The sequence below is a fragment of the Syngnathoides biaculeatus genome, chromosome 5 (assembly GCF_019802595.1).
Source record: "Syngnathoides biaculeatus isolate LvHL_M chromosome 5, ASM1980259v1, whole genome shotgun sequence".
In the NCBI taxonomy this organism is placed as follows: Eukaryota; Metazoa; Chordata; class Actinopteri; order Syngnathiformes; family Syngnathidae; genus Syngnathoides; species Syngnathoides biaculeatus.
Genome location: NC_084644.1, coordinates 21,289,900 through 21,434,078, shown reverse-complemented (window position 1 = coordinate 21,434,078; position 144,179 = coordinate 21,289,900). Strand labels below are relative to the sequence as shown.

The following is a 144,179-nucleotide window of genomic DNA, read 5'->3' as shown; positions in this document are numbered from 1 at the left end:
GGGATTCCTCCTACCATCCTGTTCCCTTCAGGTAATGTGTTCGGTGGTGACATTATACCACCAACAATGAGGGCAAGTTGACATGTTTATTTATATGATAATAGGCCACAATTACCACTCAGCTTTTAAGTTGAGTCGACAAACATCGAGGATTTTACATCATATCAGCTATCGCTCCATCAATATATTTAATTTATCCATTCCATACACTCACAGCCTCTGAGAGCTGATGTGGCCCTTATTATTCAGATTTTGATTTTATATATCCATCCATCCTTTCATTCTCACATGAGCCACGGGACTGAAGGAGCCTATCCCAGCTATCTTCGGGCAGGAGGCGGGGTACAGCCTGAACTGGTTGACAGCCTATCACAGGGCACACAGAGACGGATAACAGGTGCACTCACAAGCACACCTAAGGGCAATTTTGAGTCTCCAATTAACCTAACCCTAAACCCTGTTTTTAGGATGTGGGGGAAAACTGGAAGGTCAGGAGAAAACTCATGCAGGCACTGGGAGAACATGCAAACTCCACACAGGCAGGGCCGAGATTTGAACCCCTGTCCTGAAAAGTATGGAGCCAGCACTCCAACCAATTTACTCCACCGTGCTGTCTTGATTTTATATATTTAATGTTTTTTTTTTCAACCTTGGTAGGCTCAATTACGTTCATTTTCTCTCTCTCATTTCTTGGCCTGTTTAGTGCCTCTTCAAACTCACCCATGACCTTCTCTATAAGAACAGCTCCAAAGTTCCTTCGAAAAAGTAAAGTTTAAACATTTTTTGAAGGATGACCGTTGGTTAGAAGCTATCATTGGAGTGAGAATTACCTTCATTTTCACCCATTACTTCAAACAACTATGCATGCGTCTGTTGTAATCCAACTGTAATTATCTTGAAATTTTATATGCCACAAACAAGTTGCATGTTCATGAGCATAATCATTCTAGATGGCTACTGTTTCTTATTTCTGCGACAGACAAAAAAAAACTCAGAGAATGAAACGCAGTTTGAGAAAGCCTCTGAAGTTCAGCAAAACAATCACGATAGTGAACATTGAACTACACTCAAAGATCCCAGGGGAAGGCTACCACGATAACGCCAAATTCCAGGCACAGTGACATGAGTCAAGCAGAAAGTAAAAGTGGGTCTCTGCTCAGCCATCAAAGATCATTCGATGCTAACCACACCCCCCCAAAGACCATGAGACAGCCACTGTTGACTGTGAGACACAGCAGATGTGCAAGTTGAGGAAACACACACACAAAAAAAAAATCTTTCCACTCTAACCACACAAATTAGCAAAATTTTGTGAAGAAATAGAGGGAAAAACTACAAACAACTTTGCGTTTTTATTGTATTTATCTATGAAAATGAAATTTTTCCCTCGTTTCAAGTCTTTATGTTGCATTTGTGTGACCTCCAGGTTATTTCGACAGCTTTCTACACATTCACAGTGTGGCTTTCATTGCTGGCCACGCTAGAAAAGTTTCAATACCACGGCTTTTCCAGGAGTTACCCTCAGTCTCCGTTGGTTTGTGAAATGGAGACATTTTCTCTGACTGACCAGCAACAATAAATTTACTGTGTTAGTGATACTCAATTGGATACTCAATCTTTATTCTTAACATTCAATCCCTGCATTAGGTGATGATATAAATAAGCAGCTCTTTTCGTCCTTGGCCACACTGTAACAAAACCCAAGGCATGGATTTTTCTCCCTTCGTTTAATTGACTGGTTTTCCCACGTTAAATGACTTCATGGAGCCTAACCTCTCCTGTGCGGGAGGGTGACACAGACAAGGGGCCTGTGACAATGGGAGGTCCAGCAAAGTGAAGTATACAGACTCTCAAGAATGAAATCCTTTTGCAAGGTTTCCACTCACCGTTTTAAAAGTATCTTGCATTTTGAAAGGAAAGCAACAAATACTGTTTCTTGTTACAGAGCCTGATCTGGCTGCAACTTCAAATTTGAGGTTCAATAATTTATCAGGGGCAAATGAAAACGGATGTAGGACAGGAGCCCTTAAGGACACGAACCCTTATGGACTGGAGCCCTTAGGACATAAGCCATTAGCCCGTATTTCAAAACTGGACACAAGCCCTTAAGACTCCCAGTATAATCACAACAGAAGAAAAATAAGAACTAAAAGTTACCTGACTAAATAATGTAATCCATGACGTGTTACAACATATTTAGGACTGTTCAGAAGATGTTGATATTTTAACTATAATTAATTGTATTTCCTTCACAAACCTTTTTAGTGATGTTGAATGAAAAGGATTTTTTTTTGTTTGTTTGTTTTTTGTTTACCAGCATAATATTTAAGACACACAAGAAGTAAAAATTCAGGCAATGAAACGAGTGTCACGACCGGGGCTCGAGGGTGGACCCAAATGCACGACTCCAGAGGCAAGCAGGTAGAGTACAGAAAGCCTTTATTCGGTCCGTAGCCAATGATCAGCGAGTCAGTCAGGAAAAGCAGCAGTATCAGAAGTGGCAGGCTTCCTAGGATGGCCAGGGAACATGCGAGGGTCGGTACACAGTAGATCAGGTATACGGTAGGTCAGGTATACGGTAGTGCGGGAACGAGGCATGGGAATCAACGATCTGGCGGAGGACTCGTTGTCACCCGTGTCCTATAAGTACTGGGTGTAATCAGTCGAAACAGGGTGCAGGTGTGTCAACTAATTGGCTGACCTCACCCAGCCTGGGGAGGATGCCAGGAGCATGACAACGAGCTTCAAATACAATATTTTAGACAACCAACATTTATTTATTATGTTGAAAACAATTAAGATGTTTTTTGTCAGTGTCTTTAATTTCTTTAATTTATCAGACAAAATAAATACTTAAGTGCTCATGTCCAGATTTGAAATAAGGGTTAAGGGCTTATGTCCTAAGGCTTTTGTCCTAGGGGCTCATGTCTATAAGAGCTCATGTCTTTAAAGGAACAGTTTGTCGAAAATAAGAGGAATGGGAGCACACATTAAAAGTTAGTAGACGATTGTTCAGTGTTTCTTTTCATGCCAGAGTTCTCCACAGATTTTCCAATTTCAAGAAACATCTTGAAATTGGAAAAGTATTATCGAAATTCCTCTCTCGCTCAGACATTCAAATCAGCCCAGCTGGAAAACCGACAGCCAATCAGCGTTTGCTATCCCTGCAGTGCTTCCTGTTCTGAACCCCCATTGCTCGTGGATACATTTCACTGAACAGAGAACGTCCACTATCTGGCATTGTGTGGCATGCACCTATCGCCGGGAACTGTTGCGTGCTAAGACCCAATGAAGCGAGTATAACGGCGAGTCGATGCTCTGTTATTACTACTTCCGCCATTGAGGAAACAAAACAAAAATAAAAAAAGTACAATGTTCAAGCGTTTGAGGCAGAATTACAAACAGGTGGAACTTGACATGTTGAAGTGGGGGCGTGACGCTGCCAGAGGGGCATAACATGGACCTCGGAGATGTTATGGACAGGCTCGTTTCGAAAGACTGGTGTTTGTGTTCTCTTTGTGACCGAATGCCAACTGTGGCAGAATGCCAGTGTTGTTGTGAGTTTGAAAAGGTCAAACAAAAAATGGAGTGCACCGGAATGAACTTGGATCACAATGAAGTTGTCTGCATACCATAGATACTCGATAATAGATATGAAGTTGTTTGTTTGGACGAAGACGTGTTACATACCAATTTACTTATGATCCTTGACAGTTTGATGAAAGGACCACTTGTACATCCAGTTGAAAATTAGTGAGTACCCATTTTTAACGGTCTTGAAATCCCAAGTGAATGCTATGTGAATACTATGTGAGCTATATGAATAGTATTGGCTATGTCCAAACTTTGTCAAAAATGCAATCTTATTTTCTGATTATGGCGTAGGACTATCTGATGGTTTATTTATATCTGGAATATGAAATGCAAAAATAATTGGGACTTCCCTAAAGTGATTACACATCCATCCATCCATCCATTTTCTTAGCCACTTCCCCGCACGAGGGTCACGGTATTGCTGGAGCCTATCCCAGCTGTCAACAGGCAGGAGGCAGGTTACACACACGCAGACACGGGGAAAACATGCAAATTCCACACACGGTCGTCCGGGATTGAACCCAGGTCCTCATAACTGTGAGTCTAACACTTTACAGCTACGACACCGTGCCGCCTAATAAAGTATGCTGTTGCTTATAAAGAGAGGCTATCGCTAAGCAGCTAATAACCAGTAATGGTTAGATGCATGCAAAGTTCCCCGGCTGATGAACGAACCTTAACTATGAGTTTTACCTGATAGAACCTCTTTTATTGTTTCATTAATTTGAAAAGAGTCTCCGGGGAAAGGTTGACAAACAAAAAATAGCTCTAATTATGTCAGATAGAGTTTATCTATATTAATATTGAACAATTGCATAAATTCCTTATATATAGTGTAGTATTCAACCTCTTCTGATCAAAGAACTGTCTGGGTTGAAGACATATCAGAGCTTTGACATTGAGTTGAAGTTTTTCTGGAGGCCTAACCTCATTCTAGGGGATGTGTAGCTTAGATTGTACCAAAAAAAATAAAAACCTCAAAACAAAAAACAATTAGGTATTGAGTGTATGAGGAGATTTTTTTTAAGCGTATTTAATCGATAAAATGTTGCTCGAGTGCTTGTCCGGTAATTGAAAGCTCTTTGTGGGTAGTACTCCCTTGTGTTTCACAAAACGAAATGTAGAAATTAAGACAAAGGTATTAATGTGTAACAACAACAACACAATTTACAAGCTTTGGTTCATGTGATGAATCCATAACTGTGTAGAGAGCATCTATCCATGTATTATTTGTTCCCTTTCAATTTTCAACTGGCAAGAATTAACTGTCAACGCAATGGAGTTGTTGTTGTTTATTGCAGCTTGTCCCTTTCGGGGTCGCCACAGCGTGTCATCTCAGATGAACGCACATATATGTTTGGCACAATTTTTAAGATATGAACCCACAACCCCTGGGTTTGCCAGGCCAGTGTTCTAACCACTGAGCTACGGGGCCTCCCTGTCAAGACTATGGAGTCATAACTATAAAAGAAGTGGTCAGACATTAAGGTGGATGGGAAGCAGAGGACAGCTCCCCAATGCCCAGGTGTGGCCAAAACTGGCGGAAGAACCAGTGCGAAGGGTTTTTCCTGTTTGAGGAGAGATTTGCTGCAATCATGAGTGACACTGCTCTCTCAGGGATTGTGGGAGCATGCGACTTACTCTGATCAGCCTACAAGGTAAACGTGATGTATTTTCATAACTCAGAACAAAAGCATTCAGACAGGAACCTCCGCTCAGCCCTATGAGATCAACCTTCATGTGTAATTGTTGTATATATGGTATTTGTAATTAATCTTTTTATTCAGGCGGAAGAGTGTCAGCATTTTAAAGGGGAGGTCACAAACATTGAATCCCGTTTGATTGCCCAATTTATTATTTTAACAGAGGAGAGAACACGCGTTCGTTTGATTAAATGTGTTAAAATTTCAGATTTTCTTTTTTAGGGGAACAGTTGTAAATTGTCTTTTTAACACAATTGACCCCTCCGTGGATGTTGCGCAATCCGCGTCACTGACCAATCAGAGGCCAGAGATCTCCATAATCTCAGACTCAAATCTCAGACAACGCTGGCTGGATGGTCCAGTATAGCTTCTGTTGGCATTTTATAGCGTATTTGGGTTCTTTAACAATAGATATGGTTAAGAGGTGTAGTCACGGACTTTATAATAGTGACGACAGGTATCCTGAAAGGCTAGTTGGTGGAGTTCAATTCGTACCCTTTCCAAAACCGAAGACCCAGTTCGAAAAATGTCTTTGATGGATCAAACTTTGTGTAAGCCCGCATCATCAACTGAATCCATCTAAAATCAACCGGAACAGAAGACCGAGTACGAAAATGTGTTTGATGGATAAAACTTTGAGGAAGACCGCATGATCAACTGAATCCATCAACCGGAACAGATATGTTTGCACGAAGGTAAACCCTAAATTTGATTTTCAATATGTCTCATATAAATGAATTAGCAGTTCTTCGCTTGCATAATATAGCTACGTGTGAATGATTGTCACACTTGATCTGTGTTGAGCGATATTTTGCGATGATCTGACTGCACAAATGTGTCCCATTGTTCGTGGCTAATTAGCTAAGCTAAACCGGACTAGCAGTCCTAAAAGCCTTTGACGTGCACCGAGACACCAAGACTGAAGGAAGGATGTTTGAGGACACTCAAGTAGTGATTGTCGTACTTGGTCGGGACTTACATAGGTTCGGCACTAATTCAAAAATAATTATTGAGGGGAGCGCGTGACGTTACACAAAGAAAACGAGAGAAACAACTCGTAAATCAAGCCTCGCCTTCTTTTCCTTCATACGGTGGTTCACAAACGGCTATACAGATACATATACAGATTCTGCACACAAGTGTGATATGTAACAAGAAAATAGGAAACTGTCAATGACGAATTCGTCTTTGGGTTAAAATATATTATATTATGTGGCTTCTCTGTCTTCCTCTGACTCTGGAAAGTTCTCGCACTAATATCAATGGTTTCTCCGTCGATATGCATGTAAATTCCATTGAAATACCCCTCGCTGAAATACTTGAACACTGCTGTCTGCATTTCAACGATATTTCACTGTTAGCTAAGAATGCGAGTGAGAAATCAGCCGGTAAATCGGACAGTTTCGCTCCATTCCTTTCTTGCTGCGCCGATATTTTTCCTAATTGTTTGTCTGACGTCAGCGCACGTGGCGTGATGTCTTTTCAGGAGGCGTGGTTAAGTGCCCTGTACGGAGGGGTCAATTTAATCACGTGCAACTGATGTCCATGTCCAAATTAAGTACAAACCCAATTCCAATGATGTTGGGGCATTGTGTTCAACAAATAAAAGAAGAATACAATGATTTGCAAAACTTGTTCAACCTATATTCAATGGAATACACAACAAAGACAAGGTATTTAATCTTCAAACTGATGAACTATATATTTTTAAACAAATAATCATAAACTAGGGCGCCACAGTGGAACAGCTGGAAAGCGTTGGCCTCAAAGTTCTGAGGTCCCGAGTTTGATCCCGATCCGCCTGTGTGGAGTTTGCATGTTCTCCCTGTGCTTGCCTGATTTCCTCCCACATCCCAAAAAGATGCAACATAAATTGGATACTCTATATTGCCCCAAGGTGTGATTGTGAGTGCAGCTGTTTGTCTCTATGTGCCCTGCGATTGGCTGGCAACCAGTTAAGGGTGTACCCTGTCTCTTGCCCATTGACAGCTGGGATAGGCTCCAGGATTCTCCATGACCCTTGTGAGGATAACCGGTTAAGAAAATTGATGAATGGATGGATGGATAATCATTAACTAAGACCTTTATGGCTGCAACACATTCCAAGAAAGCTGGGGCACGTTTAAAAAAGATGGGGGGAGTTGAGGAATGTTCATCAATCACCTGTTTGGAACATCCCACAGGTGTATAGGCTGATTTGGAAAAGGTGGGTGCCATGATTGGGTAAAAAAGGAGCTTCACTGAATTACTGAGTCATTCACAAGAAATGATGTGGCAAGGTTCACCTCTTTGTGAACACGTGAGTGAGGAAATAGTAGAACAGTTTTAGGATATTGGTCCTCAACTTACAATTGCAAGAAATGTACGGACTTCATCATCTACTGTCCATAATATCATCAAAAGTTTCAAAGGATCTGTGGAAATCACTGCATGTAAGTGGCAAGGCCGAAAAACAACATTGAATGCCATGACCTTGGATCCCTCTGGCTGCACTGCATGAAAAACCGACATTGATGTGTAAAGGATATCACCACATGGGCTCAGGAACACTTCAGAAAACAAACGCCAGTAAATACAGTTAAGTGCTCCATCTGTAAGTGCAACTTAAAACTCAACTATGCAAAGCAAAAGCCATTTATCAACAACACAGAAACACTGCCGGCTTCGCTGGGCTCAAGCTCATCTGAGATGTACTGATGCAAAGTAGAAAAGTGTTCTGTGGTCCTACAAGTCCACATTTCAAATTGTTTTTGGGAATTGTGCACATCGTGTCCTACGGGTAAAGAGGAAAAGAACCATCCGGACTGTTATGGACGCAAAGTTCAAAAGCCAGCATCTTTGATGGTATGGCGCTATGTTAGTGCCGCTGGTATGGGTAACTTTCCATCTGTTCAGGCACCATTACTGCTGAAAGGTACATACTGTACACGTTTTGAAGAAACTTTCTGCCATCCAACCAATGTTTTTTTTTTTTTTTCATGGATGCCTCTGCTTATTTCAGCAAGACAATGCCAAACCACATTCTGTATGTGTTATAACAGTGTGGTTTTGTCGTAAAAAAGTGTGAGTACTGGATTGGATTCCCTGCAGTCCAGACAAGTCTCTCTGTTCAAAATGTGTGGCGCATTGTGAAGGGTAAATTACAACAATAGAGACCACAGACTGTTGAACAGCTGAAACTGTACATCAAGAGAGAATGGGAAAGTATACCACGTCCATAGCTTCAACAATAGTAATAGTTCCCAAACGTGTATTGAATGTTATTTAAAGAAAAGTTGTTGTAACACTGGTAAACATGACCCTGTCTCAGCATTTTTTGGACTGTGTTAAATCCATTAAATTCAAAGTCAATGATTATTTGCTAAAAACAAACTTCATCAGTTGGAACATAAAATATGTTGTCTTTGTGGTGTATCCAATTAAATATAGGTGGAACGTGATTTATAGATCGCCATAATTCAGTACTATATTGTTCTCAATCTTTGGACAATTTCAGCAATTATCTTCAAAGAATTTTAATGGATTAGAAACACATCTAGGAGTTCAATTTATAGGACCTTTAGGAAAACAGGGCAATTGTTTCAACTGGTGTTACGTCGAGGAGTCGCTGGCAACCGGACTCATTCGCCCGTCGTCCTCACCAGCCGGTGCAGGGTTTTTTTTTCATTAAGAAGAAGGATTCCACTTTACGACCCTGCATCGACTACCGAGGATTGAATGACATCACAGTCAAGAACAGGTACCCCTTGCCCTTAATCGCGACGGCATTTGAACTCCTCCAAGGAGCCTGGATCTTCACCAAGCTGGACTTCTGCGTATCTTCTGGTGCGGATCATTGAGGGCGACGAATGGAAGACGGCTTTCAACACTCCCACGGGGCATTATGAGTATCTTGTAATGCCCTTCGGACTGACTAATGCCCCGGAGGTCTTCCAAAACTTTATTAATGACATGCTTTGGGAGTTCCTGAACAAAAACGTATTTGTATATCTTGATGACATTCTTATCTTTTCAGCAGACCTGACCTCTCAAATCCGACAGGTCAGAGAGGTGCTCCACATCCGTGCCCTTTCTGGGCTTCATCCTGGCAGAAGGGCAGATACGGATGGATCCCGGGAAGATCGACGCGGTGCTTCGGTGGCACACCCCCGCCAGCAGGAGGGACGTGCAGAGGTTCATTGGCTTCGCATATTTCTACAAAAAAGTTCATTCAGAACTTCAGCGCCGTGGCCGCCCCTCTGCATGCCCTCACCTCTCCGCACAACATTTTCGAATGGTCCAGGACCTACCACGAGGCCTTCAATAAACTTAAGGTAAGTTTCACCACTGCACCCATCCTCATTCCCAGATCCAGATCGCCAGTTCGTGGTGGAGGTGGACGCGTCAGACTCAGGAATCAGAGCCATTTTATCACAGAGGAATCCCAAAGATGGAAGGATCCACCCGTATACGTTCATGTCTAGGAAGCTAACCCCGGCAGAGAGAAACTACGACGTGGGGAATCGCGAACTGCCAGCGGTCAAGACGGGTATGGAGGAGTGGCGGCACTGGCCGGAGGGCTCACAAGCACCATTCGTGGTCCTCACCGACCACAAAAACCTAGAGTACCTAAGGACCGCGAAGTGGTTGAACACCCGCCAGGCCAGGTGGGCTCTCTTCTTCACCAGCTACCGCTTCACTCTGTCCTTCCGCTCAGGTTCCAAGAACGGCAAGCCGGATGCCCTCTCACGAGTCCACAAGGGGGAGCGCACGGAGTCAGTAGCGGCTCCTATCCTGCCAGAGGCGTGCTTTGGGTCCGGCTTTACCTGGGCGGTCGAGGCCCTGGGAGAGACGCCGCCCCCGCAGATTGTCCGTCTGATTGCCTGTTCGTCATTCCATCACTTTGGGGAGACGTCGTCAAGTGGGCCCATTCGAACAAGACGGTCACCCGGGTATGGCAAAAACTCGTTCTGTGGTCGAACAGAGATTCTGGTGGCCCAACCTCAGCAAAGACGTGAAGGAATTCGTCAATGCCTGCCCGGTGTGTGCAGCCAATAAGACGTCCCGTTTACGACTGGTAGGAGTGTTGCGGCCTCTGTCCATCCCTTTCCGCCCGTGGTCACACATCACGTTGGACTTTGTCACCGGCCTACCGCCCTCTCAGGGAAACACAGGTGTGCTGTCTGTAGTGAACCAATTCTCCAAGATGGTTCACTTTGTGCCACTTCCGAAGATCCCCTCGGCCAAGCAGACAGCCCAGCTGGTGTTGGACGAGGTCTTCCGCTACCACAGGTTCCACCAGGACATCATCTTGGACAGAAGCCCGCAATTCAGCACCCCCTTCTGGAAGGAATTCTGCACCCTTTTTGGCGCTTCGGCTTGTCTAACTTCAGGCCATCATCCAGACTCTAACGGCCAAACAGAGAGGGTAAATCAGGAATTGGAGACCGGACTTCGATGATTAGCATCTAGGGACCAGAGCACGTGGAGCCAGCACCTCAAATGGGTTGAGTATGCCCACAACTCCCTACCCTCCGCCTCAACAGGTATGGCTCCACTCCACATTGTGCATGGCTATCCTCCCTCTCTGTTTCCCTCATTGGCCACAGACTCCACGGTGCCGTCAGCCCTGGCAGTGGTACGGCGCTGCAAAAGGACCTGGGAGGCAGCCCGGAGAACGCTGCTGCGCATGGGCAACATCTACAAGTCTGCAGCGGACCGCAAGAGGAGAGCCGCACCAGAACTCAGCGTGGGGCACCGAGTGTGGCTCTCCACCAAGGATCTCCCGCTGTGGATGGAATCTTGCAAACTTGCTCCCAGGTTCGTTGGTCCGTTCCCGATCACCAAAATCATTAACCCGGTCGCCGTATCACTTAGACTACGAAAGTCGATGAGGGTGTACCCAACATTCCACGTCGGCAGACTACGCCTGGATTGTCCTTAGCCACTGGCTCCTCCGGCCAACCCCCCCACATGGTGGACGGTGGGCCTGTGTACACAGTGCGCCGGTTGCTGTCTTCCCGCCGCAGAGGAAGAGGGTTCCAATACCTGGTTGATTGGGAGGAATCAGGACCGGAGGAGCGCTCTTGGATAAAAATTTTCCCGGAGTTTAATTCATAAACACTTGCATTTTTCGGTAAAAACATCAAAACAGTTATGCATTTTATGGTACAGTTGAACATATACCTTTGTCTAGATAAGATAATTTGCATTAGAAATTAGACCAGGGGTCACCAAGGTGGTACCCGCGGGCGAATGGTAGCCTGTGACAACCATATAAGGCACCCGCGAGGTACAGTATGTTCTAAAAATACCATAGGCCACAAATTGTTACTATTATTTGTGCTTTAAATTCTGAATCTCACTTGCTTACGTGAATTAAAATTTTAAAATACCTGTAATGTCATTTACTACAATAAATTAAAACAAAAATATCTTATGTGCGTGTAATGAACTGAGTCTGAAATTTGCCCCAAACAGGTCACGTACCCCTTCATACGATCGGTGCTAATGAAGTAGCCCTCAGCCTCAAAAAGGTTCCTGAGCCCTGAATTAGACATTCCATATACTTTCACTGTGTATTAAATGTCTGTTCTGATATTTCATGAACTCTGCACAAATATTCTAAATGTATGCCTTGATGACTGTGTCAATTTACAAGTCTAGCTGTAGAGTTTGAGAGCCATTTATCTTGTTTAAAACCTATACAGTAGGAAATGGGATTGAACACTAAGCAATTGATAAGCCAAGACTAAAGTTTAACAGGTCTTTTTTTGTGCTCGATCCAGGAGTTAGAGTACAAAGGGAGAAGTGTTTTGGATGAATTTTTTTTAAACCAATTTTATGGGAGGGCTGGGATTGAATCTGGGTCCTCAGAACTGTGAGCCCAACACTTTCCAGCTGCCCCACCGTGCCACCTCTGTAAAATTAGTGCCTTATAATTTTGGAGAAAATACTGGCTTCATGCAAAATTCCATCTTTGTATTGCTCAACACACTTCAACCTATTCACACTAATTTTTAGTCCAGCAACACTCGGTCCTCTTTACACTTGTCATTTACCCCTAGTGTGATTTTCTTTCTGTAATTGGATCACTCCGTGTGTTTCCCATCTAGTCCTCACATATTTCTTTAAATATTCAATAAAATTACAGTCTTTGGTGTGTTTTGTGTCTGTTTTGAGTCTAATAAAGAAACCTTTGTAATCTAAGATTCATATTTCATAAAATTTAGGAACCTTTGGATGATGAGATTGATAGGTTTCTTGTCACATGCCCTACATTTTACACATAAAACAGAGATGGGGTGCCCTTTTTATGACAAAATTAGTTTGATGTTAAATATCTATCGGATTAACTTGTTAGTGAAGTCAGATGTTCATTTTGACCAATTTATTTCTTCAGTAAGTTACGTTTCCTCAGAGGCCAATATACACTACACAGTCCTCATCTGAACCCTGTTGAACACAAGTGGAAGCAGCTGAAACATGCAGTGTGAAGAAGGCACCCTTCAAATCTAAGACAGGTGGACCAGATTGCTCATAATTAGTTGGCAGAAAATACTGTAACTATGAAAATGTCCAAAAGTCTCGATGAGAGTTACAAAAATCAGTAGATTGCAGATAGATATTAAGTACTTTTCCACAGTATTTTACAATGTTTCTCTTTTTCATGCACATTGCCAACAATTTTGTCCATGTGTGTATGGCCTTTTATTGCAATTAAAAAGGCCAGATTGCTAAACAGCTCAGCAAAAAGGTTCATGCCATATTGACCTATAGATTAACTCTGTACACACTCAAAGTTTATCAGGTTTGGATAAGTGAGAAATCTGAAACATGTAAGGCACTGACTCGTCCATTGACATGCCATCTTTATGGTTTAAGATTTAAAATGTAAAAACCTCAATCAATAAATGCATAGAATCCAGACGTTTGTATGGTGATTGAGGCAAAGTTGTTTTCGATTTAGGATACGAAGACTAAAAAACATGTTTGCACAAAAAGTATTGAAGACAGAATATACTGTAAGCAAATTAATCTCCACAGAAAGCACGATTGTCTTAAAGTTAACCACAGCTATTTCTGTTTCTCCTTGCTCGTCTCTCATCCTTTTTGTTCTGTAAAAGCCAAAGACAGATTACATTTCATTCAAAGCGCAGTTTTACCCACCATTTATTCAGTTACAAAATCCCACAGTTATGTAGCAATGCTGTCTAATGTTTCAAATGACTGCTTTTATTAGTCCTACATTCTATAATAATAATAATAACAATAATAATAATATCACAGAGGGAAATTGTGTTTTGTTTGTAATTCAAATGGGTAAAACTATGAAAACACAGGAGACTAGTGAGCAGACAGTGGAGCAGACATGTCCGCCTGTGCTCAAAAGTACCACTTTTTGACAACCCACCCTGTTTTGTTTTATTTTACTTTTTACATTTTACTTTGTTTCTCAGTACAAGTCAAGCTCCACGGTTACCACAGTAGCCCTTCTTCAGAGGGGGTTTGGTCTGGAGGATGCACCGGTGCCGGAGAGATCTCACTGTACACTTCAGCCTGCACCCTAATACAGAGAATGACCTTGTGGGTTTGTGGCTTGCATGCATTACTTCATCATTCTCTGCCCCGCCTAGGAGAAATAACAGGTCAAAGTGGACGGGATCACTATTTCCGTCTACCCAGACTACACAGCCAAAGTGGCAAAAGCCCGAGCATCTTACGATAGGGTGAGATAACAGCTTCAGGGATTGGAGGGGGTCTATTTCAGAATCATATACCCAGACCCCTTCCACATCTCACATGACAACCGTGAACAAATATTCACGATGCCTGAGGAAGCGCAGTCTTACATAAATGAAAACTTTCCTCCACGTGGCTCTACTTTCAGCAAGTAATTGCAGAGCTCCTCACAGGAAGCTGTATTATTATTCATAATTGTTACACTTGTTTTCTGACTGGGAGCCCCAATTAGTAAGTAGCATTTGCTTATGTGTTCTCACTACCAAGGAGAGGGCTTAAGTCATTTTTCAAAATGTTTTGAGGCTGGTTGTATTGAAGCGATGTTACTCCTCATTACTTGATATTTTTTTCAATTGTACTTCATGCAGCTATCTACATTTACTATTTACTTTCCCATTTCACCATGTTCATTTGTACATGCATGAATAAACAGTGATGTACATACAGATATTATTTGATCTTATTCACAATGTATTTAAAGGGTAATTAACCCCTACAGCATATTATGGTGATTTGTGTACTTTTTCTTTCCCTTTATTGAATTTCCATATTATCTCTATTCATAATCTATGTACTTAAATCTAATTTACCGATTTGTTTTTATTTTTTCAATTACCACAACAGTGCATAATTCATGCAAGGGACAGAGTGCTGCGGTTTAAGGTTGTCTAGTTTACAGGACTGTGAATTCCCATAATTCCTCAGATTTTCTTCTGAGAGAAGTTTTCTTTTTCTTTCGGCATGTCCAATTAGGGGTCGCCACAGCGTATCATCTTTTTCCATGAAAGCCTATCTCCTGCATGACAAAAATAATGTGTGTAAATCTTGTAAATTTGCAACAACAACAAAAATTTGGGTATGGTGATCTTAACGTAGTACTCTGTCGACATTGATAACGACGGTCTGTAATCAGGACCGTTCAGAGTAGGGGTATCGAGCTCACGGCCCGCAGGCCAACTCCCAAAGTTTTAAGCATTGTGTATAAGAAGCGCAAGACGGAAGGTGTCTGGTGTTCCATGTGACAGAAGAGTATCCGCTAGGATGAAGGGCAAAGTTTAGAAAACAGTGGTGAGGCTGGCCATGATGTACAGATTAGAGACGGTGCCTCTGAAGAACCAACAGGAAGCAGAACTGGAGGTAGCAGAAATTAAGATGCTGAGGTTCTCATTTGGTGTTAACAGGCTGGGTAGGAGTAGAAATTATTTTATTAGAGGGACAGCCAAAGTTGGTTGCATTGGAGACAAGGTTAGAAAGAGCAGACTTTGATGGTTTGGACATGTTCAGAGGCGAGAGAATGAGTATATTGGGAGAAGGGTGCTGATGGATGGAGCTGCCAAGCAAAAATTTAAAAAATAAAAAAACAAAATATTAACCAAAGAACTGGGATTCTCAAACGTTTCTGCAAGATAGGTACTTCATCTATTGACACTTGAACAGAAATGTACCAGGTGCACAGTGTCCAAGAACAATCTTGAACTGTTTGAAGCAGATGAAGAGGATCTTCTTGCTAGATTCATCAATATGGATGAAAGCTGGTTTTATCACTAACAACCGGAAACCAAAGAGCAATCAAAGCAGTGGATCCACACGTTATCTCTTAACCCAAAGAAGGGCAAGGTCGTTCCTCCAGCAGTCAAGGTAATGCCCTCTGCTTTCTAGGATTCCTAGGGCGTCATACTGATCGAATACCTTCAGAAGGGCCACATTGTGGCTGGAGAACATTATTCTGCAAAACGGAAGCGCCTGTAGGAAGTAATCAAAGGTAAGGAATGCTCATAAGATGAATCCTCTTCCACCAAGACAATGCAACAGCTCGCACCACAGTGGCTGTCATGGCAACAATTCATGATTTTGTATTCAAACTTGTTCCCCATCTACCTTATTCCCCAAACGTGGCCCCCTTCTGTCTTTTCCCCAAAGGAAAAAAGCCTTGGCTGGTTGCCATTTTGCTGCAGTTGAGGGGTTTCTTGACTCCCAAACTAAAGAGTTCCTCAACACCCGAATAAAAGTGTTCAGCCTTTGAGGGGGACTATGTTGAAAAATAAATTATCAAAAATCCCTTATCCCTTTTAGTTTTTCTGATCTTTAAAACTTTTCATACACCCCTCATATGTATGCCCTCCTTAAGCCATCACCTTATCATGGTGGAGGGGTTTGTGTGTCCCAATTACTCTAGGAGCTAAGGTGAGGAAAAGACAAAGCTTAGCTCCAAAAACTCCTGTGATGAACAAGTTTAATGGATATACAGTAGATTTTGCTTGTCCGGATCCAGGTCATTGGGGTCCCCCTCTGGAGCCAGGCCTGGAATTGGAACCTGAAGATAAATGTCTGGTGCGCGGGTCTGCACCCATTTGGCTCGACCGGGCACAGCCTGAAAGGGTAACATGGGTCTCTCTTCCCAAGGGTAACCCCACCTTCTGCCTGATGACAGCTTGGTTAAGCTCAAGATCTCCTGCAACCCTTGTGAGGATAAGCACCTCAGAAAATGGATGGTGTTCTGTCACTACCCCAACCTGACCATCATATGGTGTAGCTCTTCTTACCTTTGCCTTTTAGCTTCAAACAGGCACGCACGCACACAAACACACACACACACACATTCACTCAAAGCAAGTGCCCATTGTGATTAAATTGCATTATCACTAGTCAGGGCAGGATTTTATCACTGAGTCGCCGGATTACGACATTAATGGTAGTAATGTAGTTTTGCTATCACACACGTTCTGCTTACTTTTGGTTTTGACTTGATAGTGCTTTGGCTGCCGCTTACAATCTCTTTTACTGTGGAACTTTGTCAAGCCAAGCTAATCATATCATTGGCTAAGAAAATGTGGTGTGGAGGTACTTATGTTACTTAGCCCCATTGTTTTGTGACAGATGTGGTGGAACAAAACAGCTCACTCAAAGAGAAAGACGTAGGCAGATAACTAAACACTTACTTGGTTATTTAATATTAGACTTGATGAGTTGAGCAGGCACTACACAGAACCAACTATTTGTATTCAAACAGTAAAATGTCAATCCTCCAATATATGCTGCCTTTTCAAAATGAGATCCTTTATTGTTTTTTTTTTTTCATTATTATATAATTACAATTCTCCAAAGGGTTTATTAATAGTTTTTTCAAATTATTATTCTGGGGTATCAACATTCAAAGCCACTGAGACTTCCAAAACAACAACACAACTTGAGCAATATTTTCTTCAAAAACAGTTGGAATGCCCATTTTGACTATTTTCCAAGACTCTGACATGAGACCTCACAAAATGTCTCATTAATGGCAGGAATCAATCATTAATGACCCATGACTGAAAGTGACTGAAACACTGATCTTGACAGGCACAGTTTGAAGTTGGCCACAAAGTAGAAAGCAGCTCATTGTAATTATTGCTTTTTTTGTTGTTGTTTTTGGTGTTGTTTTTCCCTTTCCAGTTTTTTCATGATACTTTCCAACCTCAAATTCAAATTTCTTTACTGCAGACACTTTTCCAGTTTCCACTGGTTGCATGTCTGAGTGATTCATCAACCGTGATATTCCCCCCGGGCATAATTTGGAGAACTGTAAATGTTAAAGCTCACTAGCCGACAACTGTGGAAAAACCCACTACATCTAAAGTGCCTTACCACTGTACTGATAAATCGGCCCAATTTTCAATCTGATTGCCACCATCTCATCAAAGTTCATAAAAACTCGCTTTAGCAATTGTTTTTAAAGATTATTCTGTACTGTGTGATTTTTCCTTCCGAATACTATTCAGAAAACAACTGGGCCTGAAAATAAAAATTTCAATACTCCTGAAAAAATATGCATATGCAGAACTGATCATTTGCGGGCTTTCCTGGCCTCAAACACATATGAAGTGGCCTGCAAAATACTGGATGTATGCTATACAGTGCTCATGTTTTGCTGTAAGTAATCCAATAAATCAAGTGAAATACAGAATTTCAAACAAATACATTTTAAACAATAGCTATCATAATTATCTCACTTTTTGGTTTTACTTGGTATGGGAGGAAAAATGGTGGAACACCAACATTCAGGCAAGCATGGAGGAGTGGGAGGAGTGCAAGAATCTCAAAATTATATTTAATAATAAAAAACAGTCAAACAAGGTTCATGGAGGCAAAAAATTATAAATTGGCAAGTTGAAAAAAACAAGGTCCCAAGCAACGAAGAAACACTAGGGCTAAACTCATGACATAAAACATGATGAGAGAAATGTGACACTGTGCGCCTGCAAATTGCTGTTCACCCTGGTGGACGAGTGGGTACACTCCCTCCGCCGGGTGGGAGTACGGGTCCTGACAGTTGTCACGAACCAACAGTGTGGGAGCACCGGAACAAAGGGAACCGTGATGTCGCAAACCCTGCAACCCCAGTCTGCCTGGTGGCCATCCAGGCCACCCAAAGTGAGGCTTCTGGCCGAGCAGGTCAGAAGGTCGGCCAGGACGCCAAGCACCAGGGTCCCCATGGGGCGGTCGTCCTTGAGAGGAACCCAAAGGCGAAGCAGGAACCAGACGGAAGCAGGCGACGGCTCCAGATGAAAACCTTCTAGGACATGGTCGTGAGGCGGCCAGGGATCGGTTGCCGCCGTAGAGTGGTCATCAGACTGCCGGTAATTGGTCACCCTTGAAGCGTGGTCATAAGGACCGGTCGCCACCGAGGAAGGAGCGTAAGGCGGCCAGGGACAGGAGCAAGAGAGGGCCGCAGATTCGTCGTCACCACCTGAACAGGAGCGTGGGGCGGCCATGGAGTCATCACCGCTGCCATGACGGGAGCATGGGATATGCAGGGTGGGGCCTGAGGAACCACAGGCAGAAGAATGCTGCGTTGTTGCTCTTTCGGTTTCTGACTTGGCACACCTGAACTGGGCGCTTGCCCATGAATGAGAGTCACGGCTTTAGTCGGAACCTGACTGGCTTCTCCTCTGGCTCAGAGTTAGAGTTCCTGGTGGAAGACTGGCAGAAACTGGGAGGGATGAATACATTGTTCTTGAAAACAGAGTGAAGCGACGGGAATGATAAAGTCCTCTCCCTTTTCACTGGTGAAAAGTAGCTTGTCTCGTCTTTATCTAATATGACATGAAAACTTTATAAAAGCATAAAGCAAACTAAATAATGGGAACTAGGTAAAAACAAAAACACAGAACATGACTAACATGGCAATATGAGGACTAACACATCATCATCATACATTGTTTCTGTGTAATATATATATATATATATATATATAAAACCTTATGATGAGTACAAAAATTGGATCTTGTTTTCCCTTGCCCAGACGCGTGTCACCTGGTGCGACCCTCTTGATCCAGGCCTGGAGGTGGGGCTCCAAGGCGAGGGCCTGGTGGTTGGGTCTGCACCCTTCGGGCTTGGCCAAGCACAGCCCAAAAGGGTAACATGGGTCCTCCTTCCATGGGTTCACCACCTGTGAGAGGGGCCAAAGGGGTCAGCTGTGATGTGAGCTGAGAGGTGGCCTATGGCGGGGACCTTGGCGATCCGATCCCCGGTTACAAAAACCAGCTCTAGGGAAATAGAATGTCCTCTCTTTGGCAAGGAAGGAGTCCGAGTTGGTGTGTGAGGTCAATAAGTTCCAACTAGATATAGTCAGACTCAACTCTACACGTCGCTTGGGCTTTGGCACCACTCCTCGAGAGAGGGTGTTTTATTGAAAGGATCGGTGCTGGTCGGCGCTCAGGAGACAAAGACGACACTCAACAAAAGACCAACGTTCCCAAATGCTATTTAGCCTCAATAACTGGCATATTTATTTTGACCAAATGCAAGTTCTCAAAATACAGTTGACATTGCGTGAAATCAATCATATGAGCCCCTTACCTATGCCGAGAAGGTGGAGAGCCGTTCACCCAGGTAGAGGTCTGCTTGTCAACCAGCTGGGCGTCCGTACGAAACCGGCAGCAGACTCTACCTGTTTGTACTCTGCATCTCTCTATTATACTTTTCAGTTGCGTGCGAGAGAAATGACGGGTGGCCTACCCGTCCCACTTGGCGCCGCAACAATTGTTTCCTGATTTACTATTGACACTTAAGTGTGTCCTTCAGGCTCTGAGAAACATCTTACGCAGCCATAACCGTCAAGACGTCCCACAACAATGTTCGTCTTTGGTATGCATGTGAACAAGATAATGAAACGGTCCAGACATCTTGACCAGAAAAACAAGTGATGCGAAAAACAAGTGAGTGATACGAAAGTGAAAAACAAGTGAGTGAAAAACAACTTATATAACCATGGTTGCACAAAACATTCGGGTATTCAATGGTTATGGGAAGCATCACTAATTAACACTCGTTTCATTCCACTCTTGAGGCTTCACATATTAGTTGATATACCCGTCAAACATCGATGGTAACACTATTCCATTTCCAGTGTGATTCATGATGTCATGAAAGAACATGGACCATAATTCCCGCAACGTTAGGTTTCTGTGAATATATTGATGTGATAAACATCCTTGCCATCTAGCATAAATGTATATATGAGTGGGGTGAGGCACCAACTTAACAGTGTAGTTCTCGACACCGAAGTGTCATTACTTTTCTCAAGGCGTACAATCATCTCACGCGTTGCATAATCACCCACTCCACTTCAGTTCGGATACGTCTTACGTAGATACACGTTAGCAGATTACATAGTGATAGCAATACTATTACAATAACCAAAAGAATCAGAGGGGGCACCAAAGTCCTCCTAGCGGTGACTGACATCCCTGAAAAGATGTCCCACCAGTGATGGGCTGAGGACTGTTGTACTATTTTAGCAGCATGTTGTACCCGTCCGCTGGCTACTAATGTGGACACCATGAGCTTGGAGATGTTAGACGTATGTGACTGTATAATTTTCTGAACTTCAGTGGATTGTTCCAATGCGCATTTGAAACGCTCCAGTGAGAGGTTCCAGGGATTCTTTAGTACATCCCATTGTACTTGTGTCAGTCGATTAGACACAGAGTAATTCGTCAAACGATACGTCTGGTTTCCCCAATGCCATAGGTGCACATTATAGAAGCAACCAACGAAAGGAACCGATGGTACTTGTGAATTATTTTGCATTGTTGCCACACATAGAGCATGTGGTTCGATTTGCCACAAGATCTCCCTTCGTGGCTCCCTAGTCCAATCACAAAGTACAGCCTCTGAGTCAGTTAAACATGGATTGCTGTGTCCCTGTTGTGATGTACACGCCATTCCTCTGTCTGTTTCGTCACACATTTTCATCTCATAAGTCGTATTTGTTCCCACATCCATCCACTCTCCATCCAGATGTAGAAACCAAAATCCTGTGGTAGTAATCACCGGTAATACTTGATACATATTGTTTTAACAGGAGACACATTTTACTGAGTCCAATACCCAGCACAATATGTGCTGTTGCATTTTGTTCGCTCCGAGTGTAACTGTAACCAAAGTTTGCAACTAATATTCCAAACCCGTCTCCATTCGTGATAATTTCCCGTTGTCATTATTCTCTGGAATCGCTCTTTTTGAGCTTCCGCATGTATCATTTGCAATGCACAGGTTGTCCAATTACCTATATGTGATAGATTCTTTAACGCATCATATGTTTCATTCCATAATTTTAACTCCCATGTAAATGCCTTTTTCCAAACACCTGTGTTTTCCAATTGCCCTATCATAGCTTTTGGAAGCCATACCCCTACCTGATGTATAGCCTCTGATGCATGTTGCCCTGTGTTAGATAACATTGTTCTGGTTACTTCATTATCTGCAGCATTAGCTACACCATACAGTGTTCCCATTCCTCCTAAGAGAGTATGATACCAAGCTCTACGTCTTCGTGTACAGTGTGGTATATCAGGGAATTTTATTTCCCAGTACACTCGGGTTTTAACCCTGGCTTGTGCCATGTGTGAACACGTATCTAATACTGGTGCTATGTGTGTTCTTGTAGCATTAGGTTTCCCAGGTAACACCCATATTATATACAAAAATGTGTTCCGTCCCGAGATTTCAGTGCTGTTAAAAAAAAAAAAAACAGGGTTTCTTTTACGGTAATCGTCCACCTGGTCCAGTTGTGCTCATTGCAGGTCTCGGTCGTCCTGTTGTAGTGGCAAATGGGGACTACTGAAGTGACGGTTAAGTTGCATCCTTGTTCCAACACCGGGATGTCCTTTCCTACAAGGCACCTTTTGCACTTCCACATCTGACAATTGCTGGTGACGTTTACCACGCCACAAGCTCAGTAAGCTGGACAGATGTAGTCTCCTTGAGTACGGTCCTGGGTACAGCTTTTCCATCTTATGTGGAGCTGCTGGACCTGCTCCAATTTGTCACCCTCCGTCATTGCGCAGCAGAGTTGGACCATGGCACCAAGGACAAGGATACACGTGACACAGCAGATGACACTGCCACCTCTTGGGCCCTCGGTCTTCCCTGGTCCGGCCATGGCGCCTCTCCAATGATGGTCTTCCAATCAGCAAATACCACCACGGCATCTGTATTACGACAAATAGTGCATACTACAAACATGTGATTAGTTCTCTCTTGTATAACATTTTGACACCGGTACATTTACCCATTTTTCCTCTCCAGGATATAAGACGCTCACAGTAGCATCTTGCCCTTGAGCTATAATTTCTGCTGCTCGGGGAGGACCGTCTGGCTGTTTTACCCAAACTTTTGCCCCTGCCAAATCAGTGGAGCCAAATCCTCCCTCCCCTCTGGTGGTTATCACCACAGGTTTAGGTATTTCTTTTACCTTGGTTACAAGGCAAGGCTTCACTACCAATTGAGCAATTTTGTCCCCTCTTTCCAATGTAACGGGCTGTTCTGCTAATAATTTGCATAACACTCCAATTTCTCCTTGATAGTCCGCATCAATTACTCCGGCTTGAATTGTTAACCCTTTTAGTGATAACCCACTTCGTGGTAGAATGTGTCCATATGTCCCTGGTGGACACTGGCGCTCCAATCCTGTTTTCACTATTTGGATTTCGTTGGGAACCAGAGTGATGTTTGTCAGGATTTTAAAATCCAATCCCGCTGAGCCTGGAGTGGCTCGTACGGGAATTTCAGCTTGAGGATCAATTTTCCACATTTTAATTTCCCCATTGGAATTTTGTACCGGTTCCCCCATTATCATTCGTATTAGGGGCGTTATTCCCACCCCAAGCGGTCTATTATTAATCTGATTCACCGCCGCGGGTAAGTCATTGCACCATTTGTTTCGAGATAGCTTTTTCAATGTTTCCTCAAGAATTCCATTCATTCGTTCTATTAACCCAGCAGCCTGCGGATAATAGGGAATGTGATAGATCCATTCTAGATGGTGAGTCTTTGCCCACTCTTTAGACTCCTTTTTCCCCTATTTTAATTCGCTCAGACACATACCATTTCCATTTGATAATACTAGCTTCCTGTGCGATTCCTATTCTATGTGTCGTCGGGTTACCTTTAACCCATGTCAAAATCGGTATATGTGTTCTCATTAACACCTCATGGCCCACCCTTTGAGCCTCAGTTTCAACCAATGCTCAATAGCATCCTAATAGCTGGTTTTCAAAAGGTGTGTACCTTAGGCCTGCTTCTGGGACCTTTCTCGAACAGAATCCCAAGGGTTTACGAATCCTATCTTGCTTTTGCCACAAACTCCAGTTAGCGTATTCATTTAACGCCGACACCTGCAATTCTACCGGTCCCGATTTCATTTTTCCCAGTGACACTGCTTGCTGTATCGCTTCCTTCGCCATATCAAATGATCGCTGTTGTTCTTCTCCCCAACTAAAATATCATTATTTCCTTGGGAACTTTTAGCTTTTCCAGGTGCTCTGCTACCACCCGGTGGCAGGTTGTGGGACTGTGTAAATAACCCTGTGGTAGTCTGGTAAACGTGTAGTGGCGCCCTTCCCAGGTAAACGCGAATTGATTCATCCTATCCTCAGGAAGAGGAATAGTGAAAAATGCGTTAGCCAAATCTATGACCCCATACCACGTTCCGGGATGATGTTGCACTCGTTCTATAATTGTCACTGCGTCGGGCACTGCGGAAGTCAATGCAGGTGTGTGTTTCTTCAATCCTCTGTAGTCTACTGTCATCCTCCCAGAGTTATCTGATTTCCTGACTGGCCACAACGGATTGTTCCAGTTTGTCGTCACTGTTTTCAATACACCAGCTTCTAAATATTCTTTAATGGTCGCCGAAATTTCTTCCCGTCCTCCAGGTATCCGGTATTGCTTTTGACTAACTACCTGTGTATCTTGTGGTATCGGAAAAGGTGGCATTTTTACTTTACCCATCAATATTGCATGTATTTTCAGTGGATTTGCTCCGAATTCAAATCTCCTGGCTGTCAAATAAAGTGTCATTCCGGCGAATATGTCCATGCCCACTATCCACTCTGGCATAGGGGTTATAATGACCATATATGTTTTTATAGGCATATTTCCTATTTTCACAGGTAAGTTTCATGAGGCCATGGAGAACGACTTCAAGATGGCTTCAAGGAAATTCTGGTCCACCTTCCGGCATCTCAGGAGGGGGAAGCAGTGCAGCAACAACACCATGTATAGTAGAGATGGTGCACTGCTGATGGTGGCGAGAATACTTCAAAGACCTTCTCAATTCGACCAACACGCCTTCCTTTGAGGATGCTGAGTCTCGGAGCTCCGAGGCGGGCTCTTCAATCTTCAGGGCCCCCGGGCTGGATGACATTCACGCAGAGATCCTAAAGAGTGTGGAAGTTGTGGGGCTGTCCTGGTTGACAAGCCTCTGCAACATCACGTGGACACCAGGGATAATGCCTCTGGATTGGCAGACTGGGGTGGTGGCAACCCTTTTTAAGAAGGGTGACCAGAGGGTGTGTTCCAACTATAAAGGGCTCACACTCCTCAGCCTCCCTGGTAGGTTCTATTCAGGGGTACTGGAAAGGACTTGGAAAAGTAGGGGGTTCTTTGGGAGTATGGAGTACTGAACCCCCTGTTACAAGCAGTTTGGTCCCTGTACAACTGAATTTGGTCCGCATTTCCAGCAATAAGTCGGATTCATTTGCGATGAGTTGCACTTTGCCAAGCCTGCCCTTTCTCACCGATTTTGTTCATAACTTTTTCGGAGAAAATCTCCAGGCGCATCCGAGGCGTAGAGTCTGCCCAGGTTGGTGGCCTCAGCATCTTGAAGCTACTTCCCCCGCGACCCAACCCGGAAAAGCGGTAAGAAATGTATTTATGTGTATATATATATATATATATATATATATATATATATATATTATATATATATATATATATATATATATATATATTACCTGGCATGCAAAACAGTGTAGAATAATCAACATGAAAAAAGCATTCAGCACAATGACTGGTACATCCCATTTATTAGTTTTTCAATGCATAGTAACAAAGAACCAATGTAATTAAGTCATTTCAGAATTAAAGTACTACCATAAAACAAAGACTAAGAAAAATAGACATACTCCATCCCTCCATTTTCTTTGCACCTTATCCTCACAAGGGTCGCAGGAGTGCTGGAGCCTATCTCAGCTGTCAATGGGCAGGACGCAGGGTACACCCTGAACTGATTACCAGCCAATCGCAAGGCACATAGAGACTAACAGCCACACTCACAATCACACACAGGGGGAGTTTAGAGTGTCCAATTATTGTTGGATGTTTTTGGGATGTGGGAAGAAACCGGACTGCCCGGAGAAAACCCACACAGCCACATGGAGAACATGCAAACTCCACACAGGAAGGGCCAGAATCAAACCCAGGACCTCAGAACTGTGAGGCCAACACTTCCCAGCTGTTCCATCGTGCCACCATAGACTTACTCAAACTACAATATTTAAGGAATGACTAAAGCTTCCAATAATTAGATTTTTTAGTTCAAACCCCACTCTCTCTATGATCCGGTTGGTGTTTGCCAATTTTATACTTCACTGTTGAAGAGCTGAAAGCCTTGCACAAAGGAAAATATCAGTTCCTTGATATAGTGCCTCGCTCCTTGATGTGCATTTATATTAACATTTATGGGTCACAAGAGGGTTGCAGTTAAGAGAGTGATTCACCAAATCACCCAATTTTTGCTATGTTTTTCATCTCAAGTACACCACACATTTTGCTCGGTATTACTTAATACATGCCAGATGTTATTTGATATGTGAAAAATATATTATGAAAGCCTTATTAGTACTATGTACAATGTATAAGTTATTCAATAAAAGGGGATCTTGAAGTTTCTCATATATATCACCATGGTCCAGTGTATTTTAACTTTATCGGTTAGTGGGGTTTCCTATCAAAATTAAGGATTTTTATAACTTTGTTCCCACCGTGTCTTCTGTTCTACGAAGTTTGAATTCTTCACATTTTTCATCATCGACTGTGGGTAGTCATTGTAATGTAATAACTTACTGTCTTCACCTCAACTATGTTATTGAGGTATGTACTCATCATAATGTGGATTGATGTCTTAAGAGCGTGAGCATAGTGGTTAGCACTATTGCCTCACAGCAAGAAAAGTTTGTTTTTGGGATCTCAAAGCCAGATCTGAACTTTCTGTGGAGTTTACCTGCTGTATGTAAGTTTTTCCCACGGTTTCCTTCCTCAGAACATAAATATTTTGTTGGAGTTTATGGCTGCCTGTCTATATACATCAGTCTTGTGATTGACAAGATGCCGGCCACGGTCTAGACAGGAATATGAGACGGACAAATAATTGTCACCGCTGGCACCGGGACGAAGGGAACCGTGATGTCGCAAACCCCCAACCCCACTCTGTCTGGTGGCCATCCAAAGCGAAGCATCCGCCCGAGCAGGTCAGGAGGTCGACCAGGAAGCCAGGGTCCCCACGGGGCGATTCGGGTGGACGTCCTCGAGGAGGAACCCTTAGGCGAAGCAGGAACCAGATGGGAGCAGGCGACAGCTCCGGACGAAGACCTCCAAGGATGTTGGTAAGGCGGCCGGGGATCAGTCGCCGCCGAGGCTTGGTTGTGAGGCGGCCGTGGATCGGTCGCCACTGAAGCTAGGTTGGGAGGTGGCTGGGGATAAGTTACCGCCGAGGCTTGGTCGTGAGGCGTGTGTGGATCGGTTTCCGCCGAGGCTAGGTCAGGAGGCCACCGGGTATCAGTTGCCGCCGAGGCTTGATTGGGGGGCAGCCGAGGATCGGTTGTCGCAGTGTCGTGGTCGTCCGACGGCCGGGACTCGGTCGCCCTTGAAGCGTGATCATCAGGCGGCTGCAGACCGGTCATTATCATTGCAGGAGAGGGAGGCGTCAAGAAGTCCGTCACCACCGCGACATGGTTGTGGCACAGCAGCGGGTCTGTTGCTACTGTGACGTGGATGAGGCACGGCAGCAGCAGCGTGTCGGTCGCCACTGCCACGTGGGTCTCCGCAGCGAGTCTCTGTCTACCGCGACATGGACTTGGCTTGGCAGTGGGTCGGCTCCCACCGCGACGTGGATCTGGCTCAGTAGCGGGTCGGGTGCCACCGCGACGTGGTTCTGGCTCGGTAGTGTGTCGGTTGCTACCGTGGCGTGAGCGTGGGTCAGCGGCGAGTCTGTTCCAATCGTGACATGGGCGTAGCTCAGCTGGTTGACTAATTCCCGCCAAACCTGGTCCGTGAGGACCTTAAGTTCGGCACTCTGCCGCTCTATTTCTGCCCAGATTTTGCGACAGAAGACATTGTGATCCTCGAGTCGCTGCACCTCTGGAGATGTGGTGCCCTCCTTCCACTATGCTGGAAGTTTCGCCATGAGCTCCGGGTCCGCTGGCTTGGTCGATGCTGGCGAGTTGTGGATGGACGATGGCGGTGTCTTGGTCAGCGTGCAGCGGGAGGCACAAGGTGGCACCCTGCTTGGGCGTCTCCTCTGGCCACCACACAGAGGACCCGGGTAGATGGCCAAGCGTGTTCCCAAAAAAGGATTGGAGGATGAGGACTTGGACCTACCGGGCGAAAGCACCCGGGAGCTGGAGGCGCGGGGCGGTGTCACAGACTGGGACTGATCACTGGGAGAGGAAATTCACAGTCAATCTCCAAATCACAGTCAGGCAGCCGGTCATATAAATTTAGGTCTTCCTCAAAGTCCGAAACATCAGAGTCCAAAAGGATACGCGGTGGTGAATGGGTAATGCATGGGGAGTGCGGGTGACAAGGCTGGAGAGTATGATATAACGGAGCCCACCCGAATAGGAGATGCTTAGTCCTGGGGCAGGCAGCGCCCCGGGTGATGTGCTCCGCTGGGTCCTGTTCTGGCCTGTTCACTAACTCACGCAAGGCAACGAACTGGCAAATGCCAGTGACAAAAACTCCAACTTAAAGTGGGCCTGTCATGAAATGGATGATTTTTGGTATTAATGAAAAACCCACAGCCAATATGGTCCCATGTGTTTTCTCACCACAAAACATGATTTTGACGTATACAGCCTTTTGTAACTCCCGCCATGAAAATCCTCTCAGGGATTTGTTTTCGAGAAGAAGCAGGAAGTGACGTAAAGGACAGCGGCACCCCCTAGTGGACTTGTTTGTTTCTATTAGTTTTACCTCCGGGAAGGTAGCTTGTTGTTCATTCGTGTTAGCCAAAATGCCGGCTCATTGGATTGCTGGACATTGCTTGAACAATTGGGAGAATGGAATTACCCTGTTCGTTGTGAAAAATGGATTGCACGGGTGCAGAGGACGAGAGCGTCGTGGATTCCAAATAACAGGTAGGTGTGTATTCAGCTACTAAAAAAATAATAGTTTGGGGCAGACCACGTAATGAGTCTCTAATAACATAACAAAAGATCCGCATATGAAATGTGTTGATGTGCGCATACAGCTACTAAATAAAATTATAGTTTGGGGCGGGCTATGTAATCAGTCTCTCTCATAACGAAATAAAAGATCTGTATATGAAATGTGTTGATGTGCGCGTCGCCCAGCCAACAATGTCTCACTCAGCCTTGTTCAACGCGTACTGCGGCGCAGAAAATCAGCCACACCGGCTGAGGTGCCGCATTCGGCGGTCACAGCTTCTGCGAAGGCTGCGCGTCGGGCTTTGCGACTAGGGTGGCTCTGAAAAACTCAGCCGAGAATGCGTTACTCAGTCGCGTGCGCGCATAAAGCGCCCCGGCTCGACTGTGTTGCTCAGTACTGCGGCGTCTGTGAGCACTCCCCTAAAGCTGCACCGCTCGGCTCTGTCATAAGCCACACCGGCCAGCTGCGATGAGCCGCAATGGCTCATCTCCCCCGCGGAAGTGGATCGGAGGGGGATGGGGTTTGGCCGTGATCGCATATTATCTGAATATGGCTCGAAACAGTGTAATATTGCCCTGAGGGCTCGAAACAATATTGTAATATTGCCCCGGTAACTTGTGGTGTTGTCCTTTTCAAAAAGAGCTTCGGTGTCAGAAGGGTCGTCGGAAAAATCCGAATATCTCTGTTGTTCGGCTTCCATAACAGCAGGCACAGCGCGTTTTCAACGGTGGAAGTGACGATGACGTCAAGGACAGAGGACGCGACTAATATGGCGACCACTTGGATGTCGAGGGTCACTCAATTGCGCAACTTTGCACATGGATGACGCACAATCCGCTCACATATATTTTTTCATCTAGACACTGAAGTGAATACTGTTATATGTATTTTTCATGACAATATCTATTTTAGAATGCTTTTAGGGATGAGTCCCACTTTAAAGGTCAAGTGTCATCCCTATAAACATTCTAAAATAGACATTGTAATAAAAAATACATATAACATTATTCACTTCAATGTCTATACGAAAAATAAATATGAGCGGAGAGCGTGTCATTCATGCACAAAGTTGCAAAAGTGTCATTCTACGTCATCCATGTGGTCGCCATATTGGCTGCAATTCGTCCGTGACGTCACGCCAATGAAAACACGCGGTGGACCTTACTATGGGAGATGAACACACCCCTTCTGACACCTCTTTTCGAAGAAGAGAATGTCACACAACTGAGTGAAGTTACCGGGCAATATTACCCTATTGTTTCGAGCCATAATCAGATGATTTGCGATCATGGCCAAACCGCTTCCCCATCCGATCCACTTCCGCGGCGGAGATGAGCCATCACGGCTCATCGCAGCCGGCCAGTGTTGCTCATTTTCGGCGCCGAGGTGGCTTATCACGGAGCCGAGCCGGGATGCTTTAGGGCGTTGTTCATAGGTAGCCGTGGTACACGATGAACAACACCGTTGAGCCAGGGTGCTTTACGGTGTTGTCGTCGCACGCGGCTGAGTGCGGGATTGTCGGCAGCATTCTTCTGAGCCGCCGCCGTCCGCAAGCCCGACACGCAGGCTTCGCCGAAGCCGTGAACAGCAGACGCAGCCCTTCAGCTGATGTGGCTCATTTTCTGCGACGAGGTGGCTTATCACGGAGCCGAGCTGGGCTGCTTTAGGGCATTGTTCATAGCTGCCACCATCGGCGATGAACAACACAGTCGAGCTGGGGCACTTTATGTGGTTGTTGTCGCATGCGGCTGAGTGCCGCATTGTCAGCAGTGTTCTTCAGAGCCACCGCCGTCCGCGAGCCCAAAGGCTGCGCAAGATGACGCAGCAGCCTTCACCAGCAAGCCCGACGCCGTCCAACACGCCCATCGAGACATTTAGCACAGCTGTCATACAAACGCGGCTCTTTTGTTATGTTATGAGAGACTGATTACGTGGTCCGCCCCAAACTATTATTTTTTTTAGTAGCTGTCCACACACCTACCTGTCATTTGGAACCCACAAAGCTCTCGTACTCTGCACACGTGCAATCCATTTTTCATGACGAACCGGGTCTCTTGCAAACTTATGAAGGGTAAATCCATCCCCCCGAGTGTTCAAGCAATGTCCAGCAATGTAACAGAGTTACAAAAAGCTGTATACGTCAAAATCATGTTTTGCAGTGAAAAAACGCATGGGTCCATGTCGGCTGCCGTTTTTTCATTAATAACATACTAAAAATCATGCATTTCATGACAGTGGACCTTTAAATGTCTGTTTAATTACAGTCTGAATGTGAAACAGCTGTGAGTGGTCACCGCCCAGAGCAGTGCCCTGGCCGTTCCTCTCTTGGCAGTGGCCAATCCTTGCTCATGACAAAGCTGAAAGGAAGAGAAGAAGATAAGCTCAGGGGCTGCCATGTTTACTGGAGAAATTTTTAAATTCAGTGTCTTGTACAGGGCAGTTTGAGGTAGTGAGAGTTCAGTTAAACCAACAGCAATTCTTACAGTGGATTCTGCCATGTACGGCTAGCATGTTGCTTTGTTGTTTTGTTTGTAAAGTAGCGCGTGACACTAATATGAGTGGTGTTACCAGCAAGACAAGCAGTGAAAATAAAGACCAGCATGCTCCTGTTGCCCTCTTGATTAACAGCAAGACCTGCACAAAAACACAACAAAAACAGCATCTATGGGTGACCATTTTGGTGGTCAATGCTGATTATTTTTTTTTCCTTCCAGCAGGGATATACATTATGTGGTAGGTTTAAAAAATAACTATGGATGCAAGACATGACACAATGACAATGTGGCCATCATGAACAGTCATGATCCCTACACAACACAAACATTTTTCACTGAACTACCTGTGTGAACACAAGCAGAAAGAAAACAGACAAATTAAACCATGAGCAGAAAGGAGTCATAAATAAGATCATCATCAATAGCCACCCTTATACTGAGGGCTTCTGACACCGTTATCTCATCTTTGAGAGGTACTGAATGAGTGGGAAGCTGACCAGTCCAGAGTGTAACTTGTCTCTCGCCCAAATGATTAGATGGACTAGCTACCCAGCCATAGCTACAAGATAAGCACTCTAGAAGAGGAATGGGCAACCATAATCATTCCTATTATGTGTGTCGACATGACTATTACATGCTAGTTGTAGTAGACTCACTAGTAGTTGAGCAATTACTGTTACATTATATTTACTTTCATTGAGTATATTGTGTTGAATTGTTCCTACAACTGTTTCTGTTGTTCAACCAGTGTCATTTCAACCTTTCACTAGTGCAAGGGGATCGTAGCTCACTATTTCTACTATGAAAAACACATGCCCTATTGTCCATTTTCAATGTATCTTGAGTTACCTGTTTGAATTTATGTGAATGCAAGAACAGATATTATTACTCAGTATTAAATCAGAATATGAAAATTCTTCACTGACAGAGACAGAGCCTATAAGTATTCGCAGACAGATTAAAGTGGACAAAAGAAATATAAAATGTCGAGAATATTTATGAATCCTCTAAAGTTGTACCAATAGCAAAGCAAATCAACATATTTCCAAAATGACAACAATATCATCCAAGTAAATGATTTATATTTCATATTTAAATCAGATTCATATACTGTTTAATAAATAAAATTTTAAAAAGTTATGGCATATTAATTTTTACCTAAAAAAAAACCACACCATTTTCTTTTTGTAAAAGCAAAGAAGTTGGAGTTTCATTTCATGTCTGTTCAATTCCTGGGCTGGACAGTGGAATTTGTCAACTTCTGGCTGATCCAGGCAAAATCCATGTTGTGGTTGATTGTCTGACTTCAAGGAAGCAGCAGGAGAGGTTCTTTGGAATTCCCAATTTCTACAGGCAAATTATCTCATATTTAAACATTAAAGCCAAACCTTTGACAAAGCCTACATCTGTCAACAAATTGTTTGATTGAGTGGCCACAGACCGCTGGTGATACTTTCTCCATCATACTTCTTTTTCAGTGCATCAGAGTAGAGCATGCTGTCATTATCATCTTCCAACAAGTTCTTTCCTACTTGGAAAAGCTTGTGCAGAGTGATGATCATGTATTTTCAACCAGTTTTTTTTTTTTATTTAACATCTACCCTGACTGAAGCAATAATAGGTTTTTGAAGTATTTCACAGATGACCCACAGCCCATATTTTGTGGGGTTATGTCTTTCAGACACAGTGTTGTGTGGTATGGGAGCCACCCAACAGTTTGAATGTCCACATTATGAGATAAATAGAGGCATTATCTTTTCTTATTCTGCTTCACCTTGCAGACTGTAGAGTTCTTGTAAGCCTATGCCCATTGCCACCTGCAGAAGTTGTCTGATGGGTCTACCTTCATCCACCTCTATTATGATTGTGATGATAGAGAGTGTACCGAATGGACTCAGGACCTTGTGGCTTGGTCCCGTTGGAAACACCTCATAAATGATTTGGGGAGGCTAAGGTGCTAATGGTTTTGGTGCAGGTGTGGTACCATCCTTCAACCCTAGTGAATATCCTGGAAAGGGACATAGAAAGAGAGAGTGGACTTGCACAGCTAATTTGGTGATAACCTCAAAATTCACTGGAATCAACTACAAATACCTATGTACAAAAAAGCCAAAGCACATTATCTGTGTTTAATTGTTAGCCTGCATTTCAATTCCCAATCTTTCCATTTTAAATTAATCTAGTGCTCTTGTTCCATCAGACGACTAAATAGTCATCCATCCATCTATTCATCCACGTAGGCCCCTATCCCAGCTGTCAACCGGCAGGAGACAGAGTACACCCTGAACTGGTTGCTAGCCATTGGCAGGACACATTGAGACAAACAGCCGCACTTACAATCACGCCTATGGACAATTTAGAGTCTCCAATTAATGTTGCATGTTTTTGGGATGTGGGAGGAAACCGGAGTGCCCGGACTAAACCCACGCAGTCACGGGGAGAACATGGAAACTCCAAACTGGCAGGATTGAACCCGGGACCTCAGAACAGTGAGGCCAACGCCTTGCAGCTGAGCCTAAATAGTAATCCATTTCTTTAAATTCAACTGACTGACTGTTTACCACCAGTACTTAATATGATAAACATAGTAAACAAAGAGGGCACAAGATTGAAAATATTCCATGAAACAAAACGTCAACCTCACATATGATGCAAAAGCTTCCCTTCTCTAGTTCCCTGAAGGTTTTCCTGGTTAACAAATCCATCTAAGAGGGCAAGAGGTGATGACACAGCTACCTGCTACCAGTGTTATTCAGACATGTCAAGCTATAAAACAGGATCTGAAGACAATTACCTGTTTTCTGCATTTTGCAAAGCTAAGCATTTTTTTAAATTTGACAATAGGGACTGCAAAGTAATTTCTGGGAGTTTTGATTTCTTTGTTTTTTTCTCAAACTCACATCTGGTATGTGTTCCATCAAAATGAGTGACCCACACTCCTGGTTTAGAACCCATGTTGACTTCATCATTGATCCATTCAATGTCAGACAGCCATCCAATAAATACCCATTTGGCAAAAGGTGTGTAAACGAACATGTGCAATCCACTCAAATACAACTGCATTCCCCTCAAAACATATTACAACAGTGAGGTGAATTCCTTTAGTTTAGTGGTTGACTGAAAACATTTGGGTTTGACATTAAAAGATGTGAAATATGACCAACAGAACAACATTTCAGCTTTTATTTCCAAGTATTTGCAACAGGATCTGATACACAACTTGTAAGAGAACCCCTTTAGTTTGAACACCCATTTTTCATGTGAGGGAAAACTTAAAAAATCTGACTGATAGCTGTGTTTTGTTTGTTTTCAGTGTAGCCTTTTATATTGATTATTCCAGCACATGGTGTACTTTGGACACCTGTGTTTTAGCACATTCTACATTGTTTTACTAGATGTGGCTAATGTTCATGCAAGGGCTGTGATTGATTTCTGTCTTGACCTACTTTCCTAATTGATTGCGTTTCCCCATAGAAAGCTCTTTGGTTTCTTGTTAGTTACTCATGTAACTAGTATAATTAAACATTTTGGCCATAATTCTAAAAGGGATGTTTGCCACGAACACAATTCTCATCATCAAAACAAAACAATAACTACAGTGAACCAAAGTCGTGGTTGCATCATACTTGGGGCTGTTTTTCTTTCAAGCACAAAAAGCACAAAACCTTCAGGTGTCTGCTATAAAGCAAAATAAATGGAAGGAAAAGCCCACGAGAACAGCCTAACTTTAGGGGGTTAAATCAGAGGCTCTTTAAATGGTGGCAGTGTGCTGAATGTTGACTCCCACTAAATATGTTTTTTGTTGTTGTTGTTCTTGGTTAATTCTGAACATAGCCACATGCTAGTTGTGGTACAGGTTTTGCAAACTTGTCTCGGTTCTTATTTCATTTTGTTTTTAACTTTACTTCCCTTCTAAAGATTTTTTTTCAATTGCATTGTTAAGGATGGGTTTTTTATTTCATGATTTATCTTGGTCACTTTTTTTTCATCACAACAGCATGGCTTTTAAAAGGTTTTTTTTTAAGCGTTTTGTATTATTTGAGGAGTTGTTTGTATTGAAGTGGAAGCTGAAAATATTTTTTATGATGTCTATGGATGTGATCATTCAAGCCAATGCAGCAAAATGTGGTAGTCCTCCACCAAACCAATCATGCAATAATGACTGATGTGGTGCTACTCTGACATCGATCTGAATATTGTTCTTGGCACCAAAGTAGCAGCAAGAAGACCAAGACAGTGAGGAAGTCCAACAGGGATGTTACACTTATTCTTGCTCAGGGCCTCTCACTTGAGATATGGTAGAGGTCAAAGGTGCACGAGAGGGAGTCTGTAAGCATGCTTAAGTCATCTGTACAGAGTTATTCGCGGTGAGGTGAAAGCAACTTGGTCAGACAGGGCACCAATCAGATTCCAACGTAAACATTACGGCGTTGGCTCCAGAGGACTTAGTCCAAACATGGTTGCTAATTGCATCTGTCTTCATTTTCCACAACTCACTGTATAACACCAATGAAAATGAAATCTAGATGGAACAGGAACTGTTTCAAAACCACAGCGAGCACCTCAGTCTTCCCTCAATTTTTAGTCTATAACTGTTCATTTTAGAGATTGCCAACTCTGATTGCTTCTGTCAGAAATCAAAATATGTCGACAAAGTGATTCTACTGGAACATTTTTTCATATACAAAGACTGCAAAGCAAAATATACCATGTGTACACAAACTCTACCCTTGTCTTGCGTGTGATAGGTGTGGAAACCTACTTAAGCACCATTGAAGCAGCACAATTTTGGTTTTCAGAGGGCTGCAACTGATCTTCCATATTGTGGTATTTCTGTAGCATCAATCAACTTCTTATGTCATGGGCCCATTTTATTCTGCCATCACCATACACAGCTTCATCTTAAAGTAATAGACAACTTGTTCACAAAGCACTTAATGTCACCCACAAAAACATGAGGTCTGCTTATTACAGATCATTATTTATTGAGGTCTTGACCTTTATACCTGAGCAGCTTACAGTTCAAAGGTCAATGAATGAATGTTTTGATATAATTAAATTGGTAAGTAATTGGTAGTGACGGCACAGGGAATAACTGGTAAGAACATCTGCTTCACAGTTCTGAGGACCCGGGTTGAAATCCGGTCTTGCTTGCATGGAGGTTGCCTGTTCTTCCTGTGCCTGTATGGGTTTTCTCTGAGTACTCCGCATTCACCTCACATTCCAAAAATGGGCATGGAAGATTTATTGGAGATTCTAAATTGCCCGTAGGTATGAATGTGACTCCAAATTGTTGTTTGTTTATATGTGCGTTGTCATTGGCTGGCGACCAGTTCAGGCTGGGCTGTACCTATCACTCAGGGACAACTGGGATTGGCTCCTGCACACCCAGGACCCTAGTTTGGATTAGGGGTTCCAAAATGGAGGGCTAATAGTAATCCTTAAAGACTACAAACCCAATTCCAATTGAATTGGAATATTGTGGTAAACAAATAAAAAATGAATATATTGATCTGCAAATCATGTTCAACCTATATTTAATTGAATACACTACAAAAAAATTTAATGTTTAACATAATCTTTGTTTTTTCCACAAAAGATCATTAACTTGGAATTTTATGGCTGTAATACATTTCACAAAAGCTACAACAGGGTCATGTCTAGCTGTCATACACCAGCAGCACAGGGGCGGACTCAAATGCAGGATTTCCAGGCAAAGAAATAATTTTCAGAGTGGTTTTATTCCAAAAACAGGTCAATACCAAAAGGCCGTCCAAAACAAGGCAGAGGCACCAAAATGGTAGGCTAGGCAGGATCCCAAAAATGTGAAACAAGGTCCGATGACTATGAGGCAAACCAAAAAGCATAAAAAGACGTAATAAAATAAAATGGCACAGACTTGCTGTGACAAAGGATTGGTCAACACTAATGTACCCACAGTAGCAGAGTATCCCAGACTCCAGTGAAGCATGCGCAACGAACTGGCAAATGCTGATGACACATTTACCACTTAAGTACTGAGTTCATTAGTGTCTCAAATGTAACACAACTGTGACAGCTGTCCGAGGTGGCCCCATCCCAGAGCAGTGGCCTGGCCATGCCACTTACAGGAAGTGCCACCCACGGCGGTGGCCAGACCATGCCCATGACAGAAACGCCCCACCCCACCGCCAAGGAGCGGACCCCAGACATGACAGAACAAAAAACACAAAAAAAAAAAAATGACCGATGATTGGTCACCTACGAGGCGTGCATGTGGTCTTCGTGTGGTCGAGGATTGGTCACTGCTGAAGCGTGAACGTGGTCATTGGGCGGCCGAGGATTGGTCACCAATGAAGCGTGGATATGGTCTTCGGGTAGCCAAGGATCGGTCGCTGCTGAGGCGTGGGTGTGGGTTACTGACAAGGCGAGGGCATGGTTCGGCAGTGGGTCAGTCACCACCGCAGCGTGGGTGTGGCTCGGCAGCGGGTCGGCTGTGGCTTGAGCTAACCCTAAGAGCAGTGGGAAGTACAAGGGGGGCACTCTACTTGGGCATCCCTTCTGGCAACCGTATGGAGAGTCTGGAGAGATGGCCAAATGGGTCCCCAAGAAAGGATTGGAGGAAGAGGACATGGACGCATAAGACGAAGGCACTCGGGGGCTGGAAGCATGGGGCGGCAAAACAAACTGACTGGAACGGATCACCAGGAGTGAAAAAGTCAAAATCAGGCAGGCTGTCGTATAAATTCAGGTCTTCCTCCTAATCCGAAAAATCTCAATCTAAAAAAAATGTGGTGGAGAGCAGGCTCGTAGTCGGAACATAATCAGGGCACACGGGTGGTACAGATGGCGGTAAGCAAGGACAACGACACGGAACCCACCCAGATAGGAGAGGCTTCAGGCTGGGAGGTCTGGGAGGTAGGAAAGCGGTGTGCCTGACGGAGTGGTCTGCTGGGTCCTGTTCTGCCCAGTTCGTTTTGTCATACACCAGCGGCACGGGGGTGGACCCAAATGCAGGAATTCCAGGCAAAGGCATAATGTTCAGAGAAGTTTTATTCCAAAAACTGGTCAATACCAAAAGGCAGTACAAAACAAGGCAGAGGCACCAAAACGCTAGGCAAGATCCAAAAACGTGAAACTATGTCCGATGACTATGAGGCAAACCACGAAGCATAACAAGATGTGATCAAATTAAAATGGCACAGACTCGCTGTGACAAAGGATTGCTCTACATCAGGGGTGCTCTATGCGTTGATCGCGATCCACCAGTCGATCATGACGACCTGCTGAAAAAAAAAAAAAAAGACAGCCATATTTTTCTGAACTTTATCTCACTGCACATGTGCAAACAACGACAGTAGAGATGGTAAAAGAGGTTTAGCTGACTTGTTGTTCCGATCTTTTAAAAATAAGGCGGAAATATTATCTTCAATAAAATCTCTGCAGCTGTAAAAGAGTACAGTTACACGGTGCTATGAAGCCATGGCCGATGTGTGGAAGGACATCGGAGATTGTGAGTGTTCCTCACTGCAGTTGGGCGAATCCACAGATTTGAGTGACACTGCCCAAGTGTGCATTTTCATTCGTATGGTGTTTAGTAATCATCAACGTGAACTCAGTTACAAAAACTCTTTATAGTTAATTATGTTGTGTAATATTTGCTTATGCGGTATTGCAAGGTACACAAAATTACATTTACACAAAGAATCCTCAATATACTTTAAAATAGATATGTTTTGCATTTTTGTAGTGGGTAGATCTTTGTGACTTCATTCTATTTCATCATTGATCATTCTAAAAAAAACAAAACAAAAAAAAAAAAAACCAAAACAAATGGTCGATCCCGAGAGGCTGGCTGCTTGAAAAGTAGATCTTGGGGTAAAAAAGTCTGGGCACCCCTTACACACAGAAGCAGAGTATCCCAGACTGCAGTGAAGCATGCGTAACGAACTGGCAAATGCCGATGACACATTTACCATTTGAAGCTCCACTGACATGCCTATAAACATTCTAAAATACATATTGTAATGAAAAATATTTAACATTATTCACTTCAATGTCTATATGGAAAAAATAAATATAAGCCAAGAGCGTGTCATCCATGCACAAAGTTGCGGAAGTCTCATTCAACATCCAAGTGGTAGCCATATTGCCTGCAACGTAATCAGCAAATGTCACATTCGCCATTGAAAACACGTAGTGGCACTTGCTATGCGACATGGAAGCTCTTTTCGAAGAAGAGAACATCTCACAATCGAGTGAAGTGACTGGGGGAATATTACCCTATCATTTCGTGCCATATTTAGATGATATGCGGATCACTTCTAACTAACAATAGACTCCACGACAGTGTGACAGTATGTATTGTACTCGGCCGCGAGTGATGACAATGCCGCGGCCCGGCCAGGGTGCCTCATCGGCGCCAAGCCGGGGTGGTTTACGGTGTTGCCGTTGCTCGCGGCTGAGAGCGCCATTGTCGGTGGCGTTGTTTATAGTTTTATTGTTCAACGCCGCCCCTGTCAGCGATCAACAACACCACTTACGATAGCGCACTCAGCCGCGAGTGACGACAACGCCGTAAAGTGCCCCGCTTGGCGCCGCCACCGATGAGCCACCCCAGCCGGAGCTGTGATTAGCTTGTCACGGGCGGGCCGCGGTGGCATGTTGCGCCTGGGTAATAAACAACGGCGGTGACAAAGGCGCACTCAGCTGCGAACGACGACACATTTAGCATCACTGACTTGCGTATGCGGATCTTTTGTTACATTCTGAGTGGATTACGTCCCACCCCAAAAATTCTATACAGACCTACCTATCATTTGGAACCCACAACACTCTCGTCCTTTGCACCTGTGCAATCCATTTTTCACGATGAACCGGGTCTTTCTGAAAAGTATGAAGAGTAAATCCATCCTCCCGAGTGTTTGAACAATTTCCAGCAATACAACAAGCTGGTATTTTGGATAACACGAAGGAACAACGAGCTGCCTTCCACCAGGTAAAACTATAAACAGACGAGAATGCTTGAGTCCGCTACTGCTCTGTACGTCACTTCTTGCTTCTTCTCGAAAACAAATCCCCTCGAGAGGATTTTCATGGTGGGAGTTACAAAAAGCCATATACGTCAAAATCAAGTTTTGTGGAGAGAAAAACGGATGGGTCCATTCCGGCTGCCTTTTTATCATTAAAAACATACTAAAAATCATGCATTTCATGACAGTGGCGCTTTAAGTACTTAGTTCATTTGTGTCCCAAATGTGACACAGCTGTGACAGCTGTCTGAGGTGGCACCACCCAGAGCAGTGACCTGGCCATGCCCCTCACAGGAAGCGCCACCCATGGCAGTGGCTAGACCATGCCCATGACATTTACCTGCCTTACATCACGCTTTCTTTTAAGAATATTCAATAACATAGCATATCCATCCATCCATTTTCTTTGCCGCTTATCCTCACGAGGCTTGTGGGGAGTGCTGAAGCCTATCCCAGCTGTCAACAGGGTACACCCTGAACTGGTTGCCAGCCAATTGCAGGGCACATATAGACAAACAGCCACACTCACAATCACACCTAGGGGCAAATTAGAGTGTCCAATTAATGTTGCATGTTTTTGGAATGTGGGAAGAAACCGGAGTACCTGGAGGAAACCCACACAGGCATGGGGAGAACATGCAAACTCCACACAGGCGGGTCCAGGATTGAACCCGGGACCTCAGAACTGTGAGGCCAACGCCTTACCAGCTACTTCACCGTGCCGCCCAACATAACATAATAACATTCAATACTGAGGACACAAATTATTGAAGCTTTATAGGTCAATTTTTTTAGCCAATGTTCCTTCATGTCAAGTGTTCAACAGTCCAGGGTGTCCATTTTCATATTTTACGCTTCATAATGCACCACACATTTTCAATGTGAGACAGGTCTGGACTGCAGCGGGCCAGTCTAGTACCCTCACTCTTTAACTAGAAAGCCACACTGTTTGAACACATACAGAATGTGGTTTGACATTGTCTTGCCGAAATAAGCAGGGGGGTGGGGTGGAGTCCATGAAAAGACATTGCATGGATGTCAGCATGTTTCTTCAAAACCTGTATGTACATTCCAGCATTAATGATGACACACATACCCAAGTTACCCACGCCATTGGGATTAACACAGCCCCATACTATCACAAATGCTGGCTTTTCAATTTTGCGTCCATACAGTTTGGATGTTTCTTTTCCCCTTTTGCCCGGAGAACACGACATCCACTAGTTCCAAAAACAATTAGGAATACGGACTCATTCTTTCCCACTTTGCATCAGTCCATCTTAGATGAGCTCGGCCCAGAGAGGCAGACCCCGTTTCTGGATGTTGTTTGATAAATGTTTTGGGCTTTGCATACTGGAGTTTTAAATTGCACTTACGGATGTAACGCTGAACTGTATTTACTGACAGCAGGCAATATGCAAACTTCACAAAGGTCGGCCGGGATTTGAACCCCAGTCCTCAAAATTGTGAGGCAGACTGTCTAACTAGTAACTCCACCGTGCCGCCCATAAAATACTGTAACATGTAATGTACATCAAATTCTGTTCCGTCTGGAGGATCGAAATCATTTCTGACGCAAGACACGCCCACTAACTGTCACATGACTCCAGCCGCTCTTCCCAGAGAAAACATGGCGTCGGTTTCTGAAATGTATGATGTCGGCTGGGAAGGTAAGGCAAATAATAGTTGTTGCAGAATCCCAATGTGATTGTATTGTAGTAATATAGTGCTCTTTGCGTGAGAGACATTCGTCTATTTCATGGTCTAAAGTTAAAACAAACGTGTGGGAAGTAGTTCGCCGGTAGTAATAACAAGGTTAGCTTTAGCGTCGTAATCATTCCGATTTACTCTAGGTAAATAGCCGTCAGTTTTACTTTTCTATTGTTGAAAAGGGTTTCGATTGTGCGCACGTTACGCTTCACTTTAATAAGAGACCAGTATTGCTGTCTTTAGACATAGCTGCAGGGTAGTGAATACAGTATTAGCCAATGATTCAAATGTGTAAGTAATCTAGTAATATATTAGTAATTGTGGTACTGTCAGAGGTGATGTTTTTCGAACTTGCATAGGTAAAACTTTTAAGAGCCCGATATTACGTTAACTGTTAGCGTTGAAAAATTGGTTGTTTGTGTATTGTTTGTTTTGTTGCAATTGTGCATTTAACTTGCTGCTCCATATTCATGTTCAACATCTGAAGGATGTTTGTTGACTACTAGACGCCGCCAATTCTAGTGGATCGATTTATTTTATGTACTATGTGCAGAGATGCGAGACAAGCTACGCAAATGGAGAGAGGATAACTGCAGAAACAGTGAACAAATAGTGGATGTTGGTGAAGAGCTCATTGGTGAACATTCATCTAAACTGGGGGATGACAGTAAGTGGATTGTTTAATTAATTGCACATTGGAAGTTAATAATGGTAATTAATCCATCAATTACATTTCTTTTGAAATTTAGTATGAACACTAAAGGAGATATATGAACTTTATGAAAGTGTGTTAAGCAACATGTACAGATATAAAGACGTAACTGTCATACAGGATTTCCTCAAAACATGACGACTGCTGTAGTTCGTCAAAGTGTCCAGACATGAACCAATCTAAACAATTTTAACACTTATGGGCTTAGAAACTACAAATGTAAGGCAGTGTAAGGCTCATCAATGCTTCAGGCAGGATGTTTATTTGATGCATAATATAATATATAATAGCTAAATGCTGCTTCACCATTTTTGCCTTGGACTCTGCGCTCCACTATTTGACCTGAGTGTTTCGATCTCTTAGCTGTATTGTCTGTATTCCATAAGCATTTCTTTTGTCTCTCTCTCTCTCTCTCTCTCTCTCTCTCTGTGTTTCTCTCTCGCTCTCTCTCTCTTTCTTTCTCTCACACGCACTCACATATGTGACTGCAGTCATAACTTAAATTGCTCATCTCAAATCATCTTTCCACATTGAAATGCATATAACTGACATGAATGTGTTGACTTACCACATCACGCCTAGGCTAGTGTGTATTTCATCGACCCCAGGGGCCAGTACAATACATCGATGTATTGTATATGGGGATGACGCTCACAACTGCTCAGTTAGCTGCAGTAATAGTTGTCCCAGAGATTAACGGTTAGGGTCCAAAATGTGCACATCAATCCCAGAACAAAACCTAAAAAGCTTGGCAAGATGTTGGCTGAAGCTGATAAGAAATTGTAATTAACCAGAGTGAAACGAGTCCTGCAACGACATGGGCTCAAAGGCCACTCACCAAGAATAAAGCCATTACTTCTAAACAAGCCCAAAAAAGACGGATTACTGTTTGCAAAAAGACACCAAAACAAATATTGTAACTTCTGCAGACATGTCATGCGGTGTGTTGAAATTAAAGTGGATCTGTTTGGCCATAATGACCAATGTTACATTTGCAGGAGAAAGGAGGAAGCTTGTATACCTGAGTAACAATACTACCTGTTAAGCATTGAGGTGGCAGCATCATGTTGCAGGGCTGTTTTGCTGCAGCAGGATTTGGACTTCTTCATAAAATTGATGGCATTATGAATAAAGAACATTAAAAAAAGTTATTAAGGCAACATCTCAAGACATCAACCAGGCAGATAAAACTTGGGTGCTCATGGGAAGCATAACGTCAAAATGGCTAAAAATTGGCTCGAGGATAAAAAGTCAAAGTCTTGGCGTGGTCATCACAAAGCCCTGATCTGAATCCCATCAAAAATTTGTTGGTTGATCTCAAAAGGCATGCGCGAGCAAGGCAACAGTCAAGATTGACTCACAGTTCTGTCAGGAGGAATGGTCCAGGATTTCAGTGGAGTATTGTCATAAGCTTGAGGAAGGTTACCCAAAACGTTTTACCAAAAGCATGCCATTCAAAGGAAATGCTACTTGATAGGAAGTGATGAAAAAATAAATGAGGAAATGTGTCTGTATGTAAACTTTAAAACTTGAAGAAAATAATATAATACCCTCGAAGAAACTTTCACTCTCATTATTGTGGTACTTGACAAAATTAAATAATTTTGATGTAAATGACTGACCTGCAACAGGAGAGTTTTAGTCTGATTTGACTTCAGACTGACAAAAAATAAATAATTTTGTTGAACATTTTACATCCTGTTCAAATGTACACTTTCTGTGCTGTGGAACAATTAGAATTGCATTTTTTTAAATTTTTTTTTTCACGCAGTCTCAAAGCTCACAAGGGCACTGTAAATCAGAAACTAAGCAGACGTGATTTTTCCGTTTATAGGTGGATTTCCGTCTTTTTAAATTGCAACGATTAAAAAAAAAAAATCAAATTTTCTGCAATATTCCGACCGTAAGCTGTGCAACAAACCACACTCGTTCATTTTCCAATCCGACTTTTGCAGGCGAGGGGGAAAATTTGATACGATACCAATGAGAATGTTTATTGTATACGAGGCAGTTTTTGGGGCCTTTTGCAGTCACTGTGATTTGACTCCTCCGCGCCATTGCACTTGCAAATTTGCACAGTCAAGACCGAAAAATCAAGTGTGTAAAATTTGTTATGAGTAGTAATGCATAGATATTAAAAGACGTCACTTATTTTGTGTAGTCTTGACCATTGCAATTGCGCACTTTTTGCACATTCTCAGAGTACATGAAAACTGATCCAGTGAACCACAGCCTGACGTCTTTTTTCGTTTTGTTCTAAAACGGAAGCACACAGTCTACTGCTGAGCCCACTTCTACCTCCTAGTTTACCTGACGCTGGCCGCCTCCGGCTCTTGAAGGGGTACACTCATAATTACAAACACCGTCCACCACCAGAGCTTCAGTTAGCAACACAGTTTGGGCAACGTGGAGCAAAGAGAGTTAGACATGCTGCTCATGTTTACTCTCGATAATGGTAAAAGTTAAAAGAAAACAAAAACTGCTGTTGCTTTAATGAATGTCGGGGTATGTAAATCATAGATGAAAAAGTTGTGAAACTGAATTAGATCTAGTCTGAAGCCAAAGTAGAAAGTACAGGATGAGATGGTGTATCATGTTAAAATTCCACATTGGCACAGCCTGATTGAGGATGAAAGCACAAACAATAGAGTGCACAAAAAACTAATTCTGTATTTTAAATATAGGAGGCAACATAACATTAACCTTTGAACTGTTTGGGAGCATCATTCGGCTTTCAACATGCATCCCTAAAAATATTCTGCAGGCATTAATTCAGTTTCACACCAAGAAAAACAGACAGCGATATATCATTGTGGGTTAAAAAAAATGAAACAAAGTTGGAAGCGACCTTTCAATTTTATAGTTCATAGTCATTAAAACGTTTTTGACTGGATATGATAAACATGCTATGAACGCACGCTTGCATGACATGATGCAAATCTGAATTCAATTTAGTTTCACGGCTAGTAGTTATTTGAATTTGTAATTTTTTGGGGTAAAGGAATGTACCGAAATAATGAACGATCATGTTGTGTACATTTTGAAAACAGAATAGCATTTATTTAGAGATGTACTAGATATATTGCATTCGTAATCCAATTTATAAAACTTGCACGTTAAAATTGGTAATCATCCTTTGACCATGTTTGCAGTCCCCAGACCCCGACTATTTTTCCGGTCTTTTTTCATTCAATCAAATCACATGCCTTCTAAGGTAACAAAAAAATAAATTAAAAACAAAGCAAAAAAAACAAAACAAGACTACACATAATAGTTTATGTATTTCATGTGCCTGTAATCTAGTACAGTATGATTTATGTGTAAAAATTAAGCATCTTTTAAAATATTCCTGCGTATATAATGTAATATGTTAATGAAACACACCTTAATTTAAACCAGGAATTCGACAGAGTATTTAAAATGTTTCTTTTACTTCAAATTCCAAACCCAATTCCAATGAAGTTGGGAAATTGTGTTCGCCAAAAAGATAAAAACTGAATGCAGTGATTTGCAAATTATGTTCAACCCACATTTATTTGAATACACTACAAAGAAGATATTAAATGTTAAAACTGATAAACATTAATGGTTTAAGCAAATAATCGTGAACTTTGAATTTTTATGGCTGCAACATGTTCTCAAAAAAAAGGGACAAAAAAAGAATGAAGCACCTTTTTGAAACATCCCACAAGTGAACAGGCTAAATGGGAACAGGTAGGTGCCATGATTGGATATAAAAGGAGCTTCCCTTCATCAGTCATTCACAAGTAAAGATAGAGCGAGGTTCACATCATTGTGAACAAGTGCGTGAGAAAATAGACAAACATTTTAAGGACAATGTTCCTCAACATACAATTATAAGAAATTTAGGGATTTCATTATCTGTGGTCCATAATATCATCAAAAGGTTCGGAGAAAGTGTAGGCCGAAAACCAACATTGAATGCCCGTGACCTTCGATCCCTCAGGTCCCACTAAATGAAAAAAAAAACTCAATGTGTTAAGGATATCACCATTTGGACTCAGGAACACAGAAAACCAATGTCAGTTAATACAGTTGGATGGGACATCCGTAACTCCAACTTAAAACTCCACTATGTAAAGCAAAAGCCATTTATCAACAATACCTAGAAATACTACTGGCTTCTCTAGGCCTCAGCTCATCTAAGATGGACTGATACAAAGTGGAAAGTGTTCTGTGTCCGACAAGTCCACATTTCAAATTGTTTTTTGCAACTGTGGACGTCATATCCTTGGTGGCTAAAGAAGAAAAAACCATCTGGACTCTTATTGTCATTAAATTTAAAAACCTGTACCTGTGATATTATGGGGCTGTGTTAGTGCTAATGGTATGGGTGACTTGCACATCTGTGAAAGCACATGAAATTCTGGAAGGTACAAAGACGTTTTGAAAAAACATTCTGCCATCCATTCATGGATGCCTCTGCTTAATTTATTTCCGTAAACTGGACATTTGAACAACTGAGGCTGTACGTCGGGTGGTCAATGTGTTGATCGTGAGCCAGTTTTGGTTGATTGCGTGATGGCGTGCCAAAAAAAAAAAAAAGAAAAAAGATTTCCACCTACAAAGCTCCAACAATTAGTGTCCTCAGTTTCCAAACATTTCTTCAATGGTGTTAAAGGAAAATATGATGTAACACAGTGGTAAACATTGTCCCAGTTTTTTTGGAATATGTTGCAGCCATAAAATCCCAAATTAACGATTTGCTAAAAGCAAAGTATTAGTTTGAGAACAAAATATGTTGTCTTTGGAAGGTATTCAATTAAATATAGGTGGAACGTGATTTGTAAATCCTTTGAGAAATCCTTATCTGGCCTCAATGACTATCACCCTTTTGCCCTCACACCTTCTCAAGTACATCAAAGACTGGCTCCCCCTCAACTTTGACTCCCATCAGTTCGCATACCAGGAAAATTGATCAACAGAGAACGTTATCGGCATAGCTCTGTACACTGTGTTGAGTCACCTGAACAACAGCTCTTTGCGGATTACAGCTTGGATTTTGAAATATTTATTCCAGACATTCTGGACAATTTGAGCCTTGGTCCTGTTACATGCACCTGGATTAAGGATTTATTGACCAATAGACCCCAGTTTGTGGAAATTGACTCCCACTTTTCCATCACCCGTACACTGACCACCAGCTCACCACATGGCTGCGTGCTAAGCCCACTTCTGTGCTGCCTCCACACCTTCGACTGCAGCCCGGTCGGCAAAAATAACATCATCAAATTTGCTGACGACATAACAATGGTCGGTCTGATCTCAAAGGGGCATAAGGCACCTTACAGAGAGGAAGCCCAGAAGCTCACAATCATCATCTTTATTCCTCTATAGTTTCCACAGCTCTGAATATCACCTTGGTTCTTAAAAATGGGGACTAGCACACTTTTCCTCCATTCTTCTTGTATCTTGTCTCCTGCTAGTATTCTATTGAATAAGTTGGTCAAAAACTCCACAGCCACCTCTCCAAATTGCTTCCATACCTCCACTGGTATGTCATGGGGACCAACTGTCTTTCCATTTTCCATTCTGTTCAGTGCCTATTTAACCTCCCCCTTACTAATCATTGCCACTTCCTGGTCATTCACGCTTGCCTCTTCTACTCTACCTTCTCTCCCATTTTCTTCATTCATTAACTTCTCAAAGTACTCTTTCCATCTACTGAGCACACTCCTGGCACCAGTCAACATATTTCAATTGCTATCCTTAATCACCTTTACTTGCTGCACATCCTTCCCATCTCTATACCTCTGTCTGGCCAACCTGTAGAGTACCTTGGCAGTAGTATTCCAGTCTTACAGTAGCTCTTCCTGTCCATCTAGTGCCTGTCTTATCTCTTTCCAAAATGCCACGGAACATTTTTGCTTTCTCAACTCCCGCCACCTGATTATCTGCTCTACCTTTTGTCTTCTTAATCTTCCTACCCGCTGCCAGAGTCATCCTACACACCACGTTGTCAAGCTACACTCTCCCCCACCACTAGTTTACAATCAGTAACCTCCTTCAGATTACATCGTTTTCACAAAATATAATCCACCTGCGTGCTTCTACCTCCGCTCTTGTAGGTCACTATGTTCCTGTTTCATCTAGAAATAAGTGTTCACTACTGCTAATTCAATCCTTTTGGTGAAGTCCACCACCATCTGCTGCTCAAAGTTCATTTGCTGAATGCTGTACTTAACCATCACTTCTTCATCGTCCCTGTTTCCATCGCCAACATGTCCATTGAAATCTGCACCAATCACAACTCTCTCTCTCTCTCTGGGATACTCAGGACTACTTAGTCTAGTTTCTTCCAGAATTTCTCTTTCACCTCGAGGTCACATCCTACCTGTGGGGCATAGCCGTTAATCACATGATACACAATACCCTCAATTTCAAATTTCTTCCTCATCACTCAATCTGGTACTCTTTTCACCTCCAAGACATTCTTAGCCACCTCTTCCTTTAAAATAACCATTACTCCATTTCTCTTCCAATTTACACCATGGTAAAATAATTTAAACCCTGCACCTAAACTCCTTAGTCCCTTTCTATTTTCCCTCTTGGATGCACAATATATCAACCTTTTTCCTCATCATCATGTCAATTAACTCCAGTGCTTTTCCTGTCATAGTCCCAGCATTCAAAGTCCCTACACACAGTTGTAGGGTCTGTGCATGCCTCTTCTTCTTCTGGCGACTAAGCCGCTTTCCTCCTCTTTTTTTGTCTTCGACATACATTATCTGAATTTACACCTACGCCTTGCAGATTATAGATAGCATAGTTAGCCCGGGCCCCGAGCTATCCATTATGGAAATCGTTGGATGAACGCTCACATATGTTTGGCACAGTTTTACACTGGATGCTCTTCCTGACGTAACCCTCTGCATTTATCCGGGCCTTTGACTGGCCTACATGTGGCACAGGGTTGTGCCCCCACATCAGGCTATTGATAGTCAAATAAAAGCAATCAAATAAACAAGCAGCATGTCTCTCTTCTCTACGTTGCCCAGACTTTGTGGATGAGTGGTGTTTGAAATTATGAGTGTACCCCTTTAAGAGAGGAAGGAATTAGGTAAACATGCAGGAGACCATGGGCTTCTGTGTTGAAAATAAATAAATAAATAGAAAAGAGTCAGGTTCACTGCGCTGGATTGGTTTTCATGTGCACTGAGAATGTCTATGTATTTCTACTCAGACAAAATTCAACGTGCGTGATTTTTCGTGCTCGACTGTGCAGATTTGCGAGTGCGATGGTGCGCGGGCGCAATCACGTTCGTCAAATCACAGTGACTGCATACTATGTATCAGTTTGGTACGGGAGCTGCACTGAGGCAGACAGAGCAAGGCTGCAGAGGACAATTTTAGCAGTACAGAATATCATTGACTGACTTCTCCCCTCCATGGCAGACATTTTTCCTCTTGGTGCCTCAGCAGAGCTCAGCACATTATTGACACAACACACCCCGGCTATCAACTGTTTGATCCAAAAGCAAGGACCAACAGACTTGGGAACATTTTTTTTCCCAGGCACCATTACCACATTGAACTTAATTTAAAGGCACGCTGATTTCGATATCTTGAGCAATACTTTTTATGTGCTGTTTTACATGTGTTTACGTTTACATTTTATTTTTTTGTATTTTTATTCTTATTTTTATAGTGTATTCACGTAATGCCAGATCTAGAAAGCTAACCGGGTTTGGCCCTGCTTCGTACTTGGAAGAAGACCGCCTGGGAATACCAGTTGCTGTAAGCTTCTCTCCCTGACTAAAATGCAGAGGGCTTGCGTCAGGAAGGGCATCCGGCATAAAACTGTGCCAAACAAATATAAAGGGATGAGAATTTTCCGCCGATCGGCGGATTTCTGACTTTTTCAGACCAAAATGACCATTGTCGAGATAAGCGCAAATCTGTTGAGAAAATTTCAGGGGGTGGAGGTTGGGGTGGTAGGGGTAGGGTATCGTGCGCCTGCCTCTCTGTGGTGGGCTCCGAGCTGCAAGTTCAGTTTAGTGCTAGCACAACCAAGACTATCATATGCCGTTCTAATTTGCTCGGTCGGTAGTGTAAATATTTGCATTTTGCGACATAAAAATTAAAACCTGTTTGCGGTAGATCACTCGATTGGACAACAGAGTTATACAATATAACGATCCAGTTGTGTTAGTGGTTAATCGAGTTTCACCATTGGCATGTACATGTGTTCTCGGATCTCAGAAATAGCAGTGTAACTTGTTAGTTAGCCAAGTAATGGCGCTTGGGACTTAGATAGCGCGAACTGAGCGACGGTGTGTGCAAAGTTTTATGATGGCGAAAGTATTAGAAAAAAAGGATGAAGATCGAGTGAGTGGTCAGGTAATTTTTATTCATATTGTTCTAAAAACTTATGCTTCATCTCTACACCATACTAATTCTATGAATAACTGACTGCATATCAAAAAGAAAATATAATGGTGTATCCATATTAAACAGTGAAAGAGATTGAAAATTCATTCTGAAGTTTGGCAAATGGTGAAACTCTTATATGTAATGTGCTTCAAATAAGTACAATAATTCAAGCATTGAAGAAATTAAACTGATATTTAAATTTTTGCTGTACTGGTGGAGCACCAAACAAGGGACATTTTTTTCCACAACTACAGTTAAATTCAGTGTTGAAATTAATGGTTTTGGGGCTAACAAATTGCTAAAATCGCTTAGCTTTGCCTGAGCCTCCAACGGGGCGCTGCGCCTGCACCATGCTGAGGGCCTGTGGCCCCCAGATCCCCGGCTACTTTTCAGACTTTTTTCTAATTTGGCATTCTCATCCCTGAATATACATTCACCTGAGATGACCCTGTGGTGACCCCGAATGGGACAAGATAATAGGAAAAGAAGAAAATAGTGTATTCATGTATGTACTGGCTCAGGAGAGGCTCTCCAATTTCATTGTACAATCAGTTGTATGATGACAGTATATGGTATTTTTTCACTCACATCATTGTATTCTGTTTTTGTTTAACACAATGTCCCAACTTTAATGGAACTGGGTTTGTAATTGTGGTAGTGTGAAAGGAAATTTTGTATTCATTTATCATCCAATACTTCTGTTCCTACAGTGAAGTATTTGAACACCCTGCTATATTGCAAGTTCTCCCACTTAGAAATCATGGAGAGGTCTGGAATCTTCATCGTAGACGCCTGTCCACGGTAAGACAGATAATCTAAAAAGATATATTCAGAAATCAAAATGTATGATTTTTTTTTTTTAAATGATTTGTTTGACACAGCTGCAAATAAGTATTTGAACACCTGAGAAAACCAATGTTAATATTTGGTACAGTAGCCTTTGTTTGCAATTATAGAGGTCAAACGTTTCCTGTAGTTGTTCACCAGGTTTGCACACACTGCAGAAGGGATTTTGGCCCACTCCTCCACACAGATCTAGATCAGACAGGTTTCTGGGCTGTCGCTAAGAAACACAGAGTTGCAGCTCTCTCCAAAGATTTTCTATTTGGTTTAGGTCTGGAGACTGGCCAGAACTTTGATATGATTTTTACGGAGCCACTCCTTGGTTTTCCTGGCTGTGTGCATCGGGTCATTGTCATGTTGAAAGACCCAGCCATGACCCATCTTCAATGCTCTGACTGAGGGAAAATCTCACAATACATGACACCGGTCGTCCTCTCCTTAATACAGTGCAGTCGTCCTGTCCCATGTGCAGAAAAACACCCCCAAAGCATGATGCCCCCACCCCCATGTTTCACAGGAGGGATGGTGTTCTTGGGATGGAACTCATCATTCGTCTTCCTCGAAACACGGTTAGTGGAATTATGACCAAAAGTTTAATTTTGGTCTCATTTGACCACAAAACCTTATCCCATGACTCCTCTGTATCATCCAAATGGTCATTGGCAAACTTAAGATGGGGCTTGACACGTGCTGGTTTAAGCAGGGGAACCTTCCGTGCCATGTATGATTTCAAACCATAACGTCTTAGTGTATTACCAACAGTCACCTTGGAAACGAGAGTCCCAGTTTTTTCAGGTCATTGACCAAGTTCTGTCACGTAGTCCTGGGCTGATTCCTCACCTTTCTAAGGATCATTGAGAGCCCACGAGGTGATATATTGCATGGTGCTCCACTCCGATTGAGATTGACTCTCATGTTTAGCTTCTTCCATTTTCTAATAATTGAGCCAACAGTGGACTTTTTTTCACCAAGCTGCTTGGCAATTTCTAAGTAGCCTTTTGCAGTCGTGTGAAGTTGTACAACTTTGTCTCTGGTGTCTTTGGACAGCTCTTTGGTCTTGGCCATGTTACATGTTTGAGTCTTACTGATTTTATGCGATGGAGAGGTGTCTTTCAGCAACTAACGACCTCACACAGGTCACATCTGATTCAGGATAATGGATGGAGTGGAGGTGGATTTTTAAAGCCGGACTAACAGGTCTTTGAGGGTCAGAATTCTAGCTGATAGACGGGTGTTCAAATACTTATTTGCAGCTCTACCACACAAATAAATCGTTAAAAAAATCATACATCTGGATTTTTCATTTTAGATTATCTCTCACAGTGGACATGCACCTGATGATGAAAATTTCAGACCCATCAATGATTTCCAAGTGGAATATTGTATTTTGCAATATTGCAGGGTTTTCAAATACTTTTCTTCACTGTAACTGTCAAATGTTTGGATTTTATTTCCCATACATGCTTATCTTATTTGCATCATGTGGGCATAGTTTAAGATGTTTAACCTTTACATTTAGCAGTCTTACATTTATATGTAAAAACATTGTAGCACAGTGGGGCAGATGTAGATCATTGACCTCACAGTTCTGAGGACTGGGGTTCAAATCCCGGCCCCGCCTGTGTGGAGTTTGCATGTTGTCCCCGTGCCGATGTGGGTTTTTTTCTGGCCACTTCAGTTTTCCGCCCCACATCCCAAAAAGATGCATTCATGGGAGACTAAATTGCCCCTACGTATGATTGTGAGTGCGACTGTTGTCTGTCTCCATGTGCCCTGCAATTGGCTGGCAACCAGTTCAGGGTGTAACTTGCCTCTTGCCTGATGACGGCTGGGATTGGCTCCAGCACTCCCGTGATCCTTGTGAGGTTAAGCAGCTCAGAAAATGGATGGATGGAAAGATTAAATATTGTCCTGTTGTACCAAGCTGAGGAGTGGAAAAGGTTTTAACACAGCCTCTTTTGTTTCTTTCTCTGCCCAGTATGGATTATTTATGAGCAGGTGATGATTGCAGCGTTGGACTGCAGTCGGGATGACTTGGCTGTGGTAAGATGTTATGACGCTTCCTTAAACACGCAAGAACGTCAAAACCAATTGTTCTTAGTCTCAAATGTGTAAATACAGTTTTTAGTTCGCCAAACAATGTTACTTTGTTCTTCAAAAAAAATAAGTGGCTGAGCTTTGGAATAAAAGGGTATAACGTGTGGGTGACAGTCATTATTTCTTCTTCCTCTTCCTCCTCCTTGTCCTGTTTGGCGTCACTTCAGCGTGTCATCGTTTTTCATCTAAGCCTCTCGAACACCGACTGTCCTCATGTCCTCCCTCACAACATCCATCAACCTTTTCTTTGGTCTTCCTCTCGCTCTTTTGCCTGGCAGCTCCATCCTCAGCACCATTCTACCCATACACTCACTCTCTCGCTTCTGGACATGTTCAAACCATCGAAGTCTGCTCTGTCAAACCTTGTCTCCAAAACATCCAACTTTGGCTGTCCCTCTCATGAGCTCATTTCTCATCCTATCCAACCTGCTCATTCCAAGCAAGAACCTCAACATCTTCATTTCCGCTTCCTCGGTTTCTGCTTCCTGTTGTTTCTTCAGTGCCACCGTCTCAAATCCATACATCATTGCCGGGCCTCACCACTGTTTTAAAAACTTTGCTCTTCATCCTAGCAGAGACTCTTCTCTCACATAGAACACCAGACACCTTCCGACAGCTGTTCCACCCTGCTTGAACCCGTTTCTTCACTTCCTTACAACACTCACCATTGCTCTGTATTGTTGACCCCAAGTATTTGAAGTCATCCACCCTCGCTATCTCTTCTCCCTGGAGCTTCACTCTTCCCTCTCTCTCATTAATGCACATATATTCTGTTTCACTTCGGCTAATCTTCATTCCTCTCTTTTCTAGTGCGTGCCTCCTTTTTTATAATTCTTCCTCCGCCTGCTCCCTGCTTTCACTGCAGATCACAATATCATCTGCGAACATCATGGTCCAAGGGAATTCAAGTCAAACCTCATCTGTCAGCCTATCCATTATGACAGAAAACAGGAATGGGCTCAAAATGGATCCCTGATGCCGTCCCACCTTCACCTTAAATTTTTCTGTCACACCTACGGCACATCTGCCACACCAGACTTGCGCATGCAGTACCACAGTTCCTTTCTTGGTACTCTGCCATAGGCCTTCTCTAGGTCTACAAAGACACAATGTAGCTCCTTCTGACCTTCTCTGTACTTTTCCACGAGGATAATCAAGGCAAATAATCCATCTGTGGTACTCTTTCTAGGCACAAATCCATACTGTTGCTCGCAGATCCTTACTCCTTTCCTGAGCCTGGCCTCCACTCCTCTTTCCCAAAACTTCATTTTGTGACTCATCAACTTTATTCCTCTATAGTTTCCACAGCTCTCAACATCGCCTTTGTTCTTAAAAATGGGAACTTGCGCACTTTTCCTCCATTCTTCTGGGGCATTTTCTCCCCCGGCCGCTATTATTCTATTGAATAAGTTAGTCATAAACTCCACAGATACCTCTACAAATTGCTTCCGTACCTCCACTGTTATGTCATCTGGACCTACTGTCTTTCCATTTTTCAACCTGTTCAGTACCTTTCTAACTTCCCCCTTACTAATCATTGCCACTTCCTCGTCATTCAGACTTGCCTCTTCTACTTTTCCTTCTCTCTCAATTTCTTCATTCATTAACTTCTCAAAGTATTCTTTCCATCTATTTAGCACACTACTGGCACCAGTCAACATATTTCCATCGCTATGCTTAATCGCCTTTACTTTGCTGCACATCTTTCCTATCTCTATCCCTCTGTCTGGCCAACCTGTAGAGATCCTTTTCTCCTTCTTTCATATCAAACCTTGTGTACATGTTGTCATATGTCTCTTGTTTAGCCTTCGCCACCTCTAGCTTTGCCATACATCGCATCTCAATGTATTCCTTTTGCCTCTCCTCAGTCCTCTCCGTCTCCAAGTTCTTCTTCGTTACTATCTTTCCTTGGATGACTTCCTGTAGTTTGGGGTTCCACCACCAAGTCTCTTTCTCCCTTTTCCTACCAGAAGACACTCCAAGTACTCTCCTGCCTGCCTCTCTGAATACCTTGGCAGTACTATTCCAGTCTTATGGGAGCTCTTCCTGACCATCTAGAGGCTGTCTCACCTCTTTTCAAAAGGCCACACAACATTCTTCCTTTCTCAAGTTCCACCACCTGATTCTCTGCTCTACTTTTGTCTTCTTAATCTTCCTAGCCACTACCAGAGTCATCCTACACACCACCATCCTATGCTGTCGAGCCACACTCTCTCCCACCACTACCTTACAGTTTGTAACCACCTTCATATTACATCGTTTGCACAAAATATAGTCCACCTGCGTCCTTTTACCTCCGCTCTTGTAAGTCACTCTATGTTCCTGTCTCTTCTGGAAATAAGTGTTCACCACTGCCATTTCCATCCTTTTTGCGAAGTCCACCACCATCTATCCCTCAAAGTTCCTGAGCTGAATGCCGTACTTACCCATCACTTCTTCATCGCCACTGTTTCCTTCGCCAACATGTCCATTGAAATCTGCACGAATCACAACTCTCTCTCTGTGCATTTATCTTCTTCTTCTGACGAGTAAGCCGCTTTCCTCCTCTTTTTTGTCTCCGGCCTCCATTATCTGAATTTCTACCTACGCCCTGCAGAGTAAAAATTCCGGGTTCGGGCGTCTAAAGCCCGGGCCACGACCTAACCATTATGGAATTTGTATGATGAACGCTCATATATGTTTGGCATAGTTTTACGCCGGTTGCCCTTCCTGACGCAAACCTCTCCATTTATCTGGGATTGGGACCGGCCGACAGTGAGCACAATATTGTGCTGCCCAACGGGCTGCAGATAGTCAAGAAAGACAAGCAATTAAAAAAACACAGTTAGGACATAAGATACACAATTCAACTACTAAAAGGTCAAATGAAAGCAATCACATAAACACAGTCAGCACATATGGTACACAAATCACATACTACCTTTGTGAAAATGTAAAGGATATGGTGATTTAAAGGATATGTGGATGGAAGGGATTCAAACCACAATGGCCCTCACTCTAGTAGTTGAAGGTTGAGTCCACGTTCTCTGTTTGTTTCTCGTTGTATACTCTACGTAGGTAATATTGTTAGCAAGCTAGGCTAACTTAGGCCGAGCAGCTTCAACGCAAACGATACGATAATTTGGGTACTAAGATGTACTAAGATAAGACATGTTAAATTTCCTATAAGTCCTCACCGCCCTCGTCGTACAAGTTATGAAGTTACTCACGTTCGATGTTTCTTCAACATCCATGAATTGATCACAAACGTGTCTCGTTTGTTAGCAAGCTAAGTTAAGGAATACTAGGCCGATAAGTAAGTTTGAGTTAACGTTTCCACTCGCCCAACTTCTTGAGTACTCACTATCCTCATCGCATTCAATCCGTACAGTAGGTTTTGCAGGACATGTAGATACTAGCAGCTTCGGCGCAAACAATAGGGCTCCAATTTGGGTACTAAGATTGCACAGATGGTGGTTTTAGTCCACTGAAGTCGTCGCCAGGAGTGTCCCACGTCCAAAATTCACAATATTCGGTCCAAATTCAGTAGGATTTATTGAATTCCGATCAGGCTGGTCAGAGCCTTCTGTTTAAACTGCCACCAGTTCGATGACCGGAAGCAACCTGACGCTCAAAATATTCTTTATATCTGTATTTCTATTTTGCTAGATTTGTACTTTTATTGTTTGTACTTGAATTGTTTTTCAAAAAATTCGTCTGTACAACACTCATTAATCTTTGTGCATTTACTGATGCAGAGGTAATATATATCTCAGGACAGGCCACAGGACATGCTTGTCCTGGTACCTGCAATTGTCAGAAGAGAATCCCTCAACCAACTAAAATAAATGTTCAACGATGCAATAACATTTTATTAATACTTTTAATAACACACATATTATAGTCTTAAAGAGATAAACTATTTAATTCTGTTTAACCTAAATGTTTTTTTTTTGCATTATATATTTGTGCATAAAGCATTTGTGCATTGTGCAGTTTATCCTGCTACATTACACATCCTTGGCCAAGACTTCAAAAGAAGCATCTGACTCATCTCCAATCGAAGCTTCCTTTGGTGCATCACTATCAAACTCATTAATGATGGCTTGGTCGAGTTCTGATGGCTCCTGCATTCATAAACTTTGATCCCATCTTGCTCCCACATGTCATCCTCTCTGCCATCCATGGCGTTTGTGAGGAAACATGTTTTGAATCCGAAGAGTCTTGTTTCCCTTTATTCCTCATTATTGTCAGCGCTTTAAGGGGAAGGTCCACCGAGTTAACAGTGCAGCCTCTTGCCCCCGTTCGGCTACAATCTGTAGCAGGTTTACATAGTGTCAGGTTCCAATCAAAACGAGAGCTCAAACTACATAGAAATGAGCATAATGGGGACTTTTAGAAAATTTCAATTGTGTGCTCTATCCATTTAAAAAAAAAAAAAAAAAGATCATACGATCATACTACGTAGTTTCAGCTCACGTTGTTTTGGTTCCTGTTTGGCCACGTCATCGGCCGCAGCGATGACACATTTCTTTTAAAAGTGGCTGCACAACTGTCCCTTGTAGTCGATATTTTTTTGTCTCCATTTAGGTTGAAACAAACTCACGGGCAGTCGTTTCCGATGCTTGGTACAATAGCAACAAATATGCCACGCTAACAATCGTTAAATGCAAAGCTTCCCCCACCCCGCCCCCTCGAGGATGTCAGCGTTAGGAGTTCAGGTTGGTGGCACACATTTCCGTAATATATATAAATGGAAATGTGTAACATGAGACTTCGAATATATCGAAATGTATATGTATACCTTTTTTTTACCACTCTGTCTGTATACGTCTATACAATGTGATTGTATTTTTTATTTATTATCCATACCTAAATATAATGCACTCTATTGCGTTTTTGAACATATTTTTGAAAAAATTGCGCATCATTTTTGAGAAATTAGGGTCTTAAATTTCACTCAGAATGATCTTAAAAAGATGGTTCAAAATCATTAATCAAACAGTTACCAGCGACAACAAGCACACCCAAGTGAGCAATCAGGGTAAAACATAAACCCAAAGATGTATTTGGGGTAGTTTGGGTTGGACAGTCTCTTGTGAAAGCAAAATAGCCCAAAATATCAAAATTGCAATATTTTTTCTTTTGTCCATGTGAATGGAGCATAAAATATCTTAGTATATGCAGCCAACTATAATTGGTGTCTCTTGTCTGCCCACATCCTTGCAGACCTGTCTACAAGAACTGAGGAAGCAGTTTCCAGATAGCCACAGAGTGAAGCGATTGTCGGGCATGAGACTGGAATCTTTGGAAAGGTAAGCATGGAAGAGCGCAAGAAGGGGCTAAAACATCGCTTTTGTGAATTGTAGTTGGAAAGGCTTGAAATCATAACCCATTTAAAAATCGTGAAGCAGTAGTCAGAGTGTGGATATGTACAGAAAGGCTAGAGGGTTGGTGGTATTTATGTTGGATCACCCAGCATTCATTTACTGAATTGGGTAACGTGGAGAAAGCTTTGACGCTCGGTAGTCATGTATAGCCCTTGAGTCAGAGTAAGGGATTCCCGGGAAGGAAGTGGTCAGGTCCCACTGTTATTCTCGGGGTCCCTTAATCTCTGTTTTTGTCTGTCCTATCCGGTTTTGGCCCTGGTACAAATCCGTGTGTATTGGAGTTGTATTTACGTCACTTCACTTCACCTTCACTCAATGTTTTATTGTATTTGCAAATCCAGAAAGAAATAATATTTCAGTCTTTTGTCAAATTAATTAACTTAAACGCTGTAGTTAATTGGTAGAAAAAACACTTAAGGAAAGGTTCAAACAGTAATTCCAAAACACCCCACCCCCATCACCAAATGAGTGGCTTGCATCATTGTGCCATCAGATATATCTCCAAGTGTGAGCTGAGTAATGACGTGAGTGTGACAGGCAAAGTTGTTTGGGCTGTTCAGTGCTAATGGAAACCAGAGTTGCTTCTGTCTGTGTGCACTGGGACACTGTCTTTTGACTGACTGGACACTCACTGAATTTGACAGCTAAAATACAAGTTTTGAATTAAAACAAAAAAGACATGATTGTGTACCTGAATGAGAGTTATAGTTAGTTTCTTGACTATTTCTCTATTGTATAATCTGGTGTTTAAAAACGTCGCTTTTAAATAATCGGGTCCACTTCAGCCACTATGTTTTGGTGACCAAGTTCACATGCAGTGTTGTAGTATTGGTCAAGACAGACAGCCAAATCTACAAGGTAGTTGCAAATCTGAGCAGATTTTTAATGCGGGAATATGATGTTGTTTAAAGGCGAATCAAATTGGGTACAATTAAACGAATAGAATATTCAAAACAGAGGGCTTTGTTTGCATAGATTTCTTGATTTATTGTGAAATGATACTAGATTCTTACAAAGTAGGCTATGTAACCAGCAACCTACTCTTAAATGTTTATTTCATCCTTAAGATTACCACTGATTACTGTATAACCTTACTGTAATAATAGAAACATGCTGTATACAGAAACTTGATCCTCCCAAACTATTTAATTTCCACATACTCTTTGATTCCCACATCATTCAATTTTCCAAGATTGAAATTGGACTGTGTGAAAACTGAGATTTTTTTTTTTTCTCTTTCTGAAGGTATGATGAGGCCAACAAGCACTATGATGCTATTCTTCAAGATGACCCCACAAATACGGTAAGACATTGATTGCCAACCAGGGTGCCATGGCAACCTGGTATTCTATGAGAGATCATCAGGGGTGCTGTAGAAAATTAATCCAATTTCACTTAATTTGTGAGAAAATTATTTATTCATTTTAGATATTTTTTTGCACATCTATCTATGTCAGCAACATATAGTTACAGGTAGAATTAAATTCTATTGAATTAGATAGCAGAAGATACAATAACCCTGCGTTTCAACCTGTTGGTATTTCTGTAACCGAAGAAGTCCTGCATTCCTGGGTGTATAATACCTTCATGTTCAATAAAACCGGCCCGGATTTCACACTGAGAACCTAAATTTGGATACTTTGGGTTGAGATCATTATTATTTCAGTATTTAGACATACAGTGAAGAAAATACGTATTTGAACACCCTGCAATATTGCAAGTTCTCCCACTTAGAAATCATTGAGGGGTCTGAAATTTTCATCGTAGGTACATGTCCACTGTGAGAGAGATAATCTAAAAACAAAAATCAAGAAATCACAATGTTTGATTTTTTTTTTTTAACGATTTATTTGTGTGATACAGCTACAAATAAGTATTTGAAAACCTGAGAAAACCAATATTATTATTTGGTACAGTAGCCGTTGTTTGCAATTACAGGTCAAACGTTTCCAAGAGTTGTTCACTATGTTTGGATACACTGCATGAGGGATTTTGGCCCACTCCTCCACACAGATCTTCTCTAGATCAGACAGGTTTGTGGGCTGTCGCTGAGAAACACGGAGTTTCAGCTCCCTCCAAAGATTTTCGATTGGGTTTAGGTCTGCAGACTGCCTAGGCCACGGCAGAACCTTGATATGCTCCTTGGTTTTCCTGGCTGTGTGCTTCGGGTCATTATGATGTTGAAAGACCCAGCCACGATCCATCTTCACTGCTCTGACAGAGGGAAAGAGGTTGTTCCCCAAAATCTCACAATACATGGCCGCAGTCATTCTCTCCTTAATACAGTCCTGTCCCATGTGCAGAAAAACACCCCCAAAGCATAATGCTACCAGCCCTATGCTTCACAGTAGGGATGGTGCTCTTGGGATGGAACCCATCATTCGTCTTTCTCCAAACACAGTTAGTGGAATTATGACCAAAAGTTCTATTTTGGTCTCATCTGACCGCAACACCTCCTCCCATGACTCTTCTGTATCATCCAAATAGTCATTGGCAAACTTAAGACGGGGCTTGACATGTGCTGGTTTCAGCAGGGGAAGCTTCCGTGCCATACGTGATTTCAAACCATGACGTCTTAGTGTATTACCAACAGCCACATTGGAAACAGTGGTCCCAGCTCTTTTTAGGTCATTGACCAAGTCCTGTCGTGTAGTCCTGGGCTGATTCCTCACCTTTTAAGGATCATTCATGGGGCTCCACTCCGATTGAGATTGACCGTCATATTTAGCTTCCTCCATTTTCTAATGATTGCTCCAAGAATGGACTTTTTTCACCAAGGTACTTGGCAATTTCTCCGTAGCCCTTTCCATGCACCTACGATGAAAATTTCAGACCCCTCCATGATTTCTAAGTGGGAGACCTTGCAATATAGCAGGGTGTTCAAATACTTATTTTCTTCACTGTAGTTTGACATAAAAGCATGAATATGAGATGAGTTCTGTATTTCAGCTTTTATTTAGAGACGTTTCATTTATATCTGATCCACAAACTTGGTGGACAGTCCCTATTATTTGAGCCCACCCATTCTTTCATTTGAAAACATTTAGAACGTGACTGATAGGTATCTTTTGGTGCCAGTGTGTGTCCAATTACATTGGATACTCAAGCAATGAATATTGCTGGATGCCTTTTCTTAGGTTTAAGCAAAGCAAAGCAAATTTATTTATACAATATTGCGCATTTCATACACAAAGTAATTCAATATACTTTACATGATTAAACGGATTTGAATACAACAAAATATATATATTAAAGAAAAATAAAAGCACAATTTAAAACAGTGTAGAGTGCAAGAAATATTACAATTAGAAATTGGAAATACTGTAAAAAGCATGAGAGAAAGCAAAAGTTTTCAACCCATCTATTTTAACCTATCCAAACTTGGGGCTGACATCACCTCTGTTGGGAACTTATTCCATTTGTGTGCAGCATAATAGCTAAATGCTGCTTCACCATTTTTGCCTTGGACTCTGCGCTCCACTATTTGACCTGAGTCTTTCAATCTCTTAGCTGTATTGTTTGTATTCCATAAGCATTTCTTTTCTCTCTCCTCTCTCTCTCTCTCTCTCTCTCTCTCTCTCTCTCTCTCTCTCTCTCTCTCTCTCTCTCTCTCTCTCTCTCTCTCTCACACACGCACTGACATACATGTGACCTCAGTCATAACTCAAATTGCTCATCTCAAATCATCTTTCCCCATTGAAATGCATATAACTGACATGAATGTGTTGACTAAATGCATATAACTGACATGAATGTGTTGACTTACCAAATCACGCCTCTTCTAGTGTGCACTTCATGGACCCCAGGGGCCAGTACAATACATAGATGTACTGTATATGGTGATGACGCTCACAACTGCTCAGTTAGCTGCAGTAATAGTTATCCCAGAGATTAACGCGTTAGGGTCCAAAATGTGAAATCAATCCCAGAACAAAACTTAAAAAGTTTGGCAAGATCTTGGCTGAAGTTGATAAGAAATTGTAATTAACCAGAGTGAAACGAGTCCTGCAACGATATGGGCTCAAAGGCCACTTACCGAGAATGAAGCCATTACTTTTAAACAAGCCCAAAAAAGACGGATTGCTGTTTGCAAAAAGACACCAAGACAAATATTGTAACTTCTGCAGACATGTCATGCGGTGTGTTGAAACTAAAGTGGATCTGTTTGGCCATAATGACCAATGTTACATTTGGAGGAGAAAGGAGGACGCTTGTATACCTCAGTAACAATACTACCTGTTAAGCATTGAGGTGGCAGCATCATGTTGCAGGGCTGTTTTGCTGCAGCGGGATTTGCACTTCTTCATAAAATAGATGGCATTATGAAGAAAGAACATTAAAAAGTTATTAAGGCAACATCTCAAGACATCAACCAGGTAGATAAAACTTGGGTTTCTCATGGGTCTTTCAAATGGACAATGACCGGAAGCATACCGTCAAAATGGCTAAAAATTGGCTTGAGGATAGTCAAAGTCTTGGCTTGTTCATCACAAAGCCCTGATCTGAATCCCATCAAAAATTTGTTGGTTGATCTCAAAAGGCATGCGCTAGCAAGGCAACAGTCAAGATTGACTCACTTATTCCAGTTCTGTCAGGAGGAATGGTCCAGGACTTCAGTGGAGTATAGTCATAAGCTTGAGGAAGGTTACCCAAAACGTTTTACCAAAAGCATGCCATTCAAAGGAAATGCTACTTGATAGGAAGTGATGAAAAAATAAGTGAGGAAATGTGTCTGTATGTAAACTTTAAAACTTGAAGAAAATAATATAATACCCTCGAAGAAATTTTCACTCTCATTATTGTGTTACTTGACAAAATTAAATGATTTTGGTGGTTTGTATTCCATAAGCATTTCTCCTCTCTCTCTCTCTCTCTCTCTCTCTCTCTCTCTCTCTCTCTCTCTCTCTCTCTATCTCTCTCTCTCTCTCTCTCTCTCTCTCTCGCTCTCTCTCTCTCTGTCTCTCACTCTCTCTCTCTCTCTCTCTCTCCTCTCTCTCTCTCTCTCTCTCTCTCTCTCTCTCTCTCTCTCTATATATTATATATATATATATATATATATATATATATATATACACACACACAATGTAACCAGACTAAATATTGACACCTCTTCCCTTTTTCCACATTTTGCTGTTCGACTGTTTCTAAAGCTTATTTTAATGTGGATTTATTTAAAAAAAAAAGCTTCATAAAATATTATTAATTAAAATTAAATATAAATATTTTCAGACAGTTGTGAATTCTTTTTGAAAATGTAAAGATTTCAACAAGAGGTACATTCATATTCACCCCCTCGGCTTGATATTTTGTTGATGCACCATTGGCAGCAGTCAGAGCCTCAAATCTTTTAGAGTATGTCTCTTTGTGCTCGGCACACTTATTTTGGGGCAATTTCACCCATTCTTCTTTCCAGATCCTCTCAAAGTCAGCCAGGTTGGATAAGCAGCATTGGTGGAGACTTTTAGGTCTTTTGCAGAGATATGCAATTGCATTCAAGTCTGGTTTCTTCCACTCGAGGAGAGTCACAGGCTGCTCCTGAAGCCACTCCTTTATGTCCGTTTTGTGCATTGGTTCATTGTCGGTGAATTGACACCGGAGTGTGAGCAGAAAATAGCCCACAGCATAACGCTGCCACCAACTTGCTTCACAGTAGGTATGATGTTCAGAATTATGTCTCGTAAGTCTACAGACAATTGCTTAGGCTTCAATGCTTGGTTTCTGCTCAGATATGCACTGGCAAATATGAGACCTTATATAGACATTTACCATTCCAGTGATGTTCAATCCACGGATTTTATCGGTAGAGGTGGACTTCATTCAAGTTGTGGAACCAGCTCAAGGATGATCAGTAGACCTCAGATGTACCTGAGTTTGAGTGTCACAGCAAAGTGTGTGATCCATTCATTTTCTCAGCCGCCTATCCTCATAAGGGTCACAAGAGTATGACGATCACACTTTCTTAGCAGCTTCATTCATCGTCTTCACAAGGTCTTTGGCTTTTGTTCTGGGATTGATTCGCACATTTGGACCAAAAAACATTCATCTCTGGGATACGGAGCCCATCTCCTTCCCGAGCAGTGTGATGGCAGGACCTTCCCATTGTGTTTACATTTGTGTATAATTGCACAGATGTGCGTGGCACCATTAAGTTTCTGAAAATTGTGGACCTCCACAATTCTTTCCCTGATTTCCTGGCCGATTTCTTCTGATGTTCCCATGATTTCAAACCATGAAGCAGAATGTTTGAGGTGTGGCCTTAAATACATCCCCAGGTTTGCCAGCAATCAACTTACACGTCTTTTTTAATTGAAACAATTCTGCAAAGAAGAGTGGAACAAAATTTCTCGAGAGCAGGGGTCTCAAACTCAGTTAACTTTGGGGGCACTGGAGGCACAATCTGGCTTAGCCTGATGCAGATGCACACGCGCGCAATTTAAATTACATTTTCTGAGCTGCTTATCCTTGTGAAGGTCGCGGGAGTGCTGGAGCTAATCCCAGCTGTCATCAGGCCGGAGGAAAAGTACACACTGAGCTGGTTGCCAGCCAATCACAGGGTGCACAGAGACCGACAACAGTCGCACTCACAATCACACCGAGGGTCAATTTAGAGTCTCCCATTAATACTTGTTTTTGGGATGTGAGAGGAAACCAGAGTGGGCGGAGAATAAACACGCAGACATGGTGAGAACATGCAAACTCCTCACAGCCTGGGCCAGGATTTGAACTTCGGTCCTCAGAACTGTGAGGCCAATGCTCTACAGCTGCGCAATTTAAATTAGAAATGTTTAAAAAAACCAAACATATTTCCAATCTCACACTTTTTTTTTAAGAGAAAAAATGAAATGTGTTTTTTGCACAATCTACGTAAACATCTGGCTAAAACTGTACATACAAAGTTGCAATGTGATGGACAACTGGTGAGCACATCTGCCTTAGAGTTTTGAGGACCTGGGTTCAAATTCGTTGTTGCCTGTGTGGAGTTTGCATTTTTCTTCCCTGTGCCTTCATGGGTTTCCCCAGGTTCTTTGGTTTCCTCCATCATCCGCAAAAATGGGTGTGGTATTTTAATTGAAGACTCAAAATTGCCCCTAGGTGTGAATGTGAGTGCTAATGGTTGTTTCTCTGTGTACCCTGAAATTAGCTGGAAACCAGTTGAGGTCGTACCCTCCTCTCGCACACTGAGCTGAAATAGGCTCTAATAGTGTAGGAGTAAGGTAAATGGATGGATGAATATAGACTACTAGTAGGCTATGTTTAACCTGCAGATGTTTTTTTTTTTCCAATATGACATATCACATTCTTTCATGTCACCAGTAAAATTCCGATTTTTTTTTTTTTGACAATTTTTACAATTCCGTAGGCAGTATGGACACACACGTCGCATTCACCAGACCTATGCATCATCAAAAGGCGAAAACTGTCACAATTGTTCAAGAACACAGACATATATGTTGGATGAAGGAGCAGGAAACAGTGGCTAAAAGATGCTTTGTAATTGATAAATATATGAGGAACTGTTCAGTTCAAGTATGAAATCCTCTAAATTGCCATAAATGCAAAATGAGACATCCATACCGGATATTTACTTGTCTGTATGGATGGGGCTTTTTATTTGTGTGCGAAACGTTTGGGTTTGTGTGACAACCGGTGACGTTGCCAACTCATTCCGTCCTCATTAAAGTCTCATTTGTTTTTGTAATATGAACAACTACATGAAATATTGGATTTAACAGAAAATCTGAATTGGTCTCATCATGCCCTCCAGTGTGAAATTGGTTGTACTAACATCAGCACAACCACCAGAGCGGAGGAGTGAAGGTCATGGACATGAACAAAAGTACAAATTCTATGCAAGAGGATGCAAACCACTTATTAGCAAGGCCAATAGGAACCCAATAGCAAGGCCAGGCTGTTCTTTACCAAAATAGTACTTGAACCAACCTTATATGATGTACTGGTTATGCTGGAAAGGGGGAGGCACGAAATGTAGTGGCTTCTTGGAACATATTTGCAAATGGTCATCTATTTTGTTTGATGCTAGTCCCACTATAATGTACACAGGTTGTCACTCAGTACTGGGGTCGGGATGGAACAAAATGAGCCATTGGTCCTCTATTCATGGGGTGTTAATCACAGCATTTTCCCACCATCCTTTCCCTATGTTAGTGGTGTAGCGTTAAAGGGTGTTGCAGAGATTAGCTTCATCATTTAGTCAGCTATCTTCAGCCAAGTAATCTGTCCTGCAGGTTCAGGAGTCAGCTGGGGATGGTCTTGAGAAATGACGGAAAATTGGTGACCACAAGGAAGACTTGCTAACCATGCCAGCATGCAAAGCAGAGATTGGAAAGTGAGCTGTTGTAATTATAGGCTATGGAGTAGATGTGGTACCCATTAACCAAAATTGTTGAATCAACAAAAAATGCTCAAGGTTTTTCTTTCTTTTTACCATGACGGTATCCAAATAAAAAAAACATATCCGTTCCATTGCTTTTTATCTTCCATTGCCCATAGCAAAAACCTGACAAAACTCTTGTGTGCAAAGGTAAATACACTTATTAAAAGAAGTTGTCTGTGTTCAGGATTTATTTTTTTTTTTTTTTGTCCTCTTCGGTCCTCTTTCGTCAAGCAGAAATCGGGATCCGTATCCTTTTTATGCCGGAATAGTTTGACTGTAATACCATAAACTCTTTAAGATGGCAGTGTGGTTTGTCTTCTGCTGGATACTTGTTGGGAATTACACCCATTGTCGATCAGAACCAAGTTTTTAAAGGAGAGTGACAAAAATGGAGAATAAAAATTTAACTAATATATGAAAAAAGTCAACAAATGGCAAAGCACTAGCTTTAAACTAGATTAGGAAAAGAAAACATTTTATTCTTAGTACAATGACACATTGGCTTTGAGTGTTGAATTTGTCAGTAGTGCTACACCCTTTGAGGGAAAGATTGTGAAACGAGATGAGATTTTTTTTCTTTTTTGAGTAAAAAAAAAAAGTCTGGTCTGAAGCCAAAGTAGAAAGTACAGGATGAGAAGGTGTATAATGTTAAAATTCCACCTTTGCACAGCCTGATCGAGAATGAAAGCGCAGACAACACTGTGCACAAAAAGGTAATTCTGTATTTTAAATATAGGAGGAAACATGAAATTCACCTTAAAACTGTTTTGGAGCATCATTCATCTTTTCAACATGCATTGCATTGGATAGTGTGGGACATGACGGGGTTGTGGAACTGTCTGGTTTCCTATAAAGTTATATGATTTGCATATAACAAAAATTGTGACTACGTACCAGTTATAATGCTTATGTAACATTTCTTCGATATAATTATTTTCTCTGAAAAGTAAAGTCAACTGCAACACAGCTGCTGATTGTTTTAGCACATCTACCCCTTAGTTCCTTTGCACAACCTGATCGAGAATGAAAGCGCAGACAACACAGTGCACAAAAAGCTAATTCTGTATTTTAAACATAGGAGGCAACATAACATTCACCTTAAATCAGCCTGCTCCTAAACAATCAGTATTCAATCGGAAACAGGAAATGCAAGTTAACCGTACTGAGCATGTTCCGAAGTGATGCCAAAAGCACATGTTCCGAGCTGCTTCACGTACTGCGAGCACATTTACGTCGAAAGTCATCAACATCATGAGCCATGTCAAAGGAATTTCAGTTACACTGAAAACATTTCTGGGATCTAACACAGGTAATATTTCAATATGTAACTATAATAAGTACGAGATTGTGATTTACTATGACTTGATCTAAGTTCTAATATGAGACTGTCCATATATCTGAATGCGAATGGTCATTTTCCCCCGTGGTACCACGTTATCTTGAAGTTGAAAACCTTTCCCATCAACATGCTTCAGCAAGATATAGATCATCTCATGCTAGCTTTCATCAATGGATTGGCAATAGATAGTGCCGTAAATTACGCTAGATCATAAGAATACATCATGATTAAATAAAATTATTTGATTAATTGAATACTTAGTTTTGAATGTTAATATTTATTAATTATTAACATTATGGTATTAGGTCACAACTACATACTTGGGTATAACAAGCTCAGTAAGTTATTTTATGGTCACATGCGAGCGCGCATTGGTAAAGTACAATTTTTCTGTGAGTTTTTCATTCGTGTTTCTTGCTAGTGTCTTCATCTTTATTCACATTGGGCCCCAAGAAACTTTAGTGGGATTAAGTTGTGTGCGTGTATACGTTCGTATGTATTTTCTCGCAGCTGTCAAACGTTTGCCTCCTCCTCCATCCCCCACGATGCCTTTTGCTTATCAATAACACTTCTCTTTGCATAGTCGCCCAACATCAAAGGTAAATGAAAATAATTTTCATGATTGTTTACATTATGTACTTTGAATGCTTAGTTTTTGTAGGGGTTGGGGGGATTGCAACGGATTAGGCTATTTACATGTAAAAAGGGATTCTACGTATAAAAAAATCACTTTATAAAACGACTTTTGGTACGAATTAATTTAAGTTGAGGTACCACTGTAAATTATCCATTCATCCATCCATTTTCTTAGCCGCTTATCCTCACAAGGGTCACGGGAGTGCTGGAGCCTATCCCATCTGTCAATGCTGCAGGAGACAGGGTACACCCTGAACTGGTTGCCACAACTTAGAAATATCTTAAAAAAAAATTCAAAATGTAAACATGCTCCAAGACTCTTAAAAATATATAGAAAAAATATATTTTAAACTTGAAGTTTTATTTTTCTCTTATATCATTTGGTCAGAGCTGGATTCCTGGCATCTTTGATTTTCAGGATGGATTGCAGGTGTTCATCAGTGTGATGACTCCAGTATGTAATATTTTGCTAATATGCGTCACAGAGAATAGTTGCTCACTTAGTTGTGTGCTGTATTGGAAAATGCTCAAGTAACCAAAACACTTGGATCAATGTAGTTGGGTAAATTTGGTAAAGTTAGAGCAACAATTATAAATCACTTCACACACTGTAATTTGGTTTTAAAAAAACAGCCACCAGTATGTGTACAAATAAGTGAATAGGTGGAAAACCTGTAAAAAAACAATGTCCAAAGTTTGGGATCATTTCACACATACATAAGATGAAGTCCAATTAGTCTACTGCAAAGTGCAACTGGTTTACACAGCACCGCATCTGTGATCATTGAGAGAAGGCAATGTAAACAAATTTAATACAGCCCTCCACCGTTAGTTAAAATACTGTAATCCCGCTGAAGTGGTCAGTGACAGACTCAGGAGCGAGTGCACTTTCAATTGCCCTATTGAACAAACAGTAATAATATTAACACAGACATGAACATTCATACATGATGGCCTCAACTAATTTGCAGATTGGTTCACGATTAGCCAGTTAACAGCCAGCCCGTAACCAGTGCTCACAGCAGGCAATTCTACCTTCTTTTGCTGATACCCATCTCACTTACCAGGCTAGGCCTCACCTTTTATAGCCATTCACACTTTTTCACGGCCAAATCACCTTCCCGCCCCAATCCACTTCCGCGGCGGAGATGAGCCACTGCGGCCCAGCGCCGCAACGAGCCACCCCGGCCAACAAGGCAACAACAGCTGCCTCGGGAGTCCCACAGGCCATAAATGCCTGACAGGATTCCCTCTTTAGCTTGACAGCTTCTCTCACTGTTGGTGTCCACCAACGTGTTCGTGAGTTGCCTTCACGACAGACACTTGACCACCTTACGGCCACAGCTACGATCGGCCGCCTCAGCAATGGAGGTGCGGAACATCGTCCACTCGGGCTCAACGTCTCCCGCCTCCTCTGGGACATGAGCAAAGTTCTTTCGGAGGTGTGAGTTGAAATTCCTTCTGACAGGGGAATCTGCCAGCCGCTCCCAGCAGACCCTCACAATACGTTTGGGCCTGGCACGTCGGACGGTCATCTTTCCCCACCATCGAAGCCAACTCACCACATGCTGGTGATCAGTTGACAGCTCCACACTTCTTTTCACCCGAGTGTCCAAATGTATGTCCTGTTTGTACCCAATTCTGCTTTCCCTGACGTCCTTCAATGGGCCCACAGCTCCAACCTCACCATTCATCTCGGCATCATCCACACCATCCATTATTCAAAGATAGACATGAGGGAGGGGGTCAGGCCTCCCCTTCCTCGATATACTGGCACAGAAACTCCGTACATCAGTTGACTAACATCTTGTGATATGCTGTTTAATTAATAATGAGAATTTATAGACCCATTATAGGGTTTAAATGCTTGTGCTGGGACCACTCATAACACTGGTTGTATTAAGATAACTCACAGTTTCTTAGAGGTGTTTAAATACTATAAAAGCATCCCAACGCAACAAGTGTTGCTGCCTTGCTCATTTCCCACACCGTGTCCTCCCCTGCCCTTTTCTGTCATCTCTCATTTTGGAATTAGTGTGCTTCGGATTTACAAATCTTTTAATTAGATGTACAGATGAATGGCTTGACAAATACTGTATCTTCCGCAGTGTAAGACGCACCTAAAAGCCTATTATTTTCTCAAAAGCCGATGGTACGCCTTGTAATCCAGTGCGCCTTATATATATATGGATCAATATTGAGCCTTTTGTGTAGCTCCATCTAAATGATGCATAACGTAATCCCAGCATCTACTGTAGCGTCTATTCTATGCACTTTATAATGTGTTGTGCCTTATAATCTGGTGCGCCTTGTATATTAATTTTTTTTTAAAATAGGCCATTCATTGAGGGTGTGCCTTATAATGTGGTGCTCCTTCTAGTGCGGGAAATACTGGAATATTATATAGTTTATTTTAATGTTGGATCAGAAATAGCATGTTCCTGATCCCAGAGACGTGTCGTATTCCTCTTTAAGTTAACACGACAGATGTGTGCTCTCTCTGTGCAGAGCACTATGCCACAATGGAACTCATCATGCCTGCCAAGTCAATGTATGGCCTGGAAATGTTGCCACATTTAACATGGCCCCCCGCAGAGATTTTACATGACCATGAGATAGGCACAAGAGACAAGTTTGTTGGTATGATGTAGTTATATTGTATAGGCCTCTTTGTACTCATGTGCCCGCAGTCCATCACGTGAGTGATGCATTGGGCGGTGCAGGCCCATTCCGGCACTTTGGCGGACACGGCACAAATTGTCGAAGGCCAGAATCATCTCTTGTGATTTGTTCATTTTAGTCACATGCTGTGATGACGTACTTCGCCCCTCCCTTCACCCAAGTATCCAAGACATGCGGTCGCAAGTTCGATGACATGACCACAATCTTCTAGCCACTGTTGTGTATAGTTACCCATAACATCACATGTGTTTATGTAGCGAAACCTTTAGCCAGACTCGGCCAGTCTTTATCATTGAAAACTAACCTGATGAAATGAGGGCTTAGTTGAAACTTGTATTTTTTCTCTCCTTTTCAGCTTTTTTTTCTTCAAACAGACTAGAGGCTCTGTATCTCTTTTATAGTTTTACTGTATCACGGTTGAGTTTTGGAAACATTAGATATGAGTTGATTGGATGGGGCTGTAGTGCAAAACCCATGATGGAAGGACAGATTAAGATAGAACAGGACAAGGACAAGTGAACAATCATGAAAGACAGGGACAAGTGAACCCGGCTGTACAATTAAAGTGTGGTGGGATTGACTATATAAAGTATAAAGTCTATATGACAAGATTATAAGTGAGGGCACCTCGCATAATCATAAGTGATTTGTCGTAATAAGGGAGTGGTTGATGGTCATCTGGTTGGTGTAAAGTTTACTAATATAAACCATTACAAATGTCAGAAATCTCAAGATTTTAAAATCCATTGCGTAATTCTTCTTTTTTCTTTCAGCTTGTCCCTTTAGGGGTCGCCACAGCGTGTCATCTTTTTCCATCTAAGCCTATCTCATGCATCCTCCTCTCTAACATCCACTGCCCTCATTTACTCCTTCACAACATCCATCAACCTTTTCTTTGATCTTCCTCTCGCTTTTTTGCCTAGCAGCTCCATCCTCAGCACCCTTCGACCAACATACTCACTCTCTCACCTCTGAACATGTCCAAACCATCAAAGTCTGCTCTCTCTCACCTTGTCTCCAAAACTGTCTCCAAAACATCCAATTTAGGCTATGTCCCTCTTATAAGGTCATTTCTAATCCTATCCAACCTGTTCACACCAAGCGAAAATCTCAGCATCTTCATTTCTGCTACCTCAAGTTCAGCTTCCTGTTGTGTCTTCAGGGCCACTGTCTCTAATCTGTACATCATGGCTGTCCTCACCACTGTTTTATAAACTTTGCTCTTCATCCTGGTGGATACTCTTCTGTCACATACAACACCAGACACCTTCCGCCAACTGTTCCACCCCTCTTTGACCCGTTTCTTCACTTCCTTACCACACTCTCCATTGCTCTGTATTGTTGACCCCAAGTATTATAAGTTGTCCACCTTCGCTATCTCTTCTCCCTGGAGCTTCACTCTTCCTTCTCCGCCCCACTCATTCACGCACATATATTCTGTTTTACTTTGGCTAATCTTCATTCTTCTCCTTTCCAGTGTGTACCTCCATCTTTCTAACTGTTCAGCCAGAATTTGTGTGATAATTTCACACTGGTAATAGAACAAAGTGTATACTTAGACCATTGCTATTGTGTCCAGTGGAGTTGGATTCATTACAAACGTCTCCATTCCATTACCAAGTGAGGTGACTTAAAAAAACGATTTGACACGACTCGTACATCTCACAATGACTTTGCTAATGAGTGAACAAGAGGAAGCCCCACTCAATCAAATGCCAATCCGAATAGAACAGCAACTTATTCTTGGGCTTTTCACTCATTACCATGAGCAGTAGGGTAAACCACATAAACATTGGACAAGTCGGAGCAGTGGAAAGAATCATTTATGAGTCAGATTGATGAGAATGTAATCCACTGTTAGGTCAATCCAGCATCAAAATGTAGCGGAAAGCATTTTTGGGATGATGTCAAATGAACAGGTAGAGTCCTAGATGGATGCTGTGCCAGCATTTGGGTTTGGGGCAGTATGCCATTTTCCTCAAATGGTTCTATAATGACTACTTTTATCCTACCCTGTTAGCTTATTTAATGGACATTGCCACTATTGATTGCTTTCTTCATTTAAAGCCTTCTCTTATTGGAATAAATAGACTTTACAATGCTTATCTGTTGTTTATGGATTCTCCCATTTATCTTCATGGCTTTGTTGTTGTAAAGCAGCAAATTGCTGAATAAGTTCTTAAAGTCATAGAATCAGTCACATTCCCTCAGACAAACACTCTGAGTCCATTTTTCAAATCATGTTTACTTTCTACTCTTTAGGCTGCAAGAAAACGGAAGATCTCGATATTGAAGGCCCAGGGAAAGAGCCCTGAAGCTATCCGGGAGCTCAATGAATATTTAGAACAGTAAGTCCCCTTCACCATATTTCACAATTAAAAGACTGCCATTTATAATCTTTAGCATCTTTAGTCCATAGGATTTATATTGCTCGTCTTTTAAAAAATATAAATTTTACAAATACAGACTCCATCCATCTATTTTCTTAACCGCTTATCTTTACAAGAGTCACGGGGAGTGCTGGAGCCTATCCCAGCAGTCAATGGGCAGGAGGCAGGGTACACCCTGAACTGGTTACCAGCCAAATGCATGGCGCATCGAGACAAACAGCCGCACTCACAATCACACGGAGGAGCAATTTAGAGTGTCTTGTTAATGTTGCATGTTTTTGAGATGTGGGAGGAAACCGGAGTGCTCAGAGAAAACCCACACAGGCAGGTGCGGTATTGAACTTGGGACCTCAAAACTGTGAGGCCAACGCTTTCCAGCTGCACCACTGTGCTGCCTAATACAGACACTAATACAAGACAAAAAAAACATTGATAGGAGAGTGGATATTATGGGGAAATTATTATTGTTTCACATGTAGTGGGGAATATTTATAGATTTTAATGCCTATGTACATTTCAATAAAATGGTGCTATTCTGATTAGAAGGAGTGCTCAATGTTTGTGTATATCCGTCTATATAAACGCAGCTAGTTTTGGCTAGATTAATTTACATTCTTATTCATTTTTCTTTCTGTGGTTCAGTGGTCACTTTGTGTTCACAGGTTTGTTGGGGACCAAGAAGCATGGCATGAGTTGTCAGAACTCTACATAAATGAACATGAGTAAGTACATTGGCCTTATACTGAAGTAGGGTCACTCTTTCTTCAGTGAATGCGAGTAAAGATTTCTTGTGATTGCACTTTTTTGAGTGCATGTTTTAATGCTCTCTTGACACAGTCTCGCAATATAAAGACGTAGTGGATTAAAGTCGCAATCATGTTGACTGCTTAAGTCAATGGACCTGCACACTCTCCTTTCTGAAGATGGAGCAGCCGCTCCTTCATTATGAAAAGGGTATGCGTCCACCCGTTCCCGTCACTATGACGAGAGTAGCTTTGCGTGGCAGAGCAGACGTGAGCAGGAGAAAAATCTGCGCTTGCAGAGGGTCCTCTCCATCCTTGGGTGAGGATATGCCACTAACAAGGGTGCAGATATCATTGGTACTCACTCACTTGTAAAGTCGAAATGTCGTAGGTCGAGTACGTTGTAACTTGAGGACTTCGTATATTACAAAATCGATCTAGAGAGTGTCGCCTCAGGTCGTATGTGCAGCTGAGTAGCCAAGTACGTCATCACAGCATGTGACTAAAATGAACAAATCACAATAGATAACTCTGGCCTTCGAAAATTTGTGCTCTGTCTGCCAAAAGTGTCGGATTGGGCCTGCACTGCCTAATGCATCAGTCACGTGTTGGAATGTGTGTGAGAGAGAACAAAGAGGCCTATACAATATGACTAGATCATACTGACGAACTTGTCTCTTGTGCCTATGTAGTGGCCATGTAAAATCTGGTGACATTCCATCAAATTCCATCATTGCCTGCTGGAGGCCATACATTGACTTGGCAGCCATGATGAGTTCTACTGTTGCAAAGTGCTCTGCACAGAGAGAGCACACGTCTGTAGTATTAACTTAAAGAGGAATACGACATACGTCTCCAGAGTCTGGAACATGCTATTTTTGATCAAATATATATTATATAATGTTATTTGTCAAGCGGTTCAACTGTGCATCTAATTCAGTGATTCCCAAACAGTGTGCCGGGGTTCATTAGTGTGCTGTGAGCGCTTTTCACGTGTGCCGTGGGAAGTTATCCAATTTTATGGAATTGCTAAATAAAAACATTTATTCCAAGGAATAATGTATCTTCATTCATCTATTTATGCCAGTGAGGCACAATGACAGACAGAACGAAAAAATCCTCTTCTATTAGATAGCAGGAAGTACATACAGTAATTAATTGATCCATTTTTGATGACATTTACTTGTGTTGGTGTGCCGTGGAATTTCTCAATTGTAAAATATGTGCCTTGGCTCTATGAAGGTTGGAAATCATCGATGTAATTAACAGATTTGTAAAGCACAATAATTCCAAGATGAGCGATGACAGAAAACGGCAGGGGAGGACACGATGTGGGAAATGAGCAAGGCAGCATTACTGATGAGTAGTGCGTTGGGATGCTTTTATAGTATATAACCACCTGTAAGAACCTGTGAGTTGATATCTTAAAACAACCAGTGTTATTAGTGGTCCCAGCACAAGCAATTTAACCATATAGTGTGTCTATAAGTCCTTACCATTGATTAAACAGCATATCACATGGATGTTAGTCAAATGATGTATGGAGTTTCTGTGCCAGTATATCGAGGATGGGTAGGCCTAACCCCCTCCCTCTTATCTCTCTTAATAATGAGTTTGTGCACGACAGAGTAGTGATATGTCACAAAATAAATCTGAAACCTTTACTCATCGTTAGCTGTTATATACTCTATCGCATTCACCTAACATTACAAATCACCTAAAAATATTTATAGAAATGTGTTTTATTTGTAGTATTTTGATTTTTGTCTTTAATGAAAGTAATGTGGTTGACCACTCTGTGAGGTGGAGTTGTACCCTCCCACTTCCTGTTGATTAGCTACCACTGGGTAATGGTGATAATGTTTGTGCTAATGCTCTAAAATGAATATCCAGTCTATATATAACAACAGATTATTTTTGTCCATATTAATAATATTACAATAATATTTGACTCAAAACTAGCGTAAATGTACTACTACAATAGTTTGTTACTTTTTAGTAAAGAAAAAGTCAAAGTAAACTTAAAGCTTGTGGTGGCACAACTTGCACAATGTATGGCACCTAAGGGATAATAGAAGGAATACCAGCTACAGTCACTTACATTTGACGGGCGCAATCACGCTCGCACACCATCACAATTGCAAATCTGCACAGTGAAGCATGAAAAATCACCCACATAAAATTTATGAGTAGAAAAATTAGATATTGAAAGACGTTGCTTATTTTGTGTAGTCTTTATTTATGTCTTTATTTTCATAAAAAAGCTTGCTCCTAAACAATCAGTATTCACCCGGAAACAGGAAATGCAAGTTAACCGTACTGAGCATGTGCGGAAGTGCTGCCAAAAGCACATATTCCGAGGTGCTTCACGTACTGTGAGCGCATTTACGTTGTAAGTCATCAACATAATGATCCATGTCAAAGGAAATTCAATTACACCAGGGGTGCGCAATGCGTCAATCGCGAGGCAGTTTTCGTTGAGCGTGTGAGGGCGTGCCAAAAAAAAAAAAAAAAAAAAAGAAGAGAGCCACCTCGTTGCTTGATTCAGGTATGGCCAATACGTCGAGCGCACACACATAATGGCGCTCTCTAGCAACCGGCCTCCTATTTACAGCAGTCGCGGCGATGTGCCCCCACCCTCTGCCTCGCAGGTCAATCGCGAGAGGCTGGCTGCTTTAAAAGTAGATCTTGGGGGGAAAAATCTTGGCACCCCTGAGTCACATTGAAAACATTTCTGGGGTATAACACAGGTAATGTTTCAGTATCTAACTATAACAAGTATAAGATTGTGATTGACTTGATCTAAGTTCTAAGGTTAGACTAGTCTGTCCATATATCTAAATGCGAATAGTCATTTTTATCTTGAAGTTATCTACCTCTACATTCTTTAGGAAGATATATATCATTTACTGCTAGCTTTCATTAATGGATTGACAATAGATACCGCCATAAATTACGCGAGATTATAACAATACATAACGATCGCCGACAGGAATGTTTGTTACAATGTATTGCTAGCCGATTTTGTTGAACTAAACTTTCAGCATTTTCAAAAGATTGCAGGTATAGATCGTTTGTGTTTATTCTTTGACAGGCCAGGGTATTTAACTTTTCTTCAGATAAAGTTTGTCACATCAAGAATTTTTATTGATGACAAATTTTAAATACCGTTTTATATCATGTTCTACTAATATCAACACACGACAGGACTTGGTCAATGACCTGAAAAGAGCTGGGCCCACTGTTTCCAAGGTGTCTGTTGGTAATACACTAAGATGTCAGAGTTTGAAATCATGCATGGCACGGGAGTTTCCTCTGCTTAAACCAGCACATGTCAAGGCCCATCTTAAGTTTGCCAGTGACCATTTGGACAATACCGAAGAGTCATGGGAGAAAGTTTTGTTGTCAGATGAGACCAAAATCAAACTTTTTGGCCATAATTCCACAAGCCTTGTTTGGAGGAAGACGAATGATGAGTTCCATCCCAAGAACACGATCCCTACTGTGAAGCATGGGGTGGTAGCATCATGCTTTCGGGGTGTTTTTCTGCACATGGTATAGGACGACTGGACTATATTATAGAGAGGATGACCGCGGACATGTATTGTGAGATTTTGGGGAACAACCTCTTTCCCTCAGTCAGAGGATTGAAGATGGGTCGTGGCTAGGTCTTTCAACATGACAATGACCCGAAGCACGCAGCCAGGAAAACCAAGTAGTGGCTCCGTAAGAAGCATATCAAGGTTCTGCCGTGGCCTAGCCAGTCTCCAGACCTAAACCCAATAGAAAATCTTTGGAGGGTGCTGAAACTCCGTGTTTTTCAGCGACAGCCCAGAAACCTGTCTGATCTGGAGAAGATCTGTTGGAGGAGTGGGCCAAATCCTTTCTGCAGTGTGTGCAAACCTGGTGTAACTACAGGAAACTTTTGACCTCTGTAATTGCAAACAAAGGCTATTGTACCAAATGTTAACATTGGTTTTCTCAGGTCTTCAAATACTTATTTGCAGCTGTATCACACAAATACATCGTTAAAAAAAATTCTTTTTAGATTATCTCTCTCACAGTGGACATTCACATGCGGTGAAAATTTCAGACTCCTCCATGATTTCTAAGTGGGAGAACTTGCAATGTAACAGGGTGTTCAAATACTCATTTTCTTCACTGTATTTCATTTCAGCTTCAATTGTCAGGCACTTAGATGAGCACATTGGAAGGTTATGAGACTTTCTCAGACAGAGGTTTGAATGAAGCTCTGTCCGTGTTATTACATGTTTAGGAGCACCTCACATTTAAGTAACCACCTCCACATGAAGAAAAAATACTTTTTTCTTCCTGACTGACATCTTTGTGACCAAGGTGAGTGGTGAGACTGACAACAGCAGTTTAACATTACGTTTTATAGATAGTTTAACCGGGTTTGTGTGTTGACTTAATTTTATCTCAGTTGCTCTGGTACGAAGGCAGTGGCAGAAGGAATGAATACACACCATGGTAGGATGCCTACTTATTGGATATTTCATGCTTTTGTAAGTGAGGCTTTATTGGTGTAGTAGCCAGAGGAAATCCAGGGGTGAGCTGATAGTTTATCCAAACACTTTTAATTTCACTCCCACCTCTAATTTGAAAACTCCCCATTTCACTTCCTCTTCCAGACAGCATGGCACTATTATCGTTTTTTTTTTTTTTTTTTTCAGAGGAGCGGGGTTGGGGGAAGAGAACATTTGCTATGAAATGCCCAGGAGAGTATGGTGGCACTTTCATTTTCCTGAGCCAGAAGAAAAATTCTAAGTCTAATGCTGATGCAAATGAGGAGGGAAAAGTAATGTTCCATTGAAAATATATGGTCTCAATGGAACTTTAAGGTTTTCTAACAAATATACGGTGTTTACTCAGATGGGAATAGCAAACCAGGGGAATCTTAACTTGTGAAACGTCAACACTGCCCTTTAAATATATTCAATTGGCTCACCAATGTTTAGTTTTATAGTTTGAGTATTCCAAAGTTCATTACGAAACTGTTGGTGTGTGTGTGTGTATTTTTTTTAATTTTATTTTTACCCCAAACACATACTGCACAATCTAAAAATGAAAATGGTTGAACTTGTAGTCAACTGTTTTAAAAATGTCCAGAACAATAATTTTACTGTATCGCTCATATTGTAGCCGCAAATGTTCTCAAAAATTGTGGTATTGCATGAACTTCAGAGCAGGCATGGAGAATATTGTGGTGATGTTGGGGTGAGATGGTTTAGAGAGAAACAAAGAGGTAAGAGTCTGGCCCAGCTACAAAACTCTTCTTGGGTCTATTGGACCAGACTCTGTTGCAATCCAGGGCCACTGAACGAGCACATCTGAAAGTCTTTATGGAGAGGAAGTGGTAATTGTAAGCAGCCCCCAACTTTCTGAGCCCTCTGATCTCCGTTTTTGTGCAACCCCCTCCCACTGTTTATTTCTAAAATTCTCTGTCGCCACCTTCCTTTCCCTCCTTTGCTGTTTATCTTGCAGCCGGTTACAATGGCAAGCTTTAAATACCTGTTGTGCCAGTTGAAGGTGGTTAATATAATTATCATTTATGTATACACATTATACACTATATTGTAAAGCATTAGCACAATGGGATATATCAGTCGTGTTAATTTATTACTAGGAATGTCTTGATCACATTATTTTTGCACCCGAGTCTGAGTCTTTCAATTTGAGTGTAGGTTGTCATACTACAGTGGTTGTATTGACTGGAAGCGTAATTTCTTGTATATAATGCAAAATTTTTTTCCCAATATGGTCAAAAGTCTATTGTGCGTATTATACATAGGTACATGGAAAACGAAACCAAATTTTTAGAAATGTAGGCCACGATCTAGAGGTTATGAAAAACTTATACATTTTCGTTTCAATATGCCACCTAGAGGATATGAAACAGGTGTAGACTTACACATTTATTGTAATATCCCACCAGCACCTAGATGCTATGAAAAAAGTGGAGCCTACACTTTCATTCCCATATGACAGGGGTACATATGAATGCTTATATGTACAGTTGTGATCTTAAAGCCCAAGTGTCATCCCTATAAACATTCTAAAATAGATATTGTAATGAAAAATAAATATAACATTATTCACTTCAATGTCCATACAAAAAAATAAATGTGAGCGGTGAGCGTGTCGTCCATTCGCAAAGTTGCAGAAGTGTCATTCTACAATATCCAAGTGGTCGCCATATTGGCTGCATCCTCTGTAAGTGACGTCACCCGGATATTTGCCAATGAAAACACCCGGTGCACCCCAACTATGGAAGACAAACACGTCCCTTCTGAGAAGGAAGCTGTTTTCGAAAAGGACACCACACCACACAACCAAGTGAAGTTACCGGGGCGATATTACACTATTGTTTCGAGCCCTCAGAGCAATATTACACTATTGTTTCGAGGCATATTCAGATGATATGCGATAACGGCCAAACCACATCCCCGTCCGATCCACTTCCGCGGCGGAGATGAGCCATCGCGGCTAAATGCAGCCGGCCGGTGTGGCTTATGACGGAGCCGAGCCGTACTGCTTTTGGGAGATGTTCATAGACGGCGCAGTACGATGAACAACACAGTCAGCCTGGTTCCTTCGCTGCGTGCACGCGGCTGAGTGACGCATTCTCGGCTGGGTTCTTCAGAGCCACCCCCGTCGGCAAAGCCCAATGCGCGGCCTTCGCAGAAGCTGTGTCCGCCGTCCGTGCAGCAGCCCGACGCCGTCCAACACACACATCGACATATTTCATACGCGGATCTTTTTTACGTTATGAGAGACTGATTATGTGGTCCGCCCCAAACTATTATTTTTTTAGTAGCTGAATACACACCTACCTGTAATTTGGAACCCACGAAGCTCTCTTCCTCTCCACCCATGCAATCCATTTTTCACAACAAATCTGGTCTCTTTCAAACTTATGAGGGGTAATTCCATTCTCCCGAGTGTTCAAGCACTGTCCAGCAATGCAATGACCTGGCATTTTGGCTAACACGAAGGAACAACGGGCTACCTTCCCGGAGCTAAAACTAATGGAAACCAATGAGTCCACTTAGCGGTGGATCATGGATGTTGTTCCATTTACCGCAGATAGCTTCAATATCGGCACTTGAGACATCGTTCCTGTCATCAGCCTCATCAGACAATATCTCCTCCTGCTTGGTCTTCTTCTGCTCCTCTTGAAGGTGCAGGAGTTCCTCAGTTGTGAGCTCGGCACGATCCTCCTCCGGCAGGGCCTCAACATCATCCGTGTCCATTTCCAAACCGAGATTTTGGCTCACTGTCAAGATTTCATGAATAATTTGACAATCCTGTGGAGACCCCATGTCGCCACCAGCAGCTGTTGAAGGCCCTGCAACAGCTGCAAGACCTTAGCAACACATTCGGGCCACAATTTCTTCCATGCAGAGTTCATGGTCCTTTGTTTCAACTGGCTCCAAGCTTTGGTGACGATGGTGATGCAGTAGTAAATGTTGAAATGATTTTTCCAAAAATCACGAAGGGTTAGCTGAGTGTCACTCGTCACCTCGAAGAATCTTTGGTACAAATATTTTGTATAGCGCTTCTTGAAATTGGACAGGATTGAGCCTCTTTATTCTTCCAGGACTGCTATCACATTTGTAGTGAATTTATGTACTGTAATCTTGCCTGGGTCATAGTTTTTACTTCAGTTTTACCTGTTATATTGTTGCTTCATAAGTCAGAAACCTTAGAAATTACTCACTCACTGCTGTTTCGATTGTTTCTCTTCCTTGTCTTTCACAGCTATGGAAAAGCTGCATTTTGTCTTGAGGAGCTGATGATGACCAATCCTCACAATCACTTGTATTGTGAACAGTACGCTGAGGTAGGTTACTGGCTACTTATCTCTCAACAAACATAGATGTGATCTGTGGAACTAAATATGAACCCTTTGTGGATATAAACTCCATGGCAATACCAAAGAAACAAACACTTTTAACTTATACCCATGATTCCTCACAGGTGAAGTACACCCAGGGAGGCTTGGAAAACCTGGAGCTGTCCAGAAAGTATTTTGCCCAAGCTTTGAGGCTGAACAACAGGAACATGAGAGCATTGTTTGGTCTGTATATGGTGAGTATGGCCTTGCATGTGGAGAAATTGGGATTGAAAACAAGAAAGAGGAAACAAAAATAGACACTTTTGGAGCCTTGTGGTTTGTCACTGTTGAGGCTAGCCACTAGTTGTGCTAAGTACCACTAAGTCAATGTGTCCAGTGAATGTGGTTGGCTTTTTAGGGGGGAATAGGAAATCTCAGACAGGTCAGCTCATTGCTGACTCAGATGGTGAACGACAGCAATTGGAAAGTCTTCCCCACTGCTGAGCTTAAGTAATAATATCCCGTTGTCTGGAATTTTTTATGGTGATGACTTAAATAAATAAAATAGTCATGGATTTAAAGAGAGAGCAGAAATCCCTAAATAACTGATCCAACCAGGTGCCACTTCGTAATTTCATTAGTTTGAACCGGATGTTGTTTGCGCTAGCCAATATATCATCTGAAACTGAGACCTGACATAAGAACACAAACTAAGGGGTGTTTGGAATTAAAGGTGCATAGGGGAAGCAGGTCCAACAGAAAGCCCTTCTGTTTTCCTTGTGCAGCACTGGCATTCTTCACATAATCCAAACAATTTAAAACAGCATACTTCTGAAACTCCTCGGAAGGCTCAGTAACAAGTAAGAGGAGCAGTGTTGGGCTGAACAGAGACATCTTCCTTTTTAATATTTATATTTGCTTGGAGACAGAGCAGACCTTCTATGATTTCCTGACAAGTCATCCGGCAATACTTAGTCTTAACTGGGGAGTTTAGGTGAGATTTTTAAACTTTATTATTTGCAGATTGATTTGAGAGTGTTTTGTCATCTAGATTTGCCGGTCAAAATCTTGAAAGCTGCAAAAAGGTCAGTGAATGTGCAGGGAAATTTCACAAACTTGAACCAACTTTCACAATCCCACAGACAAACTGGTAGACCTGACCACAGTTAGCCTGGAACTCCGTTATTTACAACGTCTGTGGGGAATCCCCACCATAATAGTGCACTTGGTCATACAGGGATAGCCTGTCTGTGTTGACATCATCTAAATTGAGGTTTTTGAGTTAAAAAAAAGAGGACTAAAGAAGTACATTTGCCTTTCCTTTGGCCACATTTTCATACCACACCCCTTGTTCTCGCCTGTCTTTTTCATCTATCTAGTCTGCAAGTCACATAGCTGCCAGCCCGAAGATTAGTGCCAAGATGAAAAAGGACAACATAAAGTATGCTGCCTGGGCTGCCAATCAAATAAATAGAGCTTATAAGGTCAGTGACGTCAAGATTATTTGCAGTACTTACATTATTATTCACAACGCTTGTCCTTTTGAGATATTTTTTGTTTTTCTTCCTGGTCATGGAAGCCTTGTTGTACTTGGTACAGGATCACCACTCATGAGATTTGAGTTATTTGATTTTATAAGCTATTTTCACACAATGCACCACCATTTACAAATTTATCTAATCACCAACAACATCTGGCACTTGAGTTTAGAAATGTAGACCCCCCCCAAAAAAAAAAAAAAAAAAAAAAAAAAAAAACTGCCTGTCAAAATGCTGAGTCTGGTTGAAATTTCCATTCTGAGTATTGTACTTTCCACCAAGAATATACAAAATGGGATGGCAGATTCTTGAGAAATTGTGGGGTTTTTTTTCATGTTAGGAAAAAAAAAATTTCCTCATATTTTTGTGATATCGCTCATTGACAATAAGTACATTATAACTTCATTAGTTCTCAAGATATCTCTTTGACCCTTTCATTTTTATGTTAATAGGGGAACCTCTTTCTCTGTTTGAACAAATTTCAGTTAATATTCACCAATAACATTGAATGAGCTGAAATTCAAAGGTTTTTTTTTTTAAGTCAACGCATCAAAATTACTGTGACATTTCAAATGGCATTACTTGCCCAAAGAACTTCACTTAAATAGCACAACTGGAACATTATTTGTGAGTAGAGTAGTGTGGACAGTTGCATTGGTCATATATAATATTATAGGCGTTTGAAGTGCCCATTGCATTTTATATTATTATTGTTTTTTTTTTTTTTTTTTTTTTATAAAATGCCACAAAAAATAGTGGCCACTGGTTACATTGCTACTAAATTATGAACACTCTCAGAAGAGGCCCATGATTTGGGACGCTATGATTGACCTTTGTGCCTTTTTGTTTTTCAGGCCTCATTTGTTGTGAATGTTGTCAAATTTAACAACCACAATACTTACAATGGCTTTTTTGTCACGCCTAAATTGATAGATGAGCTTTCTTATCAAGATCCTGTAGACCTTGTGTACTGTAGTTCCAGCATGACTTGTTTCAACCATGACGACAGAAAATCAGTTGATGCATTGAATAAATTGGAGATGCTAAACACAGTATTGAACATGATTATATTTCAAAATTGTACCATAGGCATTCCAAATATATCACCATTATCGTTTCATCAGTCAAGTATGGAGACAGGTTTTGGGACGCCGATTAATCTCAACTTCTAAAACATCAACCCTGTCCTCATTTAATATCTACCAGTAGATACAACTGGGGGTTATATTCTGCAATGTATGCACATTTGCCTTCATTCTCTACCTCGATTTTTGCTGGCTGACTGCTATGTAATTTTCTATTGAATAGTTAGCAAGTGGAGAGAGATTTCCTTTTGGGTAATTGATTGCAGATGAACACAATTAGAATACTTTATTTGGGTTTCCAAATATGCATGAATGCCTGCATTTTTCCATCCATCCAAAACAATTTAAAAGAGAATAGGGCCGTAATAATGCAATAAATTTCAAGAAACGATAGACAGGAATAGTTTTGTCTTTTAGGAGGGTTTTTTTGTGTTCTCTCATTCTCACTCATACTTACTTGAGTTCTTCTGATAAGAGGTGAAAATAATTGAGCCCCTCTTAAAGATGGCAAAAACATGCTTTTTTTTTTCTTGAAGAGTCATGATTTAAAGTTTTTCGCCTTTGTGCTTTATCCGAGCTTTGGAATGTTTTTTTTGTCATTTTTTTTAACTAAAATATTTGCTCTATAATATTTGGACTTGTATCGTAACAGTGCAGCTGTGATTATCCGTATCTACTATACGTACACACAATACGCTGTGTGTAGTTTAGCTTGTCTTTTCATGGCTGTTTGAAACAAGCTAAAAGACCAAGTGTAAGTTTTGCCTTATTTTTCCTCCTCACCTTCTGTTAATGGACTGTAGAGGTCTTCAATAGTATTTGATGTGTCTGCCTCTTTTAGACAGTTGCAGGCTGCTATGTGTTTGTGCTTACTGATTCAGAGCTGCTTTAAAGTGTTTCTCGTGTCATCCATATCTATTCGGTCTCAGTACCTGGTGATTGTCATACCTTAGTGTGGAAAAAACAGTGGACAGGTGAGTCCAAGGGGGAGCAGATGTCAGCAAGAGGTCAAATTGTCCTGGGCCTGATAATTAAAAGCAAAAAAATAATAATAATGAGCGATGCGGTCACTTGATGTCTTGAAAGGCCCCGGAGACACTTGCCTGTAGATACAGGGGCTTTAAAAGTAGCATCACACAACCTGTCCTCTTGCGCTACTGTTCCAACATTTAAGAGTCGCTGATTAGGTCATCTGTTACCGGCCATGAACACCTAATGCATTATGATTGTATAATAAGAAGCTCTAAATGTTTGTGAATGCAGGGCTGTCTTGTCTTTTCTCCCTGTTTGGTAATAGTGGCCACACCTTAGGGTGAGGAGATAATTAACACAAATCCCCAGTAATGGCGCATATGCAGCAAGGCGATGAAATGCAGTGATCATTATAGTTCACCCTAAAACTAGCTGGATGAGTCACACTTGGAAATATTGGAGCCACTTGTTCAACTTCGCCAATTTTTCTGTTTATGATGAATTGTTGCAAAAGAAAGCGGGGGGCCTTGTGATATGGAAATTGTTAATTCGATAACAGTTCCTGTTTTCTAATGCTGGAACACAAGTGATGGCTGAAAAGTCTAGTGTCATCCCTATAAACATTCTAAAATAGATATTCAAATGAAAAATACTATAAGATTATTAACATCCATGTCTACATGAAAAAATAAATATGAGCAGAGAGCGCACCATCCATGCGCAAAGTTGCAGAAGACTCAATCGTCATCGAAGTTGTCGCCAGATTGGCTGCATTTACTGTCCGTGACATCACCCCGGACATTCGCCATTGAAAACACGCTGTTGCCCCTACTGGAGGATGCCCCTTCAGACACGGAAGCTCTTTTCGAAGAAAACATCTCACAACCAAGTGAAGTGTCCGGGGCAATATTACCCTATTGTTTTGAGCCATATTTAGATGACATGCTGATAACGGCCAAACCACCTCCCTGCCCTATCCACCTCAGCGCGGGTCTCTTGCAAACGTATAAAGGATAAATCCGTCCTCCCGAGTGTTCAAGCAATGTCCAGCAATGCAACGAGCCGGCATTTTGGCTAACACGAAGGAACAACGAGCTACCTTCCCGGAGGTAAAACCAATAGAATCAAACGAGTCCACGTGAGAGCAGTCCTGCCATGTACGTCACTTCCTGCTTCATCTCGAAAAGAAATCCCTCGAGAGGATTTTCATGGCGGGAGGTACAAAAAGCTGTATACGTCAAAATCATGTTTTGTGGTGAAAAAACGCATTGGTCCATGTCGGCTGCCGTTTTTACATTAATAACATGCTATAAATTATGCATTTCATATGACAGTGGCACTTTAAATAAATGAAAACCATGCAGGCCAAGTGTGGACAGCTCAAGGCATGCGGCCCCAACTTCACTTAGTGTGGCCCACAAATCGGTGGATGCAGAGCTTTTAAATATTAACACTGATTGTACTGGATATATAAAAGAAATAGATTGTCTGAATTTACCGGCGTGTCTGAGACACACAAAAATAGCAGGGATGCATAAAGTATGATTAATCTCTTCAGAACTATGGCTTGATACCTGTCGTGGTGGTGGAAATCTGGACTGCACAGGACTGACTAATTTGGTTGCATGAGTTGGCAAAAAAAAAACAACTTCCTGGTGTCCGGTCATTTGAAAAAACGTTTCGGTGACTTGACAACACAAAGATGAAATCCATTGTGGTGTCAAAAACACAGACAATGAAGGGAGCCAACCTAACATTGGATGGACCATGTGCGTGTCTGCGCAGGTGTTTTTGTATTTCAATGCGTGTGTGTACTTTCGAAAGGTTTTCTGACACCCAGCTGGTAGCTGCATAGTTACACAAAGTTAAAGTCCCACTGACATCCCTATATACATTGTAAAATAGTTATTGTTATGAAAATTACATATAATATTATTCACTTCAATGTCTATATGAAAAAATAAATATGAGCGGAGAGCGTGTCATTCATGCGCAAAGTTGTGGAAGTCTCACTTGACATCCAAGTGGTAGCGATATTGCCTGCGACATCATTTACAGCTGTCACACTGGTACAGTCGCCATTGAGTAGACGCTGTGTCACCAGCTATGGGAGATGAACAACAGAGATTTTCGTATTTTTCCGACAACCCTTCTGACACAAGCTCTTTGCGAAGAAGAGAACATCTCACAATCGAGTAAAGTGACCATACCTTACCGATTTGAGCCATATTTAGATGATATGCGGATCACTTATAGCTAACAACAGACTCCCTGACAATATGTATGACAGTAGGTAATAGCTCTATACACACCTACCTGTTATTTGGAACCCATGGAGCTCTCCTTTTCACCTGTGCAATCCATTTTTCACGATGACGGAAAAGTCTGAAGAGTGAATCCAGCCTCCCGAGTGCTCGAGCAATAACCAGCAATACAAAGAGCCGGCATTTTGGCTAACATGAAGAACAAAGAGCAACCTTCCGACAGGTAGAACTGGTATAAACACACAAACCCGCCTGAGTGGGAGTTTGCAAATAATGTCACTTCCTCCTGCTTCTCCAAAATAAATTCCTCGAGGATTTTCATGGCGGGAGTTACAAAAAGCAATGTATGTCAAAATCATGTTGTGTGGTGGGGAAAAAAAAACAAAAGGGTCCATTTTGGCTGCCTTTTTTTTTTTTTAATTAAAAACATACTAAAAATCATGTTTTTGGTGTCAGTTTGACTTGAAGCAGCATTAATGGAGTCTGTTCCAAAGCCCACGACAATGTACGAAGATTTTGAATTCAAGCCAGATGAACGTATCCTATCCGCAAACTCCAATGAGCTGATATGTGAAATTTGTAGGAACCCGCAACAAAGACAACACAACTTGAAACCTCAAAGTGACAAAATCCATTTTAAACACAGTCATCCACCTAGTTTTTTCAGCTGGGAACAAAAAAACACCGTGGGACGTTGACCGTCTCATGTCAACTTGTAATTATGGAATCCTTTGCCCAACAAGACAAATACAGACGTGACCGCATTATAGTCACATTATAGTCACAGTATAGCATACTCACTATTGTCAGAGATGTAGCCATTGAACATGTTGACAAAGCAGTGTTTAATATAGTCCTTTTAAAAGTAGTACAAATCCTGAATCAAAAGAGGTTGCTGTGATCTACTTGTTATACTGTTATTAATGTTGCTATACTTGGAATTTTTTCTCAACCAAGTTGATTGAGAGTACAGTGTGCCCTTTCCCATTCTCGTCCCCGCATATCAGTGGATTTTGCTATATTTTTTTCATAATGTATGTATGTGTTTTATTGTGTATTTAAGGTACCATAAGATGGCAGGTACAAGGCACTGAGGAACAATTCAAATTTTACCCTTTGTACACGGAAGAAAATTGTTGCTTTGGCTATGCCCAATGTTCGTGTAGTAGCTCTGATCAATTTTCCCCCTTCTCTCAGCTTCAAATTGGTTTACTTCTCTCCCATAGACTGGGCTCTGGTCTTCATATTTGCTTAGGAGCAAATGCAGTTTTCACTCTTAAAACCATCTACCCATGTATCCATTTTCTGAGCCGCTTATCCTCACAAGAGTTTCGTGAGTGCTGTAGTCTATCCCAGCAACCATCAGGCAGGAAGCAGGGTACGCAGAAATTAACAACCATTCACGCTCACTCTCACACCTTCAGGGAATTTAGAGTCTCCAATTAATGCATGTTTGGGGATGTGGGAGAAAACCGGAGTGCCCTGAAAAAAAAAAAGCACGAAGACAGAAGGAAAACATGCACTCCTTACTGGTGGGGCCCCTTGTGAGGTTAAGCGGCTCGGAAAATGGATGGATGGACAGTTTATAGTCACATGGTCCAATACTTTTGCTCATTTGGAAACTGTGGCTTTGAACAAAAGATGCTCTATCATTCTAGAAGAAGAAGAAGAAGATCCTGAGTTTTGTAACGGATAGAGATTGAAATACCATGAAATAAAAGCTGGAAATCTGAACTTTTGTCTTCTATTGTTCTGAAACCAAAATGTCTTCCGTGTACAACCAAAACAAAGAAATGGAGCTTGCCATTCCAATACTCTTTGAGGGAACTGTATACATAACTTGTGGTTGAAAAATAATGGCTATGCCAAAACGCTACTTTGATAGTTGACGTGAATTTGGCATGTGAGCTGATAGTGTCATTAATTACTTTTTGAGTCCCAAATTACAGAAAAAGGAGTAAAATCAAATGCATCGGCTGGAATATTCATTGCAACCTTTGAATGGTGAGGAAATTTCATTTAATTGGCCTGACCCCTTTGCGCTGTCCCTAGGTTACAGATGGCCTAAGGTTCAGGATGTTGAATTAATCGTTTGCGATTCTTTGAGGATATGCCTCAGTCAACAGGACAGCTTTAATTGGGATGAAGAAGTATGCTCATGTACAGTATATCTATGGATGAGTGATTATGCATGTTTTGGATTATAATCGGCATCATTTCCTGTGAAGCCTTTCACAGAGAGCACAGAAATAAATTGTTCTAATACCGGAGGCCTTGGAAGAGGACTAATCCTCCCTCGGAGGTCCTCACTGAAAAAAATTAGTTTCTGATCAGAGTAAATATATCATTTTACATGATTTCAAAATGTTTCAAATGCTTTTCAAAATGTTAAAAGTAAAATGGCGACATATCATTAAAGTAAAACTGAGATTTATCAGTTGTGTTCAGGTGTTTGTGCGTGGTGCATGTGTATTCATATTTGTGATCATGGTTGTCACGTGTAGGCCTTTATTTTAGTAAGCCCCTTGATTCTGATATGCTCTCTCTTCTTCTTTCTTCGTACCTTCTTCTGACATATGCAGTTGGCTGGTCGGGGGTCCAAGGAGAACAAGTGTTCTGTAAAGGCTGTGGAGGAGATGTTGGAATCAATGCAGATAACCATGTCGTAGATATCTTCCACCAAGACCTACTTTCCTCTACCCGTTGATGACTATACACTCTTGGAGCCATTGCCAGATCAAATAGCCCTATGTCTTGAAATGAAACTTAACATAGGTTTGTCTTGCTTTGTGCCCTTTCAAGTTCAAGTCTGGTAATTGGCTGAAATTGATGTGGACAGTAGCAGAAATGACAACACTTGTCCTCCAATCTGGTATTCTGTGGCACCATTTCCAAGTAGTCTAACTTGATTTAATATGTTTAACATTTAGTTGTCCTTACCTAAAAGGCTGCAACATTGTACACGAGAAAGGCGGTAAGGTGTTTGTTAAATGCTAATAATCGAGGCCATTTGATCTGGCTACACTGATTCAGCTCTAAGAAAACTTGCCTTTTCGCTAAATCAAGCAAAATGTCTCAATAAAAGTTATACTGCTTACATTTTCTATGGGTGTTTTAGTTATTGTGGGTTTCGGAACAATTTGTTTTATTAAAATGTTAGGATGAGGGTCATGGATACTTACCTAACCTAACCTATTCTGGAGTGGGATTGAGAATATTGTGTCATTAAATTATTCCAAAATTATTCCTTTCAAATGTCTGAGGTAGCAGCTGCATCAACTTGAACACACTGAATGATGTCTCTTTCATTTTATTTGGAATTTAGCAGAGAGCAGTATGCAGTGAATTGGAAAGCAGAACAAAAACATTCTGGGAACATTCACAATGTTTTTAGGTGCAACCTTTTACACACAGACTAGAAAAATGAAACTATGCCATCTTAACTTTTACATTGTTCTGAAATTACTTATACAAGTACTGGTGTAAGGCAGTATAAGATGAAGCTATACATATTGTCAGGCTTTATTACTGTTGGGTCTTTGCCATGTTTGAACGCATATCCAATTTCTATACCACTTATCAGTGTGGTCATAGCTGATATGGAGCCTCACCCAGCTGATGAAGGGGGAGAGGCCGGGTACTGCCTCGACAGTTTACCAGCCATTTTCAGGGCACATAAAGACAACCATTCAGATTCACACTGAAGAACAATTTAGATTCTTCAATGACCATTGCGTATATGTTTCTAGAATGTGAGAGAACGTGGAAACTCCTCCAGTCAGCCTGAAACTCAATTCAAACTCAGAACCTCAGTTCTGTGAAGTAAATTTGCTGACCAATTGTGCACTGAGCTAACCTAATCAAATATTTCATGTAGAATTTACAGATTATGACCATCAAATTTAAAATGATGACTTGTTGATACCTTAATGCAATTTGACATTGTGGTAATGGGTCACAGCGAGTGACACTAAAAACATACTGGGGCAATAGTGCCATCTGTAGTCTGAATGGCAAACTATTGATTGCAGGTGAAAGGAGAGAAAGAAGTGATGGTATGTACATCATTCTTCTGGAAATGGGCTGTTGCTGTCTTGCTTTCAACCTTGGAGTGCCTCGATTTCTATGCCCAGCTTGTCTTCTGCTCCGAACAAAAATTGTCTTCCACATCATTTATCAGTAAACTCTGGGCCATCATTCTTTTGCTTTACTTTGTGTTGGCCAATTTACTGTTAGTGTAAAGGAAAAAAACGGATTTGTCCCTATAGCGTGTAAATAAACAATGCATCCTTTCATTGTCTCCACTCGGACAACAGTGGACAACCGAAGGTTAGAGAAGGTCAAGGAGAATGAGCCTTTTAAGTTCCATAAACCATTGGCTCATCTTATTGTGTGAAAGGGATTCGGTGTTAGTGCTCATTATAATCCTGGATTCCCAAAGAGATTTGTCCCCGCAGAGAGTAAACTTGTACTCTGCTGTCCTGCCACTCTTCGCTGACCAGGTTACCCAATGAGCTCTGGGATAATCACACACTTTCAATAGCGCTCTTGTGAATACCAAAAAGTGACAATGGAACTCGAAAGGTACACACAATGTTACTTTCAAACAGAAGGGTGGGGAGGACACTTCAAGTCATCCTTTCTGAGAAAATGCAGTAGTATGCTTCTAATAATAGTGGAGCTCTTTGACAAGCAAGCAGTTAAGTTGGATCCTGCATCAACCAGTATGGATTCTTCTTCCCTTACTATTTTGTAAAGGGTTACGCAATATACAAATAAATCTTATGCATCTACTCTTTCAAACGTCAGATTGTTACATGTGCTTTAATACCTTGAAGTTATGATCTGCTGATTTACTGTAAACTTACTGAATTGGTCCACTGATGTACTATGGTATAGAAGTTAATATTTTGCAGAAAAGTAATCTCATAAGACCAGTGGTAACTTTGTCCACAATTGCAATAGCCTTAAAATTCACCTGTAAAAAAGAAAAAAAAAAACAACAGGATAAGTCATTTGGATTTTCAAGTAGTGCCATCATTCATTCATAAGACCAGCATTTCCCAATCTTAAGGTCAGTATCCAAACGGAGTCATTTTTTGATTGGATCACCAAGTAAAATGTAATTTATTTTACAAAATCTTAGAAGTGCTTTGAGGATCAAATGGGTGCTGCAACTAATTCTAGAGCAGGGGTCAAACACGTGGCCCATTTGGAGCCCGTGAGATGAAATTTTGCGGCCCCGAACTTAATATGAAGGTATAATGGTTGTGGGACCCTTGCGGTTTATACGAATGGCAATTTTACAGTGTTGTGTGCGTAGCAGACCGATCATGGTGGGGTAGATGGCTATCGGGCGTGTGACATCGACCGGCCTTAATGCAAGCAGAGAATTTTCAATGAGAAAGTTATAGCAGCGTTGCAAAGGAGAGGTTTTTTTTTTTTTTTTAGTTTTACAAGTTGTAAACACCAGTGTCCATCTTATTTTGTCTTAAAAATGTTTGAGAAAATGGGATTATTTTTAATTTCTAATTTTAATCCCACATAAATCCATGTGCACTGAGGCCGCAGCCCGGCCTCAGCCAGACTTCGCCTCCAGCGGCCCCAAATTAAATTGAGTTTGAGATCCCTGTTCTAGAGAAGCTTCAGCAACCCCAAAATATGGTCACGTGAACGGAATGGTAGTGTTGTCTGACCACCTGCATCATCTTGATCGAAGAACTCTTAACTCACGGTTAACACTGTAAATGGTGAGCTGTGATTTAATGCAGCAAAAACAACAAAAAAGGAGGATTGGTCATTATAATTGTGTTTATATTATGTGGGTGACGTTAATAAATGTGCAACATATCCTAGTTAAGGACAGGTACAATTGATAAAATAAACTATTTTTGAGGCGATGGACAAGGAGGACGGTGGGTGGGGGGGTGTTTTTGTTATACTATTATGTCGTAATAAAATAGGTTAAAGTGGTTTGCCATTTTTCTAGATTATTTTCTAATGATGGGCAAAAAAAAAAGAAAAAACTGGAAGGAGAGATCTTTCATCACCCCCAAAATTAATCTGGAAAGGCCCATGTATAATGTAAAGCAGGTGCACATTTTGTTGCTACTTATGAATCATTATATTCATATATTTTGTATATTTTGGTCTGAAGGGAAATCCCATTTCAAATTTGGTTTTCTAGTGGAAAGAGTTTGGGAAACCATTAGACCAGTGGTTTGAAAACCACAACAAACCAGGGGTGTGCCCCCTGGTTTACAGCTTTCAGAGCCACCCCGGTTTACAATTCTCAGAGCCACCCATGACACCCGCTTCTAAATTTTCACCACTAACCCCTGGGATGAAAATATTTCAAGTGTGTGGGTGCAAAAATCTTCAAAAAAGGGTGTGTCCCCAAAAATGTTTTGGAACCAATGCATTACACAAATAATGCATGAACATGTTACATTATGGTCAGTATGAACTTTGTAATTAAAATGATTATGCAACTGCATTCAACTTTCCATTAGTTTTTACCTCTTATCCTCATAAGTGTGCTGGAGCTTATTCCAGATGACTTCAGGCCTCCAGATTGGCCACCAGTCAATTGCAGGACACATATAAACAATAAACATTCGTTCACACTTTACATTTGCACTTATGAACAATTTGGAGTGATCAAATAACCTAATATGCGTGTTTTTGAAAAGTGGGAGGAAATGGGATACTCAGAGAAAACGCACAGTGAGAACATAAAACTGATTTGTTTGGTTACCTTATACTGTATATAAACAATGATGCCCTCTTGAATTAACATATCTTTTAATGAATATTAATGCAAACCATTCACAGACATTAATATTTTTTTTCAATGAAATCAAGACTAACCAAACGACTAGGTTTAGTTATTAAAGTTTGATTATAAAGGTGTAAAGAATATCTAGGCATGCCTTTGTGTCAGATTGAGCTTGGTAGGGGTGAATGCCATTCAGTGCTTGACTCTTTCAACACTGTTAAGACTATGGAATTAAAGCAACTGACTTCAGAACAGACCTTGTACTACTTACCCTGTTGTCCAGGAGCCTCCAGAAGGCTGGGATGTTTTTTTCTAGAAGCTAGCAAGTGGAAATGTGAACCCTTTTGTAGTTGTTGCGCTGGCTTCTCAACGCATGGCTTTCTGACAGAATCGTTGGCCATGCATGTGTGAGCTCCTCAAGAGTTTTCAACTTGTCTGAGAACTTTGTCACTGTGTAGGACATGATTCACATCTGAGAAAGGCCAGTTGCTGGCTCCGAATTACATCTGTTCCCTCCAGCCAAGACTTTGCAAACCACAAATTCCCATCTCCGAGGGTCTTCTCAGCCAAAATGCTCGGCCTTATCCCACACTGCCTGGAGCCTAATTATAAAAGGAGGGAAAAACTAGAATTGGCTACTGATTGAGCTTCCTGGGTGAATGTTAATCGCAACCACAAAGGGATATTTTATACCCTGAGAGGAATTCAACTGAATATGGGACCATGAGGACGTAGAAAAGGTCTGGGGTTTTCTTGGCGACATCTCATATGCTGATATATTTACGCCTTCATACTTCCATGCAATCATCTCATTGCAACTGGAAACAATGCAATAAGATTCTTTCACATTGCATATTCACTGGTGTGAAAACACTTCCTTTTCAGGATTTTCACTAACCACACACCACACTATCAGAGGTAGACTACAGCCAAGATCATTCATCCAGTACTGTGTGTAAAAGCAATTTGAATTAGTTATCTGTTCCTCAGCTTGGTGTTGCACACTCTGCCTTGGCTATGTACATTTTGTCTTTTGCTCCCCCATGATACTGTAACAGCACCCTCAATGTGCCAGCCACTTGGACCTCTACGGCCTGCCCCCGCAAGCCCTCTGCCTCTTTGCCTAGTCTCTTCAGAGACCATGTTACAACGATCGGATTCTGTAGAGAATGTGTCTTTGATCATTTTCTGCCTGTGCAGGTTAACTGCCAGTCCTCATTAGACCTACTTTAGAGATGACATTCAGACTGTCTTGTAGCTGTTTGACTTAAGTGTCACTGCTACAACCTCCGTTCAAAGGTAAAGGAAATGGCTAAAATGAGACCATTTTTACATACAGTGGCTGAAATAAGTGTGTAACACATCACAATTTCTGTCACTAAATATACTTCCAAAGGTGCTATTGAGATGAACATTTCCCCAGATGTTGGGAACAACCAACGTATTCAATACATCCAAAAAAAGCCATCATACTTTAAATGGAAAGCCCATTATACCACCATAAATTTGCCGAAATCAGATGATTCTCACAAGATTTCTGACAGAGAAGTACAGAGAATAAGCAGAAAAGTTGTCCAAGGACCACCCATGGAGAGCTTCAAAAAACTTGGAATCAACAGGTAATGTTGTGGCAAGGAAAACTATGAATACTGTACTCTGCTGCCATGGCTTGTTTGCATGTTCACCCAGCAGGACCCAATTGCTGACAAAAAAGCTCGTCAAAGCTTGTTTAGAGTTTCCTGAGCAATGTATGGACATTAAAATACTGGGAGAATATAGTATAATACAAATATAGTACAGTACAGTACAAAATTGAACTGATGATATGATCCACACAACATTTCACAATCATTATCATCTTTATTTCAAGTATTTAAAATACAAATAATTTGTCCGTTATTTGGAGTCACCCTAGTACAAACACAGATAGCCACTGTGACAAAATATACTTTAAAAACCACACTATGCAGAGTCTTTTGGCAAATAAAGGTTGCCATTCATGCTGATACGACAGTTGTACAAATGAAGCAGAGTTCTCAAGAAATTTAGTGCAATAATCTGCCAGGCCCATGATCATCTCTGCAGTCTTGAGTGTGTTCAACTCCAGGTTGTGTCAGCCACACCAAACCTCTAGCCACTCCAACTCTGGTCTATACGCAAACTTTTCACTGTTATTGAAACAACTTTAACGATTTAGACTGTTATTCTGCACATAAAGAGAAATGCAATAGTCTGCGAAAGTTGTTGTAACCTGTATCGTCATTCTTATATATGCGTCGACAGATATACTAAAATTCAAGCATATTTACTTTGGTAATATTGTTACAACAGATTTATGTAGAATATACTACACGTCACAATGGTCTGGAAAATCATATTGCTGTTTCGGTGAATCAAGAGAAAGAGTCAACAACACCAATGCAAGCAAAACACTGTGTCATCGTTGATATATCAAATTCTGCAAGGTGCAGTAAAGTTGACCTTCTCTGAAGAAAGTGAAACTTAATGTTGTTCAGTTCAGTAGTCACAGTTTGTGCATATTATGCTCCAATATATTGTGTGGCAATGCAAAGCAGTGCAAAGCAGTGCTGCACAAGGTCTGTGTAAGTAATATTGTGTACAAAATTTCATAAGATGTGCTGTACAATTCGTATTTCTCTTCAAAAGGGTTTGTTATCTGTGTGATAATTGTGATTGATATATTTAAACCAATGAAAAATTTATCAGGGTGTCCAAGATTGCCAGAAAATAAGCATTGCTGCAAATTTTGTTTTGAAGGACATAATTCAGTTTGAGTCACACGTCTCACTGCTTCACAGTTCTGAGGTCGTCTGGTCGCTCTGAGGGACATGACCAAACACCTTCTCCAAGTCCACAAAACATATGTAGACTGGTTGAGGGAAATCTCATGCACCCTCAAGGATCCCGAGGTTGGAGAGCTAGTCCACTGTTCCATCCATGGCCAAGATCAAAACCACACCGGTCCTCCTGAATCTGAGATTCGACATCGAAATGCTTTGCTGATGTGTGAAAATATGAGGTTAGCTTTCACAGTTATGCTGAAAATACCCAACTATACATGTCTTTAGATCTGAGAAAAGGAGGCAATTGCTGCAATCTGGAAGTGTCTCGTTGAGAATAAACAATGAATTTTCTGTAACTTTTTGCTTCATAACACTGTTGATTCTTAACCCCCCGTTGATTATTGGCCTTGCCAGACACAGGTACTTGTTCAAGGTCACCACTCTGAATTTAGATAAAAGTTGCATCACCCAAAGTGGCTTAGCAAATAAATATTGGCATTGCATTATACTCCACTCAAGAATACTACTAGAATTCCATTTTTTCATCACCACAATATCTCTATGAATATCAAATACTATATCCCCTATTCTATCCACAAGATCATATCTCACCTCGACTATTGTGACTTCCTGCTCTCTGTTCTTCTCAAGTTCTGTATTATAGAAGCCTGCAGTTTGTACAAAATGAGACTTTTGACAAAGATGAGAAAACTGAATCATATTAGCCCTATCCTGAACCTCTCGCAACATGCTGGTGTTTTGGTAACTCTGAGAGCTAAAAAGAAGACAGCAGGTCAAACTCATTTTAGTCTGTGGCCCACATCCAACCCAACTTGACCTCAAGTGCAGTGCACCAGTACATCCGTGGCTATCTAAGCTATTAATGACAACTCAAATTTTACCATCTTTTTGGGTGCACACAATTACAAATGCATTTAATAATATTAACATTTGTTGATTATTATCTTGTTGCCAGTCTTGCTTCAAATCATAGGCGCAATCTCGGATGTCATGTCAAACATTTGTGGAATTTCAACAATATTATGAATGCATTTTCATCTACAGATGTAACTTGGAGATCACAGTAGATATAAAAACTGTGTACCTTTTATCAAACAACCCATTTAGTTTACATAGATTTCTCCATCCATCTGAAAATCTTTCAAGGCTCAACTGTCTCATCACACCAAACAAATTAAAGTGGGAACTTTTTAGAATGAAAGTCCAGTTATCCTCCTGCTTTGTCAAGCCTTAAAGGCAGATTAATAGAGCGAAACAAACAAAGAAATGAAAGCAAAATAAATGTATTTACTATGTCTTCTAGAGACACAAATCCACAGTATGTGCAGAATAGAAACACTAATTTGCGACTTGTCACTCATTAGCTTGCCATAAAAAGCATTGTATTATTATGAGGTTACCATTAGTCCGCACACAAAAAAAAATAGCAACCCCCTGTCCAACTCTTAACCTGGGTCAAATTATCTTGTATCTTACATTTCAGTTAAGAAGTGACTTCCAGTTTTCCCTGTCAGAGCATCACCACCAAAGTGAGCCACACAAATGATTTGTTTGTCTGACGTCACCTATGTTTATCCACAAACTCATTTTTAACTGCACATGTGCACATGAAATCACTCAACAAACAATATATGATACGATACATTATTTTGGTGGTACTTCATACAAAGTCTCACTCTCTTATGGCCTCTTTACACTCATATGCTCCTGTGACTGACATCGGTCACTTTGCATCACGTGACTTTGCCCCACGAGGCGTCTCTGTGTCAGTTGACGCGCACGCGAAAAACTGTTTCTCCGCGTAGAATGCTAAGGAAATCATCTCTCATGATTGGTCCATTAAGTCACGTTATGATGATATACAGTTCTTCTCGCTCCACATACCACCTACGCCGCAACCTTCTTGATGGATTTTGCAGCATTATTAAGCATATCATCTGGTCATCTGGGTGCATTTGTTCTAGCAGACACTGTTCCACGGTCACCATTGTTGTTTCCTTCTTCCTTGAAAGGAAAGTAAAAATGCCTATGACCAAAAAATGCTGTGGAAACTCCACCCTGTGGCTTCCTCGCCAATACCAGCGTAGCAACAGACCGGACCTGATTGTACAGTACAGTACATTTTCAAAACCTTACACGCACATTGACCTCGAGTGGGAAGGCAAACTTTGTGCGGGATTGACGAAGTTATGTCAGCGCCGTCGCTGTCCACGTGAGTAAAATGAAAGCTTTGCCGCATATTGATTGGAGGAAGGCAGCATGGTGGCACAACTGTAAAGCATTGGCCTCACAGTTCTGAGGACCAGGGTTCCATCCCAGCCCTGCCTGTGTGGACTTTGCATTTTCTCGCCATGCCTGCGTAGGTTTTCTCCACAAACTCCTCCCACATCCCAAAAACGTGCATTAATTGGACACTCTAAATTGTCCCTAGGTGTGATTGTGAGTGCAAGTGTTGTCTGTCTCCATGTGCCCTGCGATTGGCTGGCAACCAGTTCAGGGTGTACTCTGCCTGCTGCCCGTTGACAGCTGGGATTGGTTCCAGTACTCCCGTGACCCTTGTGAGCATAAGCGGCTAAGAAAATGGATGGATAGTAGATGGATGGATGGATGGACATGACACAACTCACAGTATCTCTATCTATCTAGTATCTAAAAGCATGATTTTACATGACTATACATATAAATGAACTTAAAGGTCCACTGACATATATATATATATATATATATATATATATGGTAAAATAGGTATCGTTATGAAAATGTAAAACTTTCTTTTGGCTTGTTCTGTTTGATTGTCATCTCAGATGCATGCTCGTATTTGTTTGGCACAGTTTTTACACCGGATGCCCTTCCTGATGCAACCCCTCTTGGGGAGTGGAGGCCCCAGTGAGAGAATTCACGACCCCTGGTTTACCAAACCAATGCTGTAACCACTGACCTATGGGGGCCCCCATTGTTATCAAAGTTACATATAATTCACTTTAATGTCTATATGAAATGAAATATGAGCAGAGAGCGTGTCATTCATGCGCAAAGTTGCGGAAGTCTCACTTGACATCCAAGTTATAGCCATATAGGTCACTTGCACAACTTCAGAGCAAGTGCATTGTGGGTAAGGATTTTTTGTGTGTCGGCCATGTTGGGAGGTTGTAAACAGTTCTTAAAGTTTGTCTACATACCAGCATCGCGTTCATTGTATCTGCACTTTCTATGGCATTTTCCAAGTACTTCGAGGATCTGTCGGCTGATCTAAAACCCTACTATAGGCAGAAAATCAGTTTATGTGAGGATCTGGACCCGTATAGTCTATCTATGGCTTATTTTGCGACTGAAAAATGTTGGCCGAGAGTGGAATACCCCCACATTGTGAACTACTTGGTGCTTACAACCAACAGCCTTACTAACCAACAGATTAAGGCCTACAAGTCCTTGGAGCCTCACAATTACTTTGTAAGCGGGTGTATTCAGAGTGTCCTCTGCAAAACGTCTGAATAAAAGGTTTTAATTGTTGCCCGAGTAAGTAACTTGTAATCACCCGGGACAGAGTGCGTAACTCACTGTTATTGTTGTTGTTTCTGCTTAGCCATTATGGCCTTTTCAGGTCCGACAAATCGGACTGATTAGGAAAAAGATCTATGACAAATAAATATTACACCATCTTTTAAATTTATTTGAAGGAGCATTAAGTAATGTGACAATAATTAAAATGTACAAAGTTTAAATTATTAAGTACTGACAAATTATAGCGTGAATGTCTGAATGTAGCCCTAATAGTAATACTAGCCCTAATACAACAGTAGCAGCTTTCTATTTGTTCACATTTGCCATTTTACATTTTAAGGTACCGGTACCTAAAATATCACCCTGGTAGGTAAGTCCAAAGGGGCGTATGACAGAAATACTAGCCTTAAGCCTAAATACCTAATTTATCATTTTTACATTAGCTGAGTATACCAAACAAATGTCAAAATAACAAAAAAAATTGTATTTTATGGGCTGGCTCGAACAGTTTTGGTCGGACTATTTACGCATAGTAACCTGCACAGGGCATTTCACCAAAAGTCCATTGTTCTCAGTTCTACAAAACGTGATTATTATGTGGGTAGGTGCTACATGAATACTCGTGTTGTTTTTAATATGTATAGGGTATATTTCCTTCTTAAAAATAATTTGACGTTTACAGACAGTAAACAGACAGCAAACGCACAACACACATCCATACGTTTGTATCCTAAACTGTAGATGAAAAGCCTGTCACTGGCGGCCGATTTCGATCGGCGTCGAGTTGGATGTACATGTACATGTAGACCTATCAAACACCGTTAGTCTTGTAATATAAAACACAGCAAACAACACATACATGTAAAAATAGCGGTAGGAGGATATGGTCAAAGGGCAATTCTAGGCTTAAAATTACCACTTATGAAGTGATCGCTCCACACACGACTTGAAACTGTGGGACGAGTGAGATCTGCACGCGAGATATAACTGAGCCACTTCGCTTGCCGTTTGCTCAACATTTCTTCTGTTTGGGGTCCTTGGTGCGTAATTATTTTTGGAAATCAGAAAAACCGTCTGTTCCCTTCTTTGCTGAACTTGTTATAGCAGCCAATAACACAACACGTGTGCACCATCGTGTCAGAAGTCAAAAAGCGTCTTATGTAATCTAATGTAACCAACGCAATGAGACCTCCCAATATGGCGGCCAGAAAAAATTCAAAACGAATGTGACGTCACCTGCAAGTCACCTATTGCCTCCTACGTCATTTACAGCTGTCACACTGTCACACACACGCCATTGAGAAGACACTGTGGGAAGAAGACTCTCTGCTATGGGAGACGAACAACAGAGATTTTTAGATTTCTGACACGGAACCTCTTTTCAAAGAAGAGAACATCTCACAATCGAGTCAAGTGAAAGGGGCAATATTACCCTATTGTTTTGAGCCATTTTTATTATTTGCCTAGAAAGAGTTCCACAGATGCATTATTTGCCTTGAGGATGCTAATGTTAAGGAAGTGACGAAACGGGTCCAAGCAGGTTGGAACAGCTGCTGGAAGGTGTCTGGTGTGTTATGTGACAGAAGAGTCTCTGCTAGGATGAAGGGCAATGTTTACAAAACAGTGGTGATGCCGGCCATGATGTACAGATTAGAGACGGTGGCACTGAAGAAACAGCAGGAAGCAGAACTGGAGGTAGCAGAAATGAAGATGCTGAGATTCTCGCTTGGTGTGAACAGGTTGGATAGGATTAGAAGTGAGCTCATTAGAGGGACAGCTAAAGTTGGAGGTTTTGGAGACAAGATTCGAGAGAGCAGACTTCGATGGTTTGGACATGTTCAGACGCGAGAGAGTGAGTATGTTGGTAGAAGGGGGCTGAGGATGGAGCTGCCAGGCAAAAGAGCGAGAGGAAGACCAAAGAGACGGTTTATGGATGTGGTGAGGGAAGACATGAGGGAAGTTGGGGTTAGAGAAGATACAGAAGATGGCAAAAAATGACACGCTGTGGTGACCCCTAACGGGACAAGCCAAAAGGAAAAGAAGAAGTTTTGAGCCATATTTAGATGATATGTGGATCACTTCTAACTAACAACAGACTCCCCGACAGTATGTATGACATTATGTAGCGTACTCAGGAGGACCCATGCCAGGCGAAGTAACTGGCTGGTGGCTCCTCCCGCATGTGGCCAAACCACGTCCCCGCCCGATCAACCTCCACCACATCGACACATTTAGCACCCCTGACATACGTACTTAATTTTTATAACACGGCTCTTTTGCTACTTCTGAGAGGATTATGTCGTCCCCCCCAACTATTGTTTGTTTTAATAGCTTTATACACACCTACCTGTCATTTGGAACTCATGAAGCTCTCGTCCTTTGCACCTGTGCAATCAATTTTTCTTGACGATTCGGGTGTTTTGGAAACGCGTGAAGTGTGAATCCATCCTCCCGAGTGTTTGAACAATATTCAGCAACACAACAAGACGGCATTTTGGCTAACACACAGGTAAAAGCAGCTACTTTAATGCCGATACAACAGGTATAAACACGCAAAACCTCCAGTGTGGGCTTCTGGAAAAAACGTCACTTCCTGCTTCTTCTCCAAAATGAATGCCTCGAGACGATTTTCATGGTGGGAGATACAAAAATTCACATACAACAACATCATGACGTGTGGTGAAAAAAACAGATGGGTCCATTCTGCCTGCCTTTTTTTTAAATTAAAAACATACTAAAAATCATGCCATACGTGTCGGTAGAGCTTTAAACTTGAGGGATTGTAAGCATGCAGGGCAGATTCGACCCCTAGATGGTCTAGTTCTGACTTGTAGGCCGTATATTTTCAAAGCTCTGTTCTCGACCATCATCTATTCGGGCTCCAATACTTTGAAATTTCCTTTCTCCGGAAATTAGAGTCGCTACCGCTGTAGAAATATTTAAATCTCGATTTGAGATTTACAATCTCGCATTTAGTCAAACCACAGATAGTATACAAATTGCATCTTGCTTTACTTTAGCTCCTCACATCTGGCTTTGGGCCTGTTTTACTGCAGCTTCATCATCAGTGCTTGAATTTGAGGCTGTTGCTGTTTGGAAATCTGCATCAACCAAACAGGGCAAGATCTGAAGTGGACTACTTCCCCGGAGGCATTGCAATGGTAGATTTTGCCATGGCCAACAGAGTCCGATTCTGATGAATAAGTACTTTCCCCAATAGGTTTACGTGTGGCACCTCAGCTCATTAAATGTTCAGTTCAGTTCAGTTCAGTTTTAACATTGTACTTTGTATACTGTGCAATAAATGTGGCCTACTCAGCAATCCATGCAGCCTAGTTTTCTTGGAAAGGGGATCCCTCCATCTGTGGTCCTTTTGGAAGGTTTTATTTTTTTTCTGTCAAATGGGGTTTCAGTTTTTCTTTGCCCTGTTGTGGGGTTTAGATTAGGGGATATCCCCAATCTTTGTCAACTGTGGGAACCCCTATGAGACTCTCTTGATATTAAGTGCTATACAAATGACTTGACTTGACTAAATTGCTGCTTTGTAGCAATTATAAAATGCAAATTTGAAAGAAAAAGAGAAAACTGCCATCTGGTGGAGCATTCCTCTGTAAATTCACTTTGACAGACAGACATTAAAACAGCTGAGTTTCATACACTTCATTGCCAAAACCCCTAAAAGAGAGGGCAATGGGTTGGACTGAGTGGTACAGAGTCAAATGAGCTGACTGATATTTTCTTGCCTTTTTCCTCCCATGAGTGAGCCGAGATTAATGAGCCCAGCGCCGTCCAGCAGACGCAATCCCACAGACACAACCATCATTCAAACTGTCCGATATATCAATGGCACTTTAGTTCTGTGTCGTTTGAATAAATAACACCCCCTTCATAACACACTCAATTTCATTATATGCACAGTTTTACTTGACCACCAGTGACATCATTTTAGGAAAGGATTCAGTCCGATACTAAATGACCAAGAAGTGAAGGCAATAGGGAGTGTCATGGTTCATCAAACTAACTTTGATTTGAAAATACAGTGTATAGATCTGACTGGTGAACAGCCAATGGTGAAGTCTTTAGGCCGTCAGGAATTTCAAATTAATAGTGGTGTATCGAAAGGTATATATTTATGGACCACCGTTGCAGAACAGTCTGAGATCCCATTAGCTGGTATCCTAATCTCATTCCGTGAAAATAGTCATCCTGATTTTTAGTTTTTATGGAATTGCTTCTCTATAATGTGGGGGAAGGAAATGCAAAGATAATCGACATGGTTGAGCAGTACAGTTTTTTTTTTTTGGGGGGGGTAGAATTTTCTGCAATTTATTGGTAAATTGAGGCACAGTGAATTGCTTGCATCAATTTTTGTGTTGCATGAGCAGCTCAAAGAGGTCCTTTCCTTGTCTAAATCCTTTGGGCCTAAACAGCAACAACAACAATGCTGATTTTTTTTTACATTTACAACACCAAACTTCCCTGGAGACAATATACTGTATTGTTACTTTCTCAGAATGGAATTTGATATGTAACAGATTCAGTCATGGTTCCAACTGTGAGATGAGTGTGTTTTATCGCACAATTTCAATTTACTAACAAAACAAAAGTGCATTGTGGAACTCAAATGCCCTTGAAAGGAGTGCCTTTGAACACTTGACAGTCAAACTGCAAATGTTTTGGAATGCTGTAATCATGTTGGGGCTATGAGGTAATTATTTAACCAGTCAATGCTTTAAGATTGAAGTTGTCAAAGTTTGAAGACCTAAACTGAATAAGGAGACATGTTGCCAATGAGGTAAGGTCAGTGAACATAACCTCATATTTACATGTCCAACCACAATCAAAGAAAATAACTTAAAACTGGTGCTACTTTGAAGTTCAAAGGCTCCAAACATTGTACCTTTTGGAGTTGATCATCTGGTGTCATACTGTGACAGCTTTCTGTATCTTATTCAATTAGTGTGGTTTGTACTTCCTGATTTTGTTCAATTCCCAGGGGTTTGATAGGAATATCAGCCAATATGTAGCATCCCTTTGTGAGGACTTTGATTTGGATAAATTTACTACTTGTGTTATGTATTTGAGTTAATTTGTTTATGCTGTTAATTGAAGATTCGAAATAGTCTATAGGTTCGAACATGTATGTGAATGGCTGTTGGCAACCAGTCCAAGCTGTACCCTGCCTTTTGCCCTGTATCAGCTGAGAGGCTCTAGGTCACCCACAACAGAGGACAAACTAGAAAATGAATGGACAACCATGAACGGACCAATAACACTAAGCATCACCATTTGATTAGTAGAAACACTTTCAAGGTCTTTGTTGCCTTCTCTCAAGTTGACAAGAATTCAAAGGGTTAGTTCTTGAAAATTCTTCAGAATATATAATTAGGGCACTTTGAGGGCGTATTCCATCTGAAAAGAACTCTATGACATCACGTACTGGGTGAATAAAAAGGAAAGTGGAAAGAAGTACTCAAGATGATTGACCTTCCTTTAGTGCCTGCCTCATCTAAACACACTCAGACTCACCAAACAGAACTGTGTTGAAGTGGTCTAGTCTGAGGGGCCTATTAAGCACAACGGGTCCTATGTTAGGATGTTGTGGTCTACTGATGGTGGACAAAGGATTTGAGATGCATGGAGGATGAACATGTCTGTTGGTTGAAATAAAATAGAGAACTATCCATCCAGGGAGAATGGTGGAACAACTGATTGGAGCTTTAGCGTCACAGTTCTGAGGACCGGGGTTCAATCCCGCCCCCACCTGTGTGAAGTTTGTGTGTTTTCCCAGTCCTTGCATGAGTTTTCTCCGGGCACTCCAGTTTCCTCCGACATCACAAAGACATACATGAATCGGAGAATCTCCATTGCCCAGAATAAGTCAAATTTTTAAATTTTTTTTCAACACTATTTTTATAAATTACCCTCAAGTGTGATTGTGGGTGTGAATGGTTGTTCGTTTCTATCTGCCCTGTGATTGGCTGACAACCAGTTCAGGGTGTGTAGTCCATCCATCCATCCATTTTCTGAGCTTCTTATACTTAGAAGGCTCACAGGAGTGCGGGATCCTATCCGAGCTATTCTCGGGCAGGAGACGGGACACAGCTTCAACTGGTTGCCAGTCACTTACAGAGCACTAGAAACAAACAACCATTCGCACTCACAATCACACTTGAGGGTAATTTATAAAAATAGTGTTGAAAAAAATTGAAAAATTTGACTTATTCTGCAACTGGATTTGGAATGTTTGAAAACCCTGGAAAACAGATAATTACACCATCTCACCAGCAATTGTACATCCATAAAAAATTCTTCTCTGTATCATTTGCAGTTGTTATCTTAAAACTGGAACAAGGGTTTTTCCACACAAGTTTTGTATGTTTGGTTAATTATATCTTTAACTGCTTGTCTTATGTCACTAAACAGTTAGAATGACTGAGTGATTGATCCATAGAGATGACAGTGAGGACAATGTTGATTTGGTTTTACATTAATTTGGACTATTCTAAAAAGGCCTCAGCTGCTATTGAATATCAGTACAAAAACATTTCATCATTGTTTTCACTTATGTGAACTCATGACCATTGATCTTGGCTGAACACTGAGGCAAAATTTATTTCAAAATAAAATTTAAATGTATTATGATTTCCAGGTTCATATTGAAGCCATCTCCTGTAGTTATTATCTAAGTCAGCAGTCAACTTGAGGATGGAAAGATTTGTTAAAACAGTGCAAAGGTCACATTTTATTTTGAACATTTAAATGATTAATAATTAGTTAGCACTTGCACAGTTCTGAACTTTAGTATGCTTGAGAGAGTAATTAAAAAAATGATTTCATCCTGGATGATTCAACTTCTTGCAGGAAAGAAATAATAATAATAACAATGGAATGAAAGCATGTCAGTTTTGAAATTATTAATGGTGGACCAACCTAGTTATCAGTAGTAGTTATCAGTACTTGCAGTGCAGCAGTGTACACTTACGGTAAGTATAAGATTGCACACTTAGGCCCTGCAAATTTCATGCCAAATTTCACTGCTTTTTTAATTGAACCTTTTGTATTGAGCCTTTGAATTTCCTCCGTCCTTCAATCTAAAATGCAAACGAGGAATCAGAGACAATTTAAAAAAGGGTTTAATTCAAATCTGAGTGTAATTAACAAGGAATCAAATACTTTTAATAATAATGATAATACATTTCATTTTTATTAGAATTTTAATCCACTCAAGATACAGACCATTAAAAGAAATACATTATAAGTTAAAAAAAAAAAAAACTAGAGAAATTTTAAGATTGCTGGCTATGACCGGTTTTGGACATTATAATTGGGACAAATCAGATCTAAGTTTAATATAATAACAATAAAAACAACAGAAACAAAGCGAGTGTGTCATTTATGGCAGACAAGCAAAACCTTCCTCCAGTATGAGCCACTTTTAAATAAACATGGAAATTGCCGGGCGGTGCGACTCGTTGGCTATGCCAACATGCCCAAAGCAATGCTGCAGGCAGAGAAGGGAAGGCATGACCCAACAGGCAAACAAAACTCTGAACATGACAGTACTCCATCCTCTTAGGACAACCCCTGGCCAACCACAAGGTTTGAAACTATGACTGTTGTTGAAATCACGGATGATGGACGCATCCATTATCCAGGAGTGTGGGACCCATTGGCTTTCCCCAGGCCTATAACCCACACAGTCGAACAGCTATTTAAAATCCCTGCCACTTCTTCTGGAGTATAAAATTGACCTCACATTTTAAACCTCTTCACCATCAACCAAATGGGTTAGGGGGAGTCAGATATGAAGGGCTGAGCAGGCTGGCGGAGACAACCTTGAACAGTGAAACATACTACACCAGGGGAACTTTCAAAGTAGGTGGCAGCTTCAACCCCACAACAACAAGATTTACAGCAGAGTCAATGGCAAACACTCGGGTGAAACGCTGACCCATTTTCCTTGACACCCCTACCAAATGAAGATTCCTGATTTGAGAGCTTACCTCCTGGCCAGGCCGGTAAAACAGACCCGGCTGTCTGTAACTATCCAACAACATGCGGTTGCAACCTGCTGTGTGAGAGCACATTGATCAGACATCCACCAAATCCTGTGAGCCCACCATTGGTGGAGTTGGACATAGAGCACAGAGACATCGGGACAACTGCTTCAAATGAAAAACTGGAGGCTGATACCCATAAGCTGTTGAATGAAGACAGCCTAGTGGCTGAACAGACCAGGGTGTTGTGGGTGTTTTTCTACCAATAGAAGGTGGAGAAACCAGGACAACGCAGGCTGCTGGCACTTGCAACAGAGTGTGGCCTTTATGTCCTGGGTGTCCTGCTTGTTCTGGCTATTGGATTGCGGATAGTATCCTTAGGACAAACTCTTTAGACTAGAATCCCGTTGGACTATGACGTTCGCAGATGATATTGTGATCTGCAGTGAAAGCAGAGAGCAGGCGGAGGAACAATTAGAAAGATGGAAGCAGGCCCTGGAAAGGATAGGAATGAAGATTAGCCGAAGTAAAACAGAATATATGTGCATGAATGTGAGGGTTTGAGGAGGAGGAGTGAAGCTCCAGGTAGAAGAGATAGTGAGGGTGGATGACTTCAAATACTTGAGGTCAACAATACAGAGCAATGGGGAGTGTGGTAAAGAGGTAAAGAAATGGGTCCAAGCAGGATGGAAAAGCTGGCGGAACGTGTTCAGTGTGTTATGTGACAGAAGAGTCTCCGCTAGGATGAACGGGAAACTTTCTAAAACATTGGTGAGGCCGGCCATGATGTATGGATTAGAGACGGTGGCACTAAAGAAACAACAGGAAGCAGAACTGGAGGTAGCACAAATTAAGATGGTGACGTTCTCGCTTGGAGTGAGCAGATTGGATAGGATTAGAAATGAGCTCTTTAGAGGAACAGCCAAAGTTGGATATTTTGGAGACAAGGTTAGAGAGAGCAGACTTCGATGGTTTGGACATGTTCAGAGATGAGAGAGTCAGTATATTGGCAGAAGGGTGCTGAGGATGGAGCTGCCAGGCAAAAGAGCGAGAGGAAGACCAAAGAAAAGGTTGATGGATATTATGAGAGAGGACACGAGGACAGTGGGTGTTTGAGAGGAGTATGCACGAAATAGGCTTGGATGGAAAAAGATGACACGCTGTGGCGACCCCTAATGGGACAAGCCAAAAGGAAAAGTAGAAGATCCTGAGGACAAACTCGCCGATGGACCCATGGCCCTCCAGAACATCTTCCACACCTAGGACATGAATTCGGTCCCTGTGTCTGACACCAGATTGGACGTAACGTCAATGATGAAAAACACGTTTGACGAGATCAGCGGCAGTCTCAAATGAGGGTGTAACTGAGGCAAAGTAATGAAATGGAACATCTTGGAAAATCTGTCCACAACACAGGATGATAGAATTACTTGCGAAGATGGAAGTCCAGAGTCAGCCAGTGATGGGATGGGATGGGGAGCAAATGAAGCAGCCCCACCGAGGACCAACAGGAAGGTTAGTTTCTGGTGCAGAGAGCCCATGCAATGTCGAATTCCCAGATATGCTTGTCGATACATGCCTACCAGAACCTCTGCGCCGCGAGGAACTGCATGCAAGTAACCCTTAAGTAACCTCACACGCCACCTTTGACTCATGGTCCCATTGCAGCATCTCTGGTCTTAATTACTCAAGAACAAAAAGCTTATCTTAGGACAAGTGACTGGTGGTTGGAGTTCCTTTAAACCGTCAGCCACCCTAGTTTTCACTTTCTACCACAGTTCCCTCAGTACACAGACATCAGGAGTGACATCACAGAAACAGAATCTTTAGATAAAGGACAGTCGACACGTGACAGTCCATCGGGCTTGACATTTTGGGAGTCAGGACGGGAGGTGGTAGCATCGTTGAATTAAGACAAAAGAAGGATAACTCAGAATGACCAGTCAACTTGAGTCAGCTGCTCGGATGTCAACAAGATTCTAATGGTCCATGAAGATTTAAAACAGTTCCACTAGCCCTTCCAGCCAATGCTTCCACTTCTGAAGCACCAAAACAAAATGTAATACTTCATGTTTACTAATATCATAATTAGTTTCTGCAAGACTGAGGCCACATGAGAAGAAAGTGAAGGGATAAAGCCTCTGAATGACAGGTGACCGGCACTCTTGGATCCGATGTGTTAATTTATAGGACAAATGGAAAGTCAGGGATAGGATGTGTGTGCATGGGCGAAATGGTAAATATTTTAAACCACAATATTTTATTTTTTTCAAATGTACAAATGCCTTTTCAGCTTCAGGCGTCAAGTCAAATGCCCTTTTTAGGATAGTTCATCAGAGGTTCAGCGTTTCTGCTGTAATTACTGATGAATCGTCAATAGAAGTTGCTGAACCCCGAGAATGAAACTTGTTTTTGTCATACTAGCATCCAGAAATTGGCTCTCTGACAGCTACTTCTGTTTGACAGCGTTTTGTTTTCGCTTTGACCATATTTGGTCAAAAGGACCCCCTTCCCTCTGATTGGTTAGCTCCTTGTAGAAGACCCACGAGTAAAAGCACGGTTGTGTCACGAAACGGGGTTCAAGGGTGGACCCAAATGCACGACTCCAGAGACAGCAGACAGTACAGAGGAAACCTTTATTCGGTCCGAGGTCTGAGATCCGGTAGACAGTCCAAACAATCAGAAGTACTAGTACGGATGGGCTTACGAGGGTGGTCAGTGGACAGGCGTGGGTCGGTGCACGGAGAGCAGCAGTCAGGAAAACAGGAGTGTGGGAACGAGGCATCAAGAACAACGATCTAGCGGAGGACAAATCGTCCCCCAAGTCCTATATATACTCTGGGAGGCATCAGCCGGGACAAGGTGCAGGTGTGCGCTGACTAATTGGCTGGCCAAGCCCAGCCTGGGCAGGAAGCCCGGAGCATGACAGGTTGATTGGGAGCGGAAAGGGAAGGCGTGGATCTTCGCTAGCGACAGAGATATGGTTGACTTGATTTGAGCCTAAGGAATGCATGCACAATTCGAATTCATATTTTGCATATTTACTGAGCCATCGTAGAGACAATATAACATCCCAAATACAAGACAAAGTTGGTTTGGCAAAACACGGGACTTTTGAAAAAACACTACAGTGAATAAAATAAGTATTTGAACACCCTGCTATATTGCAACTTCTCCCACTTAGAAATCATAGAGGGGTCTGAAATTTTCATCATCCCTGCATGTCCACTGTGAGAGAGACAATCTAAAAAGAAAACCCCAGAAGTCTCAATGTATGATTTTTTTTAACACTTTATTTGTGAGATACAGCTGCAAAAAGGTATTTGAACACCTCATAAAACCAAGTAGCCTTTGTTTGCCATTACAGAGGTCAAATGTTTCCTGTAGTTGTTCAACCAGGTTTGCACACACTGCAGGAGAGATTTTGGCCCACTCTTCCACACAGATCTTCTCTAGATCAAACAGGTTTATTGGCTGTTGCTGAGAAACAGAGTTTCAGCTCCCTCCAAAGATTTTCTTTTTGGTTTAGGTCTGGAGATGGGCTAGGCCACGCCAGAACCTTGATATGTTTCTTACGGAGCCACTCCTTGGTTTTCCTGGCTGTGTGCTTCGGGTCATTGTCACGTTGAAAGACCCAGCCATGACCCATCTTCAATGCTCTGAGGGAAAGAGATTGTTCCCCAAACTCTCACAATACAGGGCTACGCTCATCCTCTCCTTAATACAGTGCAGTCGTCCAGTCCCATGTGCAGAAAAATACCCCCAAAGCATGATGCTACCACCCCCATGCTTCACAGTAGGGATGGTGTTCGTGTGACGGAACTCATCATTAGTCTTCCTCCAAACTCGAATAGTGGAATTATGACCAAAAAGTTCCCTTTTGGTCTTATCTGATCACAAAACTTTCTCCCATGACTCCTCTGTATCATCTAAATGGTTATTGGCAAACTTAAGACGGGCCTTGACATGTGCTGGTTTAAGCAGGGGAACCTTCCGTGCCATGCATGATTTCAAACCATGACGTCTTAGTGTATTATCAACGGTCACCTTGGAAACGGTGGTCCCAGCTCTTTTCAGGTCATTGACCAAGTCCTGTCGTGTCGTCCTGGGCTGATTCCTCACTTTTCTAAGCATCAGTGAGACCCCACGAGGTGACATCTTCCATGGGGCTCCACTCTGATTGAGATTGCCCGTCTTGTTTAGCTTCTTCTATTTTCTAACGATTGTTCCAACAGTGGACCTTATTTCACCAAACCGCTTGACAATTTCTCCGTAGCCCTTTCCAGCCGTGTGGAGTTGTACAATTTTGTGTTTGGTGTCTTTGGACAGCTCTTTGGTCTTGGCCATGTTACAAGTTTGAGTCTTACTGATTGTATAGGATGGACAGGTGTCTTTGTGCAGCTAACGACCTCACACATGTGCATCTGATTCAGGATAATACATGGAGTGGAGGTGGACTTTTCAAGGCGGACTAACAGGTCTTTGAGGGGCAGAATTCTCGCTGATAGCTCAAATCAAATTACTTATTTTCTTCACTGCATATCTTTGATTGTTGAGTAAGTAAAATGTATAAAAAAACAATCATACAATTGGAGTAACGTGGAGGTTAACATTTAAATCGATGGGGAGAAGGCCAATTAAGCGTGAGAGGGAATGGGTAGAACGAGCAATGTGAGACATCGGGTAATGTGGGACAACCCCAGTATCTAGCCAATAGAACACATTTGTGGTCCTGGGACCACAATCTTTTTATGCCTCTCGCATTTCACCGTAGCCGTGAAAAAGAGGATCTTATGGCACTATGGAAAGAATATTTACTTTATCATTTTCGTTTTTCATATAAATGTAAGTTTTTCTCCTTCCATCCTAATCAATTGTTTCATTAAACCTAGAAGAGTTGTTACTGCTAGAAAAACGTCCATCATGTATACAGCCAAAGTTGGATGCTTTGGAGACAAGGTTAGAGAGAGCAGACTTCCATTATTTGAACATGTCCAGATATGAGAGAATGAGTATATTGGTACAAGGGTGCTGAGGATGGAGTTTCCAGGCAAAAGAGCGAGAGGAAGACCAAAGAAAAGGTTGATGGATGTTGTGAGGAGGACATGAGGTCTGAGAACAGTGGGTGTTAGCAAGGAGGATGCACGAGATAGACTGAGATGGAAAAAGATGACACCCTGTGGCAACTCCTAATGGGACAAGCCGCAAGGAAAAGAGGAAGAAGAAGATACATGTTAATGAACAATGCTATTTAAAATGGGGAAAATTAAGTGGGTAAATTGACCCAGGCCATGGCATCTTCCCTGGTTGATTTTCCTGGTCCGTGTTGATTTACTCAAACCCGGGATGATGTTCAGACACATCATTTTTAAAAAAAATGCTGTATTATGTGTATATTTTACTGCTGAATCATCTAAGCTTGGATCTTAGCTTACTTTCTATCGTTTATTATTGTGTAATTAGGTTGCTAAGGTTGCTGTTGAAGGACTTGGAGTTTGTTAACCGTTCCTGCTCCGGTCGCCCGTCCGTAATCGGGAGATCCAGGGGAGACGTCTTCTCAGGGGCCGAGGTTGCTGTCCTCGGGGTTAACTCCCTTCTTGCATCGCAACTCCGAAGCTTAATGGCGGGAGTAGTAAATTCACGAAGTATCGACTCATACTCGCTTTTATTTTACTTTTTGGCACACAAGAGTTCCCGCTCGCCGTGAGTCAATTATCGATTTCCTCTCACTCACGCTTCTGACTAAAACATGCATGCACAGTCCGTCTCACCCCACAACACACACGCCCACCTACACGAAACCTGCAACAAGTTACTTGTTGTACTGTACATGCAATTTAGGCATTTGAACTTGTGGATTCCTCCATGTGGTCTGTAATTATTATTTAAAGAAAAACCCGTATTTTATAGTTCTCACTTAAAACAGGACGGAAACTATTGAATTGGGAGTTTAGATCAGTTTGAATCTGACCCGTCTTGATAAAAATAGGTGAAAACTTCATGAAGCATCAGCAGACAGCTTTTCTTTCTGTGTGTGCAAGTGTGGTCACCTATTCCTTCCCTCTCTGAAATGAGAAAACAAAATAACAAAATGCAGAACATCTTTATTCATTCGTAATTGCTCATCTCATTCCGACCCCGATCCAGGCAAGTCCCTGGGATACAAGATTCAAGGAACTACCAGAACCTGAACATTGAGAAATTTCTTCTGTATCTGTAATATCTTTTGTATCTCATAAAATAACTGCCCTTCAAACACTGAAGAGTAAATTGAATCAATGTCGTGAGATACTGTGGATGAATAGATATGTATCTAGTATAATGTAAATCTCGATGTGAACTGGAAAAAAGAAAAATCTTGCTGTGTTTTGGTCTATATGTGACAGAAGTGAAACCTCAATAGTACAATAGAAAGATAGCAAAGAGGTACTAAACAGATATCAGTGTTTTGTTTCGAAGTGCTAAAAGCATGTAAATATAGTACTGAATAGTTGACAGATATGGTGGAAAGGTGGAGCAGTTGGAAAGCATCAGCCTCACAGTTATGAGGTCCTGGGTTCGATCCCGGACCTGCCTATGTGGAGTTTGCATCCTTGGGTTTTCTCCAGGCACTCCAGGTTCCTCCCATACTCCCAAAACGTGTTAATTGGACACTCTAAATTACCCTTAGGTGTGATTCTCAGTGCAACTGTTGTTTGTCTCTATGTGCCCTGCGATTGGCTGGCAACCAGTTCAGGATGTAGCCCCTTCCTGCCTGTTGACAGCAGGGATAGGCTCCAGCACTCCCGCAACCCTTGTGAGGATAAGCGGCTACGAAAATGGATGGATAGTTGACAGATAGCTGATGCATATTTTTCATTGTTTGAATATTTTCATTTCCTTGGGATGGCCTGGACTAAAACACAGCCCTGTGAATTCACGGCGCTGCGGCGTATACTTTCTAGCGCAAGTTCTCTCAGCAACTGTCATGATACAAGTGACATCATTTTCTTTGACTATGCTGCCCAGTTGTGAGTTACCTGTGCTTAGTTTCCACTAAAAGACCCATTTACTGTACTACTCCATGATGCAGTTACCAAGCTAAGAATGGCTACCCCACAAAATTTCATCTTCGCTGAAGGCCTGAATTTACACAACCTTATCTTTGCTCCCAAAAAAATGGAGGAATTATAAACGATGGATTGACGTTTTGAAGATAATCAGATGACGATCTGAACATTAACAGAACCACCCGCCCAATTGTGCAGTAGACGTTTTACGACGGATAGTTTTCTGATCTACCAGAGACAACATCCCTACGTGGGTAACGTGATATTAGTGAGACGGGGCATTCCGACTATCTCCCTACCTATGTGTCCTCCTACCATCCCGCTGGTATCTGTCACCAACAATGAGGATAAGTTGACTTCTGTCCTTATTATTATTATAGTTCATAATAACAATTCCATTCTGAAGTTGAGCTTCCTAACATGATTTTACGTAGAAGCTATCACCCCTTTAGTTTGTTTGATTCTTATGCTACTATTGTATTTTCAGCTTTTCATATTTTATGAACAACCAATTGAAACTACAAGAGGAATGGCATGTCTGAGGAGATAACACAATTCAAAAGAGAACTTAGTTGTTAAACAGTTCATTCTTCACATTTTTGGCTTTGCTTGGCTGCATTACAACATGCTGAAAATTCTGTCCATATCCTAACAAGCAGTAAAGCAGGAGAAAAACATTTCAAAATAACATTTCCAAGGGCCAAACGAGGGGAACATTTTGGCTCCACGAGAAGCCCACAGCAGTATCAGTAGTAGTTCAATATCCGTTTTGCTGGTTGCTAAAAGTATTCCTTTTACTAATATCAATGATTCCAAACAAACCACTGAGGCAAAACAGTGTAGAAGTAAATACATATGTACCAGTGGAGTGTTGGTAAGATATGGGTGAAACAAATGTTATATACAGTAAACCATAAAAAGTACATGTGTAAAGCAAGATTTTGTTGTTTAATATACTATTCTCCAGTTTGAGAAGAATACTCCAACTTAGAAAAAACAAAACAACTGTGTTGCAGATGAGAAGCTGTGTAAGAAAAACTTTTCTGATGACAATTGTTTTTCACTGCAGCAACTTGTCATTTTGCAGAAACAAGATAAAACATGGTATAGTTGGACTTGTCAGCATTTTAACTCAGCATCGACATTTCAATATTTCTTCAGCCCACTACAAGACCCTCTAAGATAGCGACAATGGCCTCTGTTTATTTATTTTTTTATGAATTAGGTTTTGACTCACACAAATATATCCATCAATTCTTGACGCTGCTTATTCTGTTCAGGGTCAGGAAGTACTGGAGCCTGTCCCAGCTGACATCAGATGAAAGGCGGACAACACCCTAAACTGGCAAAGGTTTGCTGAACAACATTTGGACAAGCCAGTTAAATACTGGGAGAATTTTGTCTGGTCGAACGAGTTCAAAATTGAACTGTATGGGTGCCGTAATGCACACCACGTTTGGAGGAGAAATGGCACCGTACATCACCTAAAATCACACGAGCAGTGAAGTTCGAAGGTGGGAACATGATGGTCTGGGGCTGCTTTTCAGCAAATGGTAATGGTAAACTTCCCCTTAATGAAGGAAGGATGAATGGGCAGATGTGCCGATGACTGTGACTAGTTTAGGTTAGTTGAAAAAAAAAATTAATCTATATGATTTACCTACAAGCAAGAGTACAAACTTGGGAGTAGTTTATATTAATATATAATTACACCATTTTCATGGCTAAATTGTAGAGCAAAATTCCAGTTGATGGATGGGATCTTATCCAGTTTCTCCATCTTAGACACAGCTTCTCTTAGCTTTTAGGTTCTTTCTTGCTTTAAGGCGCCTTTCCTTCATGTGTCAAGTTATCATCCATGCTTCCAGGATTTTATCAGAGATGCTTTGGTGTGGCGCCGCACCTTCTCTTTTTGCTTCCTTTTGGCTTTTTGGACAGACTAAAGCAAATAATATTCCGCTCTGATTTGTCGGGTACATCAATTTGAGATTCAAAATGTAGTCAATATCTCTTGTTTGCATTCTTCTATTTTGTGTCTAAAAGTTTCCTCGTGTAAAAAATAATAATTTTTGTCTCTCCTGCAGGTTTTCTAATGTTACATCGCTTTGGAGGGACTATTAATAAAGCTAAGAGACATGGAAATGATCACCAAGGAATACAACATCGAATCACTTAATCAATCAAACAAATATTTGTATAAAATCAAAAACTAGTCCCTAATGATATTCATATTCCTGAAATGCATTTTTGAAATCTCATTTGTTTTTTTTCCCTCTTCATCACATTGTAAAGTTTGCTTATAAAGCTTCGTGACATGGAAACGATTAGCAAAAACTCTGATGTTGTCATTTAAAATCAGCCCTTCATAATCAATCAAGCACATAATATTTTTTATAAAACAGAAAAATAGTCCCTATTGATATTCAGAGCCACCAAATAAATCTTTGATCTTTGAAATTTCATTCCTGTATGTGTGCATTTGTGTTGATGTGTTTTTTTCTCCCCTTGTTGTCTGTTTCTTCGCCTTTATTCATGGGTTGTGACTGCTTTGAGGGAACGCAACATAATTCATTTGCCTTCCCACTGCTTTTCATTACCGGCATTTATTGTTCGTGGACAAGATTTGATTACCGCAATTTGTCCATCCCTGGAACTGAGCCGTCTTTGAGTAAGGCACAATTGTACAGTTTTCACTGTGAATAGTCTGGTAATATACAGTACAGTATGCACTTACTGTACTTTAATGGATGAAAGTAGAATTGCGTTTGAAGCACGTCAAATACAGTGTATTTTTTTTGGGGGGGGGGTGAATATAACACTTATAATAGTGGACATTGCTGTGTGATGAAGTGTTTTTCAGGCTTGGATTTGCAATCCCATTGTATATAATAAAATACAGTACAGCATTTTTGTCCTTTAAGGGCTCCACCCTCATCTTTCTTACTGTCCTAAAGGGAAATGAAGATCTCATGACAATAGTCCAAAAGGGGTTGTCTTGCTGGGGTCCAACAAATGGATCTATAAAGTAGGACGGAGACGGTCTTAATATCTGCTGGGTTTTGGCAGATGCTCCTGGGTTATTGGTCACAGCAGGACTCTCATTCTGGAGCTAACCACATTTTGTTGAGGATCATCTTCCAAACCGTCATGAAACTAAATTCCATGTTCATGTTTGTTCGTCGAATTTTTAAAGCAGGGGTCAATCAAGTGAAAAAAAAACAAAACGAGGATGATATTTCTACGGGCCAGAAGACTGGTCTATAGTTAGGGCTAGGGAAATATAAATGGAATGACCTGGAACAAGTTGCAAGGATGACGTGGTGCATATTGTGGGAAAATCATTCTTAAAGCTTTAACTCATTTTTTCTTTTCGTGCAAGTACTAGATACACTGAAAATTTAAAATTTGCTTTAATGCTTCCATAATGAGCCAAATCCTGGGTGTTGTATAGCTTGACCTTTTTTTTTATTTTACTACTAACCAAGCAATTGTTTCTGTTATTCGTTCTGTTACAAATTATAATTTGTTCCTGGTTTCTTTCTATATAATAAAAAAAAATAAGTTTTTAACCATGGCTGTTTGATTTCTTAAGAATATTAACATCAATATCAGAGTTGTCAAAAAGTAGTAACCTCGTGATTTTTGATATTTTTTTCTTTTTGGATATTCATCACCCTGCATGATTCTGCTCATCAAACCAGTTAATGATAATTAATTAATTAATTGATCACTGAGATGAGTTCCTTAACTCTCATGAGATGGGTGACAATAATCAGAATGGAATGAATAAATGAACTGATTAATTCCCAAAAAGAGAACCCAAGCGAACATTCTGTGCCGTTTCTAAATGATTGCCGTATTATCAAGATTATTGAGGGAAAACAGCGAAACTTATCTGCCCGTTATAAAAATATATTTGCCCTCTCAACCCAATATCTTGGCAGCAATAGCTGAAATCAAGTGTTCATGATTAATCGTGATGAGTCTTTGGTATTGCTATGGGGGAAATTTGGAGTAATGTTTTAAGTCAGTCATATTAGAGCGTTTCAACCATAAGTTACCCATTTAAGGTCCACAGCATCTGAATGGGCCATTCCTAAACTGTACTTTTTTTTTTTTTTTTTTAACCTTTAGGCATTCAGACATGGACTTGATGGTTCTGAATGTTTCTGGTTATTGTCCAAGTGCACTTTAGTTTGATGGCGCAGATTAATGGCCAGATGTTCACCTGGAAGACATTTTGGTAAACAACATAAACATTGTTTCCTTAATCACAGCAACTCATCTCGATCCTGTCAACAGTAAAATCCTTTTTTCATTAATCATACCATCTCATCCTGGTCTGAAGTGGCAATCCAGACCCAGACACATCCCAGTACCTCCATCTTTTTTGACTGTTGGAAGGCATATCAGCCTTTGTGTTATTTTTACACAAAATATAAGAGGTCATGTTTTGTCTTGTCATTCCACAAAATATTTCTTCCAAAATATTTCTTTCTTATGGTTGAATCATGAACACTCACCTGAACCGAGGCTGGACTGGATTTCATTCTGGGTCTTTTGTGATCCCCAGATGAGACTCTTGCAGTAATTTTGGTTGGCTGAAAACCACTCCTGGAAGAGTCACCACAGTTCCTGGTTTTCTCCATTTGTGGATAGACCATGACCATGGTTCGCTGGAGTCCCTCAAGATTTCAATCACTTTATAAATTGCTCTTCAATAACTTTATATGTACAGTAGTGGAGACTTCTTTTTTAGATCATGTGGCCGACCTCACTTTTTTTTTTTTTCTGACAAGCACCAGTGATTTCTTGATTCAATAATCTGGCAGTAATCAGGCAAAGGTGTGACCAGTGAAATTCCATTCTGTTTTCCAAGCCACTTATCCTCACAAAGGTTATGGGAGTGCTGGAGTCTATACCAGTTAACTTTGGGTGAAAGGTGGACTATACCCTTAACTGGTCGCTAGTCAGTCGCAAGGCACATATCGACACTGTCACTGCATGGGAAAGGAACGCACGCTGTCTCCACGAAAGTCAAGTGAACCGGTGAAATTAAACGATAATTTTTTAAATATGGGTAAGCACAGTTAACTCCTAATCATAACAAGAGGACAGTGGAGGCATGATGAAGACTGTTCAGGATTGCAAAAAAATCTGCAGATCTGATGGATTCTGTGGATTATCCTTGAAGAGAAAACATTTTGATAAACTGTGTAAATTTGGAAGAAACTTTGTAAGGGGGAAGGTAATATAGTACTCTGTCAATCTTGACGATTTGTCACGGTAATCGTCATAATTACACAGCATTAAAGACCATAATACAGCAGGATTGGTGCTAATCCTCTGCCGTTTCTCTTTTATCAGTGCAATCTTGCTACATGTTTCAATACATTCTATACTATCAAGTTTTTTAATTAATACGTTTGCAGCGTTTCAGTGTGGCCTCCGCCACATTATACAGAGCGAGGATAGCAAGAGTGACAATGTAAAGAAGCTAGATAAGGACAATAGAATCAAGAATCTGTGGAATAGCTGCTGACTCAAATTCAAATTCAGAAATCAATACTTTACGAAAACACTCGAACCTGAGCATTCGTCAGCTTGTGTCATCAAGATCTCAAGAGGGAGGAGGAGCCACCAAATCACGACGTGTTCTGCCGCGAAATGTGGGCGCAGATAGAGCGGCAGAGCACCGAATTGGCGGCTCTCATGGCACAGGTCCGGCTAGGAATGGCGAACCAGCCGAGCTACGCTGACGTCGCAACGGTGATGGACTCGCTGCTGATGCAGATGCACTTGACGCAGTGGGAACGGACTCGCCACCTCGCCAAGCACACGTAGCTGTGGAAACGGATCCGCCTCCTCGCCATTCCCACGTCAAAGTTTTGTCTGTTCCGAGCAGCGCTCACGCGGCAGTTGGAACTGACCCGCTTTCGAGACATGCCCACGTGTCAGTTTCGACTGACTCTCTGCCGACTCTCGTTCATGTCGCCCTGGAAACGGACCCGCCACTGCGCCACGCCCACATTGCTATTTCAACGAATGCACTGCAAGCTCACGTGGAAGTGGGGACCGACCTGATGCTGCCTCACATTGCTGTCCAGGAGGTGGCGACGTCTCCGCAGTTGCTTCTTGTCTGTGTCCTAGAGTACCAGAGGCGACCGGCCCGCGGTCGCTCCCCATTCCTGCTTCGTCGGCGACCGGCCCACGGTCGCTCCCCGTTCCTGCTCCGTCGGCGACGGGCCCGCAATCGCTCCCCGTTCCTGCTCTGTCGGCGACCGGCCCGCGGTCGCTCCCCATTCCTGCTCTGTCGGCGACCGGTCCGCGGTCGCTCCCCGTTTCTGCTCTGTCGGCGACCGGTCCGCGGTCGCTCCCCGTTCCTACTTCATCGGCGACCGGTCTGCGGTCGCTCCCCATTCCTGCTTCGACGGCGACCGGCCCGCGGTCGTCCCCCGTTCCTGCTTCTACGGTGACCGGCCCGCGGTCGGCCCCTGTTCCTGCTCCGACGGCGACCATATGTTCTCGTCCAGGAGGTGGCGATGGTGCCATCACCTTCTCACATTGCTGTCCAAGAGGAGGAGGAGGTGGCGACGGTTCCCCAGCCAACTCACATTCCCGTCCAGGAGGAGGTGGTGATGCCGCCTTCTCACGTTCCTGTCCAGGAGGTGGCGATGGTTCCCCAGCCGCCGCACGTTGCCGTCCAGGAGGTGGCGATGGCGCCGCTGCCTTCTCATGTTCCCGTCCAGCAGGAGGAGGAGATCGTGATGTCGCTGCCGCCTTCTCACGTTCCTGTCCAGGGGGTGGCGACGGTTCCCCAGCTGCCTCACGTTCCTGTCCAGGAGTACCAGCGGCGGCCGGTCCGCAGCCGTCCCACGCCCTTGTCTCGATGGCGACAGGAGCTGGGGAGTTCTAATGAGCCATCCTGGAGTTGGAGAGACTTCGGGATGGCTGTGATGGTGGCGGTCATGGCTCTGGTCCTTCTCTCCATCATCCTCGTCGCTCCTGATGGCTCCCAGCCGCTTCATGACCTGGCCTCGTTGGTGACCAATCCACGGCTGCCTCCTGACCAAGCCTCGGTGGCGACCAGTCCCTGGTCGTCTCGCAACCACGGCGTGGGAGGTTCTCGTCCAGAGCAGTTGCCTGCCTCAGTCTGGTTCCTGCTTCGCCGTTTGGTTCCTCTCAGAGGTCGTCCTCCCGAATCGCCCCGTGGGGACCCTGGTGCTTGGCGTCCGGGTTGTCCTCCTGACCTGTCCACCTGGACGCCTTGCGTTTGGTGGCCTGGATGGCCACCAGACTGGGGTTCGGGGGGTGGGGGCGGGGGTCCTGTGGTCATAAAATAGTTAATCTGAATGATAAAGGGGGCAAATATTTTTTTCAGGGCACTGTACTTAGTCAAAGATAAATGCAAATCTCAATATCTATTGGGCCCCCCATCAGATGACACAGCAGCAATGGGAGCAATATTGGTCAATTATCTGTACTACGTGTATATACATCTGTACTCATATATATAGTGGGAGTCCTTGCTTTATGATGAAAATCCATTTTATGGTGGAGATTTTATAAACCTGTAAATCAGAACACGTTGTAGTCTATCATCAACCTACAAAAACACAGTAGTAATGCCATAATTACAGCAAATATGAATATGAAAAAAACGCATTGAAGCTATAAATACAAAACAATCAAATGAAAAACATTTAGTGGTATATGCGAGGATTGGGAATGCACCCTCTACATACAGTATGTACACACACCTGTACATTATTGCCAGTACAGTAATCTGTTGTACCTGATGCACGATCTTCACTTCATTCACTTCTGTGGAGCTTTTGAGATACTTTGTTTCATTTTCATTGTAGTTTTTCATCGCAGCTTCAAAGTCCTAAAATAATTGACATGAGTAACTATTGTTCTACCAATGTCCATGTTTCCTTTTCATACCATGTCTCATAAAAGTGGTCAGTCAATTGTCATCAATTATTACTTGTAATATTGTCTTTAAATTACCAGCGATATGAAAAGTGTAATTCTCAGGCATGTGCTGGAGACTCATCTAAAGCTCAGTTAAATTTTGTTATTCCTGTAACTTTGACTTTAATATCCTGCTTTCAACACATTCAGATTTATGGAGGAGAGGTTTATGAACCCCAGTAAAATGTTATTCTGTTCAGTCTTCCAAATGGTCAAACCACAAACCATACAATTGTGGCATTAGCAGTCAGTATTGACCTGTTTTTCTGCTGTGGCCTGCTCCCATGGCTTCCAGTCAAAACTCAGAAGACAGGCCTCCAGCACAAACCTTTGCTCATATGGGACCACAGTCTCAGCCAAGCACTTTTTTATTCCACAACAATCTTGCAAATATGGACATGCCCCATTGCCTTTTATTGGTTCAGGCCCTTTGAACTCTTGCCTTAGACACAGCATCTCACGTTCTAACCAAGGATTACATTAGGTCAGATATTTTTCGGCATTTCATGTGGTCTTCAGTTTTATCTTTGTCTTTTGGTAGAATCCTAATGACTTTTATCAGTTGGGGTTGCATTCATAGAAAAATAAAAAAATAATTTGGTTGGAGTAATATTTGCATGATCCATCCTTCCATGTTATGTAGCTCTTATTGTCAATGGGGTTGTGGGTGTGCTTGAGCCTAATCCAGCTAATTTTGGGCGAGAGGAAGGGTATACCCTAAACTGGTCACCAGCCAATCACAGGGCACTTATATAAACAAATAACCAACCACACTCACATTCACACCGACAGGTGATTTGGAGTCTTCAGTCAACCTACCATACACATTTTTGGAATGTGGGAGGAAACCAGAATACCCGGCGAAAACTCACGCAGGCACAAGCAGAATATCCAAACTCCACACAGGCAAGGCCGGGATTTGAATCCCGGTTATCAGACCTGTGAGGCAGATATGGTAACCATTCTTTGACCATGGCACAACTTCTGCAAAAACCATTTGTCAATCCGCTTTCTTCCACTTTTTTTAGTTCTGGCATTGGGTCATGGGGGAAACAGTAAAAGTAGGAATGTCACTTCAACCAGCTCTTCCAGGGAGGTTCTGAGCTGTTTGTCCCCCAACTGGGGGACATCAGTCTCTCCAGTGTGTCCTTGGTCATTCTGGGAAATGGAGAGGGGGGAGGATCCACTCAGTCCAAACCAGGTGCCTGAGCCACATCATTTGGATCCTCCTGATGTAAAAGTGCAGTGTCTCTACTCTGAGACTGCGCCTGGATGAACAATCTTTTTACCTTATCTCTCGGGGACAATCTAAATGAGGAATCTCATGTTGGGTGCACGTATCTGTAATTTTATTCATTCATTTATGACCCACAATTTATGGGCATAGGTGAAGTTGGGAAAGTAGATTGAATGGTACATTGAGTACTATGCCTTTCGGTATAAATCTTTTTTTTTTTTTCACCACGACAGACTCATTGAGAATCTGCATTACGACAGATATGGCACCAATCCGGTTGTTCCCTCGCGGTAGTGGGATAAGACCCCAAGAAACTTGAACATTTCCACTTGGGACAGGATCTAATCTCTAATCTGAAAAGGGTACTCCACCTGTTTTCCACTTTGAACCACATCTTCAGATTTAGAGGTGTGAATTCTCATCCTAACGGCTTTATGCTTGACCACGAATTGCTCTTGGTCTTCCACAGCAGAAAAACAGGTCAATACTGACTGCTAATGCCACAATTGGATGGTTTGTGGTTTGACCATTTGGAAGACTGAGATTTTTGTTTGATGGAGTCACCAGAAACATGTCATCTGAAAAAAAACAGAGACGTAATACTGAGACGACCATTCCGGACCCCCTCATTGCCTCGCAAGGTTTTAAGCAGAATTCGTGAAAAAGGGCAGCCTTGGTAGAGTCCAACCTATACTTAAAAGGTATGATTCACTGCCACCAATGCGTTCTAAACTCTTACACCAATTGTACAGGGACCAAGGAGCCCATATCAGGAGACCAAGTATCCCACAATCCCATAGCACGGCTCACGAGACTCTGAGAGGCACACAAGTGAATGCCTTTGCCGAGTCCACAAAGCACATCGAGACTGGTTGTACAAACTCCATGCATTCTCCAAGACCCTGCTGAGGGTGTCAAGGTGGTCCCCTTTTCCCAGATGGAAACCACAATGCTCCTCCTGAACCTGAGCTGAGCACATATCCACAGAACTCCTGATTAGCGCTTATCAGCGAGCCTGAGTGTCATCCCCTGTCATTGGAACACCCCCACATTATCACTGTTACCAATATGATATTGCTAAAGGAAAAGTAAAGCAAAAAAAAAAAGAAAACAGAGAGTCCATGCTGCACTGACCATTTTGTACTCTGTATAGTTTGAGACCAAGAGAAATTCCTTATTGCAGTGCTGAAATTCCCCATATCCAGGTAATTTTGTGCAATTAGAGTATGAAGGTGTCTTTTCTTTCTTTTTGTTAAATATGACTGGGGTTCAAATCCCAGCCCCGCCTGTGTGGAGTTTGCATATTCTCCCCCTGCCTGCGTGGGTTTCCTTTGGGGCAATCCGGTTTCTTCCAACATCCCTCAAAACATGCATTCATTGGAGACTCTAAATTGCCCCTGGGTGTGATTGTGAGTGTGACTGTTGTCTGTCTCCATGTGCACTCCGATTGGCTTGTAACCAGTTCAGGGTGTACACCACCTCCTATGTGTTAATTGGACACTCTAAATTGAGAAAATGGATGGATCGGGCTTTTGGATTTTATTAAAGAACATTTTATACTGTACCATTGTTTCACTGGTTCACTATTTTCATTTAGTACACATATTACCATGATGTTCTGTAAATGATGTAACTAGATGACCTTGATGCAGCATAAAGACTGGCTATTTGTGCTGCACGTATGTAGCACAATGACTACAAGAATGCAAGTGAACTCACGTGGCCCTTACTGACCCATAAGATCCACATTTTGGGGGGAGGGAGTGTTCTGAAAAAGCAATAATTGTGGAGGCGCCTGACTGAAACCCAGACTGATCTGGCTGAAGTTTTTTTTTTCTTACGGGGAGGCTTAATGGACTCTGGTGATATTTGCTCAATACATTCCGTCATTCAGACTGAGGGTGGTATTTAATGTTCAGGAGAAAACAGGTCTGTGGGTGGCCAACTGTAAGCCTTATTACCTGTCATCTTTGTACCCACATTTGAAATATTTGAAAATATTTTGGTTTCTTGGTAACTCCTCAATGTCCAGTCTAATGTGGTGATGTGGCCTCAAAGGAATGAAAGACTGTCAAATATTCACAAATCAAATCCAAGGAGAAAACATAAAAATACCTTAAGGCTCAAGATACAGTATTTTTTTTCAATTTTATCCACTTCATTTAAAGGTCTACTGACATGCCTATATACATTGTAAAATAAATATTGTTATGAAAATTACATATATTATTCACTTCAATGTCTTTATGAAAAAATAAATATGAGCAGAGAGCGTGTCATTCATGCGCAAAGTTGGAGAAGTCTCACTCGACATCCACGTGGTAGCCATATTGCCTGCTACATCATTTACAGGTGTAACACTGGGACAGTCGCCATTGAGAAGACGCTGTGCCACCTACTATGGGAGACGAACAACAGAGATGGATTGGATTTTTCTGACGCCCCTTCTGACACGGACTCGCGGCTGCGTGTATCGACACATTTAGCACCCCTGACTTACGTACTTTATTAAGTTATTATGGCGCAGATCTTTTGTTACTTCTGAGAGGATTACGTCATCCCCTGCAACTATTATTTTTTTAAATAGCTCTACACACACCTATCTGTCATTTGGAACCCACGAAGCTCTCGTTCTTGGCACCTGTGCAATCCATTTTTTTCATAAGAACCATTCGTTTTGGAAACGTGTGAAGAGTGAATCCACCCTCCCGAGTGTTTGAGCAATATCCAGCAATACAACAAGACGGCATTTTGGCGAACACAATGGAAAAAACAGCTACTTTCGCGCCGGTAAAACAGATTTAAACACAAAACCCCCAGTGTGGGCTTCTGGAAAAAAAAAAAAAATGGGATTTCCGCTTCTTCTCCAAAACGAATGCCTCGAGAGGATTTTCATAGCGGGAGATACAAAAATCCATATACGACAACATCTTGACGTGTGGTGAAAAAATGGATGGATCCATTCCGGCTGCCTTTTTTTATGATTAAAAACATACTGAAAATCAGGCCATACATGTCTGTAGAGCATTAAAGATGGTATATACTTTTTTAGTGTATTTGTAAACAATGTTTATTTAAACTAACTAAAACTTGACAGAATCCTGTGATGAAAAAACATTATTGAGGGTCACTGGCCCAAGGGAATATGAAATGTGGAGGAAAAAAATACATTTTAAAATCCATTGCTATTCAATATGGAGATTTTATTTTATTTATTCAGATACATTTGACTTATGTTGGGTGAGGGATTTCAAAATTGCTCTACTTGACTTTATTGGTCCAGCATAAAATCTACTTCTCGTGTACACGTTGAATATCAGTTTGATAATACAGATGAAAGCAGGCTATGCTGCACAATGTGAAACAAGCAGATTAGGAATTTTCTGACTGTTCACGCTGTGTAATGAAACCTACTGTACATATAGTAGATTCATTGTTATTCTCTAAACGCAATGTCATTGTTCCGACAGTCTGCATCCACCTCAGGTAGGTGAGGGGAGCCGAAATTTTGTGCTTGCTTTAGTGGTGTTTGTGTTGAACAGAAAAGAAGTAAACAAATAATTGGTGTGGTCATGTTTGTGACTGGTGATAAAGGGGCCCAGTTGGGATGCCAATGTTAAAATAAAGTGCTGGAGGTGAGCCATCTTTATTTCTACTGTACGTTTAGTTTGGGATATTAGTCTCGGATTTGGAGGTGCTGATTCTCATCCCAGCCGCTTCACACTTGGCTGCGAATCGCTCCATTGAGAGCTGGAGATCACGGCTTGATGAAGCCAACAGAAACACATCATCTGCAAAGAGAAGAGATGCGATGCTGAGGCCACCAAACGAGACACCCTCTACGCCTCGGCTGCGTCTAGAAATTCTCTCCATAAAAATTATGACCAAAATCAGTGACAAAGGGCAGCCTTGGCGAAGTCCAACTCTCACCGGAAACGAGTCCAACTTATTGCCGGCAATGCGGACCAAACTCTGTCAACGGACGTAGAGGGACTGAACAGCTCACATCAGGGGGTTTGGTACCCCCCACAGGACTCCCCGAGGCACACGGTTGAATGCCTTCTTGAAGTCCACAAAATACATGTAGACTGGTTGGGTGAACTCCCATTCACCCTTGAGGATCCTGCTGAGGATGGAGAGCTGGTCCACTATTCCACAGCCAGGACGAAAACCACATTGCTCCTCCTGAATCCAAGACTCGACTTCCCGATGGACCCTCCTCTCCAGTACCCCTGAATAGACCTTACCAGGGAAGCTGAAGAGTGTGATTTTTGGAACAGATCCTCCGGTCACCCTTCTTGAAAAGGGGGACCACCACTCCAGTCTGCCAATCCAGGGGCACTGTCCCCAATGTCCATGCGATGTTGCAGAGGCTTGTGAATCAGGACAGCCCCACAACATCCAGACTTCTTCATGTGTAGGCGTGTTGGAATTGAGGAGGTCTTCCAAGTATTCTCCCCACCGACCGGCCTCACCAAACTCCTCCCATGCCCGGGTTTTTACCTCAGTGACCACCGAAGATGCATTCCACTTGGCCAGCCGATACCTATCAGCTGCCTTGGGAATCCCACAGGCTAGAAATGCCCGATAGGACTCCTTCTTCAGCTTGGCAGCATCCCTCACTGTTGGTGTCCAGCAACATGTTCGTGTTTTGCCGCCACGACAGGCATCAACCACCTTACGGCCACAGCTCCAGTCGGCTGCCTCAGCAATAGAGGCGCGGAACATCGTCCTCTCGGACTCAATGTCCCCCGCCTCTTCCGGGACGTGAGCAAAATTCTTTCGGAGGTGGGAGTTCAAATTCCTTCTAACAGGGGAATCTACCAGCCATTCCCACCGGACCATCACAATACGTTTGGGCCTGCCATGTTAGACTGCCATTTTCTCCCACCATCAGAGCCAACTCACCAGCAGTTGGTGATCAGTTGACAGTTCTGCACCTCTCTTCACCCGAGTGTCCAAAACATGCGGTCGCAAGTCTGATGACATGACCACAGAGTTGATTCTCGAACCGCGACCTAGAGTGTCCTGGTGCCAGGTGGACATGTGAACACTCTTATGCCTGAACATTGTGTTTGTTATCGACAGTCCGTGATAAGCACAGAAGTTCCCCAGCAGAATGATGGAGTCGCCACAGGGGGGCTCTCCAGCACTCCCTCTAAGGACTCCAAAAAGGGTGGATACTCTGCATTACTGTTTGGTGCAAAAGCAGGGTTAGGCCCCATCCCACTACCTCCTGGCAGAGGGAACCCCAACATATAGGCCCCGAGCCGGGGGTCAATAAGTATACCCACGGTTGCTCGGCATCTCTCCCCGTGGACAAATCCAGAGTGGAACAGAGTCCAACACCTCTCAAGAGTGGTGGTGCCGGAGCCCAAGCGGTGCGCCGAGGTGAGTCCGACTATATCTCGTCGTAACTTCTCAACCTCACGCACCGGGCTCCTTTCCTGCCCAAGAGGTGTCATTCCATGTCCCTACACTAGTTTCTGTAGTTGGGAATCGGATTGCCAGGTTCCCCGCCTTTGGCCACCATCCAGCTCACATTGCACCCGAGCCCTATGGCCCTTCTCACAGATGGTGAGCCCATGGAAAGAGGACCCATGTTACTCTTTTGGGTTGTGCCCGGCCGAGCCCCATGGGTGCAGGCCCGGCCACCAGGCGCTCGGCTTCAAGCCCCACCTTCAGGCCTGGCTCAAGAGGGTGGTGCTGGTGACCCACATCACGGCAAGGGAAACCAAGATCCAATTTTTTTAGTCATCAGGGGTTTTGGAGTCACACTTTGTCTGGTCCCTCACCTACGACACGTTTGCCATGCGTGACCCTACCAGAGGCATGAAGCCCCAGACAACTTAGCTCCGAGGATCATCGTGACACACAAACCCCTCCACCACGATAAGGTGACGGCTCGAGGAGGGGCTGTTTCCTTCCACATCCCGAAAACATGCAACATTAATTGGACACTCTATATTGCCCCTAGGTGTGATTGTGAGTGCAGCTGTTTGTCTCTATGTGCCCTGCGATTGGCTGGCAACCAGTTCAGGGTGTACCCCACCTCCTGCCCGTTGACAGCTGGATTAACCTCCAGCACTCCCGCAACCCTTGCGAGGATAAGCGTCCAAGAAAATGGTAGGATGGATGGATGGACCCTGGCTCCTGCCCGCTGACAGCTGGGATAGGCTCCAGCACTCCCGCAACCCTCATGAGGATAAGCGGCTAAGAAAATGGATGGATGGAATAAATGTATACACATACATATACAGTGCCTTGTGAAAGTATTCGGCCCACTTGAACTTTTCAAACTTTTGCTACCTTTCAGGCTTCAAACATAAATATATAAAATTGAAACTTTTGTCAAGAACTTTAAATGAGAATTTTTCTGGATATCTTTGAGAAATGGCTTTCTTCTTGCCACTCTTCCATAAAGGCCAGATTTGTGCAGTGTACGACTGATTGTTCTCCTATGGACAGACTCTCGTACCTCAGCTGTAGATGTCTGCAGTTCATCCAGAGTGATCATGGGCCTCTTGGCTGCATCTATGATCAGTCTTCTCCTTGTTCGAGGTGAATGTTTTTGGGACAGCTGGGTCTCGATAGATTTGCAGTGGTCTGATACTCCTTCCATTTCAATATGATTGCTTGCACAGTGCTCCTTGAGATGTTTAAAGCCTAGGAAAACTTTTTGTATCCAAATCTAGCTTTAAACTTCTCCACAACAGTATCTCGGACCTGCCTGGTGTGTTCCTTGGTCTTCAGGTTTTCATTATGCTCTCTGCGCTTTCATACAGACCCCTGAGACTATCAACAGAGCAGGTGCATTCATACTGAGACTTGATTACACACAGGTGAATTGTATTTATTATCATCAGTCAAGATTGGATCATTCAGAGATCCTCACTGAACTTCTGGAGTGAAACCTCAATCCATTCATTTTATGAAGCCGTGCTTTGTGTTGTCCCTCACCTGGGACGTTTTTTTTTTCTTTATATTTTGTTTAATACCGTGGGTGACCCTTCCAGGGGCCTGAAACCCCTGACAACTTACTTAGCTCCTAGGATCATAGAGACACACGAACCACTCCACCACGACAAGGTGATAGCTCAAGTCAGGGTTGATAATTCATGAAATTTTAAAATGTCTGATTACTTTGTTTACTCTCCGCCATCAAAACAGCAGGGATCACACGAACCATGAGCTGTTTTCTATAAATTTCTGACCCTGCTTTATGTCTGTTACAGCCCACCTTTGATTGCAATACTTACATTTTTCCTACTATCTCTCAGTGAAATATGATCTTTAAGACCACAGTTTTTGAACTTTTTTGACTTGTGGCTTTTTTGCAACACAAAAAGAGAGAATAGCAACTACAGAGGCTGTTGAGAGAGGAACAATGTAAGAAAAGAAGAAACACATACTGCTCAACTGAAAACAAAACAAGAAAACCAAACCAAATGATTCAGTACCATATTGTATACTTGTTGAGTGTAGAATTATCTGTTCTTGAAAGGGAAAGGGAAAAGTATCAACAGTCCTCGCAGAACAACAGCAAACCCCAGAAATGAAGTGCCCCCAGAAGCAATAGAGGGCTGACCGTAGACTGACGCTACGTAAGAACAAACACTGTGAAGGTCACAATGCCAGAGTCCACCCAAGAACATAACTATGGGAAGTGAGAGATGTTTAAACAGATGTTTTTCATATTGGCTTTGAGGCATGAAGTTGATGGCTGCTCTGTTCCCTTAACGCAGCACACTATGCTGTTGGAGGAATTCGATTTCATCAGCCCCAAATTACTCACAATTTTTCCTCAGCATCCTTTCACATGACTCAAGAACTGTGCAGCCCAGGGAGTCATCATCCATCTCTGTGCCCTTCAAGGGATAATATTTGTGGATTTCAGAGTCCTCTGTGAGTCTATTAAAATGAGGATTCAACACCATTGTATTGTACATTTACCTAAGTTATTCATACCAGTAAACAAGAAATGGACACATACTGTATCCTGTGAGCAATAACATTAGAAATACGGCCAGGAAAATTTTGTACTTTCTGTAGATTTTCTGGAACAAGATGTGTGGTGCTGGCAATGATTTGAAACTTGCTATGAGTGTGAAAGTGAATAAGTATGAACAATAAATCACCAATGGGTTTTATATCACCAACCGGTTTGTATAAAAGCATAGAATCAAGGAGAATAGACTTGCCAGTGTCCATTCTGTCAAATAAATGAGTTTGTTCTTTGTTTCACAGCAAAAACTCATTTAACACACACGTATGCTAATTGTCACATGTGATGACAAAGTGACACCCCATCTAAAATTTTAAAGGGAGTCCAAATTTGGTTGTCGACATTGCCCTTGTTTACTTTTTGTCTCACCCACAACCATTCATCCATTGCCTGAGCTGCTTATCCTCACAAGGGTTGTGGGAATGCTGGAGCCTATCTCAGCTATCATCAGGCAGAAAGAGGGGTACACCATGAACTGGTTGCCACTCAATCAAATGGCACATAGAAATGAACAACCATTCACTCTCACAATCACACCTAAGAGCAATTTAGAGTCTCCAATTAATGCATGTTTTTGGGATGTGAGAGGAAACCAGAGAGCACAGAGAAAACCCACACAGGCACGGGGAGAACATGCAAACTCCACACATGCGGAGCCGGGATTTCTACAGTCCTCCAAAGTGTAAAGCTCGGAGGTCCATGTGCTTTAGTAAAGGGGTGGCCAACCCGCAGTTCTCGAGCCACACGCGGATCTTTGGACCCTTTCGTGCGGCTCTTGTGAAGGCATCAAAGCAAATCAAAGTTCTGTTTATGTGGGTGCGCAGGCGCATGCGTTTGGTTGAGTTCATTCTGGTAGTTGCGAGACAGCGTTGCTCGCATTTATTACTGTATTTGCGTGCACACTTTGTTTGTGTTTATTACGGTTCCTATGGCTATTGTAACATGAAGATCAGCATGTGTGTACGTTGTGCGTCACGATGTGAGTGAGATGGGACTGTGCACCAGGAGAGTGAGAAGGGGAAAATAATGCGATGGAGAAGAGGGAAGAGTGGCATTACTGTTCCCGCCACCCAGCTCAGCTGTGCAAAAACAGAAAGAAGAGTTAACTCCAAGCAGGAAGACCTCAGCACAAAGAATACTCCCCACCCCTCTCCCCTGTGTCTCGCGACCACGGTCAGTGGGAAAGGTTAGCATGGTATTTTTGCAAAACTGGCTTTCACATTGAATGAAAATGGATTGAAGTTTCCCAGTCGGATGGGGATCGTTGGAGAAAATAATTTGTACATTTCGCCCTCAAGATGCCAGAAAAAAATGCACAGTTAAAAATACACTCAGGACACAGGACATTTATTCCATAGTGGAAGAGCTCTTTATTTATTTATATTTTGGGTTGAGCACAACAGCAAGCCACTCTCAGCCTTTTTGACGGACATCAATTGCATTTCACAGCTTCAAATCTTCACTTCAGCTCACTCCATGCTAACATTGGGCTGGAATTTCCAAAAGGGCCTAAACTTTGCAGTCACATGGTTGAAAAATCACAGAAGAGCAGGTGGATTTTTTTTTTTTTTAATAATGAAGCTTCTAGATGCAAATATTTCCATCATATCAAGTGGCTTGGAACATTGGAACGGCCAAAAAGCCATACATTGAAGGCTAATTTATTTAAAAAATGCCTCAATGAAATCTTGTGGTTTGGAAACAAAAATCTTAAACAAATAGTATCAGACCTTGACCTTGTGGCAGGACAGAGAATATTAGACATTAGCATGGTTACTGATTCACAGTTGCACTCAGACAGCCAATTATGTGAGTAAAATGAGAGAGAAGGATGAGTTGAAGAGGCAAGTGTGAAGGACCAAGAAGTGGTAATGATTACTAAGGGGTATGTCAGAAAGGCACTACAAAGGATGAAAAATGGAAAGGCAGTTGGTCCTGATGACATACCAGTAGAGGTATGGAAGCAATTTGGAGAGATGGCTGTGGAGTTTTTCACCAACTTATTCAACAGAATACTAGCAGGCGAAAAGATGCCTGAAGAATGGAGGAAAAGTGTTCTAGTTCCCATTTTTAAGAACAAAGGGGATGTTCAGAGCTCTGGGAATTAATCAGGAACAAAGTTGATGAGGCACACAATGAAGTTATGGGAAAGAGTAGTGGAGGCTAGACTCGGGACAGAAGTAAGTATCTGCGAGCAACAGTATAGTTTCATGCCAAGAAAGAGTACCACAGATGCATTATTTACCTTGAGGATGCTTGTGGAAAAGTACAGAGAAGGTCAGAAGGAGCAACATTGTGTCTTTGTGGATCTCGAGAGAAGTATGTTAAAATAGTATAAGACATGTATGATGGCAGCAGAACAATGGTGAGGAGTGCCTTAGGTGGAGGTGGGACTGCATCAGGGATCAGCTCTGAGCACCTTCCTGTTTGCAGTGGTAATGGATAGGCTGACAGATGAGGTTAGACTGGAATCCCCTTGGACCATAATGTTCGCAGATGATATTGTGATATACAGTGAAAGCAAGGAGCATGCAGAGGAACAATTAGAAATATGGAGACATGCACTGGAAAGGAGAGGAATGAGGATTAGCTGAAGTAAAACAGATTATATGTGCGTGAATGAGAAAGGTGGAGGTGGAAGAGTGAGGCTACAGGGAGAAGAGATAGCGAGGGTGCAAGACTTCAAATACTTGGGGTCAACAATCCAGACCAATGGCGAGTGTGGTAAGGAAGTGAAGAAACGGGTCCAAGCAGGTTGGAACAGCTGGCGGAAGGTGTCTGGTGTGTTATGTGACAGAAGAGTCTCTGCTAGGATGAAGGGCAATATTTACAAAACAGTGGTGAGGCCGGCCATGATGTACGGATTAGAGACGGTGGCACTGAAGAAACAGCAGGAAGCAGAACTGGAGGTAGCAGAAATGAAGATGTTGAGGTTCTCGCTCGAGTGAGCAGGTTGGATAGGATTAGAAATGAGCTCATGAGAGGGACAGCCAAAGTTGGATGTTTTGGAGACAAGATTCGAGAGAGCAGACTTCGATGGTTTGACATGTTCAGAGGCGAGAAAGTGAGTATATTGGTGGAAGGGTGCTGAGGATGGAGCTGCCAGGCAAAAGAGCGAGACGAAGACCAAAGAGAAGGTTTACGGATGTGGTGAAGGAAGACATGAGGGCAGTTGGGGTTAGAGAGGAAGATGCAGAAGATAGGCTAAGATGGCAAAAGATGACACGCTGTGGCGACCCCTAACGGGACAAGCTGAAAGGAAAAGAAGAAGAAGAAGAAGAAGAAGATTAGATGAGAATTTTGCCATACAAGACAAGACTTGTCTTGACTGGTAGTTTGTCAGTGTGAGAGAGCACACAATTTAATTTTTTTTTAATTACCGGGCTGTGTTCTTGGTACTCTGTTATCATGTTGGTGTGTGACATTTACAATAAATCTGGCTGAGCACTCATTATTCATGTGTGTGACGAGGAAATGATGTTCATCTGTACGATAGGGCTCTTTGATGTGTATGATGTGGCTCTTTGCTGTAACACAGTAAAAATGTGGCTCTTCATATCTGACTGGTTTACCACCTCTGCTCTAACCAGTCGTCCACTGTGCAGCCACATTTACTCCCATTTTCAGGAATGAAAATGCCTTGTTTCCAAACTATACCACTTCTTTTTCCATTGCTCACCATAAGCACACATGAAAGGTTTGAAAAAAAACCCCACAAATTTGTCACGAAAAAAATATAGGACCAACTATGTCACGTTTTAAATGCCAAATCAACAATCGGACAATTAATAGTAAAAAATAATGGTTAGTAAACAGACTCAAATAACTGAGTTTTCTATTTTCTTTCACTCATGGCCTCAACTGTTTGTGGTTTATGACACATTTTGACCCACAATTTTTTTTATTTTTCATTTTTACCAAGTACAGGTACCAGACCATAAGGGAAAACAGACATCCTTTGAAACCCATCAAATGTTTTAGACCAGAGTATACAAACTAATATTGTTTTCCCAATGAAGTTTGGATGTTGTGTTAAACGCTAATAAAACAAAAATATAATGATTTGCAAATCATGTTGAACCTGTACCTGTACTTCCATCACAGTCTGCTTTGGTTGTGCCACAAAAGCGGACAAACTCATGCAATGGATATTCAAAACTGCTGGAAGGATTATCTGTACGCCCCTTCCAACCCTTGAGGACTTCCACGCTACCCGATCAACAGAGGAACTAAAATCCTCTCAGACTCTCTACATCATGGCCACTAACACTTCCAACTCCTTCCTTTAGGTAGGCGCTGCTGGAGAACACAAACCAAAACTACCAGGCACTCCAACAGCTTCTTCCCCCACACAATTAACTTCTTAAACAGCTCAATTAATTTTCGACTACAACATGCTGCCATTTTTTTTGTCTTGCATGTTTTCATACACTCACTGTAGTAGTCTCACCACGCTGCACACTATGTGCACATATGTTATTGACCAATACCAGCCTCTCACATCTGAATAGCATCTGCTCCATTTGCACAATCAAGGAATATTTACAAGATTTGGAGAATTGGCACTGTCCAAGATTATTGCACAACCAGACTCCTTCAAGTCTTGACGTCCTATCACAATGGTCATTGCACTGGAGTATTCCTCTACTAGGCACTCTAACTGCTCTAAATTCTAGAGGACTCTGCATTCTTTTGCTGCCATGAGAGTGAACGTATTCACCAGAAAATGGCAGATTATCCAGACCATCTACAGTGCATGACGGAGCAACCAGGATTTATTGCCAGCTGTCTGACCACATAGGTACTGGAGGTTGCCTTTTTACAATCCAGGCAACAGTATCGTCACCGACTGGATTTACCACAGCACAAGTAAGAGCTAATTTAAAAATTATTATGTCTCCTAATCAGTCCAGCTTTTTGACATTTACATCCATCAATCTATTTTCTTCATTGCTTATCCTCACAAGGTTCGCGGGAGTGCTGAGCCTATCCCAGCTGTCACCAAGCAGAAGGAATCGGAGATCCCAGAGCAAATGCACTTATGCATGGGGAGAACATCCACACTCCACACAAGTGGGGCCAGGATTGAATCTGGGTCCTCATAATTGTGAGGCCAAAGATTTACAGCTGTGCCTCTGTGTCGCCCAATCAATGGTTGTTCAAACAAAGTCCTATTCTGGAAAAGTGTCATATTTTCTTATTTTCACGTTAATGCAACATACTGGTTATAGACAGCTTGTGAGATGATGTTGGGGAATTTTTGGCAGAAATAACCGCGTGCCACTTACATCCTGCTGTGTGTCAAAGATGTGTGACACCTTTCCTGATCCAGAAGGACAAGAGTCTACAGGAATTAAATGGTCTCCATCCTGATTTTTTTTTCTTTGTGTAAATGTTGATGTGTATGGTGGTATATGAAGTAAACATACACCACATAACTAAAATCATGGCATTTTTATTTAACTGTATGCTTAATATTTGTATAAATATGTTACATAACATTTGCACAGAAATATTATTTGGTTTTTCAATGAGAGTTTTTTTTTTGGAGCACCCAAGTTTGAAATACATGTTACAGTATTCTCTCTACTGTTGGAAAGATAGGTGTTCCATTTTCATGAATTCGTACCTCATCCGTCTTGCAACTTTTGGAATGGACCAAAGATGGGAATTCAGCATCTGCTGGTTCGATGTCAATCTATTGTGCAGAAGATGCTTTTGTGATTAATCTGGAAAATAAGGTTCAAAGTTTATAAAATGAGAGAAAAAAATGTGTAGATAAAGCACAAGTTCATTTCAATCTATTTCATGGTGCACAGATTATTTTTGATTAATTGCAAACAGGTCTCCTGTTAGTGACTAGAATGTAATACTGCTTGTTTTCATACCACATAGTATTTTATTAAAATTAAAACCTTGCACAAATAAATAAATGAATAAATAAAAGGTTTGTATACATTCATCCATTTTCTTAACCGCTTATCGTCACAAGGGTGGCGAGTGCTATAGCTTATCCCAGCTGTCAAACGCCAAGAGGCAGGGTCCACCCTGAACTGGTTGCCAGCCAATTGCAGGACACATAGAGACAAACAGCCACACTCACAATCACACCTAGGTGCAATTTAAAGTGACCAATTAATGTTGCATGTTTTTCAGATGTGGGAGAAAACCGGAGTGCCTGGAGAAAACCCCCGCAGGCACGGGGGGAATATGCAAACTTCACACAGGTGGGGCCAGGATTGAACCCGGGTCCTCATAATTGTGAGGCCAACGCTTTCACCCCTGGTAGAAAACAAGAGCGGGCTAGCCGTGACCTAAATAGCTTTTACTACAGATTCGAAATGGACACTTCCACACTACGCACCCATCAAACCGCACCACAAGCCGCACCACCTTCCACTCCACCTTCCTCTCCACCCTTTAGCATCCATGAAGGTGATGTTAGACAAAACTTCAAACAACAAAAGATCAACAAAGCACCGGGCCCAGACCTTGTGTCCCCATCCTGCCTCAAAGCATCCTCACAAAAATCTTCAACAGGTCTCTAGAAATATGGGTCTGCACTTCATATTTGAACATCTCGACAGCGGGGGTACCTATGTGAGGATCCTGTTCGTGGACTTCAGCTCTGCATTCAACACCATCATCCCTGAACTCCTCTCTTCCAAACTTCTCCAGCTCGGCGTCTCGCCTGCCATCTCCCAGTGGATCTACAACTTCCTGATGGGCAGGGCACAACGGGTGATGCTGGGGGACACCACCTCATCCACACACACCATCAGCACCGGAGCACCCCAAGGTTGTGTCCTCTCACCTCTGCTCTTCTCGCTCTACACTAACAACTGCAGCTCGTGGCATCCAACGGTCAAACTCCTGAAATTTGTAGGTGACACTACGGTCATCGGCCTCATGAAAGACGTCATCGAGTCTGCATATCGACAGGAATTGGCGGGACTGGAGCTTTAGTGTGGTCAACACAACCTGGTGTTGACCACACTAAAGACTGTAAAGATGATTGTGGACTTTCGGAGGAAACCTTTACCACAGCTGCCCCTGACACTGTCCAGCTGTCTTGTGGCAACTGTTGAAACCTTCAAGATCTAATCCAGAAGACCTGTATTTTATTTGTCTATCATACAAATGTTGCTAAAATTTCATAAAAACAATATTTTAAAAATTCTCAACACAACAGAAATGAAATAAATTAGCGTCAAAGTCAGTCTTAAAATTTTATTAAAAAGCAAAGATGGTGAGGAAGTGTGTTGTATACGGCTGCTCAGCGTCAAATGCTGATGGAGTCGGCTTACATGAATGGCCGAAACATGAACAGATGGGCAGGTTATGGATGAGGTTTGTGAAGACAAAGCGGGCGCATTGAATTTACAAATCAAAGTGGACAGTAAGTAAGTGTTCCAAGCATTTCACGGAGGACTCCTTTGAAAACCCAGTACAACGTTCACTTGGTTTCGGTAGCAAGTAAGTACGTACGTGTTCAATTGTTTAGTATTGACAAGTATCTACCTCGTTTTAAATGTAAGTACAATACCGATACAGATATAGATGTCAGCTAATATCTGTATCCATGTGATGTTTAGAGGTGACGAAATCTGTATACGGTATAAAGTTAGTGTACTGTTGACGCTGAGATCTTCCTGAAATTTGACTATGGCAGTGGGTGCTCTCAAGTGTTAGGTGCATTATTTAAATGCAGAACAATACAAAAGGTTTTGATTTTTGTTTTACACCTACTCAGACTCTAGTCCAACAACAACAACAACAACAACAAACGACTCACTGTTGTGTGCAAGCAGCATCAGACATTTAAATCTGTTTGAATTAGATTATTTCATCAACAGGGTGTACATGGATTTCTTGAGGCACCTACCAGTCTGTGTTTTGGGTGCGAAGTTCCCATCATCAACTTCGTCAGGTCTCGTCGAATCCTGTCCTTGTGTTGGATTCGTCAACTCAGGTTCGAACATATATGGTTTGATTAAAGCTGCATGGGATGTTTTTCAAACATGGGAAGAATTAGAAAATTCCTTCTCTTCAGTTCCTTTCTCCTCCACAGAGCTTTCTATAAAAACTTCTTCATCAGTGCGGTCAATCTCCTCGAGATCGCAGCTTGTATGATTGTCTGGATAGGAGGCCATTGTCTTTACTGGGGTTGTTTGTCACATGGGAGCAGCTTCTACAGAGCCTCGGTTTGAAACAGCCATCGTAGGCATTCGGATTACAGAAAAAATGTGCACTTTGGCACTAATTTATTTCTTCGCTGTTGTGTTGAGAATTTTTAAAATATTTTTTTAATGAAAAAGTAGCTATGTTTGTGTGATACAAAAATAAAATACAGGTCTTCTGGATTAGATCTTTCAAGTTCTTGGGAATTACAGTCTCAAAGGACCTGAGATGGGAGACGAATATCAACTCCATCCTCAAAAAAGACAAGCAAAGAATAAACTTCTTGTGTTTTCTGTGGAAGCATGGCCCGTCACAAGAGCTACTGAGACAGTTCTACATAGCGGTCATCCAATCAGTACTGTGTACCTCCATCACAGTCTGGTTTGGGCCGCCACAAAAAAGGACAAACTCCGACTGCAACGAACAATCAAAACAACTGAACGGATTATCGGCACCACTCTACCCACAATTGAGGATTTACATGTAACGCAAACTAGGTCCAGAGCAGGATTATTTCAGATCCGCCACATCCCAGCCACCAGCTCTTCTAGCTTCTTCCGTCGGGAAAGCGCTACAGATCAAAGAAAATCAAAAGTAGCAGGCATTGAACAGTTTTTTTTTCCCCTCTGGCAATTAAGTCATTACATTCTTAATCAGCAAATTTACTATTTTCTGCCTTGTGCCATTGTTGGGACACTCCTATTCTGATCGTCCAATCAATAACAGTATCAGTAATTTATTTTGTTGACTATCCCATAATTCGTCACTTTAACCTGCTCCCTTTCCACAACTGCACTGGTCTATTACCAGAACCGCAAATGGGTAAAGGGACTCTGGCAAAGTTTTACACAATGTGGGATGTTGACACACTTATCTCGTACCTGTTCTAAATGAAGATTTTACATTTTGCATGACTTGCTGCTTCGTTGTTCTTTGTTCTGTATACAGTACCAGGGCAGCGCCATCTGCCGGAGAAAAAATCCTTGGGTGTTCTTTTACATACATGGCCAAACAAAGATGATTCTGATTCTGATTCAGAGGGGCATGGCTTTAGCCAGAGACTTGAAGAGAGGGGACGACGTTACATTCAAATCTCATAATTTTGAAGTTGACATAGTTCACATTTAATGTTTTTCTTTGTCTTTCATGATTAAAATGTTTCTTTATCTTTTCTATTCTTTGTATAGTGGTGGGAGACTACAAATATAAGAATGTCTGCTTTGTAGTGGTACCATTGTGCTTTTACTGTGCATATGACAATATATATCACCCATTTTAGCCTCACACCACTGGCTGCCCATTTGTGTTAGGATTCCTTTTAAAATTATTTTCTTTGCTTTAGTTTAAAAACTTGAATGGCCTT

At 42.0% G+C, this 144,179-nt stretch overlaps 2 protein-coding genes across 2 annotated transcripts; one reads left to right on the top strand and one right to left on the bottom strand.

Moving 5' to 3' along the window:
* Positions 1–17,535: 17,535 nt before the first annotated feature.
* LOC133500361 (uncharacterized) lies at positions 17,536–32,787 on the bottom strand. Its single transcript, XM_061818944.1, has 6 exons — positions 32,667–32,787; positions 31,299–31,364; positions 27,445–27,650; positions 27,050–27,397; positions 19,311–19,446; positions 17,536–18,819 (listed from the first exon to the last, which is right to left on the bottom strand). The coding sequence occupies exons 1-6, from the start codon at positions 32,785–32,787 to the stop codon at positions 18,212–18,214; spliced, it is 1,485 nt and encodes a 494-aa protein (XP_061674928.1). The 3' UTR covers positions 17,536–18,211.
* Positions 32,788–41,769: 8,982 nt separating this feature from the next.
* On the top strand, positions 41,770–92,367 carry emc2 (ER membrane protein complex subunit 2). The gene is made up of 11 exons (XM_061821140.1): positions 41,770–41,906; positions 42,500–42,613; positions 53,874–53,938; positions 59,201–59,286; positions 60,607–60,664; positions 74,676–74,761; positions 75,466–75,525; positions 83,329–83,410; positions 83,548–83,658; positions 84,784–84,888; positions 91,846–92,367. Exons 1-11 carry the CDS (start codon positions 41,837–41,839, stop codon positions 91,930–91,932), a joined length of 924 nt encoding a protein of 307 aa, XP_061677124.1. The 5' UTR covers positions 41,770–41,836; the 3' UTR covers positions 91,933–92,367.
* The last annotated feature ends 51,812 nt before the right edge of the window (positions 92,368–144,179 follow it).

Excerpts from the sequence above, each read along its gene's own strand:
- LOC133500361 (XM_061818944.1), bottom strand. The coding sequence starts at position 32,787 with ATGATCATCACTCTGCACAAGCTTTTCCAAGTAGGAAAGAACTTGTTG. Across the intron at positions 27,651-31,298 it reads TTTCACTGCTTGTCTTGCTG|AAATAGAGCGGCAGAGTGCC; the intron begins GTAACACCACTC and ends AAATCTGGGCAG. Across the intron at positions 27,398-27,444 it reads TGAGCCAGATCCACGTCGCG|AGACTCGCTGCGGAGACCCA; the intron begins GTGGGAGCCGAC and ends CGCGGTAGACAG.
- emc2 (XM_061821140.1), top strand. The coding sequence starts at position 41,837 with ATGACTCCAGCCGCTCTTCCCAGAGAAAACATGGCGTCGGTTTCTGAA. Across the intron at positions 41,907-42,499 it reads GTATGATGTCGGCTGGGAAG|AGATGCGAGACAAGCTACGC; the intron begins GTAAGGCAAATA and ends TACTATGTGCAG. Across the intron at positions 74,762-75,465 it reads CTCAATGAATATTTAGAACA|GTTTGTTGGGGACCAAGAAG; the intron begins GTAAGTCCCCTT and ends TTGTGTTCACAG.